Source organism: Miscanthus floridulus, chromosome 8 (genome assembly GCF_019320115.1).
Source record: "Miscanthus floridulus cultivar M001 chromosome 8, ASM1932011v1, whole genome shotgun sequence".
In the NCBI taxonomy this organism is placed as follows: Eukaryota; Viridiplantae; Streptophyta; class Magnoliopsida; order Poales; family Poaceae; genus Miscanthus; species Miscanthus floridulus.
This window is the reverse complement of record NC_089587.1, coordinates 205,229,873-205,370,976: the sequence shown is the minus strand read 5'-3', so window position 1 is coordinate 205,370,976 and position 141,104 is coordinate 205,229,873. Positions and strand designations below refer to the sequence as shown.

The window sequence follows — 141,104 nt, the reverse complement described above, 5'->3', positions numbered from 1 at the left end:
AGGAATAAATCACCAGCTGGTTAGGAATCGATTCGAATCACCATCGCTCCTAGATAGTGAGCACTTAACTCGAGCTATAGCATCGTAGTAATTATGATGGAACACTGATGGTTATCTGGATGGTATGGGATATGCTAAATCTAAGTTGGTAACTAGATGTTATTGGTTAATCAAGTGATTGCTATAGTATAGGTGCTTACCTAGATGGATAGGTCATAATAAAGATGATGCAAAGTACTTAAAATGGCTTCTTCATGATAGCTTATGTTTTTCGCAAACCAGTCAGCTAGACCATTAAAGAAAGCCTTGCATAATCCTTGGTGTTGCTTTATTTTGGTTTAAGATGGGTAAGTCTAGTTGAGTACCTTCTCGTACTCAGGGCGTTGTTCCCATTGTTATTGCAGATGGTCAAATATACTACGGTTATTGCATTAACTGTCTGTACCCAGTGATGGGTGACAACTAGGACCAAGGGCAACGGTCACTCCGTATCTCTCATCTGATGCTTTTGTTGGAGATGACTACCTACTGGCACTGTATCTGAACTAAAAGTGTGTGTGGCTTTAAAACTATTTGCTTCCGCTATTTCAGTTTGAACTTGGGTTGTAATAACTTTATGTTCTAAACTCTGATGTATCCAACTGTCATTGCGAACTTTATGTAACATGTGACGATAATTGCTAAACTTGTACGATCTTGGTTTGTATGTCGATTGGTTTGAAATTCTTCGTGGTTTCATGGACTACCGGGTTATATAGGCTTAAGTTTGCTAAATTATCTGCTTCGGCAGAAGATTTCCTTACTTAATCTCGTATAATTGGTTGGTTCTGTTACAGGGCGCGTCTAGGGGGGTGACGCCCAAGACTCTATAAATAGTAGCCATCGCTCTCCTTAGAGTTTGGATTTTGTTTAGTTCTTGATTTCCTCGTAAAACAGACATTGTTTTGCTGCAACTGTGCCGCCAAGGCTGCTTGCTGTGAACCAGGGCCCCAGTTCTTGATCTTGTTCGCCTGTGGTGATTAGTCCTTTCGAATAAAGACTTGAACATCTTCTCATTATTATAAGCCTCATATTTATTTGTAATTTCAGATTGTGTTCATCTCGTTCTTGCTTGTGTTCTCGATTCGCTTGCAGGAAAGCCTTCGCGGTGAGGTCAATCGCGTTCGTGTGGTTGATAACCAACAGAGCAGTGGTGTAATGGTTGCGAGGGTCCGAATCAGTCTTGGTTTGAAGCCTAGATCATGAACATCGAGTCTCCACCAATCGACGCTATCATACCTATCGAAAAATCGGGCCTAGTCTACATCAAGTGGTATCAGAGACCTTGTTGCCTGTTAGGTATAACTTTGTTTCCCCTCTAGATTGTTACGGTTTTTGCATTACCTATAGTCTACAAAAAGCAAAAAAAATATACACCGCCACATATTTCCTGTCCTATAGCCTCATTGTGCCGTGCAATTTCATCTCTATTTCGCGTTGTTGAGTTTGTGCCCTAGGTCAAGTTCTGGTTGCTGGTTTTAGTTCATTTTTGAGTCTGGTTTATGTTTTTTTTCCTTTGTTTTTATCATAATCCGTGAACACCTTCAAGTCTTGCTATGATTCATGTGTATTCATCAAATCCTAGTTCACACCATCTTTTTTTGTTACACTTATTTTCACTGTTTCCATCAAATCCTTACTGCCGTGACCAATTTTGCGCGCATTCCCGTTTTGTCCTCTAATTCAGATTGTGTTCGTAAAACTGGTCTAGTTTTCGCATACGAACTCGGATTTCGACGTTCCATATATCAAAATCGGTTAGAAAAAATTTCGGATCCGTCCATCTCTCACCTTGTCGAGGTCGGAGATTTTTATTTTGGTCAAAAAGTGATCACAAGATCCTCTTTTCGTGGTCATAAGGTTTTTATCGATTTTGAGCACGTCTTCTGAAAATTCCACATGCCACGTCTTTTATTTGTTTAAGCTCATATTTTCTGTGGTTACTTCTTTTGTGCTCCTAAGTGAAGAAAAAATATCAAAAAATAAAAAGAAAAAGTCAAAATTTCTCAAAAAACAACGACAGCCCAAAAAAATAGAAAAAAGAGGGGCAAAAGTGGAACAATATCTAGAGGAGCACATAGAGAGCGCCATTTGAGCTGTGTTTGCGTGTGCTGATTTCTGCCTTGTTCCTAATTATATTCTTGTTGTTCACATCACTTAATACATCTGGTACTTGGAACGTGAGTAGGCCAGCAATTAAGACAAGTACTTGAGATACTTATTCAGCTTTGCTATTCAAATGCGAATTTTGCTATTCCTTGCTACTATATTGTGCCTATCCAAGCTCCACTTTCTTCTAACCAAGTACAGGTTCGTCTTGCAACTATTACACTCAAGCTACAACAGTATCACAATCACCAACTGATTGCACCGCCTGTTGCTTTGGTAAGAACACTTGTAAGACCATGGTAAGACGCTTGAGAGTTAAGTGCCTTATTTTTCCTTGTCCACAACCTAAGTAGTTGGTAGGGATAATACTATTTATGTTGTCTTTTCCTTTCTACTAACCATGTCAGGAACAGCCGGAGGCAGCGGCCAAGGAAACGAGGACGCACCTACAGATTTCAATGACTGTGTTTCTAAGAATGAGCTTCGTGTCATTCTTGATGACAAGTTCAATGAGATCCTTCAACAAATCACCAATTGGGCCAAGAGGATTGAAGATGTTGAACAACAACATCCTAAACCACGTCCTGAAGATGATGATGACGATCTCTCTAAGGAGGACGATGGCGACGCGGAGGCTAAAGCCAAAGCTCAACGATGTGCTGAGGATGCACGTGACCATAATCGATTGAACTTTAACCAACATGGTATGGGAGGTAACAACCAAGGTAATAATGATCCTTTCTCTAAAACCAAGTTTAAGATACCTCATTTTTCTGGTTCTGCTGATCCTGAAGCATATTTAGATTAGGAGATGGCTGTAGATAAAAAATTTAGCTCCCATCAAGTACCTGAAGAATATAGAGTTAGACTTGCTACTAGTGAGTTTACTAGTTTTGCTCTTTTTTGGTGGAATGATATTTGCAATAATGCTAATGCTAATGCTTAAATACCTCAAACCTGGACTGTACTTAAACGACGAATGAAATCGAGATTTGTTCCTCCATACTATCAGCGTGATCTGTGATTAAAACTACAATGTTTAAATCAAGGTAGTAAAACTATTGAAGAATATTATCAGAAGCTTTTAATTGGTCTAGCACATAGTAACATACAAGAGGATGATATGGATAAGTGTTCTAGATTTTTTGGAGGTTTGCGTTGTGAAATACAGGATGTTCTTGACTATAAAGAATGGATTAGATTTTCCCAATTATATCATTATGCTATTAAAGTTGAAAGGGAAGTACAGGGACAACAACCTAGGCGATCCACGACTCCATCCGCGACTCCATCCATTCCTTCACGTCCAATCGAGGTGAGTAAATTTTCTAATGTGCAGACACCACTAGCGCCTGTAAAGAAGAGTTCTCCTATCACACCTTCTTCCAGTGGATCTGCTATACCTTCCTCTAGCAGCTCTTCTAAAGTTATGTGCCATCGCTGCAAGGGCATGGGATATATTGCTAAAGAATGCCCCAGCAAACACGCATATATTGCTACTGATGATGGTGGGTATGCTAGTGCTAGTGATGAAGAGAATGAATTTGCACTTGCAACTGATCTTTATGCAGATAAATTTGTAGATAGTGCTGAAGATCCTGATGAGGTAATTGATAGTGTGGCATGCACTGCAGACTACAAATCAATCCTTGTTCAGCGTGTTTTGAGTACACAAGTTGAGCCAGTAGACAAGCTACAATGTCATAATTTATTTTAAATGTTCCTCATTATCAATAATTTCTGTGTTCGTGCTATAATTGATGGAGGGAGCAGTAATAACTTGGTAAGTTCTGAGCTTGTCAAGACTCTTGGTTTATCTACACGTGCTCTTCCACATTCATACCATGTTCAGTGGTTCAAAAATAGTGGTAAGGCAAAGGTAACACAATCTGCTCGTGTGTATTTTTCTATCGGGTCATACCATGATTATGTTGATTTTGATGTTGTGCCTATGCAAACTTGTTCACTTTTGTTAGGCCGCCCTTGGCAATATGATAATAATGCTCTACATCATGGTAGGCAAAATAAATATACTTTTATATTAAAGGAAAGACCATTGCTTTACTTCCTTTAACTCCTACTAAAATTATGCAATATGAAAAGGAACTTGCTGAAAAGAAAAATAAAGGCCTTAATAACGACTCTAGCAAACCATTAAATGAACCTTCAAGTAACATGAAAGAAGTTTTATTTGCTCTAAAATATGTTCTTACTGTTCATGATGAACCATGTTATGCTCTAACTTGTACATCGCCTATATGTCCACTTGGTCCTACTCCTAGTGCTATGTCTCTTGTTAGTACTAACCTTTTGCAGGAGAAGGAGGATGAATTCCCAATAGGGAAGCCACCATGTGTAGGGTCGAGATGGCAGACTAGATGGGGGTGAATAGTCCTTTCTAAAATTAATCACATCGGCTAATCGAAATAAGTGCGGAATTAGAACTATCGGTCTAGCCAAGACTACACCCCTCTATCTATGTTCTCTAGCACCTTCCAAAGATACTAATTAAGCAACAAAGGTGCCGGGCTAGATAGAGCTCACCTAACTAATTCTAGGAGCAAGGTCACACAAATCTATGCCACTAGTACTTTAAGCAACAAGGGAGCTCCTACACATGCTAGTAAGCAAAAGCACAAAGCCAACTAAGCTCACTAGCAATGCTCAATAACAAGTCAACCAATGCCAAATTAGAGAGCGCAAATACTTAGCTACACAAACTAAGCAAAGTGACTAACAAGGTTACATAAACCTAATTAGCCAAGCAAGGGAGCTACTTCTATGCTACACAAGCAAGAAGGTAACTAGTAAGCTACACAAGCTAACTAGTTACAAGAGCAACTACTCAAGCACAATGTATATGAAAGTAATTACAAGCTTATGTAACGAAGATGCAAACCAACGGGAAGAACAAGGTTGACACGATGATTTTTCTCCCGAGGTTCACGTGCTTGCCAACACGCTATGTCTCCGTTGTGTCGACCGCTCACTTGGTGGTTCAGTGGCTAATTGGCATCACCCGCTAAGCCCGCATGTCTAGCACCGCAAGAACCTACCCCAAAAGTGAGGATAGATCAATGACACGCTCAACTAGAGTTGCTCTTCGTGGCTCCCGCGGGGCGAGCACAATGCCCCTCACAAAACTCTTCTCCAGAGCACCGCACAAGCTTCTTACGGGCTTCAACGGAGACCACCACCAAGCCATCTAGGAGATGGCAACCTCCAAGCGTAACAAACACCACCAGCTTGTAACTCGATCACCTAGTGCCACTCGATGCAACCTCACGATGTAATTGCACTAGAATCGCTCTCTCACACAATCGAAAGATCACTATCAAGTATATATGAGATGGAGGGCTCCCAAGCACTACTACACAAGCCACCAAGGCTCTAGTGTGCTCAGCTGCTGGCCCAAGGCCAACCATGGTTTCTATTTATAACCCCACAAACAAATAGAGTTGTTACCTCTTCACTGGGCAAAAGTCATGATGACCGGATGCTCCGGTCATGCGATGCACGCCACGTGTCCCCTTCTTTAAACGTTGTTCATCCGATCTCAATGGTCATCTAACGACCAAACGTAGCAGCTTGAACTGACCGGACGCAGCAACCCAGCGTCCGGTCATTTCCAGTAAGGTACCAGACATGACCGGACACGTTCGGTCGGTCGCGATCAGATGCAGCACCAACGTCCGGTCACCTCCAGCAACACTGCTCTGCCTGCGTCATCACACGTCACCTTGACCAGATGCACCCTGTCAGCGTCCGGTCACTTCCAGCGCCAGCATTCGGTCAAAGACTGACGCCTGCCCGCTGATTGCCACTACTGACCGGACGATGGAACCCAGCGTCTGTTCACTACGTTACTAGTGTCTGGTTCACTCTATGAGACCCTATCTTTTTGGAATAGGGCATCGGTGGCACCGTCGGACTGTCCGCACTCTACGGGCGGACACTCCGCTGGTGGAGTTCCGAACCATTCTCACCTCCGTTACATCGCCGAGTTGATCCACATCAACTCCAACTTCATCTCCTTTGTAAATGTACAAACACCACCAAGTGTACACCACCATGTGTATGTGTGTTAGCATTTTCACAATCATTTTTCAAAGGATTAGCCACTCAACTTGCCACACCACTCAATCCTAGTGACAATGCAAAGTTAGATTACTCGAGTGGTACTAGATGACCGATATACAAACAAGTTTGCCCCTCTTGATAGTATGACCATCTATCCTAAACCTGGTCACAAACTTCTCTACACACCTATGACCAGTGAAATGAAATGCCTTAGGTTATACCTTTGCCTTATGCATTCCATTCCATCTCCTCCAATGTCGATGCAACACATGCACCAACATGATTAACAATGATATGATCCACTTCATATCATCACGTGATCATATTGGTTCATCGATCTTGACTTCACTTGCTTTTCACCATTGCCTTCGTGTATCGGCGCCAAGTCTTGCTCAAGCTTCACCGCCATGCGGTCCATCGCTCCAAAGCCTCCGACTTGCCCTTTACGCTTGCAACCGGTCCATCAAGCCAAGTCTTGTCTCAATCTTCTCCACCTTGATCACATGACTCAATGTCATGTCTTATGTGCAATGAGCTCCTTCATCATCACATGTGTGAGCTTTGCAATATCTCCAAGCCATTTTCACGTTCATGGCATATGCTGCTCACACATATGTACCTATGAACTAATCACCTATGTATCTCACATAAACATAATTAGTCCGCCTAGGTTGTCACTCAATTACCAAAACCACACAAGGACCTTTCACCATAGTAGCCACTTTGCGAAGGATGGGGCGCCAAGATGAACGTCTTCTTCTAGAACCATCGTTGCTGTCATCCAATGGAGGAGATGATCTACTTCAGTCGAGGATGACTTCAATTCAAGAAAGGGAGGATGATGAGGACATCACTACTTCATCGCATACAAGCCAAGGAGAGGACGAGGTCCACCATGGGCGTCCAATTCATCTTTTTTATGGTGGAAGCCCAGTCCAACTGAAGTTCAAGCCCATCTTGGGTTCTAGGACCAGTCTGCCTTAAACTAGTCACCCAGGACGCATCTGGACTCTGTTTTTGATGATCCACATATGGTTGGAAAGCTAATTTGATAAGGAAGCCAATCCAAGTGGTTTCATGTCAAAAGACCTTCAGAATCATTGGAAATCATCGAAACAATTCAGCATCCAAAATCTGCTCGGGTGTTGCGAAACCGTCTTTTGGTCCGTTGGACCGTGTATTGTGTTCAGGCCCATTAGGGGGCACGTCTAGGGGGGTGACGCCCAAGACTCTATAAATAGCAGCCGTCGCTCTCCTTAGGGTTTGGATTTTGTTTAGTTCTTAATTTCCTCATGAAATAGACATTATTTTGCTGCAACTGTGCCGCCAAGGCTGCTTGCTGTGAACCAAGGCCCCTGTTCTTGATCTTGTTCGCCTGTGGTGATTAATCCTTTCGAATAAAGACTTAAACTCCTTCTCGTTATTATAAGCCTTATATTTATTTGCAATTTCATATTACGTTCATCTCGTTCTTGCTTGTGTTCTCGATTCGCTTGTAGGAAAGCCTTCTCAACGAGGTCAATCACGTTTGAGTGGTTGATAACCAACAGAGCAGTGGTGTAATGGTTGTGGGGGTCCAAATCAGTCTTGGTTCAAAGCCTAGATCATGAATATCGAGTCTCCACCAATCGAAGCTATCATACCTATCAAAAGATCAGGCCTAGTCTACATCAGTGACTTCCCAAGTTCTAAAAGATTAGAATGATGGATTAAGAGTCGTTAGAGAGAGGTTTTTTCTTATCTTGCTAAGGGCATGTTCGGTTCCTGGGGATTCACGTACAGGAACTGTTATGGTCAGAAACACTTATTTAATTTCTATACACCAGACTTCACCTGGAATCATTCTGGGCAAGAATGACTCCAAATCTATGAGCCCTAAAAGACCAAAAGGGATTTAGGGAAGATCCTCTCAACAGAGACTACGTTTGCTCCCCTCGTATGTGTAAATGAGTTGAACTCGAAGTATGTTTTGCCAACACACACGGCAGCACAGGGACACCGCTACCAGGGACCTAAATTTTTTAGCCTATTTTTTGAAAAAAATTCACAAATATGCCCCTAGAGGTAATATTTCAAAATTTGGACCCTTAGCTCGGCGCCGTCGTTGCTAGCACCGAGCTCTTGGGCTCGAAGTAGACGTGGTAGTGACATGGCAGGCTGCTCGGTGCTAGTAACCCTGGTGCCTAGCTCGACGCCAGTAACCCTAGCACCTAGCTCAGCGCCACAGATCCTAGCATCGATCTCGGCACCGTAGTTCCTAGCGCCGAGCTTGGCGCCATGATCTATGGCACTGAGGTGGTGTTTTAACCCTGGCCCCAACCTTCCTGTCTGAGCCTTCTTCCTCTTCTTTCTCGTCTCTTGTGAGTTTTTTCTCCCCCTACTTCGCCCTACCTCACAAATCGGCATATTGGACTTTGGAAACTTTGATTTGATTCGTAGATCTTTGAGAGCAAGGTATCCTTGCTCCCCTCCTAGTTTTTTTCTCATCGATTCAGTATATATTAATCAGATTTTTGAACCTAAGAATCATCATTACTTAGGGTTTTATGCAATTTTTTTTATATTTGTATTATACCTTGGTAACCGCAACGCATGTTGTTATGTTATGGGTTCATTGTTGTGCATAACATTGGAAACCCTAGGTTTAGAGTTTAATGTTAATTGCTTTCGGTTCTTAGAACAAAATTAGTTGTATTATAGTTATGATTCTCATTGACATTAATTTGTGATATTTTAATTTTTGTTTGTTAAATTACATTCGCTTTGTTAGATGTAAGAAATGTATCAGGAGGAGTTTTGGCAAAAACAGGGTCGTTCTCAAGAATTATACCCTGATGCGTCTAGCAAAGATGCCCCCATCCCTCCTGACCTCCCTGACCCAAAATGTGACTATGGTTTCCTAGCCCACTTGTTTCAATCAAAACATACAGACACAGCGGCGTGTTGCTTCTACACATATAGTCGTTTTAATATAAGAAATTGTTTCCACTATCTTTTTTTTATTTGTGTAAGTATGCTACTAATATTTTATTAGAATCTTGTTGTGTTGGACCATAAGAGGTGTTTTTTCTTTCAGTGGATCGACGGTGCAGACAAGTTTGACCCTAGGTACCTCCTTTTTGACAATTGGTTTAGAGGGAAATATCCATGTGAGCACTTCAAGCGGTGGGTTCCACCCCCCTAACCCCCCACCACTGATGGCTAAGGAGAAGCACCTAGCCATAGTTAGATGACTTGAGAACCCTCCTCTGTGTGAATGTGGAGATCGAGCTGTGATAAACCCTGAGAATACGTTGGAGTTTGTGTGTCCGAACAAACACGAAGTAAGTGGAAAGTGTATCTGTTTAAATGTTTAGCTCTATGTGTGCGTGTACTAATGTCTCCTCTTTTAGGTGTATGGATTTGCGAAGTGTCATTTTAAGGAGTGGCTCTATGGTCCTAAGAATCAATAGCCGGAGCCACCAAAGGTAAAGGAAAAGAAGAAGAAAAGTTAATTTACAAAGCACCTCCAGTCAAGTACGAATATGGTGTTAAATCCAACTATGGTCTAGTCCCTTCGGAGCTTGGAGTAGGCCATTATTATGGCCATATGGTTGACTATGATGAGTATGTCATGTAAGTTGGATAGAAGAGAAACATATTGAAGAAACAAATAGTAATAGCAATAAATTAGGTGGAATTGCGCTATCCTATAAAAAAGTCAATGAATTAAAAATTCAATATACAATGAAACATGAACTTAGAAATGTACAAGTAATTAACACAATTACATGCATAAATTGAGATATGCATAATTAATTAAATGAATATGACAAATATGAAATAATAAAATCAACCAATAGTCGCACCTCACTAATCTGCCAATGGCAACTTCGTGAATTGTGGCCAAGTCTACCACACTTGCCGCACTCGTACTGCTCGGGTCAGTAACAAATGGGGTTCCTCTCCCATGCCTCGTTCTTCCAAGTATCTGATCTATAATCATCCTATGCCTCGTCCTCTTCCTTGATCCACGCTTGTTCCAATAGTAAGCTAGATCTACAATATACTTTGGCCCATCATATGGAGGCCACTCTCTAGGGTCCCAGAAAGGCACGAAGCGGGGGCGCCATGTGTGCATAAGCATATCAACACTAAACTCATGAGATATCTTGCTCTTGATATTATAGTTGTGATGCCTAGCTGTTGCCACCAAATAGGAACATAGAAAGTGGTACTGCCTTGGTTTACCACAAGTGCATTTGAAATCTTGGAGGATAACCACATGCATCCTCGACTCTCAGACCTTGCCGTCAGACGTTATACCACCCCTATGCTCCACCTGATAAGTCCCTGTGGCATGGTTAAAGCATGTAACCTCATGTGTGTCAGCCCTTTCATTTGCCTTCTCTAGGTGTGCCTTTGGTTTCAAAGCCCATATCTCTCCATCACTCCGCAACTTCAATGCATATGCGTGTCTATTGTTGAACTAGGCAATAAGCTTGTAGAAGGTAAATTGAACGATTGCATTCACGGGCATGCCACGTATCCCTAATAGCAACTTATTGAATGACTCCGCCATGTTGCTACACTAAAACTCATACCTCCATCCAACTGTGTCGTGAGCTCTCTCCATTTCTCTAAATCCCTCATCAAACCTATGAGTCATTGTCTACCTTCTATATTTGATGCGGTTCTGACCTGCTCCAACTTTTTCTGAAAGTAATTGTCCTCAAGCTATCGAGCAGCCTCCTAGAACAGATCAAAGTTACCCTTCACACCATCCTTCTAGAGTAGATTCTCGGCAAGGTGCCGAGTACACCAATGATGGTGCAAAGGTGCATACCCCTCTATTTGTTCTCACACGGGATTAAGTATGCCTAGGTGCCTATCAAATATGATGCCAACCTCTCTGCTAGGGCCAACCACATGTATCCTGTCGGTGTTTTTGGACCGAGGGGTCCTCAACCGACTAGTGAATTTGAACTGTGTGCTCCCAGTCCTGGATGGTGATGCAAAGAGACACAAGGTTTATACTGGTTCAGGCAATCGGTGCCCTATGTCCAGTCTAGGAGATCGATCTTGTATTCCTTGCACCGAAGTGCTTGTAGTAGGGGGTTATAAGCTGGGTGAGAGAGGGAGCTAGTCCTAGGTCTCGGTGAGGAGTGGTGCGAGCTGCTTGAGACATTGCTCTTAGGCAGTCGGGAAGTGTGTGTTATGGGGCCTTGTTCTCCCTCTGTCCTCCCTAAATGACCCAAGTCCTCTCTTTTTATAGTTGAAGGGAGGACAAGGATAGTACATATGCTAACTATACGGCGTCATGCAAACAGAGGTGGTGCGTCCGAGCCCTGTGGCGGTGTGGTCGTCGGAGTGGTCCGTCCTTGGAGCACTAGGGTAGCGTGCTGGTCACATCCGATCCTGTGCATCATGGGAGCTCTAGGACTGCCTCGGAGTGGGTGCGGTGGTGAACGTGCGAGCTACTGTGGACTGACTATGCACGAGGCCGAGGCTCGGTCGGTGCCGAGGCTGCACCGCAGTGGGGGGTCTCGGTGGACATGAATCCTGAGATAGCTGAGACCTTGGTGCACAGTGCCGAGGCCCTAAGAGGGTGGCTGATCTGGTGCGCTGGCTTAGAGGCGGTGATGACCCGGGCCAAGCTGTCTGTGTAGTGTTGTTTTCGAGGCGAGGATCGCGGGGCACAGTGTAGTGCAGGCACTAATCGTGGGCATAGCATCAGAATACAGTGATCGGTAATCCTCGCCGTACCCTGTCCTAGCTAGTATGGTGCTGATGCAACCTCATGTCCCGTTGGCCATTCTACGGTGTCGAGCCATTGTTCGGCTGAGATTGCGGGAGTGGTTGACATATTAATGGGACATGACATGCTATCGGGAAGACCGACCGAGGCGAGGGTTACGGGCTATGGATAAGCTGGCCTCACGCGATATGGAGAATAAGGCCTCGTGCGAGACGAAGATCAGACTCCTTGCCGAAGCCTTTCGTGAGAGGCCTCGCACGAGGCGGAGATTGCACTCCTTACTGAGGCCTTCCATAAAAAGCCTCACGCGAGGCAGAGATTGCGTCAGGACGCTGAGACCTCCTGTGCGAGGCTCGAGGCAAGGCGGAGAGCCTGGTGGGCTCGGACGTGGCCGGTGAGGAGTCCACGGCTTACCTTCTAGCTTTGTTTTTTGATGAGACTTAAGTGACCCTTTCGATGTTCGCTCGGGGTACCCCATTCTACGGTACCTGACAGTAGCCCCCGAGCCTCCGGGGGAGTGCGTGCACTCTCCCTGAGGGTTTGCCGAGGCTTGGTTTATAACCGCTCCCATAGGAATTGGGTTTTGTTTCTTGAGGTTTCAGTGGGTGCGCATGAGCGTACCCACCAGGTGTAGCCCCCAAGGCCCTGGAGGAGTGGAGTTACTCCTCCAGGGGCTTTTTTCGTTTTTGTGTTTGAGTGAGGAGTTTTTATCGTATTTGCCGAGCCCACAAGTGCAAGTTTGGGTCACTGGGGTCTCGGCGAGGTTGCAGGAAAAGCCCTCTAGCCTCCACACAGAGCAAGAGGTCCGTCAGGGGTCCCCCTGGCTTTTGGTACGACCCTCACACTTCCTTTTCGCTCAGAAGGAGGGGTGGAATGTGCCAGGCTACCCTCGATGGGCACGAGCGTGGGCACTTTTGGTGAGCTGTTATCGGGTAAGTCTGAGTGGAGGCCCGTGCCCTGTTCGCTAGGGGATGGCTAGTGGTCCAAAGACACACTCCAAGAGTACCGAAGGGTTTCTCTAGTGGGTGCCGAGGCCGTTCGCTGGGCCTCGGTGGCTCAGTGCCTCCCTACGGTAGGATCCCATTCGGAGACTTCCCTGCCGGTCTTGGACATGACTTAGGACACCCTGAGCGATTGTTTGCTCAGGCCTTGGCCATTCGTAGGCCGCCCCGAAGTTGTCCCTGACTCTGTTGCCCTGGGGTGGCTGTCGAAACCTCTGGGGGCCTAGCCTTCAAACCCCTGGACCGTAACAGGCTCGGTGCCCTTTATCATATTTGTAACGAAACTTCTAGCATGGACTTAGACTGTTTGTCTTTATCTTAGGTGTAGGAGGAGCCCCTGAGCCTCCACCCGGAGCAAGAGGGCGATCAGGGGTCCCCTAGCTTTTTTATTCGACCCTCACATGTCCTTTTTGTTCGGACGGAGGGTTTGTTTGCCGAGCCCATTCGGATGCGAGCCAGAGCCGCTGGGTCTTGGCATGGTTGCACGAAGAGCCCCTAGCCTCTGCACGGAGCGAGAGGGCCGTCGTGAGCTTCCCTAGCTTTTTATATGCCCCTCGCGCGTGAGGGTTTGTTTGCTGAGGCCCCTTTGGGTGCGAGTCTGGGTCACGGGGTCTCGGCATATCTACAAGAAGAGCCCCCTAGCCTCTGCATGGGGCAAGAGGGCCGTCAGGAGCTCCCCTATCTTTTCATATGACCCTCATGCTTCCTTTTCGCTCAGAAGGAGGGTTTGTTTTGCCGGGCCCCTTTGAGTGCGAGCCGAGGTTGCTGGGTCTCGGCAAGGTTGTAGGAAGAGCCCCCTAGCCTCCGCATAGAGCGAGAAGGCCGTCAAGGGTTCCCCTGACTTTTTGTACGACCATCATGCTTCCTTTTCGCTCGGAAGGAGGGGTGGAATGTGCCTCGCTACCCTCGATGGGATGAGCGGTGGCACTTCCGGTGAGCTGTTATCGGGTAGTCCGAGTGGAGGCCTGAACCCCATTCACTAAGGGTCAGCTAGTGGTCCGGAGACACACTCCAAGAGTACCGGAGGGTTTCTCTAGTGGGTGCCGAGGCCGTTCGCTGGGCCTCGGTGGCTCGGTGCCTCCCTATGGTGGGATCCCATTCGGAGACTTCCCTACCGGTCTCGGACACAACTTAGGGCATCCCAAGCATTTCGCTTGCTTGGGCCTCAGCCCCGTATAGGCTCACCTGTGGTCGTCCCTGACTCGGTCATCCTAGGGCGACTGTCGAAACCCCTTGGGGCCCAGCCTTCGAACCCCTGGACCATAATAGGCTCAGAGCCTGGTTCCTTCATCTAAAAGGAATAGGCCGGGGGGAATACCTTCCCCATTGGCTCGGCAACGAGTGGTGTGCCTTTTGAGGCGGTTTCCTGGGGAGGCAAAATGATGCCTACTGCCGTAGTGGCCGAGCGTGACATGGTGGATGGGACATAACTATTCCCGCAATTAATGAGAAAGAAGTGGGCGCGTGGGCGGCAAAATCGGCTCATGGTTAACCGCACCGGATCGGGGGGAAACTTCCCCGATTTCATCGCCCGTTCGTTTTGCCTTCCCCCTGCATAAGTACTCGAAGAGTCTCGCCCCTCCTCACCTTACCTTGCCTACATTAGCTCTGCCTCCATCGAGCCATCGCTAGAGCAGCGGGTGCCGGGAAGAAGAAGGGAGAAGAGCGAGCCTAGGGAGAAAGCGAGAAAAAGCGAGAGCGTGGGAGAGAGAGAAAAACTCACCGCCAGATCTGATCCTTCCATCGCACTCTAGGCCGGCGACATCGTCGTTGTCGAGGTGGACCCCTAGGATCCTTCCGATGTTACCATGGAGACACTCCAGTCGCTCGTCAACGGTGGACTCCTTCACCCAGTGACAGACCCCACCAGGCCAGAGTGGATTGCTTCGTACAGTGAGCCAGAGCCGAGGCCTCGCAATGGCTACATCGTGAGCTTCGTCTCCTTTCACGAGCGCGGCCTCGGCGTCCCGGTGGATCGGTTCATGCGGGCGCTCCTGCACTACTACGGCATGGAGCTCCACAACTTCCATCCCAACTCCATCGCTCAGGCGGCTATCTTTGTTGCCATCTATGAGGGGTACTTGAGGATTACTCCCCATTGGGAGTTGTGGCTCCATCTATTCTGGGCGGGGCACACCACCAAGCCAATAGGCACGTCGAGTATGAGGAAGGCGACGAGGGCTGGCGACTGCACTCTCCAAGTGCGCCAGGACTGGCAGCACCTCTACATCCCGGCCCAGCTCACGTCCTCCAACCGGTAGTGGTACACGAGTTGGTTCTACCTTCGTAACAACGACAGAGGACTCCCCCCTACACTAGACGGATTGTGGGGAGCTGCCTGGAGAGATGGAAGTACAGCGTCCCGAAGGACGACCAGCCCAAGCTGCAGCCGCTTCTAGAGGGGCTAGAGAGGCTGTGGGGCCATGGCCTTACCGTAGCTGTGGTCGTGGCTGCCTTCCACCGCTAGAGGGTACTGCCGCTGATGGCTCAGTGGCGGCGGCTGTTCGAGATGAAGCCAGGTGAGCCCATTGAGGGCATCCGAATGTCCTCCTCTGCCCTTTCCGATAAGGAAATTGTTCGTCGGGTTAGGGAGATGGTAGAGGCGAAACTGAGGGGCGGCAACCTGACCCCCATCGTGATGCGACCGTCGTGGGGGTTCCTCTCGCTGGTAAGTCATGTGCCGCCGTAGCCCCTGAGCCTCCTCTGTTTCTCCTACCTTCTCATGCGCGTTCGCTGTTCCTGTAGGGGATGAGGGACGTGCGTGCCTCTCCACCGCCCATCCTCAAGGATGCGAGGCGGTGGGCGATCAACGGGGCACACGCCGATGCATAGAAAAAGAGGAAGGACACCGAAGCGATGAAGCGCATGAAGAAGATCCTCATGCATGAGGAGCTGGACAAGCGCCGTCGTCAACAAAGGAAGGACGGTCTTCCATTGGAGGAATCCCCGTCGTCGTTGCTATCAACGGAGGCCTCGGATGAGGATGGTGAGGGCGAGGTGGGGCGAGGTCCCCTGGACCATCTCCCTAACATAGTGGAGGTGGTGCCCGGGGCGTTGGCAAGCAGCCCCATACTCCTGGGAGGAGGAGGAGAAGCGGACCCAGGGTCGGCGATTGCCCGCTCTGGGGTCAAGGACGACACACCCAAGGCGTGGGCGTTGGGCAAACGCGTCGTCAGCCCGATGGGCTCGACGGCGATGGTGGAACAAGTGGCGGTGGAGGTGACACACCCACCCCCGTAGAGGACCGATAGGGCGCCGGGGTCTTTTGAGGATCGGCCGACGCCGATGGAGACGGAGGCGATGCCTCTGCTACCGCCACCACCATTGTAGACGAGGGTCGCCATGGCGAAGTGGTTGCCGCCCTGTTCGAGGTAGGTGTATCTTTGGTGGGGTCGCAGTGCCTTCCGTTCGCTCTTTGGTCCCGTACTGACCCTGTAGGTGATTTTTCCTTAGTCAAAAGCGGCCTGTGGATGAGCTTCCCTTGGCGCCCCTTAAGGTGCTCAAGGTGAGCCCCGGCTCCTCTGCCCACTGGGTGGCAGAGGCACAAGCCGCTATACAATGTAGCGCGGCGTCGGCGAGGGCCGACCCAAAGGAGCCGGCCGCCCAAGGAGGGGCTGCCGAGGCAACCCCGACATAGACGGGGAGGGAGTGCTTCCACCCCATGAGGGCAAGGCTCATGAGTCGGATGGGGCCAGTGTGCCCTTGGTTGCCAAGGCCCCCAGGGTCTCCGAGGCTGAGGCGATGGAGGCTAGGGCACCCAAGACCGCTGAGACTACAGCGATGGGGGTCAATGTTTCTGCGACCACTGAGGCTATGATGGCGGAGGCTAGGGCCCCCGAGACCGTCGAGGCCATGACTGCAGAGGCTAGAGCCCCTAAGATCGCTGAGGCTGACATGATGGCGGTGAGGCCATCTGCCCAGGAGGCGGAGATGAAGGTGGCGGAGGCCTTGGTGGCACCCTTGGTTCAGGGCCCACCATTGTTACGAGAGAGCGCCCGGGGGGTGGAGGTCTATCCGATCTCCTCCGATGATACTTCCTGGGTGTGGGGGGTGGTTGACGCCGAGGAGACCGGCACTGTGGAATAGCTGGCTCTGACCTTGGGCGAGGGGAGCTTAGCCCTCGTGCGGGTGCGACCCGAGCCCCGTGGGTGGGAGCACCCGTGTGTACTATGGTGGAGCCGGGACGACCTTGAGGGGGAGCCCCTATTCGCTCTCGAGGACACAGTCGAGGGCGGGCGCTGGGACAGCTTCAAGCAATACCGCCAGCTAGCGGAGTGGTCACTTCGGACGACGCTGTCTGTGGTGGCCGACGAACTGCCCAGAGTCGCCCAGGTTCACGTTTTCTTTTCTCGTGTGACGCTATCTTTTTCTGAGTTTTGTTGTAATCAATGACCCCTGTTCTGCTTCCCTAGGAGCTCGAGACCTAGTCCCTTAGGAAGTTGGTCTTTCTTCGGTGGGAGAGGGACATCTGGGACCAGCTCCAGCGGAAGAAGGGCCTGCTTGCGGGAGCCAACGAGCTTCTGGCGGTGCGGAGCGTGGAGGTGGAGGACCTTCGATTTTGTTGTGCCGACGCGAGGGTTGAGGTGGTCACGGCCTAGGAGCAGCTCGCCCCTCTAGCAGCGCGGGTCAAGGAGTTGGAGGAAGAGCTTACCCACATTGCCAGTGATTGGGATGCCTTCAGGTCCTGGGCTAAAGAAGCGACGGCCTCAGGCAAGGCCCTCGCTGGGCAGCTGGGGACGGAGGAGAGTGCGCACCGGTTGACAAAAGTCGCCTTGGACGAGGCCCTTATGGCGGTTGAGGCCTCCCAGACCAAGGCTGTGGTCTGGAGGGGGAAGACCGAGGGTGAGTACTGTCCCCCTCGTTTTCTTCGTTTTTCTTGTGTTTTGCCTCCTAACTCCCTGATGTGATGTAGAGTTGGGGAGAGAGGTCTCCAGAGCTACCGAGGCTGCTCGGATCGAGGCCCAGCGCCTGAAGGAAAGGGCTGAGGCCTCCATGGCTGAGGCCCAACGCTGGGGAGAGAAGGTCGAGGCCTCTTAGGTCGAGGCCTATCGATGGGAGCAGAAGGCCAGGGGTGAGTTCCACAGGCTTCCGTCCCTTTTTTGGCTCACTTTTTCTTTGCACTCAACCTCACTCCGTTTCCTTGGGCGCAGAGTTGGAGGCAGAGGTCACCCGGGTGGCCGAGGCTTCCAGTGTAGTGCAAACGGTGCTTGAGACCAAGATTGGGGAGCACGAGGCGCTAAAATGTGCCGCCCTTTCCGCTTGTGAGGCCTTGGAAATCAAAGGGGTTTAGTCAGGTAGCTCCCTTGTGAAGGGTCGAGATGGCGACTAGAGGGGGGGTGAATAGTCTTTTCTAAAACTTAATCGTGTCGGCTAACCGAAACAAATGCGAAATTAAAACTATTGGTCTAGCCAAGACTATGCCCCACTATATATATTCACTAGCACCTTGCAAAGATAAGAATTATGCAACAAAGGTGCTGGGCTAGTTAGAGCTCTCCTAAACAATTCTAGGAGCAAGGTTACACAAACCTATGCCACTAGTACTTTAAGCAACAAGGGAGCTCCTACACATGCTAGTAAGCAAAAGCACAAAGCTAACTAAGCTCGCTAGCAATGCTCAATAACAAGGCAACCAATGCCTAATTAGAGAGCGCAAAGACTTAGCTACACAAACTAAGCAATGTGACTAACAAGGTTACTAAAACCAAATTAGCCACGCAAGGGAGCTACTTCTATGCTACACAAGCAAGAAGGTAATTAGCAAGCTACACAAGCTATCTAATTACAAGAGCAACTACACAAGCTTAATATGTATAAAAGTAATTGCAAGCTTGTATAATGGGGATGCAAACCAACGGGAAGAACAAGGTTGACACAATGATTTTTCTCCCGAGGTTCATGTGTTTGCCAACACGCTAGTCCCCGTTGTGTCGACCGCTCACTTGGTGGTTCGGTGGCTAATTAGCATCACCCGCTAAGCCTACACATCGGGCGCCGCAAGAACCTACCCCTTGAGTGAGGGTAGCTCAATAACACGCTTTACTAGAGTTGCTCTTCATGGCTCCCGCGGGACGAGCACAATGCCCCTCACAAGCACTTCTCCAGAGCGCCGCACAAGCTTCTTGCGCGCTTCGACGGAGACCACCACCAAGCCATCTAGGAGGTGGCAACCTCCAAGAGTAACAAGCACCACTAGCTTGCAACTCGATCACCTAGTGCCACTCGATGCAACCTCACGATGCAATCGCACTAGAATCGCTCACTCACACAATCGAATGATCACTATTAAGTATATGTGTGATGGAGGGCTCCCAAGCACTCACAAGCATGGACACTAAGTCCCTTGAGGTGCTCCACACCAGCCATGGCCGAGGGCCACTTCTATTTATAGCCCCAAGGGCTAAACTAGCCGTTACCCTTTCACTGGGCAACGGTCGGGCCGACCGGACGCTCCGGTCGTGTTGACCGAACGCTGGACCTCAGCGTCTGGTCGCTCACAGACGACCACGTGTCCCGATTCTAATGGTCACTTGACTTGACCAGACGCAGTAGCTTCAACTGACCGGACGCTGAACCCCCAGCGTCCGGTCGTTTCCAATAAGCTCCCGAGCATGACTGGACGCGTCCGGTCGAACGCGATCGGACACAGCCAGCGTCCGGTCACTCTCCAGCTACTACTACACTCCACGTCAGTGCGACCGGACGCAGCCTACCAGCGTCCGGTGCATTTAGATCCAGCGTCTGGTCAGTTGACCGATGCCAGCATCTTCTCCATTCTCTTCACCCTTGCTCAAGTGTGCTAACCACAAGAATTTGCATCCGGCGCAATAGAAAATAGGCATTCCATTTTCCCGAAAGTGCCGAATCTATCTCACCCCTGCAAACACCACCTCCTTTGTAAATGTGCCAACACCACCAAGTGTACACCAACATGTGTATGTGTGTTATCATTTTCACAATCATTTCCCAAAGGATGTTAGCCACTCAACTTGCCACACCACTCGATCCTAGCGACAATGCAAAGTTAGATCACTCGAGTGGCACTAGATGACCGATATGCAAACAAGTTTACCCCTCTTGATAGTACGGCCATCTATCCTAAACCTGGTCATAAACTTCTCTACACACCTATGACCGGTGAAATGAAATGCCCTAGGTTATACCTTTGCCTTGCGCATTCCATTCCATCTCCTTCAATGTCGATGCAACACATGCACCAACACAATCAACAATGATATGATCCACTTCATATCATCACATGATCATATTGGTTCATCAATCTTGACTTCACTTGCTCTTCACCATTGCCATCGTCCATCGGTGCCAAGTCTTGCTCAAGCTTCACCGCCACGCGGTCCATCACTCCAAAGCCTTCGACTTGCCCTTCACGCTTGCAACCGGTCCATCAAGCCAAGTCTTGTCTTGATCTTCTCCACCTTGATCACATGACTCAATGTCATGTCTCATGTGCATTTAAGCTCCTTCATCATCACATGTGTGAGCTTCGCAACATCTCCAAGCCATTTTCACCTCCATGGCATATGTTGCTCACACACATGTACCTGTGGACTAATCACCTGTGTATCTCACATAAACACAATTAGTCCACCTAAGTTGTCACTCAATTACCAAAACCAAACAAGGACCTTTCACCTTGGGAGCCGCTTGGTTGTGCTGAGCAGCCAGATGCACAAGCGACTCTGAGGAGCGCTGCACATGGGTGTCAAGTGGGCGTTGGCCGTCATCTCCTCTCACTATGTTGGCGTCGACCTCCTGGCCATCAGTGATGGCTATGTCTTGCCTGATGATGACGAGGAGGCCGATGCGGTGGTCACGAAGCTGATGGAGGCGGCAAAAGGCCCTGGCACGGCGCTGGCAACGCTCTTCAAAGAGGAGGTGGTCCCTCCCCTTTCGTCTGCCGATGCTGGAGGCCCTGAGGCTTGACCTGGGCCCAAGGGGCCATGTAAAAATAGAGTAGAGTAGGAATTATCTTTGTATCATAACGCTTGTGGCCGTCGAGGCCTTTCTTTTTGAAGTATTTGTGTTTCTTAGTTGTTTTTCTCGTATTTCCGAGCCTTTGCCCTCTGTTGCATCTGATCAGATTTCTTTTGCAAAATGCCTCCTTGGATCTTAAGCCATCCCTTGGGCGAGAGGTAGTGAGGGAGTGCCATAGCCCGGAGGCATAGGCTATCTCGCAACTCTACTGGCCTCTTGCTTAGGAAACAGACTTTGGTCCGAGGGGTTTTTACAACCAATTCGTCAGAGCGTGTTAGAGACTTGGCGTAGGAATTTTTTCAAAAAACGACTGAAGAATGGTGCGTGGGACTTAGGGGGAGTCCCCCATCTAGCCCCCGAGGGAGGCTTGGTTCTGCTAAGGCAGAGCCGAGTCTCCCTTACCGTGTTATCGTATTGTCGAGACCCACGACGGGCTCGGGGGGGGAGCGTTTTTCGAAAGATTAGACCAACTAAAGAACACTTTTTAATTGTATTGCGAGAAACAATATATACAATGCTTAGAAATTTAAGGATAAAAGCGACGTAGCTATTCTATGTTCCAAGCGTTGGTGAAGATTTCACCCTTCTCGTTGGCTAGCTTGTAGGTCCCGGGTTTTAGTACTTGGGCGATGATGTACGGTCCTTCCCATAGTGGGGTCAGCTTGTGGTGGCCCTTGTTGCTCTGTGCTAGCCTCAACACCAGGTCGCCTACCTTCAAGTCTCAGCCTCGGACGCACCGGGCCTAATAGCGCCGTAGGGTCTGCTGGTATTTAGCCGAGTGTAGTAGCGCGACGTCTCGGGCTTCCTCTAGTTGATCAAGGGCGTCCTCTTGGGTGGTGCGGTTACTTTGTTCGTTATAGGCTTGTAGCCTTGGGGAACCGTATTCCAAGTCAGTGGGGAGGATGGCCTCGGCCCCATAGACCAGGAAGAAAGGCGTGAACCCCGTGGCTCGGCTTGGAGTGTTCCTCAGGCTCTAGATGACCGATGGGAGTTTGGTGAGCCATTTCTTGCCAAACTTTTTCAACCGGTTGTAAATTCTTGGCTTGAGGCCTTGTAGGATCATGCCGTTGGCATGTTCTACTTGGCCGTTGGTCCTTGGGTGCCCTATGGCCGACCAGGCCACACGGATGTGGTGGTCATCGCAAAACGTCAGGAACTTTTTGCCGGTGAACTATGTCCCATTGTCGGTGATGATGGTGTTAGGAACCCCAAACATGTGGATAATGTTAGTGAAGAATAGCATAGCCTACTCAGATTTGATTCGATTGATCGGACGAGCCTTGATCCATTTGGAGAACTTGTAAATTGATACCAGTAGATGGGTGTAGCCCCCGGGGGCCTTTTGTAGAGGCCCGACCATGTTGAGCCCCCATACGGCAAACGGCCACATGATGGGGATGGTTTGGAGGGCTAGGGCCGGGAGATGTGTTTATCGAGCATAGTACTGACATCCTTCGCAGGAGCGTACTAGCTTAGTGGCGTCGGCGACCGCCGTCGGCCAGTAAAACCCTTGGCGGAAAGCATTTCCTACGAGCGTCCAAGGCATCACATGGTGCCCGCAGGCGCCTACGTGCAAGTCCCAAAGCAGGGCTCGGCCCGCCTTGGCAGTGATACATCGTTGGAGGACACCTGAGGGACTTTGCCTGTACAATTCATCATTGTAGAGGACATAAGTCTTGGCTCGGTGCGCAAGCCATCGTGCTTCGATCCTATCGCCAGGAAGCTCCCCTCGATCAAGCCAATCGAGGAACGGGATTCGCCAATCCACATCCTAGTCAGTCTGTGGAGGCTCGGTGTTGACTTCCATGACCTTGAGCTCAGTCGAGGGGGTCTCGGCAGTAGAGGGGGCATCGAGCTTCGCCGTGGTTTCCACAGGTGGGCCCTCCTCTATTACCAAGGTGTAGTCAATGGAAGGTTTGTGGAGGTCTCTTGCAAATACGTTTGGGGGGACCAGAGCCCGTGCCGAGGCTATCTTTGCCAGTTCGTCGGCAGCCTCGTTGTACTTCTATGCGATGTGGTTTAGTTCAAGACCATCGAACTTGTCTTCTAGGCGACGAACCAACTTGCAGTAAGCCTCCATTTTGGGGTCGAGGCAATTTGACTCCTTCATGACTTGATCGACGACGAGCTACGAGTCGCCCCAGACGTCGAGACGCTGTACCCCAAGTTCGATGGCGACTTGCAAGCCGTTGACGAGGGCCTCGTACTCGGCCATATTGTTGGAGGCGGCGAAGTGGAGCCACACCATGTAGCGCATGTGTATCCTGAGGGGTGAGATGAAGAGGAGTCCTGTGCCTGCCCCGGTCTTCATCAGAGATCCATCGAAGTACATGGTCTAGCACTTTGTCTGAATTTGAGCAGGTGGTAGTTGGGTGTCTGTCCACTTAGCCATGAAATCAGCCAAGACTTGAGACTTGATCGCTTTTCGAGGCGCAAAAGTCAAGGTTTCCCCCATAAGCACGATGGCCCACTTGGCGATCCTGCCTGAGGCCTCCCGGTTATGAACTATCTCCCCCAGGGGGAAAGATGATACCACAGTCACTAGGTGAGACTTAAAGTAGTGACGCAGTTTGCACCTAGCCAGGATTACGGCATAGACTAGCTTCTGAATGTGGGGGTAGCGTGCTTTGGTCTCGGAGAGCACCTCGCTGATGAAATATACAGGTCATTGGGTGGGCAGAGTATGCCCCTCTTCCTACCTCTCTACTACTACGGCAGCGCTGCCCACTTGGGTCATTGCGGCTACATAGAGTTGGAGGGCCTCATCCCTGGTTGGGGGTACTAGGACGAGAGGATTCGTGAGCAGCGCTTTGAGTCTATCGAGGGCTTCTTCGGCCTCGGGGTCTAAGAAAAATGCTTGGATTTTCTCAAGAGTCGGTACAGAGGCATACCTTTTTCGCCGAGGCGCGAGATGAAGCGGCTTAGGGCCGCAATGCATCCCATGACCCTCTGTACTCCCTTAAGGTCACTGATTGGTCCCATGCTTGTTATGGCCGAGACCTTCTCTGGGTTGGCTTTGATGCCGCATTCCGAGACTATGAATCCTAAGAGCATGCCTCGGGGGACCCCGAATACACATTTCTTGGGATTGAGCTTAATGCCCTTCTCTCTAAGGCATCTGAAGGCTATCCTCAAGTCGTCGACAAGGTTCCCGGCCTTTCTGGTCTTGACCACGATGTCGTCCACATAGGCCTCGACGGTCTGCCCAATGTGGTCACCAAAGACCTGAGTCATGCACCGCTGGTACATGGCCCCTACGTTTCTAAGGCCAAAAGGCATAGTCACGTAGCAGTACATGCCGAATGGTGTGATGAAAGAAGTTGCAAGCTGGTCAGACTCCTTCATCTTGATTTGATGGTAACCAGAATACGCATCAAGGAAAGACAGGGTCTCGCACCCTGCAGTGGAATCAACGATTTGATCGATTCAGGGTAATGGGAAGGGGACCTTTGGACAGGCTTTGTTCAAACCGGTGTAGTCTACACACATCCTCCATTTCCCATTTTTCTTCTTGACTAACATGGGGTTAGCCAACCACTCTGGGTGGGACACTTCCTTGATGAACCCGGTTGCCAAGAGTTTCTGCACCTCCTCACTGATGGCCCTATGCTTTTCCTTGTCGAAGCGGTGCAGGCATTGCCTCGCCGGTCTAGAGCCGGCCCGGATGTCTAGGGCATGCTCGGCGACCTCCCTCGGTATGCTTGGCATGTTTGAGGGACTCCATGCGAATATGTCTGCGTTCGCACAGAGGAAGTCGACGAGCATGGCTTCCTATTTGATGTCGAGGGTGGCGCTAATCCTCAGTGCCTGGTCATCGAGGCAGGCGGGGTCGACCAGGATGAGCTTGATGGCCTCCATAGGCTCGAACGCCCCTGTGCGACGCTTGGAGTCAGGTGCCTCGCCACTGAGTTGGTCGAGGTGGGTGATGAGGGTCTTGGCCTCCGTAAGAGCCTCAGCGTACTCAATGCACTCGACATCGTAGTCATATGTATGTTCGTACGTGGACTCAATCATGATGATACCACTAGGGCCTGGCATCTTGAGCTTGAGGTAAGTATAGTTGGGGACTACCATGAACTTGGCATAACATGGCCATCCTAGGATGGCATGGTAGGTTCCCCCAAACCCGACCATCTCGAAGGTAAGGACTTCCTTGCGGTAGTTGGAGGGGGTGCCAAAGTAGACGGGAAGGTCGATGCGCCCGAGGGGTCGCGTGCGCTTCCCTGGCATGATGTCGTGAAAGGGTGTGGCGTCGCCTCGGAGCCTCGATCGGTCGATCTCCAAGAGCTCTAGGGTGTTGACGTACAAGATGTTGAGGCCGCTGCCTCTGTCCATCAACACATTAGAGAGTCGGGTGTTGCCGATGATTGGGTCGACAACAAGTGGGTACTGCCCCGGATTCAGAACATGGTCAGGGTGGTCATCTCGATCAAAGGTGATCGCCTCCCGAGACCAATCGAGGTATCGGGGAGTGGCCACCTTGACCGAGAAGACCTCTTGGCGTTCCCTCTTCCGCTGCCACATTGTAAGGCACGCCGAGGGTCCGCCAAAGATCATGAAGGTGTTGTGTACCTTGGGGAACCCATCGTCCTTGTTATCGTCCTGGTCGTCGATGCCCTCCTGCTTGGCGTCGTCGTTAGGGAGCCTAAGCCTAGCATAGTAATGTCGTAGCATGGAGCAATCCTCGAGGGCGTGCTTGACCAGGCCTTGGTGGTAAGGGCAGGGTTTCTTAAGCATGTCGTCGAAAGGCCTAGGGCCTTTGAGGCCTCGAGGATTCTTGTGTTCTGCGGCCATGACCCGATTGGCCTCCAGGACCTCCTGCTTCCCTAGGCGCCCCTTTTTCTTTCTCTTGGGGAGGTGGGAGGCTGAGGCCTCGGGGGCCTCATCCCTCCGCTTACCCTTGGTGTTGCTGTCGGGGAAGATGGCTCCAATAGCCTCCTCACCCAAGGTGAAGTTGGTGGTGATGTCGAGGAGCGCGGCAGCTGAGCGCAGCATGTTCCAACCTAACTCTCGAACCAAGTCTCGGTAGGTGGTGTCGGAGAGGAAAGCCTAGACGATCTCCGAGTCACCGATGCTGGGCAACTCGGTGCACTATTTGGAGAAGCACCGGATAAAGTCTCGGAGAGACTCGTCTAGTTTCTGGCGACAGCTCTTAAGATCCTAGGAGTTCCCAGGGCGCACGTATGTGCCTTAGAAGTTCCCGACGAAGATCCTAACCAAGTCACGCCAGTCGTGGATTTGTGAGGGAGGAAGGTGCTCGAGCTAGGATCATGCTGAGTCTAATAAGAGCAAGGGGAGGTTGTGGATGATGAGCAGGTCATTGTCCACGCCACCTAGCTAGCAGGCTAGGCGGTAATCGGCAAGCCAGAGCTCGGGGTTGGTCTCGCCGCTATATTTTGTGAGGTTAGTCGGCTGGTGAAACCAGGCTGGGAACTGAGCGTTGTGGATGGCTCTACTGAAGACCCGAGGGCTAGGTGGTTCAAGAGAAGGACTACTGTCCTCCTCGCTGTCATAGCGGCCGCCTCGGTGTGGGTGGTAACCCCGAGTGGGCCCCTCGTTGTCGTGGCGTTGTTGCCTGCTGACCACCTCATGGTCTCCCTACACCTCGCGTCGATTGTCGAGGCGGTCAAGAAGCACAGGGACTCTATGGGCTATCGATGCTCGAGCGGGCTCGGGACAAACTGAGGCTTCCCTATCCTGCCGAGGTGGTGCTGCGGGTAGGTTCGAGGCGCCCTCGTGCCGTCGGGTGGCGGAACTCTCTGCCTACTGTATCGCGGCAGTCTCGAGGAGATCTTAGAGCTCGCCACGAACCTGTCATCCTTCCATGGTGGAGGGCTCGGGCATCGTGCGCACTAGCATCGCCGCAGCCGCGACATTCTAGCTAGTGCGATTGAAGATTGGGGGACGATCGTCCCCTTCGTCGTTGTTAATGCAATGGTGCATGTCGCGAGCCCGTCGCCGGGCCCTCTGCCATCACCATGGCCTTGCTGCTCCTGCTCGAGAGTGGTTCAGAGTTGTTGCAGAAGGAGTTGATCTTGCTCAACCTTGGCCTGAAGCTCACAAAGCTGTTCTAGGTCTAGGCGTCGAAATGGTCCGAGGGCAAGGTTCTTGTTCCGTGCTGCCGAGGGGACAATGCGTGAAGGCATCGCATCGCTCGTTCCCTAATGAAGTGGAGTGTGGTCGTCCACCCCCTCGTGTTCATCACCCATGCTTGGCATCCCTAGTCCGATGTGGAAGCACTCATGAGTGGGATCGTAAGTACCTTCATCGTCAGAATCGGAGTAGCCAAAGCAATAGTCGCTTGTGGCCAAGAAGCGACGCATAGTTTCATGGTCATGGAGGTCAGATAAATCCGCTCCGGCCCACGCCTTGTCCTCCTCCGAGGAGTCGGCGTGGGCGTGAGTCGACGCTGTGGTGTCGAAGTCAAAAACGAAGCACTGGCGGCACTCTAAGAGATCCGCGTGAGCGGAAGCGTAGGTGTAAGCATAAGATGCGGCGGCATTTCTCAACCTGAAGGGGTATGGAGATAGTGCTGCCGCTGGGCTCTGTTCTGCCAGAGATGGCTCCTCAAGGATTGGTGGAGCGGAGCTTGATGTCAGGGCGTCGCCAGGTGCCACCGGCGTTTTTCCCTTGTCCATGCTCAGGCTAGACAGATCCGCAACTAGGGACCCTATGCCAACATCTAGTCGTGGGGTGCCAGCAAAGAGCGGCAAGTCACCCTGGGTTTGTGTGGCATCGGGATGATCTTGCTCACACCGTGCCTGGTGAGCACGGCAAGAACGGCCACCCGAGCGCCGCCTGTGCCTGGGCTGTCGATGCGTGATGTCGTCATCGGTAGGCGGGGCTCAGGGTGTAAGAAGTACCATGTCATACTCGTGCCCTAGGGACATGAACTCTAGGCTCCCAAACCACACCATCGTGCTGAGACGCAGTGGTCGTGTGAGGTCTGCCATCCGGAACCTGTTGGGATGATGAAGCTGACACATAGAGTCCCCTACCTGGCGCGCCAACTGTCGGTGTTTTTGGACCGGGGGGTCCTCAACCGACTAGTGAATTTGAACTGCGTTCTCCCAGTCCCGAATGGTGATGCAAAGAGACACAAGGTTTATACTGGTTCAGGCAATCGGTGCCCTACATCTAGTCTAGGAGATCGATCTTATATTCCTTGCACCGAAGTGCTTGTAGTAGGGGGTTACAAGCTGGGTGAGAGAGGGAGCTAGTCCTAGGTCTCGGCGAGGAGTGGTGCGGGCTGCTTGAGATGTTGCTCTCAGGCGGCTGGGAAGTGTGTGTTACGGGGCCTTGTTCTCCCTCCGTCCTCCCTAAATGGCCCAAGTCCTCTCTTTTTATAGTTGAAGGGAGGACAAGGATAGCACATATGCTAACTATACGGCGTCATGCAAATAGAGGTGGCACGTCCGAGCCCTGTGGCGGCATGGTCATCGGAGTGGTCCGTCCTTGGAGCACTAGGGCGGCATGCTAGTCATATCCGATCCTGTGCGTCATGGGAGCTCCAGGACTACCTTGGAGTGGGTGCGGCGGTGAATGTGCGAGCCACTGTGGACTGACTGTGCATGAGGCCGAGGCTCGGTCGGTGCCGAGGCTGCACCATAGTGGGGGGTCTCAGCGGACACGAATCCTGAGATAGCCGAGACCTTGGTGCACAGTGCCGAGGCCCTGAGAGGGTGGCTGATCTGGTGCACTGGCTTGGAGGTAGTGATGACCTGAGCCAAGCTGTCCGTGTAGTGTTGTTTCCGAGACAAGGATCACGGGGCACAGTGTAGTGCGGGCGCTGATCGTGGGCACAGTGTTAGAATACAGTGACCGGTAATCCCTGCCGTGCCCTGTCCTAGCTGGTATGGTGCTGATGCAACCTTATGTCCCATCAGTCATTCTGCGGTGTCGAGCCATCGTCCAGCTGAGATTGCGGGAGTGGTTGACGTATTAATGGGACATGACGTGCTGTCGGAAAGACCGACCGAGGCGGGAGTTACGGGCTATGGATAAGCTGGCCTCACGCGATACGGAGAATGATGCCTCACGCGAGACAGAGATCGGACTCCTTGCCGAAGCCTTCCGTGAGAGGCCTCACGCGAGGCGGAGATTGCACTCCTTGCCGAGGCCTTCCATAAAAAGCCTCGCGCGAGGTGGAGATTGCGTTAGGATGCCAAGACCTCCTGTGCGAGGCTCGAGGCGAGGCGGAGAGCCTAGTGGGCTCGGACGTGGCTGGTGAGGAGCCCACAGCTTACCTTCTAGCTTTGTTTTTTGATGGGACTTAAGTGACCCTTTCGATGTTCGCTCAGGGTACCCTATTCTACGGTACCCGACATATCTAGACTAGCCTCAAGAGTCATCCCCAACTATCATTGTTCTCCTTCTCAATCAAAGCAATTGTCAAAGGAACCAACTTATTCTTCGCATCACAGGATATGGCTATAAGAAGTGTGCCCTGGTATTTGCCAATCAAGAATGTACCATCAACGGAGAAGACGGGACGATAGTGCCTAAAGGCCTCGACACACTGAGGGAAGCACCAGAATGCACGAAAGAATATCTACCTCCCATCATTCTATGCATTTGTTTTTGGGATGTACTCATAATGCATGCCTGGATTCACCGCTTTGATTGCATTGAAGAGTACTGGTAGCTGCTTATACCCATCCTCCCAGTCCCCATATATCATCTCCTACGCTCGCTGTTTAGCCCTCTAAGCTTTACCATAAGTTATCACATAACCTCCATACAATGCCTCAACAGTCCTAATAATTGTATGAGCTTGGTATGAGCGCCTTTGGGATTTCCTTATTGAGAAGGGCTTCACCATTAGGAAGGTCGACACCACACTATTCACCAAGAAGCTTGATGGGCATATCTTTATTTGTCAAGTATATGTTGATGATATCATCTTTGGATCATCAAATGAAGACTCATGCAAAGAATTTGGTGAATTGATGTCTAAGGAGTTCGAGATGTCAATGATTGGTGAGCTTACATTCTTTCTTGGTTTTCAAGTCAAGCAAATGAAAGAAGGCATCTTCATCTCTCAAGAGAAATACACAAAAAATCTTCTCAAGAGATTCAAGATGGATGAATGTAAGCCAATCAAGACCCCAATGCCTACCAATGGACATCTCGACCTAGATGAGGGAGGTAACTCGGTTGATCAAACTCTCTACCGTTCTATGATTGGTAACTTGTTATATTTAACCGCATCTAGGCCCGACATCATGTTTAGTGTGTGTATGTGTGCTAGATTTCAAGCTAGTCCTAAGGAAACACATTTAATTGCCGTAAAAAGAATCCTTAGGTATCTTAAGCATACACCAAGCATTGGCCTTTGGTATCCCAAAGGAGCTTTATTTGAATTAATTGGATATTCCGATTCGGACTACGCCGGATGCAAAGTTGATAGAAAGAGCACATCCGGAGGGTGCCATTTGCTTGGTAGATCACTTGTGTCTTGGTCCTCCAAGAAACAAAATAGTGTGGCTTTGTCCACCGCCGAAGCGGAATACATTGCCGTGGGTGCTTGTTGTGCACAAATATTATACATGAAACAAACTTTACTAGAATATGGAGTAGTTCTAGAGAAAGTACCTCTTTTGTACGACAATGAAAGTGCGGTAAAACTTGCAAATAATCTGGCTCAACACTCTCGCACCAAGCATATAGATATCCGCCATCACTTTCTAAGAGATCATGTAGCTAAAAATGATATATCATTAGAAGGTGTAAGATCCGAAGATCAATTAGCGGATATCTTCACTAAACCGCTAGATGAGGCTACATTTTGTAGATTGTGGAATGAGCTCAATGTACTTGATTTTAGTAACTTCACTAAAAATTGAGCTTGTGTTGTCTCTTGCATTCATTGTAATATACAACATGTTTAATTTGTGGCAATGCATATAGGGCTTGTCTAACATGGTTAAGATAACCACCAAAAAGCGTGTGAAGAAGCTTAACCTTGGATCAAACTTGACAAGCAACTAGATTTCCTTACAAGTATTACATATGCATGAATGTTGTTTTGTCGTTTTGTTCCATTTGCCCTCTTGTTGCCTATTTTCTTAAAAAGAATTATAGCCTAAGGCAAAATATTTTGAAAAAATATGAGGGTTTGAGAGAGGTCACTCACATTAGTCCCAATTAGTGTTTATTTGGATCTTATTCAAGTTGGGACTTGATTGAGAACAGGCAGCGCGAAGGAAGTTTGAAGATTTGCTGGAAAAGGTGCACCGGACGCTGCTGTCCAGCGTCCGGTCAGTTCACAGGAGGTGAACTGCTGATGAAGGAGTGATCGGACGCAGCGTCTGTGCGTCCGGTCAGGAAGGGTTCAGCGTCCGATCGATCAAGAAAGGACAAGCAGTACTGACCGGACTCTGCCTGTGTCCGGTCATGGACCACCGGACGCGTTCGGTCCCGATTCCAGAGGATTTGGACCTCTCTGGAATTGACCGGACGCTGGGTGGTAGCATCTGGTCGCTACCACCGGAGCGTCCGATCAGTGGATCTCATGCGACTTCAGGACTCTTTTCGGTTTCCTTTTTATGTCGCATTTGGGGGATTATTTAACCGAGCCTTCGCTGTTCCTCTTCCTTAACCTAACTAGCGCCGTCATATGCCCTAGTCCGAGCCGCCGCCGCCGCACACCGCCGTAGCCTTGCCTGTGCCAGTGCTCTGCGCTGGCCACCTTCGCGCCCCCGCTCGCCAGCCGCGTGCCTCCGTGCCCCTGCCTCGCCACACCACGTCAGCTCGCAAGCCACCGAGCCTCACCCGCGCTAGCTCATCTCGAAGCGCTGCAGTGCTCCAGCCCTGCCGCGCCTCTACAGCACCGCGCCGGCCACCTCGCGCCCTAGCTCGCCACTCCGCCATTGCCAAGACTGCCGATCATCTCACCGAGTGCCTTAGCCCTACCATCCCCTTGATTGGTAAGGCAAATTTTGTGTTTCAATCTTAATCTCCACTTTTGTGACCTAGATCAATTTTTCAATACACTGATTCCCCATTGCATTCAGGGCTTTTGACCTAACCCTAGCCGGTTCCGTGATCTCCCGCGTGACATCTTATCTCTTCTCAGATCGCTGATCGTCAGGTAGAAAGCCACTTGATTCAAGTTCGCATCTACATTGCTTTCTCTATTAGGATTTCGCATCTATTAGACATATGGTATTTATTTGTATATCCATCTACTCTATCGTGCAGCGAGTCGGTTCCATTGTGTTACGTCTGGCAGTTGGCAGTCAACTCGAATCCAAGCTCACGAGTAAGGATCGAGGCGAAGCCTCAAAAGCGGCAGTTTGACAGTTGATCTTCATCAGCGACAGTTCACCATCTTATCAGTTCAGATGGCTCGCACCAAGAACATTGGTGGTGGCCAAGGTGATGATGATCGAAGGCCCCTGCCTCGCCAGCCAGCCAGATCTAAGGGCAAGTCAACCAAGCAGGTAACATCCAAGAAGCGGAAGTACTCCGATGTGGAGACAGCGAGAGCAGCAGCTGTTGCAGAGGCCGCAGAGCGTGCCGAGAGAGGTGGTACCCACAGCAGAGTTGTCATTGCAGATCAGCCAGTTTCACCCGCAGTCAGAGCTGCGATTGAGGAGGTTGAGCATCGTCACGGTAGTCCAGCTGGGACTGCCACGTTTGTAGGACGACGGGTCGCCATTGAGGAGGGTCCGTCAGCATAGCAGCAGCCCCCACTAGCAGAGCTTCAGCTAGCCCAGGAGACTCAGGAGAGTCAGGAGACCGAGCCGGCACCTCAGCTACGCCGCTCGAGTTGTACTAGTGCTGCAGTTCCACCGAGGCCAGTTACACAGCGCAGGGGTTCACGCCCTCCACCCAGACCACAGGGTCCACCTCTAGTGGTTCACCTCGACTTGAGGGTTGCTATAGCTAGGCAGGTTCAGCAGCTGCAGTTTGTTGAGTTTGAGGTCTGGTTTCCTCCGAGGAGGGATGAGAGAGTAGCTGAGGGGTTCTACACGCCACTGTAGGAGGATTTCTATAATGCATATCTTAACAGTGGGGCAGTGTTCAGATCTCAGAGGGTCTGTCAGATAGAGTCCATTGTGGCAGCAGCCGGAGAGAGCATTTGGCCATACTTATCATATTTGCCAGGACTGACAGATTTGATAGGATGGACGGGCATATATGTACCATCTTGGGTCCGTCAGTTTTATGCCTCGCTCTACATCGATCCTCATCACAGATTCATTCACTTTGCTTTCAAAGGCAAAGACTACAGAGTGACGAGTGGCAGAGCCAGAGAGATACTGAGGCTACAGGAGTAGCCTGTTAAGATGCATGAGGTTTGCTATGGACATCAGGAGCCGCCCAGGCGTCCTCATGGAGGGCAGGTGCCCCCTACAGATTTAGTGCAGCATTGCTTCAAGGAGCCTTTTGGTGAGGGGTCGAGCAGGAACCCCAGTGACTTGACTCCTACAGCGAGGGTACTAGAGGCCATCATCAGGAGGACACTGCTTCTCAGGTTGGGATACAGGGAGGGCCTGACTCGCTTACAGCTCTAGCTTCTCAATGCCATCATGCAGATGACAGTATTTGATATCTGGGATCTTCTGCTTTCAAAGATGGAGAACACAATAGCTAAGGGATTCAAGGGTCGCAGGTAGCTTCCCTATGCTCACTGGATCACGTTCCTCATCCGCAGAGTTGTGCTTGATAAGCCCTCTAGTATGATGGATGAGTATACAGGTGCCACCACAGAGTTCCCGGCTTACAACCTATCACAGAGGATCAGACACGCCACTCCTCAGGCACCCAGACAGCCTAGCCGTCGTCCCGACGTGCCAGAGTCCACAGCTTAGCAGGATGAGATCATCAGAGGGATTGCAGCCACTGAGGAGGAGGAGCTAGAGGCACAGCAGGAGGTGAGCGAGTACAGTGACAGCTCTGACGATGACTACCAGCCTATACCTCAGATGCCTCCATGCAGACATGATGCAGAGGTAGGTAGCTCTAGTTCTGCTCCACCTGCTCCACAGACAGACCCCGCTCTCATTGCTATTCTTGAGCGGATGCAGCAGGATCAGACACGACAAGCACAGGAGACAGCTACCAACTTCGCACAGTTTCAGGCTCGTCAGGACGAGTTTCAGCGGCAGCAGCAGCTCCTTCAGCACTAGCAGTTACTTATGCAGCAGCAGCTCATGGGATTCATGCAGCATGTAGTGACAGCCATTGGGATCCCACTGCCATAGACTTCGCCCCAGCTTGCACAGCCTCCTACCACTATGATGACTCCAGCAGTACAGCCCATCGGGCTTCAGAGTTAGGGACAGCCTCCAGCTCAGTTCACGTCACCTCCCGTACAGGTGTCCCAGTGGTTAGCCTCACCTGGTGTTGCCCTGTAGTTCACTCCTTATCACACGGGTTTCTCACCAGAGCAGTCTTCCTCGCTATTCGTGCCTGACACATCAGTCTCCAGGAGTCTTGGAGCATCATTCAGTGAGTTTACCGGCATGCCTACTCCGCCTCACATGCATACTGCCGGTCCATCTACAGCAGCTCCAACTATCATGACTACTCAGAGGCTCCCCTCGTCTGTCGCCTCGTCAGATCCTACGACAAACATACTTACAGCTTCATAGGCAGCACCAGCCCCAGCTTAGACCCAGACCGCTTCAGCGACACTTCCTGCTTCAGAGGGTCAGTTAGTTCAGAGCTCAGGGTCAGATGATGATGGCGCCCAGTTCCATCTTGCTCCACGTACTTCAGTGCCCGACTCATCCGCTGTAGCCCCGCCGATCGACTCTTAGGTTTTGGTGTTTGACGCCAAAGGGGGAGAGGGTTTGAGTATGTAGACTTAGGGGGAGCGAGTTTTAGGGGGAGCTAGTCATCTAGTATTTGCTTATTATATACATTTGGAGTTTTATTTGTGTGATACACTATTACTTATGCATTTGTGTGTTTACTTTCATGCATATTATTATATATATGTGATAGTGCTATCTACGTGGTTGTGATATTTGACATGTGTGACTTCTACTTTGCTTTATCTATATGTCATATCACTTGTGTAATGCTCATTTGTTTTTGCTTCCGCATTTATACTTCGAAGCAAATGAGCTTTGTTATTTGTACTCATGCCTAATTCATATCCTTTGAGTACATTGTGTTGGCTTGGGTCATATAAGCTTGACTAACTCTTTTGTTCTTATTGACAAAAGCTTATATGAACCAAGCCCGTCAAAAACCTCACTCCATAACATACTCGAGGTGGTATTGTCATCAATCACCAAAAAGGGGGAGATTGAAAGCATCTAGGCCCCTAGTTGGATTTCGGTGATTAATATCAATACAAGATTACTATGACTAACGTGTGTTTTGCAGAGGCAAATTAAGTTAGGTCATGGTAATGGAGATCGATTGGGCAATCGAGGTTGTCATGCCCCTACGATGGAAATCGTTTCGGTTTTCAAAGGATGGACGACAAGGTTAAGGATAACTAGTTCTAAGTGTCGATTGGAGTTGGAGAGACACTTAGAGTAGTTTAGGACTTTGTTTTTCCTTTGGCCGTACTATGAAGGGGGGTATGAACGGGTAGCTTGACCTAGTTGAGTCTAGTGAGTTAGGTGTGGTGCACACTTGTTTAAACTAGCTCTAGGTAGCTCCTATGAATGCCTAAGATCCTTTGGAGCAAACTTCATTCACATATGTTCAAAAGTTAGAAGTGAATGGAGTGTCAAACACTGACCGGACGCTGGCTCCGGTGCGACCGGACGCTGGCCGCAGGGTCCGGTCAGTTCATTTGACTGAGGTAATCAAGTCTGGTGTGACCGGACGCTAGAAGGTCGTGTGACCGGACGCTGAGGGCCAGCGTCCGGTCGACTCCAGTAAGGGTCCAGACTTGGGAAAGAGTGACCGGACGCGTCCGGTCAGTGGTGACCGGACCCTGAGTATTCAGTGTCCGGTCGTTTACAGTAAGCATCCAAGAGCGACCGAACGCGTCCGGTCGGTACTGACCGGACTCTGACAGCGTCCGGTCATCACTTGAAAACTGTACGTGGGTTGAACTGACCGAAGCGTCCGGTCAAAACGATCGGAGCGTCCGGTCATCCCGTAGAAGCTCATAACGGTTCGTTTTTCAGGCTGCCTTATAAATAGAAGCTCCACTCATGAGTGGAGCAACTTTTGCTCATTCCAACAGCTGAGAAAGATGTTTGTGAGTGCTAAGAAGAGCAAGGTCCTAGTGAGGTGTTTGTGATTTGAGAATCCAAGAGAGTAGCCTCACTAGCAAATCAAGAGTAGCAAAGTGTGCATCCATCTTCTCATTAGGCTTCGCGTGGTCAAGTGAGAGTTCGTGCTTGTTACTCTTGGTGATCGCCATCATCTAGATGGCTTGGTGGTGATTGGGAGTTTGGTGTTCACCCGGCGGAGCTTGTGGGTGACCCAACTCAAGTTGTGAGCGGCTTTGGGTGATTCGCCGCGACGGAGTGTCGAAGAATCAACCCGTAGAGAGCACTTGATCCTTGTGCGGATCAAGGGGGAGCTACACCCTTGCGCGGGTGCTCCAATGAGGACTAGTGGAGAGTGGCGACTCTCCGATACCTCGACAAAATATCGCCGCGTTCCTTTCTCTCTCTATTTACTTTGAGCACTTACTTTGAGTATTTAATTTGAGCAATTCAATACTTGTTTTACATTCATAGAATTGCTTGCTAGAGTAAGTTTGGAACATAGGTTGCGAGGTTGTTGTGCATTTGTTTGATATAAACACTTTTCTAGGCACAAAGGGTTAATTGGGCTATCCGTAGGATTTGATTATTGCAAGAGAATTTAGAATTAGCCCAATTCACCCCCCCCTCTTGGGCATCTTGATCCTTTCAGCTTCCTTGCACAAATCCTCTATGGGTAGCGTTCCTTGTCACACACAACTGTGCAATGGTACTCCGCATATGAATGCAAGACCTTATAAGGTCTCTTTCGTATCACTGCAAACGCTTGCAACAACCTCTTCAATACAGAGAGGTCCTTGAACACCTTCTCATTCTCAATTACCATGTTAGGGCTAGTCTCAGGAGCTTCTAGGAGCTCATCATCATATTCTTCTGCACACGCCTGATCAGAATGAGCAAGATCCCTGAACTCGTGAACTCTTGGATCACGGTGGCCGGAAAAGATACGCCTCAGCATCTCAACGTCACTCTCTGTCAGCTCTTCAATAGAGTGATCATCATCAAAATTAGGAGCCCTTGTCATCTCATATGGCTCTGAATCATGCATAATTTCAACACTATTGGAGCCACGGAATCCATCTTCATAGTGCACTTGCACAGCAATAGGGGGCTCATCCACTTCTCATGAATGTTTCCTACAACATAAGCAGAGAAATGATAAAAAATGAAAGAAGTGGATGTAAGAAAGGGGGTAAGCTTCCAATAACCATGTGGTTAAGACACTTACTCGGATGATTCTGTGTCAAAGGGATCTTATAAGGAGGATCTGCCACAACAACATGAATCTAACAAGCATCTCCAACTACCGCATTGGGGGCAGATTGAGCATCGAGAACCATAGGCGCAACCTCCACATCCATATCAGGTTCCAAAACGGGAGGGTCGATGTGTGCCTGCTGACCCATTAGCGGGAAAAACTCATGAGGGATGTGATTGACTAACACCCGACGCACAACCACGTCCAAACATTGCAGCTGGCTCTTCATAACCGACCTTACATAGTTTTGAGGATGTTGGGAGGAGAACCTAGGTGCAGTACACCATCAACTGCAATACCATTATCTCTAAGGCAATGCAGCTCCTCCCGAGCCCTTGCAGCTATCTCACTAAAAGAAAGCCTATCATTGAATAGCACAGGCACGCTTTGCATGTCAACAAACTCAATATATCCATAGCGATTGTATTCAACGGTGCCTCCATGATATATGGTCACTAGGTTGTCCATCTAGTTCAAACACATAACGAAACACATGTCATTTAGTCCAAATTAGAAGATAGATAGTACCTAACAAGTATTTTCTAACTACAAACTAAATAAATAAGATAATAATTACATACATAGATACAACGTACTAACTAAATAGCTAGATCCTATTTAGTTAACTAAATATATAACTACCTATCTAAGTAGCTATCTAACAATATCTATGTATCTATGTATCTATATTTCTATCTATCGATATATCTATCTCACTAGATCACTAACTAAATCAGCTACCTGAGTCATCACATTAACTAGTAAATAACAAATGTCAAAACTACTACACTATAATCAAAGCTAACTAAGTACGCACATTGTAAATTCACAATTTTTATCTGTCCGACGACAGAGTCGTAGCGGACGCCAGGCGTGGGTCAAGTCGATGAGCTGGGCCGGCGGTGGCACGGCCGGGCGCTGCAGGTGCCGGGGCCAGCGGGGGCGTGGCCGAGGACGGCGGTGGCGCTCGGCGGGGCGCGGCCAAGGCGGCCGCGGGCGCGGGCGGCACGTTGGGCGAGGCGAGGGCGCGGGGACCGTCACGGCCGCGGGGTCCGGCGCGACCGCGGGGCGTGGCCGTCCGACGGGGGCGCGGGGCGTGGCGCGGGGACCGACGAGGGGGTGTGAGAGGGCGCGGGGACCAGCGAGGGGGTGTGAAAGGGTGCGGGCGGCGACGGCGGTGCGCTGCTCGGGCGAGGGAGGTGCGAGAGAGAGGGAGAGGAAGAGATAAATGATTGGTGTCCATACGTAAGATAGGCTCGGCGCCAGGGTTACTAGCGTCGAGCTGCCTGTCATATCACCGTCACGTCTGCTTCGAGTCTAGAAGCTCGGCGCGAGCACGTATAAGCTCGACGCCAGCAACGATGACGCTGAGTTAAGGGTCCAGATTTTAAAATTTTATCTCCAGAGATATATATGTGATTTTTTTTTAAAAAAAGGCTTAAAAAATAAAAAATTTGGACCGGGGACATGGGTGACGGAGCACGTGCCATCCGCACCACTCACGCAGTCACGCTCGCCGGCAGGTTCGGGCTGCCTTCCTCCCCAATCCAGCGGCGACCGCACGGCTCGGCCTCGGTCCTACAAAAACCACCTCTCCTCGTCCGCTTCCCTCTTTCCTACCTTCTTCTCCTCTTCCACCTCCTCAGATCCTCGCCGCAAGAAAGAAGAGGTCAATCAAATCGAACCAAAACCTCCCGACCCCACAAGGCCAAGCCCATCGCCCATCGACATGGTGGTGTACACGCAGGAGCATGTGTACCGGCACCCGTGGGACCGGGTGACGGCGGCGGCGTGGCGCAAGTTCACGGACCCGGCCTCCCGCACGGCGCTCTCCCACGTCGCCGACGTCCACACCCTCCACCGCCGCCTCGACTCCGACACGGGCCGCCTCCACGCCGCGCGCTCCATCACCGTGCGGTCCCCGCCGCTCCCTTTCATCCTCGGCCGCCTCCTCCCGTCCGCCGCGGCGTCCCCAAACGGCGCCGCGCTCTGCCACTGCGTCGAGACCTCGCTCGTGGACGCCCAGCGCCGCGCCATGGACGTCGTCGTGCGCAACGTTAGCCTCCGGGGCCTCATCGAGGTCAAGGAGCGCGCCTCCTACAGGCCCCACCCGGACCGGCCCGACGACTGGACGCAGTTCAGGCAGGAGACCACGATCCGGTGCCGCCCGCTCGCGGCCCTCGCCGCCGTCGCTGAGAAGGTGGAGACCCGGTGCGCCGAGAGGTTCCTGCAGAATAGCGCCAAGGGGAGGGAGGTCGTCGAGCGGATCTGCCGGTACCTCGAGGCCGAGTCCGCCGGCGCCGCGCCCTCCGTGATCTGATCTGGTCTGGTCTGGTTTGCGCATCCTTACTTGATCCGAACGGATCCAAGGGTTCCTCGATCCGTGCTGTGTGCGCACGGACAAATCGAACCCCGCCTGCTAGGCGCTTGTTTTACTTTTCATTTCTTGTGTATGATGAAATGATGAGCTGAATTCGGAATAGAATAAAGCTTGTGGCCATAGACTTATTTCTTCTGTTGTCTGTGGAACCGATTTAACCCCCCTGATTTTGATCATGCGCATTGCCAAATTCTACTCTGCCAATAATTTTAAAAAGATTATATTCCGCCATGAAATCACTGGTGTTTATTGTGCTATTTCTATTGACTGAATGGTTAATGCTCATGCTTTGATTGATTAGATTTAGTAGGTGCCCTTATTCATAGAAAAGGCGAGGCCATTGATCTGTTGATTTTTGAAGCTGGTAGCTAGTTCTGTTGTTCAGGCTGTCCCCTTGGTTGATTGGTAAGAATAGTATATGACATCGTGAAGTACAATGCTTTTCCTTCTTCCTTGACAGTTGAATTGCACCATTTGAGTTCCATATCTTGTACGAAGTATCTATTTAATGGTAGATACCCCGCGTAGTTTTTTGTCATAGACTTTGGTAATTCTTATGTCTAAAGGGCGTACCCAGTGCAGAAAGCTCCCACTCTATGCGGGGTCTGGGGAAGGGTGTTAGTTGCAAGCCTTACCCTCGCCTGTGCAATGCGAGGAGACCGTGACTCTAACCTGGGACCTTCCGGTCACAGGCGGTAAGACTCTACCGCTTGCACCAGGCCCGCCCTTCCTGGTAATTTTTATGTCCGTGGAACCATTTTGGCAACCCCCCCCCCCCCGTCCAACACTTTGTGCTTGCTCTTGTAAATTTGAGATTGAGATACTGCATAAGCTATAAATGTCAGGGCTTTGATCTATTCAAGGCCACATGTCTGTAGGAAACAGAAAGTCTAGCAATGTGCCATTCTTGAACCTGGGTACGTACTGTTTAAGGGTAGATACCCCGCATAGCATTTTGTCATAGACTTTGGTAATTCTTTTATCTGTGGAACCATTTTGACAATCTCCCCCTCCCCCTCCCCCTCCAAAATTTGAGATATTGCATAAGCTATGAATATCGGTGCTTTGATCTATTCAAGGCCATGTCTGGAGAAACCAGAAAGTAAAGCAATGTGTCCTTCTTGAAGCTGCGCACAGTGGTTTTGTCTCCTTTGTGCATTTGGTTTATTGGTAAGAATGGCAGAATAATATTGTGAATAGCATTGCTTTCTAATATTACAAATCTACACTTGTAACATATCATAAGTTTCTCCATGGTTTTCTAAGTCATGTATCTATTAACTACCATAAGATTAGCCTTCTGTTGCTCCCTGGAGCCGTGGATTGCCGGGGTTATGAACTTAGATATTATAGGCTGCCTGTGCTTGTGCTATTGTGGATGAGTAGTGGGGTTCAACTACTTCAGTTAATCTACTCAGTTGGCATAAATTGAGAATTGATGTACGCCACTACGCCAGTCATAGCTTAAGTAATTATAATAATACCTCTTCCAAATCCATTATGTGATGGTCTTAATTTTGAACAAATTTCATTAGGTGTTGTTTTCAATCATGTAAAGTCTTTGATAAGTATGGATTTCACTTTGATGCTGTCTTGCAACCACATTTCTACTTCGTAGACCAAGCTACTGCATCCCCATGTATGATGCTTCTTTACCTGAAGCTTCAGCTTTCTTCTTGCTATCTTACTCCATGGATCGTGAAGATACTTTAAGGGTCCGTTTGGACGTAGATATTGGAGACTCTGGAATTGAATTGGTACCATTACCAAATCAGGCTAGGATTGGAAATGGACTAAATACCAAATCTGTTGTTTGGATGTAGATGAATTTGCTAGCTGGAATCGAGTGACACATCAAATACCATTTCGTGTTTAGATGTACACCTCCAGGAATTCACTGTCTTCTTCCCCAGTCCCCACCGCTCGCACGACGGCCTCGAGCGCAGAGGTGGAGGCGGCCTTGGCCCCGGCCCCAGCCCCGGCCTCGGCTTCGAGCGCGCAGGGGAGGCGGAGGCGGCCCCGGCCCTGGCCCCGGCTGCGACGAGCTCGGGCGCGCAGGCAGAGGCTGCCCCGACCGCGATGTGCTCGTGCTCGGACGGAGAGGAGAAGGCGGCCTTGGCCTCTTGGCGGCGGCCATGGCGGAGAAGAGCTAGGCCCCTTGGCGGTGGCCATGGCGGGGAGGAGCCCGACGGCGGCCATGGCGGGGAGGAGCTACGAGCAGCTCGAGCATAGAGGAAGGAGGAGCAGCTCGGGCAGAGAAGGGTCTTGGGGCCACCGGCTGCGGGTTGGAAGAGAAGGGGCGTCGGACCGCCGGCCACCGGGAGGAAAAGAGAAGGGGTGGTCGACGCCGGCTGCGGGGAGGAAGAGAAGGGCAGTCTGTTCGCACGATTCAGTCCAATACGGAGGGGTTGAGCTCGGTATTGAAGGTGGGCAGATTTGGTTGTAGGCGAATACCACGGAAACGGCCTTCAATTCCATCCCTCAATGCCAAAGATATCCAAACAACAGAATTGGAAAAACTCGGTTCCAATTCCAATGTCCAGGTCTGAATATCTACATCCAAACGGGGTCTAAATGTTTTTATTCACCATCTTTCAGAGCATAGTTCTTTAATCTTTACTACAAAGTAACAATGTGGTTGTGGGCAATTGCTACTTCAGAAATCTGGAATGGTTTAGGCTGCCCTTATAATCTTATTCATTTGGCAGGAAATTGTGAAACAAAACATGCTGGCTTCTTACCACTATAGTCAACTGGTTTTCACTTGTTTGTTCCCTCTGAACTTTATGGTTGCCACATCTTCCAGATTATCAAATCTGTGCGGTCTATGCTTGTTTAGAATTTCTTATTAGCCATATTTGACCCTTGATACAATTTTTCACGAGGCCATGATCTGAAATTCAGACCACTGCTTTATTATCACAGGGACTGCTGCTTCGTTTTCACAGTGATATGTATCAACTTTTATTACATTACATGATTTGCCAGTGTTATCAACATCAGTGAACTGGTTTTGTGCGATAAACAGTTGTAAAATAAAGTAATTTCTGCAGCTGTGTAATTGTCAATGCGTCAATACTGCCTTTGGCTTGGGCGGAGTGAGGCTCTCTGGTATCTGCAGATGTGAGTATGTGATTAGGCTATTGCCTGAGGCGCTCTGGTATCTCCGTATCTGCTGATGGGTATTGCCGTTTGCGGTCATAACCTTTTATTTTCTGATTCTGAAGATCGAGACCTTTTATTTTTTTCCGATTCTGAAGACCGAGACTCGAGACTTGGCTTCGATGATATTTTTTAGTCGTCGTTTCGTCTGTCGAATGTTATCAGAACCTGCCAGGATCAGAACACGCTGCGCTTTCTGTTTGGCTTCGGAGGAGTTGCAATTCGGTTAGTCAGTTTGCATAGTTCCCCGTTGCAGATGATTATAGTGCACAAAAATCTGGTCGTGTTTGTGTTACAGTTATTGTGTTGCTCTTGCTCGGTTGATGGCAACACGGCAGCTATCTGGAACTGAACTGCTTTATCAAAGCCAAACCGAAAATTTGAAAATCACGATCAACCAGCCACCGAAGCCAACGTCTTCAGAAACGAAACAACTGGGACAGCCAACTCTGGAAACAATACTAGCTCGCAAGTCGCAAGTAGTCAACATAGCTGTACGAGTCTAGGAGAGGCGATTCGGAAAAATAAATAAAAATAGAAGTCGAGGGCCTACCTAGATGGGCCTAATTCAGTACGCATGGGTTGGGCATGTATGTCCGCGGGGACGCCCGAAACATTAGGTAGCCCTAACTCGCGCCGCTATAAAAGTGCGACTCTGGCGGCCGCGGTTAGGGTTTATCTCACGCCGCAACCTCCCTCGAGCCCGAGCAAAGAAGAAAGGCGGACGCGGCGCCGGCGGCGGAGCGGATATGTCGGAGAGGAAGCGCGGCGCCGGCACCCGCAAGGATGAGGTGGTGACCCGCGAGTACACCATCAACCTCCACAAGCGCCTCCACGGATGGTAATTGCCCCCAACCTTCTCTTCCATTCCCAAGCGGTAGCAGCAGAGTACATTCGGTAGATCCGCGTGTTGGAGAGCATAGCGTTGTTCTATAGCTGCGCTGGGCTTGTATGTGATGCTGGTGCGGAGGGTTGCGGCCTGTGAGCACTGTGGGCTTGCGAATGGTTGATACACCTGATTGGATCAAGTATCCTTTACCAGCTAGAGAACAGGCGGGATCACCTGACCTAGCTGGAATAGCTTCTAGTTGATCTTGCTCTTGTATCTGATCCCACATTTATCTGGCGTTTGACTTCTTGTTTTGCTCTGTGAGTAGTAGTGGCATGTGTCGTCTTGTTTTGTGGGTGCCGTTCGATTAGGTGCTACTCGGGTATAGTCAGGTGTCTGCCTTATGTTAGTCGCTGAATTTTCTTTCGGTAGAAGTAGAATTCTTACTCTCATCGAGAGAGGATAACACTAGAAGTTGAGCAATTTTCTGGTTTATTTCTCACACAAATGTCATGTCAATCTGAGGGGTTAGGAATACATATTTATAGGTTGCTAGTCAGCCAAGCATATGCCAAGATGCTAAGATGCTGTCCTAACTAGTCAAGGATGCTAGTCAAGGATGCTGTCCTTGAAGGGCAGCAAGACCACCATGCAGCCACAAGGACCATATGTTGCAGCCCCATAAAGACCAGTCAACACAGAGACTTATCCCATCATTCTCCCCCTAAGTCTTGCGTCGTCTTATGGGAAAGTTAACCATCCCGGTCCTGGAGCAGAGCTCAAGGAACTTGATCCTCCCAAGAGGCTTGGTAAGCAGGTCCGCAAGCTGGTCCTCGGTGTTGATGTAGCTTGCCTTGATGCTCACTTCCTCCAAACGGATGAAGTGGTACCTCACCCGGATGTGCTTACTCCGTTCATGGAAAACGGGGTTCTTTGCCAGGGCCAAAGCAGACTTGCAGTCCATCCTGAGCTTTACCGCTCTAGTGTCTCTGCCGAGGAGATCACCAAGCAGTTGAGCGAGCCAGAGCGCCTGAGTCGAAGCGGTGGAGGTCGCTATGTACTCGGCCTCGCAGCTAGATAGGACCACCACCTGCTGCTTGACTGACTGCCAGCTAACGAGGCACTTGCCGAGGAGGAAGAGGATCCCGCTCGTGCTCTTGCTGGTGTCAATGTCGCCGGCGTGGTCGCTGTCGCTGTACCCGACGAAGTGTGCTGCTCGAGAGCACCTAGGGTAGTAGAGGCCGTGGTCGAGAGTCCCCGCAATGTAGCGGATGATCCTCTTCACAGCATATTGGTGCTCCGTCGTCGGTCGCTGCATGAATCGACTGACGTAGTCAACGGAGAATGCCAAGTCCGGCCGTGTGTGGGCGAGGTAGCGAAGGCTCCCCACAAGACGTCGGTACTGCGTAGCGTCCACCTCCTCCGTCGTGTTGTCGCGGCTCAGCTTCAACCTCTCCATCGGAGTGAGAGCTGGGTTGCAGTCGGTGAGCCCGGCTAGCTCAACGACGCGCTTGGTGTAGGTGGTATGTCGAAGCGTGATCCCGGAGTCATCCTGGTGCACCTCGATTCCCAGGTAGAAGTAAAGAAGCCCCAGGTCACTCATCTGGAAGGTGGCCTTCATCATTTCCTTGAATGCCGCCACCTCCGCATCCTTGGTGCCGGTGATCACCAAGTCGTCGACGTAGACGGAGCACCAGCAGGCTGTGAAGAGGATCATCCGCTACGTTGCGGGGACTCTCGACCACAGCTTCTACTACCCTAGGTGCCCTGGGGTGGCACACTTTGTCGGGTACAGCGACCACGCCGGCGACATCGACACCAGCAAGAGCACGAGCGGGATCCTCTTCCTCCTCGGCAAGTGCCTCATTAGCTGGTAGTCGGTCAAGCAGCAGGTGGTGGCCCTGTCCAGCTGCGAGGTCGAGTACATAGCGGCCTCCACCGCTTCGACTCAGGCGCTCTGGCTCGCTCGACTGCTTGGTGATCTCCTCGTCAGAGACACTAGAGCAGTGGAGCTCAGGATGGACAATAAGTCCGCTTTGACCCTGGCAAAGAACCCCGTTTTTCATGAACGGAGTATGCACATCCGAGTGAGGTACCACTTCATCCGAGGCTGTTTGGAGGAAGGGAGAATCAAGGCAAGCTACATCAACATCAAGGACCAGCTTGCGGACCTGCTTACCAAGCTTCTTGGGAGGATCAAGTTCCTTGAGCTCTGCTCCAGGATCGGGATGGTTCAACTTTCCCACAAGACGACACACAAGACTTAGGGGGAGAATGATGGAATAAGTCTTTGTGTTGGTTGATCATTGTGGAGCTGCAGCATATGGTCCTTGTGGTTGCATGGTGGTCTTGCTACCCATCAAGAACAGCATCCTTGACTGGCTAGGACAGCATCTTGGCATATGCTTGGCTGGCTAGAAGCCTATAAATATGTATCCCCAACCCCTCAGGTTGGCATGGTATTTGTGTGAGAAATAAACCAGAAAATTGCTCCAACTTCTAGTGTCATCCTCTCTCGATGAGAGTAAGAATTCTACTACCAAGAGTAAGAATTCAGCGACTAACACCTTATTTCTTTGGCTGAACACAGTTACATGCCCGGGATATGCAATCTGCTCATCGTTACACATATTGCTTCTCGTAATGCTACTATGTGTTCCATTTGGGCAGTATATTTTTCTCCCATAATACCCTTTGTAGTTTCATTGGGTCGTAGTATTTATTTGAAGTTGTATGATACAGTAATATGTTTTGCATTGTCCGGTCATAGTCAGGTATCTGTCTTATACAATGGTTGATACAGTTACATGACTAGTACACAGATGTCACTCATCGCAACTCATGTCGCCTGCACTTGCTGTCATGTGTTACATCTGAGTGCTACATCCATTTATGAGTGCTCTATATTGCTCTTGTATAATTTTGTCCACTGTAGGTTAGAAATGCCATGTGACCCAATAATATGGGTGAAATGTATTGTCCGGACATAGTCAGGTATCTGTCGAATGCAGTGCTTTGGTTGATACAGTTACATGTCCGGTAGAAAGACGTCATTCATCGTTACACATGTCCGGTAGAAAGACGTCATTCATCGTTGTCCGGTAGAAAGACGTCATTCATCGTTGTCTTTACATGCTGTCATGTGTTCCATTTGGGTGCTACATGCATATTGTAGAAGTACAATATCTTGATGTTCCATTTATTATTTTATTGAATCTCATTTGAACACTCAAATTTTTATCATATGCTTTATTGCTAAATTGATCTGTCAGTTTAATGATCACTAATCAATCTACAATTGTATACAGCACCTTCAAGAAGAAGGCACCAAATGCCATCAAGGAGATCAGGAAGTTCACTCAGAAGGCCATGGGTACTACTGATGTCAGGATCGATGTGAAGCTCAACAAGCACATCTGGAGCAGTGGTATCCGGAGTGTGCCGAGGAGAGTACGTGTCAGAATTGCCCGCAAGAGGAACGACGAGGAAGACGCTAAGGAGGAACTCTACTCTCTAGTCACAGTTGCTGAGATTCCTCCGGAGGGTCTCAAAGGTTTGGGAACTAAGGTTGTCGAGGATGAGGATTAAGTCCTCGATGGATTCAATCATCTAGCACTTAATGCATTCCATGAGAGCAAATTTAAGAATGCTGCTTCAGATTATTGTTTTCTACTGCCGATGACTTATGTAATAGAAGATTCGAGACTTTGCTCCTTTCAAGTGCTTGAAATTTTGACTACTTTGCGTATCTGGTATCTACTCCGTACATGGCATCCTGCATATTCCCTGGCTGCCTGTCAATCTGTGATTGTACAACCTATTGTGGCCATCTGTGTTTCGAATTGTTGATGCAAATAGTAGTGCCATCGGTTTGTGCAATCGGTTTTTATGTCCATTCTTCCTAAATCACCTGTTTGTTTGAAGCGTCACTATTCGTTACAAGCAAATAGTAGTGCCATAACAGGTGGCACATGCCATGCCAAGGCCAGGCATACGAATCTGATGATCCACTGCTAGACATTCCTGTTTGGTTTGTGGAGCAGCCCCCTCCGGCATCAGTACACGTCGTCCGACTGTTTCCGCTGGAATCGAGCCTGTTTGGTTGCATCGGTACATGCAGCATGCTGTCGTCCGACTGTTTCCGCTGGAATCGATTGATGCCGCGCTGGTGACGGACGGACTGGTTTGGCGGGGCAAACCAATGTTTAGGCTCGGACGTACGATCGGATGCTTCCGTATTGTGGCTCCGTGATCCAAACACTCTGTCATGTTCGTTTCGTTTGGCTGTGGCTTGTCGTAAACGATCGTAAATTTTCAACTAGAACAATATTTTTCTCTCACATAAACCAGCCAACAGTACTTCTTCATGAACCAGCCAACCGAACAGGCTCGGTAACATTTGTGTTTAGGCTCGGACATAGGGTCGGATGCTTCCGAATTGTGACTCCGTGATCCAAACATTCTATAACATTTGTGATCTGATGAACCACGGCTAGACATATCAGCCTGGCTTATCAGACATGGTACATTGTTTCTTTCTCACAACAAATCAACGAATGGTACTTTTCAGCCTGACCTTTCAACTAAACGATCAGCCCCATTAACATCTGATCTGATGATCCACGGCCAGGCATATTAACATCTGAACTGATGATGCAAACAGGAACAAAGGTGGGGAGCATTTTCATAATGGCCTCGTAAAAACATAATAGGAAGACAAGAAAAATAAACATGAACACTTATTTGTCCTTACAAAGAATTAATGCAGCTCTAAGGAAGCTTCTCAATTGTCAAAAACATCAGCCAAAAATCACGGCACATTTAGATGGGGTCTTTGGGCAGCGCATATGCCCAACACTCCTTAGCAATGAATCTGTGACAGAAGTGAAATGAACCGTAAGATCTAAAAAATAACTGAGGCAACAAAGTAACTGTAGCAGAATAGAGCAGAACTTTCCATATCTCATTCTTGATTATTGAATAATAACATATGAAGTTCGTTCAAAGAAAAAAAAACTAATGACATGAAGATGATGTTGTCAATTCCTATTAGCGCAGAACAATGCTGCATCTGAACCTTGCAACAACTCTAGGAAGCAGAACAGAAACACTCGTGTAACACAGCAATGCTATATTGACACATGAGTTTGGCAAAGGATGACAACAACTCAATTGCTGACTCCATAGCTTGAAATAAAATCTCAAGGCATCAGTCGCCATATATGACAGAATGTTGGGATGCATTCTCCCTACAGACACAACTCACAACTTCAAATATGAAAGGATGTTGGGATAATGGAATGCATGTCTAGTGGTACATGAGTTACTCCCTACAGTCACAACTGATGATATTTTGGACAGCTAGTTAGTAAGTTAGACCTGCAATTAGCTACAATTTCATGTTGGAAACGTCAACTATATCTGACTGCCGGTAGTATAATGGTAAACTAGCAAGAAGCTTAGGGGTGGCCATATTTAAATATTGGTCAAAACTGATTAACAATTATTGCATGTAAATAAAGAGAATATATAAGAAAGTACATATGATTGTACTGCACCAAACATCTCAACCAGTTCGATTTTGAACCCAAAACACAAGCTTAGTACCGAAGGTCATCTTCCAACACCAGCTAGTGTAGCTCTTCACACAGAGCTACCTGCAGCAAACCAAGCTGACTACAGATAAGAAATGTTATGCACTTACTGTTTGGAGTGTTTGTGCTTTTGGTTCAAATGCATTTGAGTCTTGTAGGCTTTTGCCAGTTTATTTGCCAACGAACAACTACAGCATTTCGTTCAGCACTTAATCAGAGGAGTAATACCAACGCATAGTAAGTACCTCTGGATTAGTCGATCAGAACTCAGAAGTAGACGGCCATCTGAACACCCTTCTCCACGAATCCGCACCTGGCGTAGTAGGCACGCAGCTCGGGGGTGCAGTCGAGTATGACCTTGTAGCAGCCGGCGTCCCTGGCGATCTCCACGAGGCGGCGCACGACGCGGAGCCCGAGACCCCTGCCGCGCGCGGCAGCATCGACCACCACGTCCTCCACGTGCCCCACCTTGCCGCCACCTCGAAGGAACTTACGCTCCACGAAGAGGCACCCTGTCGCGAGGATCCGCAGGTCCGAGGCGGAGGGGTCCTCGGCCACCAGGATGACGTGGTCGTCGCCCTGCGCCGCGACCTCGGCGAAGCGCGTGGCGAACTCGGAAGCGGTGAGGTCCGGGCAGGCGGAGAGCTGGGAGAGAAGGGCAACGAAGCCCCTCTCGTGGTCGGAAAGCTCTAGGCGACGGATATGGATGGGATCGTTCGTTTCGCCGGCGGCGGCGGGTTCCGGCGAGGTGGATGCCATTTGGGTCCGCAAGCTTTGGGTGGGCCGTGGTTCAGGTTTGGGATTTTTTTTTTTAACTGGTTTGGGAATCTTCTGTTTGTGTGCACCGCAATCAGGACGTTTTTGATAACTGGATTGCGCTTCACTCTCACAACTACAATATCAAACTCTTCATTCTATCTGCTATTTTGTGGGGGATTTGGAATATAAGGAACAAAATGTGTATTCAACAGATCTCTTTGGGGTCATCAAAAGAGATTTTTTACAAGAAATGGAGATTATTTTTTAAGGCGGGGCGACGTCAAGTTTCTGGAGGATTTGCTGGGAAGAATGAAATCCTGGCTACTGAACCTTTGGCAACGAACTGAAACGCTCGAAGTTGAGGGTCTGATCTGAATGAAGACGGTTTCAGATTTTCTATGCTCATACAAATAGTTGCTGTAGATGTTTGCAGAGGGGTTGGAGTTTTTTCAGGGGTGGCGGTTAGTTTGCCGATGTAAGGAAATATGACTTCATATGGTTTCTGATGTGTCAGAGATATCAACCTTCGGTTTTGTATGAGCTTTAAACAAACGATCTTTCATGTCGTTATATCATGTAATCTGCTGGGGCCTTCCGTTCCCTTTTCGTTTGAAAAGGATGGAAGAAGCAGTGGACTTCATCACGCGAAGATTTCCTGATTCTGTTTTTCTTTCGTTCTTTTGGCTCAAGTCTGGCTGTTCGGCTGGCCTTATACATCTAATAGGACCGTGGATTATAAGTTATAATAGTGTTTTTTTCTTACATCAAATCTATCAACAGTAAATAATCCACGGTCGTTTACGACGAAACAAACGGGCGAGCCTGTGCGGTTGGTTTCAGCAATAGCCCGAATGGCTAGCTTTAAATTCAGTCGTACCACAAAATGGTACAACATCGTTGTACTAAGGATTTTTTGTCTTGATGGAGTAAGGGAACGACTCAGCAACTGTCATGATGCAAAGGAGGCAGTGAAACTGATTCTGCTGCTCAAAGGGGATGGGGATGCACAACTATAAACGTTGTTCCTCATCAACAATTGGTGGCATAAAAGAAACTCTATCAGGGAAGGAGGACAGCGAAGACCACCACAAGTTTGAGCTAGAGACAATCAATGGAGATCGAAGAACTAGACCTTTCTATTCCGAGAGAAATTTCAGTATTTGAGACTGAGTTCGCTTGCCTCACTGAATATAGGACTCAATTCGCGTGCCTTTCAGAATATAGGACTCAGCCTGCGAATTGATTCATTTCATGGGATTATCTCTATTTTCTATCATTTCTCAATTTCCCTTCTCATTTCTTATTCCCCAGCCACAAAAACTTCCAGCTTTGCCCCTGCCCCTTATCTCTTTATCTGTTATAGATCTGGGGACTGAATCCATAAACGTGGACTGTTCTTCTCCTTCCCCTGCCCGTCTCTTCCCCAACACCGCCGCTAGGGTTTAGAGGAAGTTGATGTGGTCACCCAGGACAATCTGAGCGGACACTATGGATCTCTTTGAGATCCCTCCCGGGTAAATTAGTCCCCAATCTTTCTCTAATCCCTCTCCTCTTCATTTCGATTTTGGGGAAAAACCATGTATAGATTTGATTTTGGGAGAAAGCATATGTATGAACGATTAGGTTGAAATCTAACTGATACGTGTACTTTTTTTTGTACACGGTAGGATCGATCCGGATGCCGCCTTTAGGTTGTATGTTCAGATCTCATAGTTCTCAGCAAAGTTGGATGATGGCAGTTCAGTTGAGGTGCAACACAAGTGTTTTGAATGGGTTGTAGACTATCATTGCTATACCATGGAAAAAGACGAGCAGCAGTGCCCTCGGCATGGAACCCTCAAGCTGAACGTCGATGGGGCGTTCAAAGAGTTTGATGCAAGTGGAGGATGGGGTACGTGAGGCAAAGTTGTTTTTGCCCTCAAGGGCATATGCCCCCATATGCATGCGTCGTTGATGCACATGGGGATGTGTGTCTTTCCTGCTGCACATGTATCCCTATGTACATTCGATAGTGTCAGTGCTTTGGTCCGGTGGGTCCTCAACCGACTAGTGAAAGTGTAATGCGTGCCCCTAATCCCGGATGGTGATGCAAAAAGACACAAGGTTTATACTGGTTCAGGCAATAGGTGCCCTACGTCCAGTCTGAGAGAGCGATCTTGTATTCCTTGCACCGAGGTGCTTGTAGTAGGGGCTAGTACCAGGCAATTGGTACTCTACGTCCAGTCTGAGAGAGCGAGAGAGGGAGCTAGTCCTAGGTCTCTGCGTAGAGTGGCGTGGGTGGCTTGAGATGTTGATCTCTTGTAGTGAGGGAGCGTGTGTGTTACAGAGCGTTGTGCATTGCTTGCACGTGTGTGTCTCATCTCCACCCTAGAAGCGACCCTGGTCACTCCCTTTTATAGTCGAAGGGAGGCACAGTGGCGGTACATGTATTTGCTATGTGGCGTTTTGTGAGCAAAGGCGGTATGTCCAAGCCCTACAGCTCGTCACTGTGGCGGCATGGTCGGTGGAGCGGTCTTGTCCTCGGTGCACTAGAGCGACACGCCGGTCACGCCTGATCCTGTGCGACGCGGGAGCTCCTGTGGTGGCATGCGCGCCTTCTTCTATTGGAGGCGTGCTGGTCACTGTATGTTTGACCAGCGCGGAGAGCCGAGGAAGGGTAGATGCGACGACGCGGGTGCGCTGATTCCGAGGCTACAGGAGCTTGGCCTTGTGCACGACATGGGAGCTCCTGTAGCTTGACACAGGGCATGGCGCGTACTGCGGATGACGTGCCGGTCCTAGAGTGCTAACAACGTAGAGAGCCGAGGCCCAGTCGGTGCAGAGGCTGAACCATTGTGGGGGGCTCGGCGGGCGCGAGTCCCAAGGCTACAGGAGCTCGAAAGCGGATAGCCGAGGCTCGGAGGGAGCAGTTGGTCTTTTACATCGATTCCGAGGCTACAGGGACCTAGACTTGACTTTCCACGCCGCGCTGTCCTTAGAGCGGGGGTTAGGCAGCACAGTGCAGCACGGGTGTCAGCCGTGGGCACAGTGACGAGCACAGCGGCAGGTAACCCCTGCCCCGTCCTGTTCTAGATGGCATGGCGTCGATGTGACTCCCGTCTCATCGGCCACTCCGCTGTATCGTGCTGTCGTTCGACTGACGTCATGGGAGTGGTTGGATGCTTTAGTTGGATGTGATGTCCCATTAGAGAAGTCGGTCAAGGCGGCGGTAACGGGGTTGATGCCGAGCCGGCCTCGAGCGAGTTGGTAACTGGGTGCTTGTCCGAGGCCTCGTGGCATGGGGCCTCAGGCGAGTCGGAGAATCGGTACCTCATCCGAGACCTTGTGGTGTGGGGCCTCGGGCGAGCCGAAGAACCGGTATCTCGTCCGAGGCCTTGTGGCGTGAGGCCTCGGGCGAGTCAGAAAACCGATACCTCGTCCAGGGCCTCGTGGTTTCGTTCTGGGCCAAGCCCACTTTGGGTGAGCCCGGATATTATTCGAGGTGGGCCAGGCGGTCTAGCCGGGCCTCGAATAAGGTGGGGGTTTGCCGGTGGTTGTCTCTTGGCTTCGATATTTACAAGGTCTAAGCGATTTTTTGGTTCTTGCTTAGGGGACCCCTTTTTATGGTACCCGACAGTAGCCCCCGAGCCTCGGGGAGAGTGCGAGTGCTCTTCCTGAGGTTTTGACGAGACTTGGCTCGCGGTAGCTCCTGGCGGGATGGTGTTTCATACTCGAGGCTTCGGTGGGTGCGCGCGAGCGCACCCACCGGATGTAGCCCCCGAGGCCCTGGAGGAGTGGATTTATTCTTCCAGGGATGGTGTTTCGTACTCGAGGCTTCGGTGGGTGCGTGCGAGCGCACCCACCGGGTGTAGCCCCTGAGACCTTGGAGGAGTGGATTTATTCCTCCAGGGGCTTTTTTCATGTTGAGTGAGGGGTTTTATCGCGTTTGCTGAGCCCCCAAGTGCGAGTTCGGTCGCTGGGCCTTGGCTTGGTTGGAGGAAGAGCCCTTGAGCCTCTGCTCAGAGCAAGAGGGCGATCAAGAGTTTTTCTGTCTTTTTTGTGCAGCCCTCGCGCATCCTTTTTCGTTTAGAAGGAGGGGTGGAGTATGTCAGGCTACCCTTGATGGGCGAGCAGTGACACCTCCGGTGAGCTGTTATCTGGTAAGTCCGAGTGGAGACCCGTGCCCCATTCGATAGGGGTCGGCTAGCGGTCTAGAGACGCACTCCAAAAGTACCAGTGGGCTTCTCTAGTGGGTCCTAGGGCCACTCGATTGGCCCTGGGGGCTCGGTGCCTCCCTACGATGGGATCCCATTCAGAGACCTCCCTGCTGGTCTCAGACATGACTTAGGGCATCCCAAGCAATTGCTTGCTTGGGCCTTGGCCATGTACGGGCTTGCCCATAGTCATCACTGACTCTGTTTGTCCTAGGGCAGCTGTCGAGACCCTCGAGGGCCCAGCCTTCGAACCCCTAGACCATAACAGGCTCGGTGCCCAGTTCCTTAGTCTGAAAGGAATTGGGTGGGGGATATTCCCTTCCCATCGGCTGACGACGGCGGGTGCGCCTTTTGAGGCGGTTCCTCAAGGAGACGGAACGGCGCTTGCCGTCGCTGTGGTCGGATGCGACGCGATGTCTATGGATGGGGTGTTATTGTGTGCGCGCGGTTAGTAAGAAAAAGGTGGACGCGTGAGTGGTTTGGTCGGATCCAGATTAACCGCGCTAGATCTAAGGGAAACTTTCCCGGTTTCGTCGCCCACTCATTTTGCCCTCTTTCCTCCCTCATAAATATGTGATGAGCCATGCCCCACCCCTCCTTACCTTTTTCGCCTGCGTTCGCCCTTTCTTCCCTCGAGCGGTTGCTAAGAACAGAGGAAGAGAGCGTCGGGGAGAAGGGGAGGAAAGGAGAGAGAGAGAGCGAGCGAGAGCACGCCTTACCGACATAGCCACATTCTCCACCGCACCCATGGCTGGCGGCGCTGTTGTCCTCCAAGCGGATCCTTGGGGTCCGTCCGATGTGTCCGCGGCGATGCTGCAGTTGCTCATCGATGACGGTCTCCTTCGCCCGTTCACCGACCCCAACAGACCAGAGTGGATTGCTCCGGGGGATGAGCCAGAGCTGAGGCCACACGATGGCTACATTGTGAGCTTCATGGCCTTCCATGAGCATGGCCTCGGCTTGCTAGCAAACTAGTTCATGCGGGTGCTCCCGCATTACTACGGCGTGGAGCTCCACAACTTTAACCCCAACTCCATTGCGTAGGCGGCCATCTTTGTTGCCGTCTGCGAGGGGTACCTGGGCATTGCCCCCCACTAGGAGTTGTGGCTCCACTTCTTTCGAGCGAGGCTCACCACCAAGCCGGCGGGCATGACGGGCACGCGGAAGGCGTTGAGGGCTGGTGGCTGCACTCTCCAAGTGCGCCAAAACCGGCAGCCCTTCTATATCCCAGCCCAGCTCGCATCGTCCATCCGTCGCTGGTACAACAGCTAGTTCTACCTCTGCAATGATGATGGTGGGCTTCCCCCCTATATCGGGCGGGTCGTGGAGAGCTAGCCGGAGAGGTGGAGGTACAGCATCCTATTGGCTGATCAGTCCAAGCTGTAGCTGCTCCTAAGGGCGCTGGAGAGTCTATGCAGCCACGGCCTTACGGCGGTCGTGATTGTGGCGGCCTTCCACCGCTAGAGGGTGCTACCGCTAATGGCTCGGTGACAATGCCTGTTCGAGATGACACTAGGTGAGCCGATCGACGGCATCCGATTGTCCATCGTCGCCCTTTTTGACGAGGAGATTCTGCGTTGGGTCAGAGAGATGGTGGAGGGGCAGTAGAGGAGCAGTGATCTAACCCCATTCCCGATGCGCCTGTCATGGGGGTACATTTCTCTGGTGAGTCATGCATCACTGCGGCCCACGAGGCCTCCTTGCTCCTTACATTTTTAATCTATTCCCTTATTTGTGTTTGTCGTTCCTATAGGGGATGAGGGATGTGCGAACTTCACCGCCGCCCATTCCCGAGGACGTAGAGCGGCGAGTGGAGAACAGGGCACACACCGAGGCGTACAAGGAGCGGAAGGACGTTGAGGAGGCAAGGCGCAAGAGGAAGAGCCTCGAGTGCGACAAGTTGGAGAAACATCGCCGACAATAGGGGCGCGACGGTCTCCTGGAGGAGCCGTCTTCGTCATCGTCATCGATGGATTTTTTTGAGCGATGACGACGAGAGTGAGGTAGGGTGAGGTCCCCTAGACCACCTCCCTAACATTAGGGAGACGGTGCCAAGGGCATCGGTGAGCAGCCTAGCATCTCTAGGAAGAGGAGGAGAGGGCGCCTCAGGGCTGGTGATCGCTCGCCCCAGGGCCAAGGCCGACACGCCCGAGACACGGGCGTCGAGGAAGTGCACCGTCAGCCCAATGGGCTCGATGATGGAGGTGGAGCGGGTGATGGTGGGGGTGACTCAATCGCATCCGTAGAGGGCTGAGGGGGCGTTGGAGTCTGGTGAGGGCCAGCTGGTACCGGAGGACACAGGGGCCGTGCCACTACCGCCGCCACCGCCATTGCCGAGGACGAGGGACGCGGTGCGGAAGCTATTGCTTCCCCATTCGAGGTAAGTGTTTTGTCAGTGGAGTTTGCAGCATCTTCCACTCGTTCTTTGGTCGTATGCTGACCTCGTGAGTGTTTTGTCTTCGACCGGAAGCATCAGGCGGAAGCGCCCACCCTGGCGGCACTTAAGGTGCTCAAGGTGAGCACCAGCTCCACCGCCTAATGGGTGGTGGACGCGCATGCCGCCATGCAGCGTGGCACGGTGTCGGTCAGGGCCAACCCGAAGGAGCCGGTCGCCCAAAGAGAGGCTACTGAGGCGGCCACGAAGCAGGCGGGGGAGGAGGCGCCTATGCCCCATGAGGCTGGGGCCACCGAGGGCGAGGCCGAGGCCCCTAGGACCTCCAAGGCCGAGATGGTGGAGGCCAGGGCTTCTAGGGCTTCCAAAGCCGAGGTGGTAGACGCCGGGGCTCCTAGGACCACTAAGGCCAAGGTGGCAGAGGCTAGAGCACCTGGGACCACCGAGGCCGTGGTGGCGGAGGCCGGCTTGGGCGCGGTAGAGCCAGCGGCCTAGGATGCAGAGATAGAGGCAGGGCAAGCTTCGGTACCGCCCCGGTCCAAGACCCATCGCCATCGCAGGAGAGCACCCAGGAGGTGGAGGTTCATTCAATCTCCTCCGACGATACTTTCCAGGGGAAGGAGGTAGCGGATGCCGAGGCAGCTAGCACCATGGAGCAGCCAGCTCTGACTTCTGGTGAGGGGAGCTCGGCCCTTGTTTGGGTATGACCTGAGCCCCGTGAGTGGGATAGCCTGCATGTCTTGTGGCAGAGCCAGGATGATCCTAAGGGGGAGCCTCTGTTCACCCTCAAGGATGTGGACGAGGCGGGCACTAGGGCTCTGTCGAGCAATTCCGCCAGCTAGTAGAGCAGTCGCTATGAACAGCGTTGTCTGTCATGGCTGACAACCTACCCAACGTTGCTAGGTACGCGCTTTCTTTTCTTGTGTTGTGTCGTCTTTTTCCCGAGTTTTCTTGCTGTGCTTGATGTTTGTTCTGCCTATCCAGGAGCTCGAGGCCCAGTCCCTCGAGAAGTCGATGTTCCTCTGGTCGGAGAGGGACGTCTGGGACCAACTTTGGTAGCAGAAGGACCTGCTCGCCAATGCTAATGAGCTTCTATCGGCGCGGAGCATGGAGGTGGAGGACCTCCACCTTCGCTGTGCTGACATGAAGGCCAAGGCGGCCACAGCTTGGGAGCAGGCTGCCCCTTTGGCAGCGCAGATCCAAGAGCTGGAGGAGGAGCTGACCCGGGTGGCCGGTGAGCGGGACACCTTCAGGTCCCGGGCCGAACAAGAGGCAGCCTCTGCCAAGGCCATCGCCGAGCAGCTAGAGGCGGAGCAGGGCATGCACCTACTGATGAAAGGTGCCCTGACGGAGGCTGTCAAGGTGGCCGAGGCCTCTCGGGTCGAGGCCTTAGCCTAGAAGGAAAAGGCCGAGGGTGAGTCCTGTTGAGCTGCACTCCTTATTTTATTTGTTTTTCTTGCGTTCAACCCCTAACTCCTCGACGTGACGTAGAGCTAGAGAGGGAGGCTTCTAGGGCGGCCGAGGCCTCTCAGGTCGAGGTCCAAAACTTGAGGGAGAAAGCTGAGGGTGAGTCTCATAGGCTTGCACCCCTGTTTGGCTTATTTTCTTTCATGCTTAACCCCATCCCGCTTGTCTTAACGCAGGGTTGAAGAAGGAGGCCTCCTAGGTAGCTAAGGCCTCCATCGCAGTGCAGGCGGTGCTCGAGGCCGAGATCTAGGAGCACAACGCACTATAGAGCACCGCCCGTACCACCTGCGAGGCCTAGGAGGTCAGGGGGTCGAGTTAGGCAACTCCCTTGGGAGCCACTTGATCGCGTTGAGCGACCGAGTCCATGAGCGGCTCTGGGGGGCGCTGCATATAGGCGTCAAGTGTGCCCTGGCCGTCGTCTCCTCGCACTACACCGACATCAACCTCGAGGCCATTAGCGACGGTTACGTCATGGCTAAGGATGACAAGAAGGCCGAGGAGGAGGTCATGAAGCTAGTGGAGGCGGCTGAGGCCCCTGGCACGACACTGGCTAGGTTGTTCAAAGAGGAGGTGGTTCCTCCTACGCCGACCGCCGACGCTGGCGACCCTGAGTTTTGACCTAGGTCAAAGGGGCCATGCAAATAGATTAGGACTTACATCATTGTACCATGACGCTTGTGGCCGTCAAGGCCTTTTAAAGTACTTGTGTGTATATGCTTTTTAATCGTTTTTATTGTATTTCCGAGCCTCTGCCCTCTGTCTCGTCTTTGAACATATCTCTTGTAAAAAACTTCCTCAGAGCCTAAGCTGCCCTTCGAGCAAAAGGTGGTGAGGGAGTTGCCATAGCCTAGAGGCATAGGCCATCTCGTGGCTCAGCCAGCCTTTTGGCCCTGAGACAGACTTTTGGTCCTTAGGTTTTTTATAATCAATTTGTCAGAGTACGTGAGAGAGTTTGGCGTAGAATTTTTTTTTGAAAAACCACTAAAAACGGTGTCTGGGACTTAGGGGGGCCTTCTAGCCCCCGAGGGAGGCTCGGTTCTATAGAGGCAGAGCCGAGTCTTGTTCGAGCCCCGTGGTGGGCACCTCTGCAGAGGTAGAGCCAAGTCTCCCTTATAGCGTTATCGTAACGCCGATCCCCCATCGATAGGCTTGAGGGGTTTCTTGAAAAATTAGAACAACTAAAGAATGCTTCATATTGTATTTCGAGAAACAATGTATACAATGCTTGGGAATTTAAGGGTAGAAGCGACATAGCTATTCTATGTTCTAAGCGTTGGTGAGGATTTCACCCTTCTCGTTGGTTAGCTTGTAGGTCTCAGGCTTTAGCACTTGGGCGACAATGTATGGCCCTTCCCATGGCGGGGTCAACTTGTGGTGGCCCTTATTGCTCTGCCTCGGTCTCAGCACCAGGTCGCCCACCTTTAGGTCTCGGCTTCGAATGCACCGGGCTTGATAGCATCATAGGGCTTGTTGGTACTTGGCCGAGTGTAGCAGCGCAATGTCTCGAGCTTCCTCCAGTTGGTTGAGGGCGTCCTCGCGGGCAGTGCGGTTGCTTTGCTCGTTGTAGGCCTGTAGCCTTGGGGAACCGTACTCCAAGTCAGTGGGGAGGATGGCCTTGGCTCCATAGACTAGGAAGAATGGTGTGAACCCCGTGGCTCGACTCGAAGTGTTCCTTAGGCTCCAGATGATCGATGGGAGTTCAGCAAGCCATTTCTTGCCAAATTTCTTCAACCGATTGTATATTCTTGGCTTGAGACCCTGTAGGATCATGCCGTTGGCATGTTCTACTTGGCCATTTGTCCTAGGGTGTCCTAAGGCCGACCAGGCCACATGGATGTGGTGGTCGTCGCAGAACGTTAGGAACTTGTGGTTGGTGAATTATGTCCCGTTGTTAGTGATGATGGTGTTTGAAACCCCGAACCTATGGATGATATTAGTGAAGAACAGCACCGCTTACTCGGATTTGATTCGAGTGATCAGACGAGCCTCGATCCACTTGGAGAACTTGTCAATAGCTACCAGCAAATGGGTATAGCCCCTGGGGGCCTTCTATAGAGGCCCAACCATGTCCAGCCCCCACACGGCGAATGGCCATGTAATGGGGATGGTTTGGAGGGCTTGGGCCGGGAGGTGCATCTGCCGTGCATATTACTAGCATCCCTTGCAAGAGCGTACCGGCTTGGTGGCGTCAGCGACCGTCGTTGGCCAGTAGAACCCTTGGCGGAAGGCGTTTCCGACGAGCGTCCGAGGCGTTGCATGGTGCCCACAGGCTCCCGCGTGCAAGTCCCAAAGTAGGGCTTGGCCTACCTCGGTGGTGATGCACCGTTGGAGGACGCTAGATGGGCTTTGCCTGTACAACTCGCTGTTGCTGAGGACGTAAGTTTTGGCTCATCGCGCAAGCCATCGGGCTTCGGTCCTGTCTGCAGGAAGCTCTCCTCGAATGAGGCAATCAAGGAACGAGACTCGTCAGTCCATGCCCTAGTCAGCCTTGGGAGGCTCCACGTTGATTTCCATGGCCTCAGGCTCGGCCATAGGGGTCTCGGTGATAGAGGGGGCCTCGGGCCCTGCAGTGGGCTCGACTGGTGGGCCCTCTTCCACCGTCGAGGCGTAGTTGATGGAAGGCTTGTGGAGATCTCTAGCGAAGATGTTTGGGGGGACCGGGGCCCATGCCGATGCCATCTTTGCCAGTTCGTCCGTGGCCTCATTGAATTTTCACGCAATGTGGTTGAGTTCGAGGCCGTCGAACTTGTCTTGTAGGCGACGTACCAACTTATAGTACGCCTCCATTTTGGGGTCATGGCAGTTCGACTCCTTCATCACTTGATCGACAACGAGCTGTGAATTGCCTCGTATGTTGAGACGCCGTACTCCAAGTTCGATGGTGATCTACAAGCCGTTGACGAGGGCTTCGTACTCGACTATGTTGTTGGAGGCGGCGAAGTGGAGCTGAATCATGTAGCGCATGTGCACTCTGAGGGGTGAGATGAAGAGCAGACCCACACCTGCCCTGGTCTTCATCAGGGACCCGTCAAAGTACATGGTCCAGCATTCTACCTGGATTTGAGCAGGTGGCAGTTGGGTGTTGGTCCACTCAGCCACAAAATCAGCCAAGACCTGGGATTTAATTGCTTTTCGAGACGCAAAAGACAGGGCTTCCCCCATGAGTTCGACGGCCCACTTGGCTATTCTACCTGAGGCCTCCCGGTTCTGGATTATCTCTCTCAGAGGGAAAGACGACACCACGGTCACCGGGTGGGACTCGAAGTAGTGACGTAGCTTGCGTCGAGCCAAGACTATGGCGTAGATCAGCTTCTGGATGTGGGGGTAGCATGTCTTAGTCTCAGAGAGCACCTCACTGATGAAGTAAATAGGTCGTTGGACGGGTAGAGCATGCCCCTCTTCCTGCCTCTCGACCACTATGGCCGCGCTGACCACTTGGGTTGTTGCGGCGACATAGAGTAAAAGGGCCTCGCCCTTGGTTAGCGGCACCAGGACGGGAGGATTGGTGAGTAGTGCCTTGAGCTTGGTGAGGGCTTCTTCGGCCTCGGAGGTCCAAGAAAAGCGTTCGGACTTTCTCAAGAGGCGGTACAGAGGCAAGCCTTTTTCGCCAAGGCACGAGATGAAGCGGCTTAGGGCCGCAAGGCATCCCATAACCCTCTGCACTCCCTTGAGGTCTCAGATTGGTCCCATGTTGGTCATGGCCGAGACCTTCTCTGGGTTGGCCTCGATGCCACGCTCTGAGACTATGAATCCCAAGAGCATGCCTCGAGGGACCCCGAAGACACACTTCTCGGGGTTGAGCTTGATGCCCTTCTCTTTGAGGCATTTGAAGGCTATCTCCAAGTCATCGACGAGATCACTGGCCTTCCTGGACTCGACCACAATGTCGTCCACATAGGCCTCGACAGTTCACCCGATGTGCTCGCCAAAGACCTAGGTGATGCACCTCTGGTATGTGGCCCCTGCGTTTCTGAGGCCGAATGACATAGTCACATAGCAGTACATGCTGAATGGGGTGATGAAGGAAGTCGCGAGCTGGTCGGATTCTTTCATCTTTATTTAATGGTAACCGGAATACGCATCAAGGAAAGATAGGGTTTCGCATCCCGCAGTGGAGTCAATGATTTGGTCGATTCGAGGTAGTGGGAATGGAACTTTTGGACATGCTTTATTCAAACCGGTGTAGTCTACACACATCCTCCACTTCCCATTTTTCTTCTTAACTAATATATGATTAGCTAACCACTCTGGATGGGACACTTCCTTGATGAATCCGGCCACCAAAAGCTTCTGCACCTCCTCACCGATGGCCCTGCGCTTTTCCTTGTTGAATCGGCGTAGGCGCTGCTTCACCGGTCTGGAGCCGGCTCGGATGTTTAAGGCATGCTCGGCGACCTCCCTCGGTATGCCTGGCATGTTCGAGGGACTCCACGTGAATACATCGACATTCGAGCGGAGAAAGTCAATGAGCATGGCTTCCTATTTGCTGTTGAGGGTGGTGCTGACCCTCAGTGCTCGGTTGTTGGAGTAGGTGGGGTCGATCGGGACGAGCTTGACGGCCTCTGCAGGCTCAAAAGTCCCGGCATGATGCTTGGAATTGGGCGCCTCGCTACCAAGTCAGTCGAGGTTGACGATGAGGGTCTCGGCCTCCATGAGAGCCTCGACGTACTTGATGCATTCGACGTCATAGTCGTATGCATGCTTGTATGTGGACTTAACAGTGATGACACCGTTGGGGCCCGGCATCTTAAGCTTGAGGTAGGTGTAGTTGGGGATCGCTATGAACTTGGCGTAGCACGGGTGCCCCAGGATGGTGTGATAGGTCCCCTTGAACCCAACCACCTTGAAGGTGAGGACCTCCTTGCGGTAGTTAGAGGGAGTGCCGAAGCAGACGAGCAAGTCGATGCACCCAAGGGGTCACGTGTGTTTCCCTAACACGATGCCGTGGAAGGGCATGGCATTGCCTCAGAGCCATGACTGGTTAGGCTCTAGGAGCTCTAGGGTGTTGGTGTAGAGGATGTTGAGGCCGCTACCTCTGTCCATCAACACCTTGGTGAGCCAGGTGTTGCCGATGATCGGGTCAATGACGAGGTGGTACTGCCTAGGGTTTGGGACATAATCGGGGTGGTCATCCCGATCGAAGGTGATCGCCTCTCGAGACCAGTCGAGGTACCGGGGAGTGGCCACCTCAACCGAGAAGACCTCCTGGCACTCCTTTCGCTGATGCGCCGTGAGGCACGCTGAAGGCCCACCAAAGATCATGAAGGTGTTGTGCACCTCGGGGAACCCGTCGTCCTTGTCATTGTCCCTATCGCCGGCGCCCTTCTTCTTGGCATCATCGTTGGGGAGCCTAAGCTTGGCATAGTAATGTTAGAGCATGGTGCACTCTTCGAGGGTGTGCTTCACTGGGCCCTGGTGGTAAGGGCAGGGCTTTTTAAGCATGTCGTCGAAGAGCCCAGGGCCTCTGGCGAGGCCTCAGGGATTCTTACGATCTATGGCTATGACTAGATCAGCCTCGAGGACCTCCAGCTTCCCCTGGTGACCCTTTTTCTTTTTTTTTGGGGAGGTGGGGGGCCGAGGCCCTGGGGGCCTCATCCCTTTGCTTCCCCTTGGCATCGTTGTTGGGGAAGATGGCCCCGACAGCCTCTTCGCCCAAGGCAAAGTTGGTGGCAATGTTGAGGAGCGCGGCCGTCATGGTCGGTACGTTTCGGCCTAACTCTCGGACTAGGTCTCAGCAGGAGGTGCCAGAGAGGAATGTCTGGACAATTTCTGAGTCACCAACGCTAGGCAACTCGGTGCATTGCTTGGAGAAGCATCGGATGAAGTCTCGTAGAGACTCATCCAGCCTCTGGCAATAACTCTTGAGGTCCCAGGAGTTCCTAGGGTGCACGTATATGCCCTGGAAATTCCCGACGAATACCTTTACCAAGTCGCGCTAGTTGTTGATCTACAAGGGAGGGAAGTGTTCGAGTCAGGCTCGCGCCGAGTCTGATAGGAACAAGGGGAGGTTGTGGATGATGAGCAGGTCATTGTCCGCACCGCCTCGCTGACAAGCCAGGTGGTAATCGGCCAGCCACAGCTTGGGGTTGGTCTCGCTGCTATACTTTGAGAGGTTGGCCGGTTGTCGAAACTAGGCCGGGAAGTGGGCACCATGGATGGCCTTGCTGAAGACTCGAGGGCTAGGTGGCCTAGGAGAAGGACTATGGTCCTCCCCACTATCGTAGCGACCACCTCGGTGTGGGTGGTAGCCTCAGGTAGGCCCATCATTATCGCGGCGCCATCGCCTGCTGACCACATTGTGGTCGCCTTGCGCCTCGCGTCGGTCACTGAGGCGGTCGTGCACCGAGGCGGCCTTGTTGGCTTTTGGTGCCTGAGCAGGCTCAGGACAAACCGAGGCCTCTCTATCTTGCCGAGGCGGTGCCGTGGGTAGTTCTGAGGCGCCCCCACGCCATTAAGAGGTAGAACTTTTGGCCTATTGTATTGTGACGGTCTTGAGGAGGTCTTAGAGCTCACCATGGACCCGTCGCCCCTCCGAGGTAGAGGGCTCGGGCATTGTCTAGAGTAGCATCGCTACTGCTGCGATGTTCTGGCTAGTGTGATTGAAGATAGGGGGTTGCTCGCCCCCTTTGTCGTTGTTGATGCAGTGGTTGACGTCGCAAGCCCTCCGCCGGGCTTCTCTGCCATCACCGCGACCCCACTGCTCTTGCTCAAGAGTGTCTCGGAGCTGCTACAGAAGGAGTCTGTCTTGTTTGACCTTGGCCTGAAGCTCACGGAGCTGCTCCAGGTCTAGGCGTCGAAGTTCCTTGGGGGTGGGGTTCTCGTTCCACGTTGCCGAGGGTGTGGCGTCGCCTACCTCCTCATAGGGCAGGGAGCGATCGCCTACCCCTTCATCCTCATCGCTTGAGCTCGGCACCCTAAGCTCGACGTTGAAGCACTCACGAGTGGGATCGTACGTGTCTTCATCATCGAAGTTGGAGTAGCCAAAGCAGTAGTCGCTCGCGGCCATGAAGCGGTGCATGGCTTTAGGGTCGTGAAGCCCGGAGAAGTCTGCTCCAGCCCACACCTCGTCCTCCTCCAAGGAGTCAGCGTGGGTGTGGGTCAAGGTTGTGGCGATGAGGTCGAGGGCAAAACATTGGTGGCTTCCTAGGGACTTTGCGTGAGCGAAAGCATAGGCGGTGGTGGCATTGCCCAACCCAAAGGGGTACGGGGATGGTGTCGTCACCGGGCTCCGCTCCACTGGAGTCAACTCCTTAGGAGGTGGCAGGGCAGAGCTTGATGATGGGGCATTGCTGCATGCCACCGGCGTCTTTCCCTTGCCCAGGCTTAAGCTAGACAGGTCCCTAGCCAGGGACTCTATACCAACAGCCGGGTATGGGATACTGGCGGAGCGTGGTGCATCGCCCTGAGCTCGTGCAGTGTCGGGGTGGTCCTGCCTATGTCATGCCTGGCGAGCGCGACGAGAGCAGCGACTCAGACGCCGCCTGCGCCTGGGCTGCTGGTGCGTGATGTCATCGTCGGTCGATGGGGCTCTAGATGGGAGGAGTACCATATCGTACTCATATCCTAGAGACATGAACTCTAGGCTCCCGAACCAGATCATCGTGCCAAGACGTAGTGGTTGCACGGGGTCTGCCATCCGAAACTTATTGGGATGACTAAGCTGACATGCAGTATGGCCCCTACCTGGCGCGACAACTATCGGTGTTTTGGTCCGACGGGTCCTCAACCGACTAGTGAAAGTGTACTGTGTGCCCCTAATCTTGGATGGTGATGCAAAGAGATACAAGGTTTATACTGGTTTAGGCAATAGGTGCCCTACGTCCAGTCTAAGAGATCGATCTTATATTATTTGCACCGAGGTGCTTGTAGTAGGGGCTTACAAGCTGAGCAAGAGAGGGAGCTAGTCCCAGGTCTCTGTATAGAGTGGCATGGGTGGCTTGAGATGTTGATCTCTTGCAGTGAGGGAGCATGTGTGTTACAGAGCGTTGTGCGTTGCTTGCACGTGTGTCTCATCTCCACCCTAGAAGCGGCCCTAGTCACTCCCTTTTATAGTCGAAGGGAGGCACAGGGGCGGTACATATATTTGCTATGTGGCGTTTTGTGAGCAGAGGCGGTATGTCCAAGCCCTACAGCTCGTCACTATGGTGGCATGGTCGGTGGAGCAGTCTTGTCCTCGGTGCACTGGAGCGATGCGTCGGTCACGTCTGATCTTGTGCAATGTGGGAGCTTCTATGGTGGCATGCGCGCCTCCTTCTGTTGGAGGCGTGCTGGTCACTGTATGTTTGACCAGCATGGAGAGCTGAGGCTAGGTAGATGCGATGGCATGGGTGCGCTGATTTTGAGGCTATAGGAGCTTGGCCTTGTGCATGATGTGGGAGCTCCTACAGCTTGACGCAGGACATGGCGCGTACTGTGGACAACGCGCCGGTCCTAGAGTGCTAACAACGTAAAGAGCCAAGGCCTAGTCAGTGCAGAGGCTGAACCATTATGGGGGGGGGCTCGGCGGGCACGAGTCCCAAGGCTACAGTACAGGAGCCCAGAAGCAGATAGCCAAGGCTCGGAGGGAGCAGTTGGTCTTGTACGTCGATTCCGAGGCTACAGGGACCCAGACTTGACTTTCCAAACTGTGCTGTCCTAGGAGTAGGGGTTAGGCAGCATAGTGTAGCACGGGTGTCAGCCGTGGGCACAATGCCGAGCACAGCGGCTGGTAACCCCTACCCCGTCCTGTCCTAGATGGCATGGCATCGATGTGACTCCCGTCTCGTCGGCCACTCCGTTGTATCGTGATGTCATTTGGCTGGCGTCGCAAGAATGGTTGGACACGGTAGTTGGATGTGATGTCCCATCAGAGAAGTCGGTCAAGGCGGTGGTGACGGGGTTGATGCCGAGTCGGCCTCAAGCGAGTCGGTAACTAGGTGCTCGTCCGAGGCCTCGTGACGTGGGGCCTCGGGCAAGTCGAAGAATCAGTACCTCGTCCGAGGCCTTGTGGCGTGGGGCCTCAGGCGAGTTGGAGAACTGGTATCTCGTCCAAGGCCTTGTGGCGTGGGGCCTTGGGTGAGTCAGAAAACCGGTACCTTGTCCGAGGCCTCGTGGTCTTGTTCTGGGCTGAGCCCGCTTTGGGTGAGCTTAGATATTGTTCAAGGTGGGCTGGGCGGTCCAGCCAGGCCTCGGATAAGGTGGGGGTTTGCCGGTGGTTGTCTCTTGGCTTCGATATTTACAAGGTCTAAGCAATTTTTTGTTCTTGCTTAGGAGACCCCTTTTTATGGTACCCAACAAATAGTGTTGCACATAGGAGCATATGCTCTTGAGGGTAAATTTTCTGCATCCAACTACATGATTAGAGATGCATTAGAGGGGTGAAAGCTCTAGTTTGGTTTTGGATAGTTGATGAAACCTATGGACTAATCCTAAGTGCTAAGTGTGAAGACAAGAGAGGATAGTCCATTCCAAGTGGTGGAGCAAGAGAATGACCATGGTGGATGGTGATGACCAAAAGATGATCAAGTGCTCAACTTAGAAAAGAAGAAAGAGAAAAATAAAAATGGGCTCAAGGCAAAGGTATAATGATAGGAGCTATTTTTTATTTGCACTCAAGACACCATAGAGGGTGTGAGTGATTTAGGATCGATAGCCGTACTATAAAGAGGAAAAATCTTTGGCTAAACGGTTTATCGAGTGCCACTAGGTGATATGATTCAAGCATTGTATTTAGGAACCTAGTGTACTAACTTTGACCCTTGTAAAATGCTAACACACGAGCACACAAGTTCTACACTTTGTGGTTAGCAAGTTGGAAGCAAGGGCAAAGCGGTTGAGGAGATAGAAAAAGAAAAGGCGGCGTCGGTGCCTGATCGAATGTTGCACCGGACGTGGGACCTGACCCTAGGTAGTGTTTGGTCACACATAGCAGAGAGAGTGCAGCTCACATTCACGATCGAACACTGGTGAGTTCACGTGACCGGACGTGCAAGGCGCGCGTCAGGTCGAGCGTGACGTACGCTGATGTCGGCTCCGCGGGGGAGCACAGTGAGATCGGATGCCTTGACCTGACACGTCCGATCATCATTTTTCGGCTCTGAAACCTTTCTGTTATTGACCGGACTCAGAGTGGCGCCGAGTCAAGTTGGTTCGAGAGTCGCATCTAGTCATCACTTAACAACACAAGCATAGGGACTTTACCGTTGAGATCTAACACATGAGGTTTGAAGCTCGGCCATGTGGCGGCCATCTAAGGACCGGATGCAGGTGACTAGACGCTGGGGTGCGTCCGGTCAGCCGAGTCTGGTCAAGCCCCGAGCAGAGCAATGGCTCTATTTCTTTGGGGGCTCTATAAATAGTTGGGGATCAGCTCCAAGGTGTCTCTCTTGGCCATTTAACTTCTTTGACATCCTTGTGAGCTGAGCATACTCCCTCCCACTCTTCTCTCTTGCTTGATTGCTAATCCACAGTGAGGTTGAGTGATTCCAAGTGTATTTGATTAAGTGATTGCATCTAGTGGCACTTGGGGATCGTTGTGGCTGCGGATTTCTTGTTTCTCTTGGTGGTTGCCGCCATCTAGATGGCTTGGAGCAGCGGAGGAGCTTCGGCATGTGGTGATGATTGTTCATGGCCAGCTCTAGTGATTGTGAGAGGTCTTGCACCTTCCTAGTGAAGCACCATAAGGTAGCTCTAGTAAATTGCTCATGTCATTGAGTTACCTCACTTGTGGGTAAGTTCTTATGATATTCAATTGTGTGGATGAGGTTCGTGCAACACCTCTTAGCCATTGAACCACCAAGTATTGATCGATACAATGGGGACTAGCGTGCCAGCAAGCACGTGAACCTCAGAAGAAAAATCATGTCTCTTATGTGATTGGATTTCTCCCGGTGATTGGATTGTCTACATCTCGTGATTGGTTCATCCCTCGACGCGATGGTATAATCATCTTGGTCGCTCTATTACTTTTCCACAAACTAGTTGTAGCAAGCTCTTTAGTGTAGCTAGAATTGAGAGCTTGCTTTGTAGCTTAAGGTCATCTAGTAGAGCTCTTTAGTATAGCAAGTTTGAGAGCTCTTCATGAGTAACAACATAGCTTCTTGTGTATCTAGTAATCATAGCAACTAGAATTATTGAATATGTGGCTTGTAATCCTTGTAGAGCTAGAGCAAATTTGCATTTCATCATTTGTCATACTAATCAAATTGTTTTAGTTGGTTTGTAGTTTTTTAATAGGATATTCACCCTACCTTTAGTCATATTAGGATCTTTCGAGGGGTTATCCAGTCAGGCTCAGGACATTTGAATTTTCCTGCAACCCGATGCATATAGAGTTGGTGGCGTGCATAGAATGGATTAATGCTACTGTATAGATGGGCATCGACAACATCGTGCTAGAGAAGGATGTAGAACAAGTGGTATGGGCTTTGCAAGGAGACGACTTCAGACTATCGATGCTGGGTGGCCTTGTGCATGAACTAAAGGAGCTATTAGGATAGAACTTTGTGTCTTCCCAAGTCTAATATTATATTCGATGTGAATGTAATCATGTAGCACATGAGCTAGCTGCTCTATGATGCAAGTCCAATGAGGCCCCGTTTAGATTGCAAAAAATTTTGGCCCAGCCCAAAAAAATTTGACTTTAGGCTTTTTGGAACTAAACGACAGCCAAAATTTTTTGGTCTGGTACTGTTCATGGTGGGGTGTTCGGCCTGGCACTGTTCGGTTTGGGAGGCGTGAAGGCCACCTGGTACCCCGCACCCACCCCTTATCCATTCATCATGCTCGGTCGACACTGCCCCTCTATCCCTCACTCTCATCCACTCTCGAACCCTAGCCCCCCGCCACCGGTCACTCCCTCCCACCACCACTGATCTCCCACCATCCCAACACCGCTGCGCAGATCCACGAGCTACACCACTAGATCCACCCCGTCGGAGTCCGGATCGAGGACCACCTTTGCACGTTCGGTGATGGAAGGACACGACGGCGACGACATGAACGGCGCCGGCTACAATGGCGACCACGGCATTGACGACGCCGACCACGGCAACGACGCGTGCACCAGGGATTTCCTAGCGCCCGGTAATCCCTGGGGCCATGCCAGTGGTAGCGGCCTCTTCCCCAACGTGGCGCAAACCTTCTCAGGTTCAAGCAGATTCAACAGTCCCGGCTAGGGTTGGAGTCGCTGGATCTCAACACCGGCGAGGACTGGCCACAGATGCAGGCCTACGCGGGCTACATTCGAGGGGACAACGAGGCCCCCCCATGGCTCCCACCCCCATTCGCGTGACTTCCCACAATAGTGCACGCAACCTCGGGCTGAACACTGCCATCACCGACAGAGGAACATCTGTTGGAGGCGGCATGGGTGGAACATCCGTTGGAGGTGGCTTCGTCCCTCCTCTGTCTCCTCCACAGGGAGGTGCTGGTGGCCGTCGCAGGGGCCACAGTGCGCGTGTACATAGGCCAGGGCCAGCCATTCTTGATGACAACTTCAATCAGGACGACAACACTCATGCCCCACGAGTCCCGGTACAAATTCCACTCCCTTTCTCCTTGATCTTCTGTTTAGTAGTAGATCTGGTGAGTTACATGCATGTGTCTAGGGTGCTATATGTATTATTTAGTTGATCTTGCTATGAGTGTTCTGTGATACAAATTTAAGCTACTACAGTTGTAGATATTGATTAACCTAGCTTAAGTGTTTACCAAATGGTTTAATCTCTGTACATGTCGTGAACTGAAACAAGCATCGTTTAGGCTATGAAACACAAGGCCAACTGGACTATATCGAACACTAAGAAGTTTTGTGACATATGGTGCCATGAAATTGCCATTGGCAATTGTACCAAGGGAGTCATGAGCAAGACTGGCTGGAGGGACCTCATAAGGAGGTACCAAGCAGCAACAGGTTTGGTCCATGATAGGGAGCAGATTGCTGGTAGGCTAAGGCAGCTGAAGGCCCAATGGGCATTCTGTAACAAGCTCCGCTACGCCTCTAGCTTAGGTTGTAGCGGTGATGGAACTATTGATGCCACTGATGCATGGTGGAAAGCAAATACCAACGTAAATGATCTATCTATCTCTTCTGAGTTTCAGCACTTACTAAGTACAACACTGCATAACAAAGGATTTCATATTGCAGGGGCAATCTAATTTGATGAAGTTCAAGAAAGGTTTGCCTGAGTACTTAGATCAAATGGACAAAATATTTACTGGAAACACAGTAGATGGCTCCACATCTTTTGTTGCTGGTGAAAGTGGTACTATTGATTTGGATGGTGGAAGCTCCGATGAAGAGGCAGGAGATGAACAGGAAGACCAGCTGACCCCACTTAGCATTGGCAACAAGAGGGCCAGCAGCACGAGCACCACTGCATCTAGCCCACGCAAGAGGTCCAAGAGCCCAGCACTGAGGGCAATGGATAACAACATGAGGACACACAATGAAATTGCCAACTGTAGGCTCTTCCTGATGGAGAGCATGTTTGAGCATAGGAAGCAAGAGGACCAGAATTCACGGTCGGCCCTTAGCTAGAAGATAGACAAGGTCACCCAGATAGCAAAGGAGATGGGTATAAGTGCACAGACTCCAATATTGTTCAGGGGCCTGTACAAGATCATCCACAATGAAAGTGATATGGACTTCTTCCTTGCCAACAGCCCTGAAGAAAGGATGATCATCATCGAGCAAGCTGCGCCGGTCGACCCATAGACCATCTTATCTTATTTAGTCTATGATTTGAAGTTCATGTCGTAATGGTGTCCTCAAACAATGTCGGCCATGTCCTATGTCATATGAACTAAGTCTGTATTGCATGAATGTGTGTTTCAACTATGTTTTTGATGTTTCTTATTTCAACAACTTAAATGTAGTAATGTTTGCTGAACTTCAAGTATGGCGACCATTTGAACTATGTGATGCATGGGTGAGAGTGAATGGCAAATGTCAGTGAACGTAGTCATGCATGACATGATTTGTAATGTGATTCATGACTGACTTTACTCCTTGTTTGTTTGGACAGGTTGATGTTGTACTAGCAGCAGCAACCCATTGTGTAGACCCTTGGGATGTTTTACAAGAGATGATGATGGCTGAGCTAGAGGATGCTGAAGATGATGATGCTTTTATCTATGGTATGTACCAGTATGCCCTGCACATTGACAAGCATTTGAATAGGGCTGAGTATAGGCAACCTGCCATGACTAGTTTGGAATGGGTACAGAGGAAGCTTGGGGATAGCAAGGCCTGTTTTAGCATGTTTAGAATGAGCCCACCTATGTTCCATACATTGCATGATCTTTTAGTACAATCATATGGTCTAAAATCTAGTGCTAAGTCCACCTCGGTTGAGGCTCTAGGGATGTTTCTTTGGATGCTTGGGGCACCACAATCTTTTAGACAAGCTGAGGACAGATTTGAGAGGTCACTAGGGACTATCTCCAACATGTTAAACAAAGTTTTAAAGTGTATGGTGAAGCTTGTTGCTGACATTATTAAGCCTCTCGACCCACAATTTAGAACAATGCATCCTAGACTGAGAAACCCTAGGTTCTATCCCTACTTCAAGGACTGCATAGGGGGTATAGATGGGACTCATGTACCTTATGTGGTGCCTAATGATAAGTTTGTACAGCACTTGTGCCGCAAGGGCATGACTACACAAAATATCATGGCTGTCTGTGACTTTGACATGGGATTTATATTTGTTCTTGCTGGTTGGCCGGGGTCTATACATGACATGAGAGTATTCAATGATGGAACAACAACATACAGCCATGTCTTTCCACATCCACCTGTAGGTACACACCTATCTGATAGCACATTTGGGTCCTTGTTGTTCAACTACATGAATGTAAAATATTTTTTTACTGATGTAGGGAAATATTACCTTGTGGACTCCGGGTACCCTAACCAGCTAGGTTACCTTGCTCCTTACAAGGGAACTAAGTACCATCTGCAGGAGTATCGAGATGCCCTAGAACCCCAAGGTAAAGAGAAGACCTTCAATTATGCACATTCATGTCTTCGGAATGTCATTGAAAGGTCATTTGGAGTTTTGAAAATGAGGTGGCGCATCTTGCATCAGATCCCTTCTTATGCACCTCATAAACAAAGCCAAATCATAGTTGCATGTTGTGCTCTACATAATTTCATTAGGATAAGTGGCATAGGGGATAGACACTTTGTAAGGTGTGACCGTGATGATAACTATGTGCCGCGAGAAGCGTCTGAGAATCAGCCTGACCCCGAGGAAGTTGAGGATGAGTCTGATCTGATGAATGAATTTCGTGATTCGATTGCTTATGCTCTGCTAAACCATTCTTGACAGTTTTGTGTTTTGAGGTCATGTATGTGTACTGCATATGTACAGTTACGTCAGTACAATTTTATGGATGAATCATGCATGATTATTTGTTAATTACATATGTTGTGTCATTTTGATGAAACATGCATGCTGTTGCATGAGAGACAACAGCATGCATGCATTTGAAGCTTTAGAATGCATTGGCTGCATGCATGTGTTTGCATGTTGCATGGCATTAATGGTGCAGCTGCCAGGTTTTGGGAATGGCATCCAAAATTTTTTTGGCAACTGAACAGCAAACCCAAAAAATTTTGGATCTCAGGTTTTTGGCCAAAACCTGCTGCTGTCAGGTTTTTGGCTTAGGCCAAAATTTTTTGGCATCTAAACGGGGCCTGACTCCATGCCTTTCGGTTAGCCGGAGTGACAGATTGTATTGGGTACATGGTGTCAAACGATTTGACTGACATGGTTGAGTAATGGAATTCCCAATTGTGACTATACTGTAGCATGGAGCCGGAGAAGCTCCCAATCATGGCTTCACCCGCTCCGGCTCTCTCCAGTTCATTTTTTACCTCGATTTCTGAAACGGCTCCTGCTACAGTGTCGTTATAGTGAATTTGACGAGGAGTCAGAGCATCTAGAGCCCTGCCAAAGGGGGCCTTAAGCAGAGCTACTGGCCTACTGCTAATAACAACACTGGGCCTCTCTCTCTCTTTTTTCGATGTTCAAACGTTGTGTTTCTCATGAACAGAAATGGACCACTCACCACTGCTAGCAGTTTTAGATTCTAATAAGGATAGATGCATGGAGTAAGTGCGTGAGAAAGCTTAAGCACAAACTGATAGTCAGATCCCTCTAATTCTCTTTTTCTGGCACAATAGCATTGATGAAACATGTCACTGCCATCCAACAAGATCAGACAAGGCTGAATGGGATCACTGGCAGGTCTCCAGCATCCACGACTTTTTTTCGCTGCTTCTTCGATCGAAACAGTGGACGGGTATGGGCGGGCAGTGACATGTGACAGGGCCCATACACAAGGGACGGGACTGGACGGGCATTTGCATGCTGCGAGACAGTGGAGATGGCGTGCATATGAAGGTGCATGCACACGGTCGGGCCCTCGTTCTTGCGGCCAGAGATGGCGGTGCTGTGGTGTGTTGTCCCAAGACCACCAGCTAGCATGCATGTGCAGTAGTCTCTCTGCTGAGGCTTGGCGTGCTCTTAACTGATCCGTTTTTTTTTTATCTAAAACAATGTTTTTTTTCTAATTTTTTTTAAATTTATTTAAATTCTTTTAAATTTCTCTAAAATTTCTCCCAGCGAGGCCTGACTTTTACTCTACCTAGCTCGGACTACCTAACTACTAACTAGGGTTGCATGGGCATGTGTACAAGGCTGGCCTAGCCCTAGCAGCCTAGAGGGCTGTTCGGCTGGCCGGGCCGGTGGCTGGCTGGCTTGCCAGTCCGTTCACGAAATTACTGTTCACGTAAACAGTGATTTCAGATAAAATAGTATTTTTCTCTCACTATAATTAGCTGGAACAATATTTTTGTTTATTTTTCAGTCCTGCCGAATAGGCCCTAGGTAAAGGAACGTGGATGGTACCGTACGTCACATTCATTTCCTCCGCTGACGCTAGCTGAAGCCTGCATCAAGCTACGCCCGGTGGCGAGAAGTGGCTCGGGCTGCCATTTTATAGGCCGGAGGAGGCTGGCTGGCTGGGGAGCACAGCAACTCGCCTTTAATGGCGGCACTGCAGGCGCGGCTTGTGAGCATCGCTTGCTCGCGATGACGGTGGCGCTGAGGCGACGGAGCGTGCAGGCGGAGCAATGGCGTGGAAGAGGTGAGTGGAGCAGGGCGGCGTGCCTGTCTTGCTACAGTGGATGGAGACATGCACTCGCACGCTTTGAATGCATGTTCCGCGTAAGATGTACGGTGCCGAGCGCCATATATTCTTGCGCTCAGGCACCAGCCTGCGGTACACGGTCAGACAGCTCGACTTCAAAATCTATGGCGCCGAGACATGTTATCTCGGCGCCAGGACTTATGGCGTCGACTTCCAGGTTAAAAGATGAGTTTAAGTCTCTTAATGAGCTAAGTGTAAATTTTCTTGAAAAAAAGGGCTAAATGGTAAAAAATTAGTTAAAGCTGCACTAGCACTAAGGAGGACGATGCCATTGAGCTGGGTGTGTAGCACACACATTGTTGGTGTGGGGCTCAACGAAGACATGCGCCGCAAGGGTCTCCACGTATCCAAATCTCCGCATCCAAGTTGGAGGGGTCGGCGTCAAGCCATCAAATGGTCTCCGCAGAGGGCAGAGGCATTCAAGTTCTCAGAGAACTCCATTCGACGTAAGGCCCCGTTTAGATGCGATTTTTTTTTTTTTTTGCTTTTAACTACTGTAGCATTTTCGTTTGTATTTAGCAAAAAATGTCTAATTATGGACTATTTAGGCTTAAAAGATTCATCTCGCCAATTACGGATAAACTGTGCAATTAATTATTCTTTTTACCTACATTTAATGCTCCATGCATGTGCCGTAAGATTTGATGTGGCAGAAAATCTTAAAAACTTTTAGATTTTGAGTGGCATCTAAACAGGGCCCAAGTCATGGCGGTATCATATATAGCTAAACTGTTCATGACTGAAGTAGCATAGATTTGTCCTACGGGAATTTAGAACCTGGACAACCATTTTAGGCCTAAAACTAACCGTGTTTTTTTTTTCTTGAACCGGCTGGGCCTGGCCCATACTCGGGTCTATTCTCTCTATTAAAAAAAAAACTTTCTCGGGTCTATTCTCGAACTAATTATGACCATGTCACTGTCGCAACTTGCTTTGAGGTCAACGATGATGGCTAATTTATTTGTTTCTCCGTAATCAATAATTACTTCCGAACCTCTATTTCCATAGAAATGGATTTGTCATGTTCTCTCGTACAGCGCCATTATTGGCCACTGGCACATGGATGTGAAATTTGACCAGGAAATTACGTGTGGGAGCAGGGAAGTAGGAGTATATGTTTCTTGGTTGTTACTTGTATGAATGGTCGCCGAGAGTAGCTAACTATTTAATTTTCTGTCATGACACACCGCTTGTAGTGAATCCATATTAGTATACACTTGGGTTGTCAAGACGATTGGCTATGATTGGTGAATGTTTTTTTTTTATGGAATATGATTGGTGAATGTATCTATACGACATACGCCATTGAGTGGCAGCGCAAGCTAGTTCCAATACTTCAATTTGGATGGACAAGAGATGATTCACATCCATTTTGAAATTTTCTTCACAAGTGATGCCACGAAGCCGTTGGCCCGGAAAACGAATATTGAGTTGAGATTCATCAGCTCTATTCAGGAAGCTGGATTCAGTTAGCCGCACTCTATGATACTGAGAAGCTCCAGTTGTCCAATGAGAACGTGAGACGTGACAGAGAAGCTAGTCTTGACCAATGGGCACAGTTGAATTGGAATGAGAAAAACGGGGGGAAAAACTCTCCAATTAAGGACACCGCGAGTCTTGTCAAGAGGACAAATCGTGTTCAGAGGTGCCGGAGCACGTTGAGCCCCGTTCGGCTGGCTGAATATTGGCTGAAACTGACTGAAAAATACTGTTCTAACTAAATAGTTGTGAGAGAAAAATACTATTCTAGCTTAAAAAAAATAAACCGAATTTGGCGAACGGAGTTTATTTTTTGAGAATATAGAATACAGACCAACCGGGTATTCCGATGTGACGGAAGCTGATCTGAATTCTGATCCGGCGAGGCCGCCGGAATCTCACGCCTGGGATCTGCCGATCAGACGTTCAGAGGCACTTGCGGGCGATGGCGCCGGTCGTGGCGTCACGGTCGACGAAATTCAGGCCCAGATTCCACACCGATACCGTCAGCCAGATTTTAACAAGGCCATGTTTAGTTAGACCGAAATCCAAACTTTCGCACCAGGTAAAAAGAAAATTTTCCGTCACATCAAATTTACGGTACATGCATGGAGTACTAAATGTTGACGAAATAAAAAACTAATTGCACAATTTGGTTGTACTTTACGAGACGAACGTTTTGAGCCTAATTAATCAACGATTGGACAATTATTACCAAATACCAACGAAATGCTACAGTGCGCTACAGTAGCCTGTAGCGATTTCAGCGGCGCCGATTCCGGGAACTAAACATGGCCCTGTCTGGCCAGTGGCAACGGAGGGCTCGGACTCACCTACCGAGCCGGTGCTGTGGTCCGGTCCGGCCGACGCGTGGCCATCTCGATCGGTCAATCAACGCTCGAGCGGCTTTCCCTCCCTTTTGCACCATCCTGGAAAGCGGCTTCGGGCTTCTCTTTCAACCGGCCGCCGCCGTCTCTGCGTGAGCTGAGCTGCTCTTCTAGGTTGCGCTGCGTTGCGTTGGTGGTAGGGCGGCGTGACAGGACAGCGCCCTTCACATTCACAAGTCAACAGCGCGAGCTGCCCAGCTAGCTAAAGCTAATCCTCCGCCCTGCTTGTGAGTTGGGACGAAGAGGCGTACAGCGAGGGGGGCCATGCCCATGGAGAGCGGGAGGAGGCAAGGCGTGGTGGCGATCGAGTGCGTCGCGGGCGGGTCGCGGGCCGAGGAGTGGGGGCCCGGGAGCAGCGAGACGGTGCAGACGGGGGACGTCGTGGAGGAGCTCCTCATCGGGGTCGGCAGCCGGGGCGGGCCCGCGTCGCACGCCGCGCCTTTCAAGGGCGGCCGCGCCGCGCTGCAGAAGCTCCTGCACGCGGCCTACAAGCGCGGGGAGACCTCCGTCGAGGTCCGCGTGCGCCGCTCCGCCTCCGCGCAGGGGCAGCAGCGGCAGCTCGTCGCCGGAGGCGGCGACAGCAGCGGGGAGCTGGTGGACGCGGCCACCGAGGCCAGGATGCAGGCCTGCATCGTGCCGCAGGAGTCCGTCGGCGGCGGCGGCATCGGCCGCAGCCGCCAGTACGTGCTCCGCTCCATCCGCGACCCCAACTACGCCGTCGGCTTCGTCGACCGCATGGAGAGCGAGTGCATCGCCATCAGAGGTACAAGTACCAATCATGCCTATCCTCTTCTTCACGCAATTTAAATTCGAGTTATTTTGGCACCATTTTTTGATCCGCTTTTAGCCCGTACACCAACTTGATTCGGTTTGCGCTAGCGCTCTGAAGAAAAGTAAAAGTCCGCGACTCAGTTTTCGTTACATGCCGGGTTGGACTTGAGAAAAAAGGATGGGTGCATGCGGCACGCCTGTGCCCGCTGCATGCGGACTTTCGTGCACAAAAAGTTAAGCAAGTAGGCTGGTTTGATAGGTGACATGAGCTTTATCGTTTCCTGAAATTTGGCGTGTTCACGATAGGGATTTCGGTTTGGTTGTAGGCATATACTTGGATAGTTGGATGTTGGATCGGTACAGACTAAGACAGTCAGAAATGGCCACTTCTAGGAGTACTTATATAAATACATGCATGATGATCCCATCGTCGTATCTGTGAATATGTTCAGGATATCCTGGGTCTGATGGGATAGGATCCATGGAAGATTGTAGAAGGTGTTTACAGCATTGTTGGTCTTGTTGTGTTGAGGACCGTACCGCTTGGCCGACCAAATTATAATACGGTAGTCTATAATCCAGATGATGCATGCTAGCAATGCTATGTAGTCAAGCATATTCTTGGAACATGCATTACAAACAAGAGAACGATGACCGAGCAGCGAGCACTAGATCTTGTATTCTAGTTACGTCTTGCAAAAAAATTGCAAGCTTTTGTTGACAATAAGATCCGGATCTTCTTGTGAAATGGTGGCATGATATACCTAGGAAGTCTGCATGCAGTGCTGTTCTCCTGTCAGTAAAAAAAGTATATAACTTTTGTTGAGGAATCTAAAAAAAGTATATAATTGCTTAGTCTAGCTCAAACTTCAAACTCATTCTACTTAATAAAATGATACGCAGTTCTGTTGCGTATTCAAGAAAAAAAGATGCATACTTCCAGGCAACAGACACGGTGATACACATTGAATCGAATCAGCATTTAGCTTGGTTCATTATTATGCTTGGCGAACCACTTACTGATTACTGAATATTCACCTGATTATAAAATCTTGTCGCGAATTCTTAATTAATGAAACCAATAGATTCCTCGGTTGACTTTTTATTGGTTTGATCATTTAGTTTCCTTCTGAATTGGAAAAAAATAACGCATGATTACAGAACATGGAAAAAATATTGATCTGATTCCTAACTCTTTTGCGTCCTTGTATTCTTGTTACGTCTTGCATTTGCAAGCTTTTGTAAATTGTACCAAATAAGATGCCAATCTTGTTATGAGATAGGAACTCGACAATTAGGTTACTCTAAATCATGTATTCATGTAGACTATAGTAACATGATAAACCTGGAAGTCTGTATAGTGAACGCACTATGCAGTGTGTTGCTCCTGTCAGTCAAAAAGGTATATAATTGCTTATGCAAGATGGGATCGTCGGGGGAAAAAATAGCTCAAGATGCATACTTCCAGGCAACAGACACGGTGATGCACGTTGGGTCGAACTAGTGTTTAGCTAGATTCATTATTATGCTTCACAAACCACTTGCTGATTGGCGATTGCTGAATAGTATTCATCTGATTATAAAATCCTGCCTCAAATTCTTAACGCGAGTACGCGACTAGGAGATTCCTCGGTTGACTTTTATCGATCTGATCAGTCACTTTCCTTCTCTATTGGACCAAAAAAGTAGTGCGTGGTACAAGATCATGAAAAAATTTTGATCTAAGTTTGCAAACTCTTCTGCATTCCTGATGCTATGGTCGTTGGCACCTACGGTGCTTTTCTTCAGGCTCGAGGAGCTCGAGGGTGGTGTGCGCGCTGAGCAAGGCGCAGCTGCAGGACGGCTACGTGTCCTACCCGTGGGAGAAGAAGATGCGGGAGGTGCTACCAATCCCCAACTCCAGCAGCTTCCTCTCCTTGCTCATTCTGCCCATGGCGCTCGACCGTGCCGGCTCCCGCTACAACTCCGTCGAGGACACCCTGGCCCGCGCCAACGCCTGGATCCTCTCGTCTCAGGCGTCCGGCGTGCCCATTGCGTTCTTGAACGTGCAGACTGAGGCCCTTCTCACCAAGGTAGCAATGATCAAGATTGCATTGATGATGTTGGTTCAGTCGTCTCGTCTGTGTGCGCCTCTCCGATGATGATCTGACTTTCTTGGTGCAGATCTCCGGCGAGACAGCATCTTCGACGGTCAACTCGGGCTCATTGGCCGACCTCCCGAACCTCGCCAACGCCAGCCTTTATGGCTTCGAGGACTATCACGGCGTGGACATCGGCGTGGTGAAGGCGGTGCGCGTTTGGTACACGGCCGCTGCTGGAGAGATGCCTGTGGAGATCATCCTCGAGGAGGGCGACGCCAGGCTCGGCTTCGCCATTAGCCGCACTGAAGAGGTACGTACGGCGGACACGTCCCGCGGGTCGCATTCTCGCGCGCTGTAGTGCATGTGCATGTCTGGTGAGTCAGAACTCAAGTCACTTCACTTGTGACTGTGAGCAGGGCTTCATCTACGTCTCGTCCGTGGTGGAGAACGACGTCGAGCGCCAGGCACCGTCGACGCGTTCAGGGCTCCGCGACCTCTATCGCGAGGCGAAGCGCGCGTCCAAGCTGCTGGTCATCTCGAGGGTATCGGGCCAAAAGGTGCTGCCGTGGATGGTGTCCACTTCCGGCGCCCTCCGGTGCTTCGACACCGTGTCCCTCAGCCAGAAACTGTCCCTGCACCGCCACGCTCTGCGGCCGATCCTTCTTCACGTGCTCATGTGGGACGGCAAGTCCGACGCGCCGGCTCGACCAGGCCACGAGCCCTGCCCGCTGCCGCTGCCTTTGCCGTCCCCGGAGTTCCCGGAGTTGCCGCGGCAGAACTCTTTTGCGTGCGTCGAACAGCGGATGCAAACGGAATTGGACCCCGGGGTCATGCACGAGAGGGATACCGCTGGGGATGCATCCTTCAGGTTCCATAATTTCTCGCTGCCCAACAACTGGGTCTGATAAATGCTACCACATGCTTGGATACTGTACATATGTAGATTTAAGTGAGTTGTGTGCTGAGAAAGGGCAGCTTGTAGTGTAACTTGTTGCGTGAGAAGTATAATTTTGGTCGATGAAAATGCTCTGTGTCGGAACTATTTTAGACAATACAGATGACTGCACTAGGTGAATAACAGTTTAAGGATTGCACTAGGAGAATAACAGTTTTGTGTGCAAGCTATACATTTTATTTTCACAAGTGATATGTGGTACACAAAGAAGGGTATAACAAGAGCAATGAACAAGCATGTCTTCAGAACAACTTAACCACCTTCAGGACAACAGCATTTGGAAACGAAGACCCAATTGTCAGTTGGGGTAATTTTGTTTTGCACCCTGGTATCTGTCAATTCATAAGATATCCAGATCCATCTGCTGCATAGTCTATACTCCATCCTTTCCTTTCAGGTTAATCACTGAAAGCTCCTGTTCGACATAATCCCCGGCGCATATAGGTGGATAGGAATAAGCATCAGGTGTTTCAGCAAAGTGGCCGAGCGGCTTAAGAATTGCATCCGAAGCAATGTGCGCGAACAACTGTTTATACAAAGAGAAAATTAGTTGGTAAGTAAAACGTCTGACTATAGAATTTAACCACTGCCGACTTTTAAACCCTTGCCCAAACTATTGCTTACATAAATTGAGAATCAATAGTACTTACTGTTGATGAGACCCTCCACAAGCTTCTATTTTGTTCTCTCGCTAGTGCTATGGCCTCTAGTGTTCTCTTGGTCACCGCTACCTCATGCATTCCAGCCAAACACTCACCACCAGTAAGCCATTCCAGCTGTTCAGAAAGGAACACATCTGATTAGTAAATAGTCATACAGTACAGTATTTTTTTTTTTACTTTACAGCGACACCCAGTATTTCTAGTACTTCTGTAGTTCTGTTGAAGTATTTGATACTCCAGGAAAGAACTCATATATTTGCTCCAAAACTTTAAGAAAAAGAAATCTATCTAGGTTTGTCCAAACTCGATTTTTTTACCTTTGAATCTATAAAAATAAAAATATATTATCTTGTACAAAAAAGAGTTACTTATTATGAAATTATCTTTCATAATGAATCTAGTAATTTCAATTTTGTGTTGCGAATCTATATAAAGGTCAAAGTTACAAAAGTTTGATAAATCTTATGTACTTACATTTATGATTGGAGGAAGTATAAAAGTAGAGTTCACTTTGATTTTTACAACCACATTGATTATAAAAACAAGTACTCATAAAGACCAAACAAAACAAAATATGATACCATCAAGCTGAAAATGTTGATAGAGATTTTTACATAAAAGTAGCAAGGCTGACCTGTTTTCCAGACTGAATTAGAAGGCAACCAACAGGGACTTTCACCTCCATCTTTTTACCATTCCTTAACCAGATGTTAAGGCCTGGGAATCTACTCCGGCCATGTATTGTCAAGAAATTAAGATCGTAGTGGAATCCAGCAAAAACGGTGCCCTCAGAACCATGACGCTGCAGGTCACTTCCAGTTGGTGCCAGGAGATGTGGTCCCTAGTGTTCAAAGAGAAATTGAGCAATCTCAACAAAATTATTATACAAGTTGAATTTGAATACTATATAGAGACTGCTGATCTCTAACTGCATCACTACAGAACCAAAGAGCTCATGCCACACTTTAGAACCCACTAAAGGAACCCAATGATGGCTTTTGACACAGAAAAAGGAAGAATAAGATTTATTTTTTTGAAAAATGAGTACAACAGAACAAGGCAGAGATTTTTCTTTTTTGAATGAGTAGAGCACAGAATGACAATATTACCTCCTTCATCAAAGAAGTAAATGCATCCTTGGACAAGCCAAAGCCAATTGCAGCCATCTCAGCAACAACCTATGTAAACATAACCATACAGGTGTGGGCATACGGCACAAAGCTATGTATAACACATAAAACACTGTGAATACTGTTCAGAAAAAAGGTACTAGCATGATAGATATACCTCAATTGCAGAAATCATTTTAGAACCCCAGGAATCCATCGTCTCCTTCCACTCAGGTAATCCCTCAGGGATAACAGGTTCTGAGTTTAGCTCCTATATAAACAAGGTTAGTTACCAGCTCAGTGCAAAGAAAAAAACTAAACTACACCATCAATAGTTAACGCATTTCATATTTTAAAATCAAAGATCGTAGAGAGACGTCACATGGAAACCACAACCTTAAAGCGGGTATTTCCAGGGCGAGGACCCACTCTCCACATGTACCGCCATTTCGGGTCCGGCCCTTTAGGCGTGGCTGGCTGAAACTCCTCGGACATGCTCCTGATCTTCTCCTGCATGTTCTTGTCGACCAAACTGCGAGGAACTTCCACCCCTTCGGGTGTGACACCAACCTTACCAAGAACAAGGATAAACAAACTGGATCAGTAATTCAGCACAGTGGGGATAATTTGAGTTTTTTAACACGCATTAAGCAAGACCTGATCGTGCCTATTTTACAATGTGGTCGATCACGGCAGTGATCCGGATCCAACCGAGGTCGTATTAATCCCAGCACCGTGAATCCAGTGTTTAGAGCCATCCGGTTGACCATAACCACACCCGATCCATCAAACCCGCCGGTCAATTCGACAAGCAGACAGAGAAGAAAAGGCACGGGGGCGGGCACCTGCCTACCTGGTAGTGGAGGTGGGGCCGTTCCTGGAGGCGCTTTGCGTCGGCGGATCGGGCGAAGTAGCGCTCGACGACGTCGAGGAAGCGGTCGTTATCCGCGGCGGAGCAGCGCGGGTCCATCACCAGCAGCGCCCCCGTGTCCCGCAGGCTAGCGCTCACCGTGGCGCACAGCGCGCGCAGCTCCTCCTCGCCCGCCGGGGCCGCGTCGCCGGCGGCGGTCCGGAGATACGGCGCGAGATCCACCACCGGCAGGTCCATGGGGGCTGGGGCTGCGCGGCGCGGGAGATGCGAGTTGAAATGTGAGGGGAATCGGGGGCAAGTCGAGCGGACTGGTGAAAGACCGGAAGTGGAATAGAGTTGTGCAGGGAGCGGTGGGATGATGCGTGAAGGTACCGAGAGGTAGAGTTTGCAGGGAGCGGTGGGATGATGCGTGAAGGTACCGAGAGGTTGGGGCCGGAACAGCAAACCGGGTGAGCACGGAACCTGTTTGGATAAAGATTCTCCCGTCCCGGCACACCGACGCACCGCGTGCAATTGGAAACGCCTATTCATATTCAATGATATTCAATATTCAATGGGACGTGCAATTCAAAGGTACCCGTATGCTTCGTATCATAATACGAGCCAGCTATTTTTATTAGATTTAACTAGCAAACGTGTTGGCGCGTTGCAACTAACTCAATAAGCCTGTTTGTTTTGTCTAGACTAAGCTAGCGTGGAAGAATGAGTAGAGCCTGGGCAAAACTAGATTAGTGTAACTTCTTTTGTTGGTGGATTTATGTTTTTTGGGCTTGGCTCTGTACAGCCTGTTGTTTGTTTACCCGCGCATGTCAGCCACCCACACCTGCGCACAGCAGCGCTACAGCCCGAGCCAGCCGCGAACCTCGGTTTTATTTCCTCATGGCCAGGTTCCACAGTGCTTTGAGCATCGTGCGACACAGGCACCCATGCGGTCTAGGCAAACACACGAGTCCAGTTGCGCCATGCGGGTCTGTCTCAAGCCGCGGTCCAAACAATCAAACACGCCCAATATATATAGAAATAAATAGAACTTCGTGTCATCGTTAGGTACGAGTTATTCTAGCCGGTATGAATGTGGGTCATGTGTACGAGATACGCAGGCGCATCCCAATACGTGTTGGAATCGGACTTCGTATTCATCATCGTTAGATGCAAGTTGTCGATATGTATGGATCATGAGTTCAGGTCACATAGAGGAAACTCTTCATTGTTCGAGCAATTAGGGGAGACATTTTGCCTATTTAATATTAGGTATAGTAAATATATATTTAATTTAGCTTATGAACGGTGAAATGCGAGCCATACTCATGCGTATGTGCTATTGTGTGCACATGTTATGAGATTACGAAGGATGAAATACCGCACATGTTGTGAGATTATGAAGGATGAAATGCGAGCCATACGCATGCGTAAGCCGTGACACAAATGGTTTCGGACAGCTAGACCATGATAAATGTGGTGCAAAATCAATGAAAGCTTTGTGACTCCGGACTCAAAGAAAGACAGGTGATAGTGTACGTAGGATAAGTAAGAGAAGTGAGACATGAACATATGAGAGTGAGAGGCAAAAGAAATAATTTTCATGCATTCTTTGTTAATTCATCTAGAGTTTGATAAAACATTGAGAAAAAATATTAATGACACCAAATAGGTATGCTAGTAACAAACATGCATGTATGTTGTAACAAGACGTAGCTTATTCTATGATAACCCGGATGACTTTTATCTTGAAGATTTATTCAACAATCGCTCTCATTTATCCTAGAGGTCAACTCCGTAATGTGCTTAGAAACACACTATTCTAACTCGTATAATTACGTGGGCTTACAGATTTTATCAAATAATCCCGTCGTGTGTTCCAATTTATTCTAGGCTTATATTTCCTTCGTGTCTATACATATTGCTCCAACTTGTTCGGACATTTGAGAGAGAGTAATAGACCACAAAACACACTTTGATATTAGGTATATACTATCATTTTTTTTTTTAAAAAAAATATAAAGTTCATGCTAGAGACATATATCTAAAGCACTTTTCTTCCATACTTGGAAGTAGATATCAGACAAACAAAACTCAAATATGCTTCTCTAATCCGTGCGCCTCTTCCACGTACATTGTCCGTCCGTTCGTTTTCATCTCTAACTATAACTACTCATTGTTCTAGTGTAGAAGGTTGGTTCTGTGATATGGATTGTATAATTGGCGTAAGATCAAGAGAAATAAAGGATTTTAATGTCCCAATCCTCTTCATTGCGTAGCTCTAAAAATTCGACATTAATCAATTAACTATTTTTTTTTGCATTTTTAGATCAGGAATAGTTCAACATTAAAATAGAACTTAGATTCAATTGAAAATGGGGAAGAATTACCAAGGCGTTAGTGAGTCACATAGTAAAGGCACATAGCCACTTTACCTAGGCGCATGCTTGCCTGCGGCCTGTCTAGTGTGTGGAGCACGTGTGGTTCCTACCCAGTGCCATGCCTAGATACCTACCTGCCGAGCGCCGGCACTGAGTCGCCCCTCGGGCACTACGTTTGTGGCTAGGCCTAGGCGGGCTTCACTGCGCCAGGCCACGCTAGTTGTGGCACCGGAAAAGACTGGCGTTAGGGTCGCACCCGGCTGTGTGGAGGCCAGCAGGAGGGCGATGATGGCTGGTGGGAGGGCTAAGGATGGCGGAGCTGGTGTACGTTGGCGTCTAGATGCTATGTTAGCGGTGAATCTTGTCCGAAGAAGAAGCAAAGCTAGGAACGGACCAGGCACTGCGTTGACGAATCGTGTATTTGGCGTATGCGCTCTGACTCCCTCCTCTTTGTTCTGGACTAATGAGGTGATTGTGAGTGTACACATTTGGCCCAACGCGAGTCAGGCAAAAAAAAACTACATATAAGGGAATATAATACCGCGTTTGGATCAGAGAATTTTGAAAGGAAAATTGTAGAATTCGTAAAACCGAGGAAAGAATTTGGATTGGAGGAACCAACGATCCCCTTTGGAATATTATAGCTATTTGCTCATTTCAAAGGAAGTGGAAAATCCATTCCATGTCTTGATTTCTCTTCCTATCGTGTAACACAAAATGCGTGATGAAGAGATAAAAGAAACAGCCAACACAAAGGAGATTCATGTTCCTGTGAGACTAGGTGCTTCTAAGATTTTCTTTACCATTTACAGTTTTTAAATTCTTATGTTCAAATACCTTTTTTTTTGCTTTCATGTGTTTTCAATCTTCTGTTTTCATATTGTATTCCAATTTCTCTGTTCTAAACATGCCTTAAATGGTTTTTTTGAACCACGCCTAGAACCATGGCCCTAGGCCTAAATCTACCACTGGTACTGTACCAGAATTACATTACTTTTTGGATTTTTGGATAGGGTGAGTAAATAAAATAGTTAGAATTCTGTTCGGGAGTTAGTTTTTTCAGCTGCTGTGACTGCAGCTCCCACTCATACAAACAGGCTGCATTAGTTAGCGCCCGCCAGGGTCTTACGCCGCCTAAACCCCTCCCAGAACCCTAGCAGATTAGCAACCCAAATCCTATACCGAGCCAGCTACCCAAACTGCCCCTACGAACCCAACTCACCAAACGCAGAAATATCACCTCCGTGCGTGCGCAGCGACGGAAAAAACGAGGGAAAAGAACCAAACCAACTCGAGCGCCTCACCCAGACTCCCAGAAGGCCGCACGAGAGATTAGGGGGTCTGCCCATCCTTATAAAAGGAGCGGCCGGCGAGGGCTGCAGCTCCCTCCTCCGCTTTACCAAAACAGCCCCTCGCCCAATCATTCCCTCCGTGCCTCGTCTTCGCGCCGCCTCTCATCTTACGGTAGCCGAAGCTTCCGCGCCGGCGGCGGCGGCGGTAGGTCACTCTCACTCCCCAACCAAATCCCCTTTCCATGCATGCTAATTCGATCGAATCCAACTCGTCCGGGTGTGGCGCTGAGGTGGAGGGGTCTCGATTGGTGAGAGGGTTTAGGGTTTTGATCGTGCGGCAGATCGTGCGCTCGGCTGGTATTTTGTTCCGTTGTTCTTTTGTAGAACTGGCGATGTTACTCTGTGGCTTTAGATAGCCGTGGTGTATGCTATCCTGCGAATTTTGTATTTTTTGGCCTAATTAGATTTGTTGGCGTCGGTTTCTGGTCTGAGCAGGAATATGGCAGGGAAATCCAAGGGTGGGAAGAACAAAGGGAAGGCGCAGGGCGCGGGTCAGCCCGCCTCTGCTGAGCCAGAGGTGCTGGCGACTGACGGAGCCGAAGTGGTTAATCCAGAGAATGGGGAAGTAAACGAAACCCCTGCCACGGAGGATGGCGTGGCAGATGTCGAGAAAGGAGACGGGGATGCCCCGGAGGCTGTGCAGCCTGCAAGAAAGCCAGCTGAAGGTGAGGCTATGGCTTCTTTACTTATTCACTGATACTGACATACTGCAGTTGTATTGTATTGCTTGAATAGTAATACAGTGAACACGATGGGGCATTGTGTTTTACCTGGGTACAGGTGGACAATATACTTTTGATCTAGTATGTTATTTGGCTGAAGCTATGCTGAATGAATGACATGTTTGCTCCTTTCATGTTTTGTATGGCTGTGCTTACACTAATGATTCTGGATTTATGTGTTGATAATACTTGTACTTTGTAGTGATATAATATTTCTGGCCAAGCTCTGTTAGAGTAATCATCTACATCCTTACACATTTCAGTTGGACTGTTAAAACTTTCATCTATGGAATTTAGCATGTTGTATTGTTGTTGTTTTGCATGAAAAACCTTGCCTGCATGCTTTTAAATGGAGACAATTCCTGTGAATGCACTGCTGCTTTAACAATTAACCATTCAAGCAGGAGAGCTTCATCTGTACCCTATTCCTGTCAGGACACAATCAGGTGAAAAGCTCGAGCTGCAGGTAACTGTAAAAAATGTTCTTTCTTTGTCTATTTGACTTAACTAGTTCTGTCGTTTCATGGTATGCTGTTATTTACAGCTAAGCCCAGGAGATTCTGTTATTGATGTTAAACAATTCCTCTTGGATGCTCCTGAAACATGCTTCTATACATGCTACGATTTGATATTGCATACTGAAGATGGGTCAGCTCATCAGTTAGAAGACTACAATGAAATATCAGAAATAGCAGATATAACTTCTGGTGGATGTTCACTGGAGATGGTTGCTGGTATGTAACATGTTCCAGTTTCTTCTCTATTGTCCTATGTCAGTTCTTATTTCGTGGAGCTGAAGTAAATGTTCTTTCAGCAATATATGATGAGAGGTCTATTAGGTCACATCTCCGACGTGTGAGGGAGCTACTATCCCTGTCTAGTCTTCATGTTTCCCTATCAACATCCTTAGCTCTGCAGCATGAGTCTGCTCAGGGAAAATCTGCAGGTACATCAGGTCCAATATTTTTTTGATCTGCACTTGTACTTATACGGTTATACCTTCCATATTTGGTGTAAATGCCTCAAGTAATGTTTATAGTACTATATAAATTCATGCAAGTTTTAAACCAACCTGCTGTCGATTTTGACCTTACTTGATTCTACCCCTGCTCAACAGGTTCTGAAAAAAGCCCTAATCAGGAGCTTGATGGTTTAAATTTTATGGAGGATAGTGCTGGTGCTCTCACTAGTTTATTGGCTTCTGCACCAGCAGAGATAAAATGTGTTGAAAGCATAGTTTTTTCGTCTTTCAATCCTCCGCCGAGTTATCGGAGGTAATCCTGCCATCTTGCATTGCTACCATTGTCATATTATTCTTGCGTATCTTCGGAACCATTCTTATAAAAATCAGTCTGCTAGGCCTATTAATAAGCGTGACACAAGGAGTACTTAGCACCCTGTTTCCATCATAACCAGTCAATGTGGTCTGATCCTCCCATTTTCTCCATAATCGGGCTGCTATCAAGCCATATACTGAGCCCTCTTTGGCACAGCTTCAGCATTCCAGCTCCGAGCTTCACCTTAGATCTTGAGTTTGTATGCTAAAATCAAGAACCTTAAGACTTCTTTGTCTAGAATAGAAAAAAAAAACAGTTCAAACAAACAACTTAGGTGTATCCACAGCTAAAGCTCCACAGATTTCTGGAGCTAGAAATACTCAGCTCCAAGAAATCCATAGACATTTTTGGTTGGAGCTGGAGCTCTCCCAAACAAGGCCAAAGTTCTGAAAGGTAGGCTTTACCTTTTCTGTAGAATGCTGGAACAAGTATATTTGACTTTTTTCAAGATTGTTGCATCGCAATAAATAAATAAATACAGGTAGTACTCTAGTGCTCTATCCTTTTGTTGGGATCTGCACAAAACTTGAAGTGCTTGATGGGTTAAGTGCAATATCCTTTGGTTTGTCTGCTTGTGCTTTAAAATGTCATTAGCTCAAAGAGTGCAGCATAGAGGCACCACCCATTATTTTCTCAAGTCTGGTAAGCTCTGGTCATTTTGCCTAGAAAGGTGTTTTTACCTGAAGATATGTTGCTTTGCCTATACTTGGGCTATGTTAATATTTTTTATGTTAGTCATAAGCTGTGATGTTGGAATTCTGGATAACTGTATTATTGTTTTTCTGTGTATTTCTTATTAAGTATATATGTATATATTCCATATACTGGGCTTGATGCATAATTCTGTAACATTGTTGTGAGCTTGTCAGTTTTGAGTCTGGATTTTGTGGAATTAACACTTGATAGTGGTTTCCTCAGGTTACATGGAGATCTCATCTATATTGATGTTGCCACATTAGAAGGAAACAGATATTGCATTACCGGAAGCTCCAAATCTTTTTATGTTAACAGTAGCAATGGAAGTATATTTGACTCGAAACCTACAAAACAAGGACTGGAGGCCAGCACTCTCGTAGGCTTACTCCAGAAGATCAGTGCCAAATTTAAGAAAGGTCTGCTATTGATCTAAATTTTATCCTTGTTGGCTGTACTGCACTATGTTTAATCTTTTCTGACATTTGGACAAATCTTTTGAAGGTTTTTGTGAAGTCTTGGATCGCAGGGCATCGGCTCATCCATTTGAGAATGTTCAGTGTTTGCTTCCAGTGACTTCTTGGTTAGGAGCTTATCCTGTGCCAGGTAATGTTGTCAGTGATTCACTCCCCGACTATATTACATATTAGAAATCCAAAAAAAGAGCTGTTCTGTGGCATGTTTTTTTGGGGGTTTCCTTTTGTATTCTCTAATATGTTTTTGAAGTGCTTTGGTGCAAGTATGACTCGACCATGCTATATATTACTGCCTAAAATTAGTTTTGCCACACTTTCATTGGAAGAAAATTGCCATATAGACTTAGGTAATCTCTAGCTAAAACTCTAGTCTATATTAAGTGCGGCATGATGCTAAACAGATTATACCAATATGTTTGTCTTGTTTAAACTTCTATTGGCTTCATAAGCTACGAAGGCATTTCAGCAGGACTGTTTCTTTTCAGCAGCTCGGAACCTCTTACTCTTCTAATTTTCTTTCTTATGCCCCGTTTGGATGTCTGCATTGAGACCATGGTATTGGAATTGGAAGTGGCAGACCCCAATTCCACCTGTTTGGATGGTCATGGTATTGGAGTATGGAAACTGGGCTCGATTCCGCGAGATATTCCCTTCACCTAGCGCGACCCTGAAGCAATACCGAGCCGAGACCCTCCGTATTGGAGGGAATCGCATCCCCTTCTCCTCTCGTTGTCTCCAGACTCCAAACTCCACTCCGCTCGTCGTCTTGAGCTCCGGCGCCGGCCCCTCCGTCCCCTCGCAGCCAACCCCTCTGTCCCCTCGCCGGAGCCCCTCCACCCCCTCGCGCGCCCCGATGAAGAGTGGTGAAGGCAGAGATGGGGAAGATGAGTCGTGGCTGCTCGAGCTCGATGCGAGATGAGGATAGGCGGGGTGGGGCGGGCGCCGTCGCAGCGGCCAGAAAAGGCCGGCCGGGCGGCTCCTGTGCTCCCTGGCCAGGTGAGTGTGCGCCTGCGGGGCGGATCTGGTGGGGAGCTCGACCGCCGGTGTAGGTGGAGTGAAAGGGCAGGGCGGATTGGGGCTCGTCGCGAGATTGGGGAAGCGCTGCCTGGCCGGGCCGGGGTCGAGCTCCTCCATGGCCGAGCCGGGGTCGAGCTCAAGCTCCCCCATGGCCGGGGCCGGGGTCGACCTCTTCCATGGTCGGGCCGGGGTCGAGCTCCTCCATGGCCGAGCCGGGGTCAAGCTTGAGCTCCCCCATGGCCAGGGCCGGGGCTGCCTCCGCCTCTGCTCTCGAGGCCGAGGCCACCTCCGCCTGTGTGCCTAGCTCGTCGTGCGAGCTGTGCCGCGGTGGGGATTGGCCGATTGGGGAAGAAGACAGGGAATTCCTCGATTATGTACATCCAAATAGGAATTGGCATTTGATGCGTCACTCGATTCCAGATAGAAAATTCATCTACATCCAAACAGTAGATTTGGTATTTAGTCCATTTTCAATACTGGGTCTGATTTGGTATTGGTACCAATTCAATTCCAGTGTCTCCAATATCTACATCCAAACATACCTTTAATGATAGTCGATAACGATATATTGGATATCTCAATCTTTGTATAAACTTAACATTGGCAATCTGTTATGAGAACTGAAAGCACTCCACATTCTTATATGTAACAGCGCATAGAAGGGATGCAGCCAGGGCTGAAGACTCTGTTGTGTTGTCATATGGCACTGAATTAATTGGCATGCAGAGAGACTGGAATGAAGAATTGCAGTCCTGCCAGGAGTTTCCTCATGGCAATCCTCAAGAAAGGTTCTTTAGTTGTTATCCCACTTACTGGATTGACTGCTTTATACCTGTAGTAACTCATTATTTTTGGCTGCTCAGGATATTGCGTGGCAGAGCGCTCTACAAAGTAACATGTGATTTTGTTGATGCTGCTGTAAAAGGTGCAGTTGGTGTCATTAATAGATGCATACCCCCAATAAATCCAACTGACCCAGAATGTTTTCATATGTGAGTAAATATAATGTCTATCTTTCTGCTTTAAAATCAGAGTAAACAATGTCAACAGGTTCTACGTTGTAGGAGTATTTTAGTAAGGTTATATCCGTTGCTGTGGCTATGCATGCTTTTTTTTTCATGATTTTTGAAGCTAATGTTTTTTTGGAGTTTGTTTAAAGTTGAAGGGATGCCATTGAAAAGCTGTGTAGAGCCTATCCTAAACTGATACATGGTTCAACTTTTTACTCTCTGTGAAGAGCCTAAAGACTGACAATAACAAACACTGATCAATTTGTATCTGTTATCAACCTGTGGTTTTAGGTACATCATGGAAACTTAATTTGTCTGCAGCTGATTTGAATTCAGCATAAAGGGCGTACCCAGTGTAGAGAGCTCCCGCTCTGTGCGGGGTCTGGGGAAGGGTGTCAGTGGCAAGCCTTACCCTCGCCTGTGCAAATGTCGTCACAATCACATGGACCACTTCAATACTTTAATTATATAACAGTGATGGGTTCTGCACTTACTATTAGACAATATTTACAAATCTATAGTCGAACCTAGTTGCCATGGGATCAACCAGATGACCAATCGTGATTAGTCTTCAACCAGACTGATTAGTAGAGTCTAGTCGGTTCTAGTCATCCATATATTCGGTGTATATATTTCAGGACATATACATACTATATATGTGCCTATATGTACTATATATATAGCGTACACAATAAAGCAAGCATCAAGACTAAATTAGTGGTTAATTGGTGACTTGTAAAAGTTGATTTCTGAACTGTACAGAACTCCATATTCCTGTCCCAACAAGTGAGTAGCAGAGGGCAGCACAGCAACAAGCCGACTAGCAGAGAGGCTGCAGAGTGAGGGATGGAGGAGGGAAAGGGCACACACTGTTGGAGGAGGAGCTCATCACGAAGAGAGCGGTGACTTGAACTGGCAGAGGGCGCCGGCGGCTACTTCATCAGAGAGGAGGAATACACACAAGAGACAGAGAATAGAGTGCGGGGGAGGAGTAGCGTGCGGGGGGAGGAATCACGCGCGGGAGAGGAATCGCCCTCGTGCGCGGGTGGAGAGGGATCACGCGGGAAGAATAGTAGCATCTTGTGGGAGGAATTTGTGCCCAGCGTCGGGGAGGATTCCAGCGCGCCTCCTGTGCGTTTTTGGGCACTCACATGCGAACCCTAACAGGCCAAATTGCCAGACCAATAGATCACATGTAAGCCCGGTTAAGCAGGCCCACAAAAAACAGTGCGACCAGCCTAGTTGGATGACTAATCGCGATTAAGCAACGACTTGTAAACACTGAGTATTAGATCTCTATCACGGTGCTTATTTATAAAGTATCCTGAGTTAGTATATCTCTGTTCGGACGCTTGAGTGATTGTAAAACTTATGTTGAATTATTGATAGTAAATTAAAAATTAATATCAATGTCTACTAGATTATAAGCATTACCATTTTGTATTCAAAGTACGTCTTTTTTCACCAACTTGTACTTCCGGGAGTTGTTCCATGACACATTCAACTACCCAGCTTCTTTACTTTTGTTCCAAGTTTATTTTCATTGTTTCCTAGTTTGTCAACATTCGCATATTCTGATATTTTTACTTTTCTATAAAGGCATGCTGAGGTAATTTGGACACTGTCAATTAAAGTTCAATCTTTACCCTATCTCTTCTACAACACCGAGTGTATTCTTATTTGTGCTCTTGTTCTAGCTTGGTGAAGCCTTTTAATTTAAAAGGTTTTGCTTCGTCATTTTGGTATTAGTGTAATGTTGAGTTATTTCCTTGTAATATGGATTGCTATGGCTACAAAACTGTTAGGAGCTTATCACTTTCTTGCAATGTATACATGCTTGGTCAAGTCTTATTTGAGTTTCTTGACAAGTCTGTTTTAATTTTACTCCTTCCAAAGCTTACTCCTGCTATTCCTCTATCCCTGCCCCAGGTATGTTCACAACAATATTTTCTTTAGTTTTGCTGTCGACTACGACTATGAACACATTTCAAAGGACCACAAGCCAGATTGCCAAAATGGCTCCAGCAGAAGCACCAAGGTTTCCTCCCCAGATGTGATCGCTAAGCCAGATACAAACCATGCTGAATCTGCTGAGGTAGCTGACTCAAAATCCGAAGAGGCACAACTCGCGGATAGCGAGCAGGCGACATATGCTTCTGCAAACAATGACTTAAAAGGAACTAAGGCTTATCAAGAAGCTGATGTTTCTGGCCTTTATAATCTTGCGATGACAATAATTGATTACAGAGGCCACAGGGTTGTAGCTCAGGTCTGTATAGAAATTACATGTCCTGGTATATATAGCACTTTTAGAATCTTTTGCTGTTTCTATTATGTGTTCTGTAATCTGTTTTTTTCACTCATAACATCTTTTTGTATATTATTATGTCAAAATGTCACAAATGGTAAGCTAAACTCCAACTTACGTTCCAATTATACTGGACTTGTAGAGTATCATACCTGGTATTCTTCAAGGAGACAAGTCAGATTCCCTTCTGTATGGCTCTGTTGATAATGGCAAGAAGATATCTTGGAACGAAGCGTTCCATTCAAAGGTCAGTTGTAATAAAGAGTAAACAATTTTTTTCTGTTGAAAGAAGTCTGAAAATTGTGTTCATATTTCTTTACAAGTGACTAGTCTAAACCTTGAAATTTAGTCCAGTTCAAATATTTGTTAACTAATTCTGCAATTCCATCTTCGGGACTGAAAGGTTTCGGTGCAATGTGAAGTATGATGATCGTTTATAGGAATTGTTTTAATGAGGCAATTTGAATTGCATGCTATGTTAAGTATTCCGTACTGAGCAACATTGTTGTTAGTGCATACTGACATATGGGTTGACTGACTTATATTTCCGTCTTACTTTCGGAGTGCTTACATTTCAGGTTTTGCCTAGCTTTTTATGTTTTTTTGTTGTCGCTTTGAAGTACACTTGATTCTTGAAGTCTTGGTAGGAAATTTGCATAAGAATATTTCAATTGTTACACTCGATTCTTGAAGTCTTGGTAGGAAACTTGCAGTGATCTGTCGCCACTTTAGTATTTTATGCTATGTGCACTCAACTTTTGGCAATAATTATCTGGGCCAGAGTTTTAATAGAACTCAAAAAGTCAAAACTAATGTTAATGTTATTTCATCTTCTTTTTCAATTTAGCTTGTTCTCAGACTTTGGCTTATTCTCCAGTGTAACTAATGTTAGTGCTGCTCTGTATTGCTGTTTTAGGTAGTTGAGGCGGCAAAGCAGCTCCATTTGAAGGAGCATGTGGTTTTGGATGGTTCTGGCAATCCTGTAAAATTAGCTGCTACAGTCGAATGCAAGGGCATTGTTGGGAGTGATGACAGGTAATTTGATTCTTGAAGTTACACGCTGGGGTCTGTTGATGTCTGGTATAAGTAATGAAAGCACTCGCTACCATTTCATTTTCTTTTCTTAAAAGCTCATCCGTTTACATTTCTCTGTGCGTGAAAGCAATGAGCATGTTTTGAGAATTATTAGTAAGCATGTGGTTTAACTGTAATTGCTGGGTTCTGGCAATCCTGTAAAGTTTACATGAACTGTAAAAAGCCCTTAGATTTTGTTTTTCTTCCTGAGCTACCCTTTTTCCTTTTATAGCAATAACAGGGGGTTTTGTACTCGCTGGTATATTTAGCACAGTTGTTTTGTTACTTACTATCATGTAGGCATTACATTTTGGATCTGATGAGAGTGACTCCTCGAGATTCTAACTACATTGGACAAGAGCACCGCTTCTGTGTGTTGAGACCTGAACTTATAGCATCATTTGTTGAGGTCAGCTTATCACATTTTTTAATCCTATTCACCAAATTGAAACATGGTTTATTTTGTGGGACATTTGAATTGCATATTACTGTATTTTATCATCTATATTTGTGCAGGCTGAATCCATGAAACAATCGTTTAAGCAGAAGGTTCCAGATGCTCCAGTTGCAAGTACTTCTGATGCTAAGGTTTGTGTCGATAGCAATCCCTGTGTTCTTTCTGTTTGTTCAGAAGCATTATACATAAATAAGCAACTAACCATTGTTTTTTTTATGCCACTTCAATAATGCAAAGTTGTTGAACTTGTAATCTTTTTGTGTCATTCATATGTTCCTTAAGATTCAGTTGCATGATCCCTAATTTGATTACCTGGAGTAGAGGTCTTTAATCGAGCGGTATATATCAATTTACTGTTGCCAATTTATCCCTCTTGAATATTAGATTAGTTTGTACACTCAGACCAATGGTACTAACAGAATGAATAGTAAGACTGAATAAAAGAAGGTATGATGTTTAACATTTGTAATCTGGAAAATTATTCCTGTTGTTATAGGTTACCTCTGTTGAAGGAGATGACAAGTCTGAAGAAAGCTCTGTTCATACACACGAGGAAAATGACAACTCAAGCTCTGAGATTCTTTTCAATCCAAATGTGTTTACGGAGTACAAGCTTGCTGGCAGTCCAGAGGTCTTCAAAACTACTCGTTGTATAATTAATATCCATATATACCAATTTGATAACATTGTAGTGTTTGCTATTCCTAGGAAATCGCTGCTGACGAAGAGTTGGTAAAAAGGGCTGGCACATATCTTATAGATATAGTGATCCCGAAGTTTGTTCAGGATCTTTGCTCCCTTGATATCTCCCCTATGGATGGACAGACTTTAACCGATACATTGCATCTCCATGGGATAAATATTAGGTATCTGGGCAAGGTTAGTCTGAGTCTATAGGTGGACCAGCTGAAATTGACATTTCATTTCATCTGTTCTGTTCATTATATGATTCTTGTTTCAGATTGCAGGCATGGTCAAACATTTACCACACTTACGGGACTTATTTTCTTCTGAGATAATAGTTAGATCTGCAAAGCATGTTATCAAGGTAGTATAACTTTCTTAATTATGCTAGTTACTGAGTCTGTTACTTGACTGGGATTTATTGCAAATTTATGAAAACCTACTAATGTGTAAAATTTGTAGTAAACTGCAGTTAGGGTTTTCTGACTACCAATCTGGAAATGAGTGGTCTTATTCCTGTTGATTTTAATCCATTCTTTTTCCACAACTGTAAAGCCGAATTTCATTACTGGGCAGCAATGAAATTTCAACGAGTTTAACAAGTTTTGCAACGCGTTTGCGACCATAACAGGTACTTGCCCACACCTCTGAACACAAAGGGTTTAGCGGGTTAGGCAACACTACCAACACCACTTACCGGTGCAAAAGCTTAGTTTTCAGAAACGACTTGAACTAAAGTACTGGCTAAAAAGTTGCTTATTATAAGCAATTTGAACTAAAGTACTGGCTAAAGAGTTGCTTATTACAAGGCACTCGAAGGCTGACACAGCACACAGGCTGAAGCAAGGGTCAAGCCACTGATTCCAAATCACTACTTGATAATTGCCTTGGAGATCTCTGGTCCACCATTCTCTTTGATGGAAATGTAGCGCCATTTCCTGCATAACCTCTGTGCCTTTCTTCACTCGTTGCACAAACTCGTGGTTATGAAGCCCCCCTGCCCAGTATTTCAGGACAGAGCAGATTAAACAAATAATCTCAGGAGGAGATTTGATTCTTTTCCCTTAAAAACATGTAGAGGTTCTTATTCTCCAAATCATCCAGCACACTCTGGCTGCAAGGCCAGCCATGTACATTTGTTTTCTTTAAGGCAGGCTCCATTCTATCCAAACCTTGGTGTGGTTTTAATCCATTCAATTCGCATCATTGTATTATTATATAGTTATTCTTGTTTGGTTCCTTCTTGTATGTTAACCAAGTTGTTTGTTCTCACTCAAGGATATACTGAGGCAAAGTTTGGATCATGATATTGGGCCAGCTATTGCTCATTTCTTAAACTGTTTTGTGGGGAAAGTTTTAGGTGCTTCCACAAAGGGTAGTCTTAGCAATGCGCAGTCAAAAACTCTGAAGGTATGCCTTCCCAAGCTTGGTAATCTTGTGGTTTTGATATCTGCAGCAAACACTACTATTGAATTTTGTGATGTCGCAGTTTCATCTTTTTTTATATGATTTTTAGGGTCACGAAAATAGCCCAATTCAAAAGTCTTCTAAAGGCCATAAACTGAGCAATGCTGCTGCTTCAAGAAAAAGCTTATCAGCTTATTCCCATCTAACCTCTGATGGAATTTGGTTTAGTATTAAGGAATTCGCAAAATCAAAATATCAGGTACTTATGATTTCTGTTGTGTTTCTTTGAGGTCTTCACTTTTCTATTTGAAGAACATCACTAATGGATTTTTTTTAATAGTTTGAAGTGCCAGATGATGCAAGGATTTCAGCCAAAAGGGTAGCTGTTCTCCGCAATCTTTGCCAAAAGGTTAGTACCATTCTGCCTTGCATGCTACTTGTTTATAGCATGATTGTTGGTTTATTTGCTACCAAAAATATTGGTAGTTTGTGTTTGGTCCAAGCAACTTCTATTGTGCTTTTTTTTTGCTAATATTGGCCTGCATGTTGTATACATGCTCTCCGTAGTATAATAGGCCCATTGAAACTATCAAATGCCATTGTTTGTGCATCTATTAATTTTTTTAGTCACTGTACCTTGTACATGTAACAGGTAGGGATAACAATTGCTGCACGCAAATATGATCTGGATGCTTCAACTCCATTCGAAGCCTCAGATATGTTAAATCTCCAACCAGTTGTCAAGCATTCTGTTCCAACCTGTACAGACGCAAAGAATCTTATGGAAGCAGGGAAAGTCAGGATGGCTGAGGTATACAACTCTGTTATTTTTATTTCTGATATAGTATTGTCGCTGTGAGGTCTTATCCTGTTTTCTACAGACTGACATATATAATACTCTGTAGTGTTGTGTTTTTTGTACAACACGGATGCAAATTTTATTAATGCATTTGAGCATTTCAGGGAACATTGAATGAGGCATATGCATTGTTTTCAGAAGCCTTTTCACTGCTTCAACAGGTATACACAAAAGCTGTTTAGCTTGAAATATCTGCAGAACTTCTATTTACTTGACCTTTGATTTGAAATTACAGATAACTGGTCCCATGCACAAGGATGCTGCAAATTGTTGCCGGTAAAATGCTAACTTCTTTACTTGCCTATTGTGTTGGTCATACTTTTGTAAGGAAAACACACATGAGAAATTGAACAATCTATTGGATATACTATGCCACATTCTTCCATTTAGATCATGGCATATGCTACTCACAATGTGTATATGGTGTTCAAGAAAAAAATACTCATAACGTGTACATGACTTCACTATCTTTCACCTCTGTGAATTACTATGCACGTGTATGTAAGAGTTGCATTACATCAGGGATACGATATTTAGTCAGATGTTCAGCTATGAAATGCAAGATTTGTTTAGAAGTTGAGCATTTTTTGTCATTTACTCCCTTCATTCCAAATTACAAGACGTTTTAGCTTTTCTAGATACGTAGGTTTTGCTATGCACTATGTCTACACTCTAGATACATAGTAAAAGCAATGCATCTGCAAAAGCCAACATATCTTATAATTTAGAATGGAGGGAGTACTTTTGTTGTTCTCTACGTTCAGATTTAAATCCTCAGAAAAAAAAAACAAAATGCTTGTTCTTATTTGTTATAGGTACCTTGCTATGGTTTTGTACCATGCTGGTGATACAGCCGGAGCAATTGTGCAGCAACATAGGGAACTCATCATAAATGAGAGATGTCTTGGTCTTGATCATCCGGACACAGCCCACAGGCATGCCTTTTTGTTTTAAAAAAATGTTACTGCTAAATTTTGATATTATCCTTGAATCTGACATGAAGCCTGATGTTATCATTGGAAAAACTTATCGCCTATGCTGAATCTCTTTTGTTTATGTTAAAATTGTGAAGCAACAGTGGAAAATTAATCTAAATTTTGCTATAAAGTTCATCTAAAATATGTAGGCTAGCTGCTGAGCTAGCATTATTGTAGTCATGCAAACATTTTTTAGCTTATTAGTGTTATGCCATGTCTTGAATTCTACTAGTTTCAAGTTAAACATAATCATATTTTCTTTCTTTTTTTCTTTGATTTGTCAATTGCATTTTACATTTTTACTCTATCTATTAAGCCAGTTTTTACTATCCTTTTACACCCATTTCTTCTTCAGTTATGGTAACATGGCGTTATTCTATCATGGGCTCAATCAAACTGAACTGGCACTGCGACACATGTCCCGCACACTGCTGCTGCTAAGTTTGGCGTCAGGACCTGATCACCCAGATGTTGCAGCAACTCTCATAAATGTTGCAATGATGTACCAGGATGCCAGCAATATGAATACTGCTCTTAGGTATCTTCAAGAAGCCCTTATGAAGAATGAGCGACTTCTTGGCCCTGATCATGTTCAGACAGCTGTGTGCTATCATGCTCTTGCCATTGCATTTAGCTGTATGAGCTTATATAAGCTTTCAATTCAGGTTAGTTCTGACAATGGATACTGATGGCTGATGGGGTAGTTATTTCAAACTGTTGACTTGGCATGTTGGTGTTTCATGACAGCATGAAAAGAAGACTTATGATATACTGGTAAAACAGTTAGGGGAAAATGACTCACGGACAAAAGACTCAGAAAATTGGCTGAGTACTTTTAAGCTTCGAGAAGAGCAGGTATATTTTCTATGTTTGTTGATTAGCAATTTACTTTTCAGAATATTGCAAGGGATATTGTGTAATTATCTTGACAGAACAATAGATTGTGATGTTTGCTAAATGGGTTAGTGTCGTTATTTTATTTAGCTTTACAGTCAGCAAGAAATTTTACTGGTTGATTCACTTTTGGCCCTGAGATTCTTGTGTGCGTCCTAATGTGCCGTTATTATGTACCGGTAGAAAGTATGTCCATAACATATGTTTTTTCCCTTCTGATCTATTACCTCTGCATATCTTTGTCATTCTTGCATGTCGAACATTATTCTATCGTTAATCCCCACAGGTCAACGCCCAGAAGCAGAAGGGCCAGGGAGCTATTGCATCCGATAACGCTGTTAAATTCTTGAAGGTAAGCTAAATTGCAGACCTTCCTTCTATACCAGCTTAAATTCATCTGACTTTAATGGCCGAAGCAATATCCATGCTTCCACAGAGAGCTTACTTTGAACAAAGCACTGTAGATCATAATCCTCTTTATGATGCATTTTATTGTTCTTTTATGCTACTTTTGGTTGAATATTTACTCCTATAACTGTATGGCTATTGATATTTATATCTGCAGAGATTGGATTTATTGAATAACCTCTTGCTTTTGCAGGCAAACCCTGCATTTTTACAAGCAATGAAGGCTGCTGCCATACAATCAGGTGATGGGTCAGCAAATGTCAACAGGTCGCTCAATGCTGCAGTAGTTGGAGAAGGTGTACCACGACTGAGAGGAGTGGATGAGCGAGCTGCTCGAGCGACTGCAGAAGCTCGGAAGAAAGCTGCTGCAAGAGGCCTTAATGTCCGTAATGGCCCTGCGGCAAACCATGCGTCTGATGAACTAGCTCAGATTCTCAAACTCATCAATGCTGCTTCAGGGTCTTCCACGTCTGCCTCTGCAAAAACTGAGGAATCTGCCTCTGAAGGGCAGGCAACAAATGGATCTGTTCAAAATGGAACTGCAACTGAAGCGATGGCTGCGGATACCAACGGGCCATCTGCATCTGCTAAGTCCACTGTCAACACACCAGTTGGATTGGGGACAACATTGGAGTTGAAGAAGCAGAAATCAAAGCAAAAGTCGTAGAAAACCTGTGCCTGGAATTTTTTTTGGGCAACAGTTTTGGATTTTAGGGTGATTTGGGTTTTTACCTTTTATAGGATTGCCACGCTCACGTGGTGGAAGAGTTCATTTGTTTTTGTTGGGTTCTTAGGAGGGTTCAATAATCATTACAAGAAAGAAGACAATTGTTTCGAATCATCATTGATAGACCACTGATGAGATAATGGCTAATCCTTAAGCTAATAAATCTGTAGTCGGCACAGTACCTGTTTAAAATTTGTGCAAGATTAGTATGGTAATTTGTTGCCCAACAGTGGTATTACACTTGTTTTTGTTGACTTTTTAGTGCTTCTGTTGGTGTGTGTGTGCATAACTTTTTTTAGTGCTCCTGTTCGTGTGCGTTCAGGGTTTCTGCAGCTCCAATTTGCACGTGTGCAGAACTGTGTTCGATTGTATTTTCATTTGATTTGAAGCATCTTAGCCTGTGTTTAGTTCCCAAAATTTCTCAAAAATGACTGTAGCCATGAAGTTGCCCAAAAAGTGTGCACTGCAACTTTTCATGGGGTGTTTAGTTCCTAAAATCTAAAAAAAAGTAAGTACTGTACAACATTTAATGAACTGCATGTAGCTTATTAATGGCATGCATGACATTGCATGCAAGTAAAGCATGCTTTTACATCCAACCAGGCATTCTTAACAAGCCAGGAGTCATTGCATCTATCCTGGCGCCTCCTCAACGGCACAACAATCAACACGTATGTTTAGTAAACCAACAATTATTGTTAAACAAATCAAATGGCCAATGTTCTTGCAGCAATGTTTCTCGGACAAAAAAAAAAACAATTACACAGTCAAAAAAATTTATAGTTACACAGTTGCCTCAAAAGACGACCAAATCATGTTCGATTAGCCAAACCGATTGCGATGGATTCTCGAAATGCATTCATAAGCTCGGAATCAGAACTACCGCTTGGAGGAATAGTTTCCGGTTGATCGGCATAGGCTTGTGCCGGCACATAGTTGTCATCCCGGTCACACCGAGCAAAGTGCCGATCCCCTATGACACTCACCCTTATGAAGTTAGGGACTTCTTTCATCATCCGCTACTTCATTTTCAACACTCCAAATGACCTTTCTATGACATTCCTAAGTGACGAATGTGCATAATTGAAGATCTCAGTTTTACCTTGAGGTTCTGGTGCCTCTCGGTACTCCTACAGGTGGTACTTTGTTCCCTTGTACGGTGCAAGATAACCTGGTCGGTTAGTGTACCCTGAGTCCACAAGGTAATATTTGCCTATACCATCCAAACAATAGTTAGTATCATCAACTTGAACTAGCATGCACAAAAGTAGAACCAACTAATTATATACCTGTTGGTGGATGTGGAAACACGTTGGTGTATGTTGTTGTCGCATCATTGAAGACCCTCATGTCATGCACTGAACCCGGCCAGCCAGCTAGGACGAATGTAAATCGCATGTCGAAGTCACACACAGCCAAGACATTATGTGTTGTCATCCCCTTGCGGCACAGGTGCTGCACAAACTTATCACTAGGCACCACACAGGGGACATGAGTCCCATCTATCGCCCCTATACAGTCCTTGAAGTAGGGATATAACCTAGGATTTCTTAGCCTATCATGCATAGTGCTGAAATTTGGGTCATTAGGCCTAATGATGTCAGCAGCAAGCTTGACAACAGACCCTGTGAAACATGCTATGCACAGTCCCTAGTGACCTCTCAAACATGTCCTCCGCTTGCCTAACAGATTGTGGAGCCCCCACCATCCACAGAAACATCCCAAGAGCCTCAATAGATGCTGATTTGCTATTAGATTTCAGCCCATATGATTCTACCAAAAGATCATGCAGACTGTGGAACATATCAGGGCTCATTCTGAATACGTTATAACAGACCTTCCTATTTCCTAGTTTACTATGTACCCATTCCAAACCAGTAATGACTGGCTATCTATACTCTGACCTTGACAAGTGCTTGTCAATGTGGTAGGCATACTGGTACATACCGTACAGGAAAGCATTGTCATCATCCTCTGCCTCCATCCAGTCACTGATGAACTCGTTGAAATCATTCTCATAACAAGCTTGCCTCGATGACATCAGTCCCGTCACTATTGATTGGACATCCTCCTGTCAAAATGAAAAACAGTTTCAATCAGTTTTCAACATCAACTAGGCAACATTAGCATGCATCCCTATTCGAACTGACTGATGCCAGTTATTCAAACTCATGCACTACATACATCAACAGATAATAGCCATATCCAGTCATACTACAATTAAGCAGTTCAAGTGTTCGACATGACATACTTAGGTCAATGACAAATGACACCCATCACATCTCACATAGTTCAAATGACATAACTTATTAACTATGTAGACAACTTAAGAAAATAAGGTCTAGGGGAGGACCCCGATATATTGCTTAATCGTCAGCATCCTTCCTTGGGGCAAGGAGCTTATGAAGAAGTTCATCACAGGCTCACTCTGCACGATCTTGAGCACGACCATCCACTCAGCTGGGGTCTCTTCAGTTGCACCACACTGTCTTGCCAATTGTAGCACTAGTTCAACCTTCCTCTCCAGCGCCTTGTTGTGGTCCTCATTTTTTTTGGTTCCTCTCTTGCCACATGGCTGTCATCCTTTCAAGCCTCTGCCTTGAAATATCATTGTGTTCCTTCATGTGACCATCCATGGTCCTAACAGCGGGGCTCTTGGACCTCTTGCTCGGGCTAGAGGCAGTTGTGCTGGTGCTGCTTGCCCTCTTAGTGCCGACACTAAGCGGCGTAAGTTGGTCGTCGTGCTCATCATTGGAGTCGTCATCCGAACTTTCCATGTCAAATGTATTGCTTTGTGCAAGACAGAACGAAGTTGAGCCATCAACAGCGTTGCCGGTGAACATCCGGTCCAAATCGTCCAAGTACGGAGGCCACCCGTCCTTGAGCTTCTTCCACTCGGGGTGTCCCTAAAAAACTGGTATAGGTGAATCATGGAATATTAACATTTTAACAGTAAATGATTCAACATAAGATGGCTTACATACCATCGTACGAGATTCCCACCAAGCATCAGTAGCAAGGATGGAGCCATCGTCTCTCCTGCCTAAGCCAGTGCCTTTCCGAAGGTCGTTTATAAAATGCCATAAATGCCTAAGCTGGAGTAACTTACTTTTGAACTGGTCCTTGTCATGAACCAAGGTTGTTGCTGCATAATACCTTGCAATCAAATCTCTCCACCCCGACTTGTTCATGCAGCCATGGACACAGTTGCCACTATCAATTTGGTGGCACCAGATTTGGTAAAACTTGCTTATATTGGGCTCACACCAGTTTCCCCTATCGTTCCTAGCCTAAACGATTTGATAAGACATGATTTCACACCGACGAATAGGCAATGATGGGGCGAATAGAAAATGATTCGAACACAACAGTATACATGAGCAATGCAAGATAGAAGATGGGTGAGGAAAACTACCGGGATGTGACCCACGGGGGTAGCATGCATCGGGTTCACGATGTCGTCGTCCACGTGTGGGACAGCCCCGCGACACCGGCGATGGCGGCCCCTTCCTCCACCCTCGACGGCTGAGGCAGAGGCGCGCCCATGATGGATGCGCGGCATGTGGTCACCTCCTATAGCTTTTGATGTGGCTGAAAGGATCAAGATGCCCAAGAGGGGGGGGTGAATTGAGCTAATTCTAAATTTTCTTGCAATAATCAAATCCTATGGATAGCCCAATTAACCCATTGTTTTTATCAAACTAATGCACAAAGGACTTGCAACCTATGTTCCAAACTTACTCTAGCATGGCAATTCTATGAATGTAAAGACAAGTATTGAATTGCTCAAAGTAAATACTCAAAGTAAATGCTCAAAGTAAAGAGAGAGAGGAAAGTGGCGATGTTTTGCCGAGGTATCGAAGAGTCGCCACTCCCCACTAGTCCTCATTGGAGCACCCGTGCAAGGGTATAGCTCCCCCTTAATCCACGTAAGGATCAAGTGCTCTCTACAGGTTGATTCTTTGATACTCCATCACGATGAATCACCTAAAGCTGCTCACAACTTGAGTTGGGTCACCCACAAGCTCCTCCGGGTGATCACCAAGCTCCCAATCACCACCAAGCCATCTAGGTGATGGCGATCACCAAGAGTAACAAGCACGAACTCTCACTTGACCACGCAAAGCCTAATAAGAAGATGGATGCACACTTTGCTACTCTTGATTCACTAATGAGGCTACTCTCTTGGATTCTCAAATCTCAATCACCTTACTAGGACCTTGCTCTTCTTAGCACTCACAAACGTGTTTCTCAGCTGTTGGAATGAGCAAAAGTGACTCTACACACGAGTGGAGCTTCTATTTATAAGGCAGCCTAAAAAACAAACTGTTATGAGCTTCTGCGGGGTGACCGGACGCTCCGGTCGTATTGACCGGACGCTCCGGTCAGTTCAACCCATGAACCAGTGAAAATGTGTTGATCGGACGCTGGCAGGGTCTGGTCACCACTGACCGAACGCGTCCGGTTGCATTAAACCCTTACTAGAACCTTACTGGACTCGACCGGACGCTGAATCCTTAGGGTCCGATCAGTACTGACCAGACGCATCCGGTCGTAGATTCCCTTCTCTGGAACCTTACTGGAGTCGACCGGACGCTGCCTTTCAGCGTCCGGTCACTTGACCTCTCTAGCGTCCGGTCGCATCGAATGTAGTCTGTTGATCAAATGAACTGATCGGACCCTACGGCCAACGCCTGGTCGCACTGAGGCCAGCGTCCGGTCAGCATTTGACCCTCCATTCACTTCCATCTCTCGAACATATATGAATGAAGTTTGCTCCAAAGGATCTTAGGCATTCATAGGAGCTACCTAGAGCTAGTTTTAACAAGTGTGCACCACACCTAACTCACTAGACTCACCTAGGTCAAGCTACCCGTCCATACCCCCCTTAATAGTATGTCCAAAGGAAAAACAAAGTCCTAAACTACTCTAAGTATCACTCCAACTCCAATCGACACTTAGAACTAGTCATCCTTAACCTTGTCGTCCATCCTTTGAAAACCGAAACAATTTCCATCGTAGGGGCATGACCACCTCGATTGCCCAATCGATCTCCATTACCATGACCTAACTTTATTGCCTCTACAAAATACACGTTAGTCATAGTAATATTGTATTGACATTAATCACCGAAATCCAACTAGGGGTCTAGATGCTTTCAGTGGCGTGCCCTCCCGTGCCATCACCGCCTTCTCCAAAGTAGGCGCTGCAAGGTTGCTCGTAGGTGAGGTTCTGCCACCGAGGAACACGGACGGGAGGCGGCCCTATCTGGCTACCACCAGGGTCGGACCAAAGGTCAGCGTCATAGACGTCCATGCCAGCCCATCCCACGCCGTCGTTGAGCTCCAGGGAATCCAGGCCCCAGCGGGGAGGGTTGACGCCGCTGGACCCCATGTACGGTGGCGGCGGGTCGGTGAAGCCCTCGTACAACGATGATCCCAAAAGCGGGTTCGCCCCGCCAGGAAGTACCGTGTGCCATCGTTGCTGCCGGAGCCGTCGTTGAAGTTCGCGTTGTCACCTCCGTTGAAGCCGTCATCATCGAAGCCATCCATCTACGAAGCCATGACCGTGCAGCAACTAGATCCGGGCATGCCATGCGTAGATCTACCGGCCGGGTTGGTGGGTCTAGGCGGGCGCGTGCGCTAGCTGAGGCGGCGAGCGGCGGGGCCACTAAGGGGAGAGCGCGTGCAGGGAGAGCGGGGCTAGGGTTGACGAATGCACGAATGGAGGGGTGCTACCTGCCCACGTAGTGTGGGATGTGGTTTTGCGGCTGCCGTTGGGCCTCAGGCCAGAAAACGTACGCGGGCCGCTTTTCACCCCCCGTTTAGTTCAAAAATCCAAAATCTGGCCCAATTTTGGAATTTTGTTCACCAACTAAACACAGGCTTACTGCGCATGTGCAATTGTGATGGCTACTAACAAATGGATTTTTACGACGTACCCCCTTAATGCTATCATCGATCACGCCGGGTATACCGTTAATGTAGTTCTAATGGTCGCTATATCTTTTTCTGATAATGCTCCTATCAGCCGTCAGTGACTTTGCATCTAAACATGTCTCCCCAGGAGCAGGCCCTAAACAAAAACAAATTCTCGTTTGGACGAACGTCTTCCACCGCTCACTCCCGTACGCGCCGCTTGCCGTCACTTTCTCCTCCCTATTCTTATCTATTCCGCGCTTGCACCCTGCCCCACCCCCATGTGCGACCATGGCCACCTCCCTAGCCGTCGCAGGTGCCCTCATCCACCCTGGCATGTGTCCTCCCTCACCCCGGTGGCTCCTTACCCCCATCCCGGCGTCCTTACCCATCGGGAGCGCCTAACGCCAGCGGATTTGGTGGCCCTCTCCCCTGCCCCGGTGAGATCCATGGAGCACGAGCGAGATCCATGGAGGTTGTAACACCTCGGTGTTATGCCTGTATTTAGTCACTGCAAATCATACATATCATGCATCATCAAGCATCCAAATCATACATGCCTAATCATGTAAATAACAATTGAAACACTGCTTCGAAACATTTGAAACATGTTGTGAAACCTGAATGTTGCATACCTTTGTTAGAATTGTTTTGCCCTGATTTTTGCTTGCTAGGTTAGTAAAACATGGTTGGCTACTATTGTAAATCATCTAGGATTGTTTAGTTCAATTTTTGGAGCAAGGTTGTATTCAAATTAATTCAAAATTTGGCTTCAAAAATAAATTCCCAAAAATTAGGGTTTTGAGTTAAACATGGACTTTGAATTTACAATTCAAAATCTAGAAAGAATTTGGCTTTGGTCATAAAAGCAAAGTTGTAGGGAATTAAATTCTAATCAACTTTTATTTTTGGTACATTTTCAAAAGATGTCATTTTCTTACTCAAAATAATTTTTGAAAGTTGGCATTTAAAAATTCTTTGAAAATACAAATGGAAAATGGCTTTTTCTCCTTCACGGGCCGCCGCCTCGCTTCTGGCCCACGGCCGAAGCCGGCCCAGCCAGCAGTCCGCCGCGCCGTGCGCCTCGCCTCGGCCCAGCCCAGCCCAGCGCCGCGCTGGCCTGCCTCCACGCGCGCCTGCCCACGGACGCGCCGCGCCGCGCGCCCGACCGCGGCAGAGCTTGCCCACCGTGTGGCGGCCATGCGCCGTCGATGCCGTCGCGTGTCGCAGCGGGTCTATGCCCGCGCCCACGCGCCCGCCTATTCCTACCGTAGCCGGTGTGCTCACTCGCTCATTCCCGCGCTGCCTCTCCTCTCCGCCAGAGCCAAGCGCCCCCAGCTCTGCCTCTCGCCGCGCCACCGCACCCACCGGTGAAATCCGCCGCTGCTCCTCCACCTCAGCCAGCAATCACGCGCCCGCAGCTCTGCCTTGCTCTCCTTCAAGTCATGCTCGTGTTTGCGCCAACTGCCGAGCTCAGGTAGAGCCGTCTCAAGCCTCGCCACCGCCGGCCATGGCGCCGCCGTGCTCGGTCGCCATGGAAGGCCCCTTCCTCCTCTTCTCCAACCCCGCCTAGCTACCCTACCGCATTCGCTAGCTTCTCGCACATCGTGTGCTCCCGCTAACTCACCCTGTCTCGGCCGGAGATGGCCGCCGGCCTCATGGCCGAGCCACGCCGCCGCGACGTCGCAAGCGCCAGCGTGGCCTCTGCCTCAGCCGAGCCAGGCCGAAAGGCCGTGGGCCGACGCCCTGTTGGGCCGCCTCCCCTTTCCCCTTCGCTCGGGCCGCGTAGGCCAAAAGCGGCCGTGGGCCAGCTGATTCTAGTGGGCTGGCCCAGTAGCGATTGAAGGAATTGTTTTCAATTTATTCTTTATTATTTGAAAATAGAAATGGTTTACAAAATGTTTGGATACTCAAAGTTGCTCCAAATCTATTGAAATAAATTTGTCTAGGTTCCTTATCATCAGATCTACTTGGGAAAATTTTTGCATGTCATTTTTGAAATACTTTTCTGTAGAACTTTATTTAATCATGTATATTGCTGATAACTTGAAAAATATATAGAAAAATCTATAGGCTTTAGAAAAATATGATTCTAAGTTTGTTAATCTTCCTATGTAATGTACTACCTAGGAAAAATATGTTTCATGCATGTGCTGTGGGAAAATTTTGAGGTGTAGTTCAAGTACCTTTAATGGCTGAATTTTGTTATTTTAGCTAGAGGGCAAACTTTGTATAAAACATGCATGTGATAATTTTTATACAGTCATTGTATACTATGAAGAACCTAGGAAAAATACTAACTCTGTTGTTTGACACTTTTCACAGTTTAAAGTATTTTTATGTTCATAATCCTGCCATAGCTTGTGATTTTTGTGTAGGCTAATCCACTCATTCAAACACCATGAAAATCTGACGGTAGACTACTTAGGGTAGTAATGTGCTATGGTAATTTTCTAAGATTTTTCTAAGCAAGAAAAATAGAGGTTGCTATTCAAACCTATTATTAATTAGGGTTTAATTAAGCATTGCTTTATGTGTTTAAGAAATTAGCAAAGCTTTGGTGTATCTTTGAAGCATTTCATAAGATATGTTGACTTAACATATTAGTAGTAGAAGAGAATACAATAGATAACATGTGCTTATAGTATATTTTCTTGGATGATGTTGACTACCTTGCATTTAAACATATCCATTGTATTCATCTCATCCGATGCACCGATTGCATAAGCACTTACGCACATTGCATCATACAGGATCGCAAACCGAGAACCCAGTCGTCATATCCGAGGAGCAGTTCGAGGTGCAGCCGCAGGAAGTGCCCGAAGCCGACGAGGAGGACGTTGAGGAACTTCCGGAGTGCCCCGATCACCGTCCGAGCTCCTTCGAGAGAGGCAAGCCCTGGAGCATTTTCTCCCAGTTTGCAATTATTAATTAAATGCTTTACTTTAATTGATGCATTGAGTTCAGGAGTTGTTTGCAACCGTTGCTGCATTATACCTTGTTTACCTTTGTTATACTATATCCTTATTACCCGGGTATCCACAGTCGAGTCAATGCTTAGCTGGCTTAGACCGGTAGAAGTCGGGTGATTTCCTGTCACCTGCGAGCTATAGGTGGTTACCTGGATCTGGTTGGATGACTACGAAGTCATGGTATAACTAAGTGTTAAATGAAGTTGAGACCGGGCGGAGACTTGTAGAGTTTTGGACTGTAGTGTTTCCGTCTATGTCGATTAAGGATCGACCATTGTTGGGCCTCGAGTCATGTTGAACGCATGCCTTATATTTAGCTGACCGGATAAAGTACCTTCTGACCACGAAGCTAGGAGATTATTCGGGCCGAGTAGATTGCCCGCAGCGCACTGTGCCGGAGCAGGTGTGGTAGGACACGGGGGCGAGATGATAAGACCAAAGTGCAGTCGGTCGGCCCCCGGGTACATGTGGTTCCTAGCAAACTCGAGATTCCTGGATAGTTGACTCGGTGATCAATATCTCACTTTAGCAGGTGAGTGAGGTTTGTGTAAGGAATAAATCACCAGCTGGTTAGGAATCGATTCGAATCGCCATCGCTCCTGGATAGTGAGCACTTGACTTGAGTTACTTCATCGTAGTAAATGTTTATGGAACACTTAGACAATTATAATAAATATGACAGTATGAAAGTTGTTTAATGATCATTGGTTATCATTATCTGCTTAATCATATGTTTGCTCTAGTATAGGTGCAAATCTAGTCGACAGGTTAATAATAATTAAATTGACAATAATGCTTTTAGGAAGGTTCTTGAAAGGCTAAAAATGCTTCTTTTGCAAATGAGTCAGCTACCCTACTATAAAGCCCTTCATAATCCTTGGTGTCATTTATTTTCGGTTATGTCGGGTAAGTCTAGCTGAGTACCTTCTCGTACTCAGGGTTTTATTCCCACTTGTTGCAGATGGGCAGATGTATTATGGCTACTGTATCAATTGCCTTTATCCTGCGATGGGTGATGCCTAGGACCATGGGCATGGTCATTCCTTACGTCTCGTCTGATGCTTTTGTTGGAGATGATCATTTGCTGGCACTATATTTAAACTCCGCGTGAGTATGTGTGGTTTGAACAAATGACTTCCGCTACTTTTATTCAAACTGGTTTTGTAATAACTATGTTGAAACTCTGATGTATCTGAGATTGCGAACTTTTATGTAATATGTGATGGTGACCGCTAAACTTATTACGATCTTGGCTGGAATGGAAGTTGGTTTGAAATCCTTCGTGATTTCATGGACTACCAGGTTATACGGGCTTAAGTTTGCTAAATCGTCTGCTCTGGCGGATGATTTTCTTACTTAATTTCGTATAATTGGTCGGTTCTGTTACAGAGGTGGCGTGGCGGTGTTGCAGGGGAGTCGGTGACTCTCCCTCCTAGCACGGTGCCCTCTCTGTGGCAGAACCATTGAAATAACACACTTACGGAGGCACTCGCCTTACACCAGACACTAAGCACCCCGAAAGCAAGCTACAGCGGACGGTATCCGTCGAGTGCACCCCAAGGGAGAGCCCGAAAGATCCACATTTTCCTCCAATGATCCAATAATGAGAATGAGTTACAATACTTAATCAATTTCATACATACAGAGTTCTTAAAATTACATTATTATATTTTCAAAGTCAGAGTGCGGAATATTAAACAGCGAAAATAAGAATAAACATCTAGCGATAAAGAATAAGGATCCATCTATGCCCACCAGAAGAATCCTCCAAACAATGGTACTCCTCAAGCATTACCTGCAACATGGGTAAATAAACCCTGAGTACATAATGTACTCACAAGACTTATCCGACTAGTGAGAATAGTTTTTCGACTCCAAGGGATATGCAAAAATTTATGGTTTGATGGTTTCCTTTTTTGCAGAAAGCAATGCTAATAGTGAGTCCTTATTTATGTTATTATTAACAGCCATGATTAATTTATTATCTAGCTATTCTATGTAAGCACCTGTTCTACTTTCAAGCAAGAGTTGAGCAATCAGTTCTATTTCATCACCTTCCATCTTTCAGTTCTTACTACGATGCTAGACCGTAGATAAGCCATACCAGAATGCCGGTGATTCATGAATCAATGCCCCCAGCTAGGTACCCTAAAAATACACACCCCGCTTGTATCCTAAGCACAAGCAGGACTAACCCATCACCCTCCTGTCATGGGGTCTAGGTCTCCATCCAAACTTTGATTCTAAGCCCCCGCTTCTAAGTCTCGGACTTAGTGCGGTGCAAGGACCTTCACCATCCCCGCCTCCAATCAGTCAGTTCAGAAAGAGCCAGAACCAACGACAAGAGAGCAACAAGTCTTCCCTACGCCCATACCTAAGTATGTGCTTAGGATAATAGATCTGTGACTTGCCTAGAGCCTAATGCAACGGTCGGTCCTTAACCGACATAGATAGGGAAAAGTATAACCAAGCTATGCCATGTTGGCCGCAGGACACAACCTCTTACATCAATCAATACCTAAACCATATCTCTGTCCAGTCACTATTTTTCTTTCCACCATTTTATCATCAGTGATCATAATTTTCACCTGTTGTGAGTAATGGTAGGTTACTCACGCTACCGAAATCCTGAGCATAGCAGCTACTCGATCTGTACTAGTATGACTCATAGGTAGATATATTTATGCATGTAGTTTCTATAAAATATCTATAACGTAAATGCACATCATATATATATTCAGTGATCATAAAATATGGGTTATGCACCTGGGCTTGCCTTGGGCAGACGATGGGTCAACAAAGTCAGCACCAGAAGGCTCCGAGGCTCCCTCCTGCACGAGGATCTCCTCCTTGTACTCCTCAATGATCTCCTCGTAGTCATGTTCGTCCACGGGCATAAACTCTACCAAGTCGTGATCTACATGCATGAAATGATGATGCAACACTTAGTAATACGGCAACAACAGGTCATAAAATAAAATATATCTATCAAGCTACTAAGCTAGTCCTACCGACTAAGGTGCTAAGTTACATACTATTACCACTAACAAGTATAAAGCATGACATATATTATCTTAGCAACTAAAGGTATAGTTACTCTTAATACCGATTTACTCTATATATGATAAAACAAGGGGTACTAGCTACTCTATTTATCAACCTACTCTAGGTCTACAAAAATTATAGTGAGTACCTAATAATCTAATGATCCTACTGTAAAAATTTCATAGTTAAAGCTATCATCAATTTGCCACAAAAATTCCTACAAATATTAATCTACATAAACTAAGCTCTCTAATTTGAATTTATAAACCTATCATTATCACAGCTAACTATAAACCAACTACACTAACAGATAGATGGTATTTTTTGTGAACCTAACAAATTTTATTTCACTATTTTTGGACATCTACAGAATTTACTATTATTTTTTCAAAGTTTAGCTCAAAACTAAATTGAATAAATCTTTGTTAAGCCACTGGAAAATGAAAAACTAATTTCTACCCGCACGGCCCATGAGTGAGCGGCTCGGCCCACTCCAGCGCAACGCCAGCGCGCGCACACGCGCAACACCTGGCGTGGCCCAGCACGACACGGCCCACGCGTGACAGCGGCCCACGGAGGGAAGACCCCGCGCGCGTTGCCTTTTGCAAAAGAGCCCTCGGCTTCCAATCAAATGGAATCATAGTCCTTTCCACTATTCCCCTCTCTCACTAACTCTCGCACTTAACCCCCGGTTCACTTTGAATTCGCGTTACAAAGTCCCTAGCCGGAACTCAACAGAGGCCACGCATCTCCAGCCAAACGCCGGCGAGCACGGGCCTCCTCGGCCTCAACCAACACCTCCCTAGCACTCTACGAGCGAAGCGCCATTGATAGAGGTATCATACACTAAGAATGGTGCAGCGCATAGGTGTGGCCATGCACCGCGGTGGGGTCTGGCCGCGACAACACTGACACCGGCGAAAGCACCTAACACCACGCTACCATCACTACCTAGACTCCATGCCTAGCGCATTGGTAACATCCCAGAGGTCCAAGACATACCCGTTCTACTCCCAAACGAGCCGGCCACATACACTGCATCTACACTACGTTCGTTAGAGGCGACCACGCGCTCCGACGAGCCTTGGCCCTAACCGGCTCAATCACCTACCCTAGGAGCAAGAGGACCTCACCAGATATGTGTAGGACAGACTAGAAGATGTTGCGAGGCTCAGCAAGATGGTTGGCCACGAGCGCGGGGTGGCTTCGGTTCACGCCGACTACGGCGAAGGTGTTCCCGGCGACCAACTGCTCCGTCGACGAAACCGCTGCACGGGCAAGTCAACCGAGTCAAGGAGACATAATTGCACCGCTTAATTGAGACAAAGGATCAAGGAGCGACGCCCTAGCCAAGCACCCGCCTCGATGGCCATGGTGGACCACCGCGAGGAGAATGCCCCGCATTACCTCACTGTAGGATGTAAGCTCACCGGGACGACTCCAATCGCTCGCTGACTCACAGGGCTAGTTGGGTGCATGATTAATTAGAAGGAGGTGGACTATGCAAGGCTAATTGGATGGATGATGACATTCGGACTTAAGGGGCCAACGGCGGGGGGAGGAGACTCCAATTGAAGCCCTGACACCGTATGGCTGCAATAGTGGCAAGCTTGGCGCGAAGCTGCACTCCAACTCGGCCTCCAGAAGTGCACAATTACGGAGATGGGTCAGCTCTGTGGGTTTGCCTTGGCGCGGCTCGGCCGGCGCGATTCAAGATGATGGGACGGGAAGCTTGGCGTGGCGCATTTTCTAATTGAGAGAGGACAGCAGCGCAACAGCGATGGCTCCACGTGTGCGTACGAGTCCGGCACAACGATGTGTGACCGCAGCGCCACGACTCGCAAGACGACAGTGGCTCGGCACAGCGTGCCATAGAGGACGACGTCTATTCAGGGAGTCAGTAGCACAGCGCGCGGACGTGATGGCAAGACAGGCGGGTAGGCCACGCGCGTACAACCGCGAAGGGTCAACGGCAGCAGTGACCGCGCGGCAGCGACGGTCAAAGCGCAGTGCAACCGGGTACGCAGCTCGACACGACGGCGAGCATCGTGGCTTAGGCGGACGTGATGGCAGGCAGAGCAGCCAGGAGGACACGACGGCGGCAGAGCAGCCAGGCTCGCTGGCGCGGTGCGCGTGCATGCGTGAGCGTGTGCTAGGGTGCGGCAATGGTGGTGCGGACCCGCGTGGCTGTGCGCACGTGCGCGACAGGGGCAGGCCAGTGTAGCGCCCAAGCCGAACCAAACCCAGTGACCACGGCCAGACGCTGGCACCGATCAATAACGTGTCTTGTAGGCTTTTTAAAGCATCCCAAAAAACCCACCTCAATGCTTCAATTGCTAAACCAACTATTTTATGCTCGAGATGGTATATCAAGCTACTAAAACAAACCCTAAGACCATGCCACTACTTAGCCCAATTTGTTGTGAGAGAAAAATACTGTTTCACTACTTAGCTTTTTGGATAGGGCGTCATTAAGATACTACATATGGCTCCGTTCGCTTCCAACTGATTTGTTGTGAGAAAAATACTGTTCCGACTGAAAAAAGAAGCTGAAAAGTACGGATTATAAGATAAGCGAACGTGGCCATATATTACCGATACGAGCGCTATTTTGGACAATTATCGGTGCTACACGCTTTGGCGGTAACTTAATTTAGCAGCGCTAAATGTGTAGTTGGACGACCTATAAACAAATAAGACCTAGCAAAATTTTTATTTACCCATGTTTAGCCTATCTATACATGGTGTATTAGCATGCTCACAAAATTTTGCGGCGACATGGTGCTGATGTGTATCGAGGCAACAATGGCCGGAACGATGCCTAGGAAGTGTTCGGCCGGTATGGATTATTTACTGTTCATGCTAGAAAACATTGTTTATGTTAGAATGTTGTGAGAGAAAAATACTGCTCCGGCTGAAAAAATAAACCGAACAAGTCGGCTTCTTTTCCAGCCGAACACAGCTTATGAGAGGATGAGAGTGATTTCAAGAGGCAGCTACGTGTCATAGCTGCGTGCGGTGACTGCAGAAGTCGCGGCCGGTCGTCCCCTTTGCCTATGTGCACCAACTACCAGCCTGTTCGGGAGGCCGTATCGTATCGTGGATTATTTACTGCTGGCTGGTTTGGTGTGAGAGAAAAACATTGTTCCCAGCTGAAAATTTACGATCGTTTACGAGCAAGCGAACAGGCTGTGCATTGCCAAACGGTTGCGGTATTGGCACGAAGGGGGAATGTGATAGCTGACAACAGAGACAGATGCAAGTCAGTAAGGCCCCGTTCGCTGGTCTGAACTTTGGCTGAAACTGGCTGAAAAATACTGTTCCGGCTGAATTGTTGTGAGAGAAAAATACTGTTCCGGCTGAAAAAACAAGCCGAACAAGCCAAATTTAAGACAAGCGAACGGGGCCTAAATGTCAAAGCGGTAATATGCATGTTTTTTTTAGAAAACTCTAAGGCTGCGTTCGGCTGACCTCAAACCTGGCTTGATCCACTTCTTTTTTCAGCCGGAACAGTATTTTTCTCTCACAAAATATCAGCCGCTACAGTAAAATTCAGCCGCTACAGCGATTTTTTTGGTTCAGCCGAACGCACAGTAAATGTCTTAGTGTCGCTATAGCGGCCACTATAGCTTGCTTAGATATTTTCTTAGGCTTTGCTAAATGTCTTGGCCCGCTATTTACAGCACTGGTGTTTATAGAACTTTCTTATAAATTACATGTTTCGATGCACAATTAATTAAAAATATCCATGTTTTTTTTATAAAATCGTTAAATGAAAAAGTTTATGCTACATTTCACTATAGCTTAGCTTTTTATTGGAGGTGGCCGCTGTGGCGCTTTCTATTGGAGGTGGCCACTAGCTGCAGCTAAATATCTTAGACCGCTGTTTAAAACCAACCTTGGTTTTAACAGTATTACTCAAAAAAAATTCATATGTGGACTACGTGGGCAATTTTGAATGAAGACAATTTTCATTTTGAAGGTTGATATGCGTGTGATCAGAGAGGTTAGTAACTTAGTCCCTTCATCCTAAATTATAAATTATTTTGGCTTTAGAGAAAGAACGTAGCTAGAAAAGACAGAATGAAATTATAATTTGTCTAACTTAATCCGTTTCAAATTGTAAGTTATTTTAGTTTTATTCTAACTAACTTTTTTTAGTTTTGACCATATTTATCAGAAAATTGTACAAACATACGATATCAAATAAAACTCATTAGAAACATCATGAAATATATTCTTAAGATAAGTCAATATAGTTTTTAATTGAAGGCTATATTTTAATAAAAAATTTCGACTTAGAAAAAAACAAAATAAAGGCTATATTTTAACAGAAGTTAATATATCTTTCTATAAGTTAAACAAAGTTAGACAAATTTAGCTCAGAACAGAACAAAATAACAAAATAAATGCAGTAGACTTGAAGGAGGCTTTCCGTGAGCGATTGTAGCCATAAGGCGCCTACTTCGCTTAAACTGATTCACCAGGTTCAAATGTTCTGATCTATAGAGTTCCCCTCGCTCTCTATATCATTTTTATATAGCACATTGTTTGATGTTTTCACAAACTACGTATATTGATAAATGAATTGCCATAAGATGCTAAATGTTATGCTTTATATATCACAAAAAAGGAACTTCAGCATTTCATGTTCTACCAGGGGAAAATAGACAATTACACAGTATATCGTGCCACTGTGTTTATTGTGATCGACGATCACAAGAAAGCAAATCAAAGATTTATTCTGAGTGTCATTCCCGTCCCTCTCAAGCATCAGCGATAAACAAGTTGCCATGGATTTGCTTCGGAACTAACTGCATCAGCAAAACTGACATAAAACTGCACATCAGCTTCAAATTCACTGAGTTGATGGCTTGCAAGATTGTTTGCTACAAACACAGGCTTAAAATCAATTTGCAGGCTTCTTCTCAGTTGTGTAGGCATAGTACTCTTTGCCGTTGTCCACTCTGGTTGTATTGCCGCCAATGTCCAGCACAGCAGATGTGAAGGCCAGGCAGGAGCCTCCGATGAGGGCTGACTGAATACTCTTTCCTGCCAAAGTGGCATCCAGATTAAGGCAGAAATCGGAGTTGATAGCCAATATACTAGATACAAGCACATACATCAGTACAGACTCAAAGCTGTTCACAACTGACGGTTTCTTGCATTCCATCTTAATGAACAACAAAGTTCACATGAAAATTATTATTATTAACCAGTTATATAAGTTGCACTAGATTTATCTAAACTATCCATCAACCATTGGAATGCAAACTTGTATTTAAGGACCAGTCATCCAGTTGATCAGAGTTACACTAATCCATGGGACAACGCAACTGCATTACTAATTTCTGAAGAAATAGAAATGTGTATTAGTAATAGTTTGCTCAATTGGAGTCAATAAAACAAACAGGGAGCTAATCAAAGTATAAGCATGACAATACTGTCACTGAAACATATACTCCCTCCGGTCAAAAATACTTTACACATTTGACTCTGTATGATCTTTGATGAATATCTTTGACCATTAATATCTTCTAGAATGTATTCTTAAAATCCATCAAAATTTATGAGATTTTGCAAATATTTTCTGATATAAATCTAAACATATATCTTACTTGTTTCCAAACTAAATAATTTGGAAGTTACTTATGTTTGTAGTTTTAAGATTTGACCAACATCTTGTCCTAAACACCATGTTTTAATGACCAGAGGGAGTATGTTCAAAGCTAAATTGCTTATTTGATGCATGAAAATGCTGCGCAGATGCTCACCCACACCATTGCTTATTAGCCCTTATTTCTAACTAAACCTAACTGATGTTACAAGCAACACTATGGTGTTACACTAATTTATCACCACGCACAGTGCTTTATACACTAAGATCATATCTCCACCAATAGAGGCATTTAAGGAAGTTGTAATTGTAACTCGTATTACTAGAGTTTCCAGTGAGAACAAATTGGAGTGAATAAATGTCAAACAAAATCAGTTTCTAAGTAAATGAGCATGCTATATTTTTATTGTATGATAGATATGTGGGGTAATACTCCTATCTCATAATACCAAGATGTTCTACAAATTTAATGGGATGTTATAAATAGTCTGAACCATAGGTTGCATTGCTCGAAGAAGAAACTTGTTTAGCCCAAATGACAGTACTTCTGGAATAATGTTCAGTGTGATCATTTCTAAACTAGAGAACACAAATTGTGACAATAGAGCAAATATTATATGAAACAGTGAAACAACTGTTTGACCCGTATCTGTCCACACAATAACTCTTACTGTGTAGTCACCAGAAGTCAATAGATATAGGAGCACAAACTATGCCATCATCCAAATTTAGGATGAACCAATCCAAATGCTCCAGACACCCAAACGGTATTATTCAATCAAGGTAATCATTGTCAAATCACATATTTGTCTTTGCAACTTACAAAAGAAAATCGGATGCTCTGGAAGTGCATAAGATTGTAAGTAACCATTAACACCGTGCAGTCATATATATAGCGCACCGATCTACACAGACACAATGTGCCAGCTAACCTCAATTGTTACCTATGGATGTTATGTTCATGGGACTATTGCCAAAGCAATGTATAATGGTACAGGAGTTTTTTTTAATTGCTACAAGAGTTATGCCTATTCAGTGACATGAATAAACAACATTTCCAGTGACTCAGAAAAAGATAGAACTAAACCATGCATCGATTTGATCCCAAAATCCCAGTACTATTCCTTCTTTCTTATTTGAGCTTAAGCTTCACTAATTAGACCCAACAATCACCCGTAACCTAGCTGACTTTACCATCACATTATGTGAAATATATGGCAGTAAGTAACAATCACAATTCCCAGTTAACCTCTACATGTCTGCATGCCAGTATCAACAATAAGTAAGAAATTTAAGGCATCAGAAGTGACCAGAAACTAAAGCCAAGTCTTCCCAGGCGCATTTGTTAAAAACTGCAAGTTTCTAACCTCTGTAGCCGCAGACGGAGGCTCCGGCGACGAACGCGCCGACGGCCCCGTTGACGAAGTCGCGCTTCTTGCGCTGGCTCTGCACGAGCTGCTCGACGCCGATGTAGAGGCCTCCGATGGTGGCGAAGGTAGCCCCATAGGTGCCGCACATCTTGAGCGTCCGGATGAGGCCTGGGAGCGCGACGTGGCGCTCCACACGGGGCACGTCGTACCAGGTGGCGACGACGGTGCCCCAGATGGTCCCCGTGGCGAGCCCCGTCACCGCGCCCTTCACCGTCTTCGTCAGCGGCGAGTCCTCCTCCATCGCTTCGCTCCTCCGGTTCCTGCACGACAGGTGCAGCGAATCAAAGCCGCACGTGACTCGGGATCCAGCGAGCCCCAACCCTCGGCACTTGGCAGGAGAGATCGGGATCTAGTGGCAGCGTGCGCTTGGTCTAGGTGGGTGTGGGGGTGAGGCTGTCCGCCGCGTTGGAAGAGGAGTTGAGCGGAGAGGGGAGTGGGTTACCTGTCTCGAGACTGCGCGGTGCGTACCGGCGGCCGCCGAGTGCCGAGGCGGGGGCGGAGAAGGTTGAGGGTTCAGGGGCGGACGGATGGAAGTCTCGGGGTCGAAATGGAATCGCCAATCGCGTCGTCGGCAGCGCCGTAGGAGTGGGGAGCCCGGCCGCCGCGGCGTTGGTGCGGGGTTCCGGGCCTGGTTGGCGCGTGGGCTGCTTCGCTGCTGCGGAAAAGGCTGGTCTGTCTGCATGGGCCTCACAAAGGGACCACGTTAAGAAATTCGGATCAGATGCATAGCAGCGAGTCCGTAACAGACTAGTACATCCAACTTCCTAAAAAAACAGTACATCCGAATTCAACTAATCAATTAATTATCAATTTACTAAGCTGCGCAATTAACTCAGAGCATCTTCAATAGTTTCTAAAAAAAATCAGTTGGTAAATCAAAGAGTTTCCCAAGTGGCTAAAAAAGTTAGGAGCATATTATCTAGCTCCTAAAAGATAGAGGGTAACTTTGCATTAATAATCCTGGATTTTTCCTAAATCCCCCCAACTATTTTTATAGTTTTTTTCTCTCTCGTACTTTTGCATTGGAGACCCTATCCATACTTTTATTCTTTCCCATGCAATTCCACCATCGGATTGGCGGATTGATGCATGCGCAAATGGATCAGTTTTTCCAAGTGCAAAAAGTTTAGGAGTTGAGATAGAGAGTTGTTGGAGAGTGTTTTTTTAATCTTGTAAAAAAAATCAAGATTGGGAGTGAGTTTTGAAAACTCTTGGAGATGCTCTCGGTCCAAGTGGAACACAAAGTACAGACTCTTATCTCAAATTAACTGTGTTTCTGGACGAGACAGTACTTTGTTACTCGTTAGGGCAGTCCCACTGCTAAAAACACATGTAGTTTCTATGTTTATTAATTTATTTACATATAAACTACGTTCCTAATGGATAATTTCTATATTATAGTTTTTATCCAATCACATGTCTTCTCTTTGCATCATGTCCCTATCACATATCTTCATGTTTTGGTTCTCATACAGACATGGTTTTTTATCTAAAAAGAACTATTTCCTCATATCTCTTCTTTAATTGCAGTGTCACGTCACTTTTTTTTGTTTAGGTGGCACCTTAATTAATGAATATAGAAATTATGTAGTTTCTTGGTTGAGAGTGCCCTTAGATTCGTACCTCCGTTCATGTAGAAACTGCATGGTGTTCCAACAAAGATGCAGTAAAGATCTAACTATTTGAGAACTGAGACCCTAAAACTTGGGTCGATTGTCAAGGATGATTGGTTGATGGCGTGGCGGCACTGTTAACCTATTTACACATCATTTAGTACACTATTTTCATTTAATCGACCGTTTACCCCGTTTAAATGGTTGTTTTGCCTGTTTAAATGGTCATGTAATCTAAATAATAGCTAAACGACAAGTGACCGACTTGTTTAGTGTTTAACATTTAGAATAACCCTACAGGGTGGTTCGTGAACTACGAAACCTACCCGGCCAGGTTCGTGTTGTTCATCTTGTTTCTCCTCCCTGCTACCATTCTTCCCCTCTACTGCTAACACACGCTGGGAGCTCCTCTCGAGCGTGACCGAGCGCGTCCGTCGGGCGAGATCCCATGTGCCAGCAGCGCGGGCCGCAACGGCAGGCCACCACCAGGGGTGGGTGTGGGTCGCCGGTCGCAAAGTGCCGCAGCTTTTTTGCCAAAAAAGCTCTCTGCCGACCTTGTCCCGTGTCGGGTTCGAACAGGGGAGATGGTGGATGCTGTGAACTTGTGATAGTAAGGTGATACCTAAACCGATAGGCATCGAGTCCTGTGGCAGTGCCATTCCATTCCATTCCACTCCGGGTGTTAGGATCACGATATATTTTGTTCTTGTGTTTTAATTCAAATAACGAAAGATAAAATTTAGTTTCCTAAAAAAACGAAAGATCAAATTCCATTAAATATTGATGCCTTCCCGTCTTACGAAGCCTGAAATAAGTCATCAAAATGAACTGACATTTCATTCATGTACTGCAAATCTATAAGGGGCCATTTAGATCCTTTCATCTGAATAAATTAAAATCTACTTAATAAATTAGGCTATTTGGCTTAAAATTTAACATTCCACCACTTTTCAAAGTTCACATATAAATCTATCTCAAATTCATAGAGTGGAAGATAAAAATTGATTCTATAGAGCATCATTCTATGTTTCTACTCTGCAACTTATAACACGCTCTTCAACTCGATGCAACACATAAGTACCTTTCTCGTATAGCCAACAATAATATATAAATATAATCTATATACAGCCATATTAGTTTAATTAATATATGTCTAAATTATGATTAATAAATTTAATTCGAAGCATCCAAACGGGGCTAAAGGTTATTTGTCGCATACATGGATAGAAATGATCAAACCTGAGTATAATCCAAGTTGACCTAAATGTACTCAGATATCGTAAATGTAAATCCTTATACAAACAAGCTATTCCCTGATCAAATAACCAGATTTATCTAGCAAACTATATACAATAGATATTAGTTCAGCAAACTAAGAACAGCAGATAACAGATCCTCAAGACAGCACTTGTGTTCTTTTTCATTTCCAGAACTTAATAAACTACAAATAATTGCAGTAAGAGCAAATGAGAAGACCAGACTAATCAAAATTGCAGGAACACCTTCTGGTATCACCGGTTTTTGTAAACTGAAAGGTAAAATCTCTGCTACAAGCAGCTCAAATAGAATCAGGCCTAGAGCAGCTGAACAAGTAGGTGTACCATTAGTTCATACACTTCGGGTCAAGGAAAAAAACTGAGGCATGCAATCTGAACATGCTAGTTTACATTTTGTTTTTCAGCACTGGGAGCTACTAGACATGAGTTTTGTTTTTCAGCACTGGGACTCTGGGAGCTACTAGACATGACAATATAGCAAAAAAAATTGGATGCTACCTTGTACTGAAAACCACAGGGATGATTCACTTGCATTCTAGTCCTGCCTCTGCTGCTCGCCGGGGCTTGTTTTTCCGCCGGCTCCCAATCTGCCTGAATCCATTGGTCCTTGTTGATTCATCACTGCTTGATCGAACAATAGAGTTACTATCTTCTATGACAATATTAGAGCCCTCTTTCAACGGCCTGCCTCTCTTGTTACCACCGGCTGCAGCACTGTTCTTCAGCTTGGCATCATCAACTTCTTCTTGGTCGCCATCGACCTTTTCTACAAAATTTTCGACATCTGCTTGATCGATCTTATTGGCGAAGCGCTTTTGGGGCCTTCCCCTCCTCTTTTTTGCAGGCACAACTTCTTCACCACTGCTACCTTTGTCTTCATGGCTCCTGACAGTGGTTAGCTTCTTCCCTCTCCCTCTTCCTCTACCCATGGATTCAATTTCAGCAGTGCAAATATTGGTCAGTCCAATCACTGGAGCTGCAGGCTCTGTTGAAGCTGCTCCTTTTGTTTTATCTGATTGCTTGTTGGAAATGAAGTACTTCGTCAAGACAACTGGTCCTTTGAAAGTCTAGTAAAAAAAGATATACTAGAAATCTGCATAAACAGAATCAAGGGCATGCTCAGAAATCTGGGTAGTTAAGGACCAAAAATCGTAATGGAGATCGGAGTGTGTATGTAACAATGAACTTCTTTATCCTTCAAAAGAAAAGAAAAGAGAGAGAATGGACTACGAGGTCTATTGAGATCCATGTTAATCGAAAATCGATTCATTCAAATCAAAAGGCACACATATACCCAAATGAAAGCTATATAAAATAGAAAGAAATACGCATCTAATCAAATAAAGTAAAACGAAAAGGAGAGATTTTTTTTAAAAAAAATATATATATGAACGAAACTAAGAATAAGAAACAGAAACAAGGATGTCTATCGAGAATCGACGAATTCAAATCAAACAACATGCATATACCCAATTGGAAGTTACACAAATAGGAAGCAATACGCATCTAATAACTAGATAAAGTAAAAAGAGAGATTTTTAACTTATATATGAACGAAAAAGAAACAGAAACAGGGGCCGATTCAACAGCCGATCCGCTCCATACATTAATGGATTGATGAAAAACAAGAATCTGACCTTCCATAAAGCTTGCGTCTACTCCAAGGAGCGTCATGCACCCCATTTCTCAAGTCTGTTGGCGAAAAGATGGAAACTTTGCCGGCGCTGGAGGAAAAGGAATGCAAAGGACCTAATGGATCGGTGGCAAACTTCGGCTCGCGATGCCGGAAGTACCGCAGATCGGGAAGTCGCGGCAAAGATTGAGATGTGGTGTGCAGGAAGGGAAGTAGGAGGGTTTCTATCAACGAACCGCTAGCGCCCTGGAGTTCTGGATGGTTGAGCTCCAATAGCTGCTGGGGCAGCCGCAGCAGCACACCGGCTGGGGTTAGGGAGGAGAGAGGTTTGGTTCTGCTCCAGGATTTTTTAAATATCTAGCTTGTTGAGGGGCCATTAGCTATTTGTTTATGCTTTTATTTATTTACAGTCTACCAACCGTTGAAAAATGGGGGAGGGGGAGAGTGCTTCGACTGTTTGATTAATTAAAGAAATGGGTGGGCAAGATGGATCCTAGGGACGCGGTTAACTTTTACCATAATGGGATTTTTGTTCCATGTTGGTGGAAGTTATTTTTACCAATACTCCTACGAGGTTAGTTGCCTTAATACCTGACAACCTGACAACCTAGGCCACGGCTTTGTTCCAAGAGAAGATGCCAGCCACAGTTCTCCGATGCGCTGGTTCCAGCTCCAGGTGGAGGAGTGAACAATGCTCCTGTATGAGTGTATGACACCTGGTTTGGGTGAGCCATTTTTTTTTGTGTGTGGTAATTTTGCTACCAAGCAGTAATTTTGTTTAGGCATTATTATTCTTTTCAACAGCTGAATAGTGTTAAGCTTTTGTCTTTCCAAAATTACCACTGGATGCTTTTCGGTGTTTATTGTTTCAACTATACCTGTAATATGAACTGTTACAATCACAGCATTGCTAGCTGTAACTGACTTTAACAGTATCAACAGGTTATAGGGATTAGACAAAGCAAAGCCGACTTCAGCAATTTGCGGCAAGTGGCCGTATTAAATTGGAGTGAATCCTGACACTATGATTATTTTTCTGCCCTTTACTTTGAATCTGAATTCATCTTCTATCTTTCTTTGTCTGAACAATTTCGTCTTCTACCTTTCACAGCTGCCAACTCCGCGGATTTTTACAGTAATGTAGGGTATCCAAATCAAATGTCCCAACCGGGACGAGGTCTGTGCCTGTAGTCCCGTACGCCTGCAACTGCAATGGCACTGTCGTATTCCTGAATGAATATACTGTATCACACACTGTATATATCGACAGGCTGTTTAAAGTGTCGCAGAAAATGTACTCGCTGCCCTTGATGTCAGGTCCTTACTGAGCTACGGAGTATGTTCCCGTTTCTCAAAGCTTGTTTGTAATCTGTTTTTGTTGTTTTGCCCATGCTTGTTTGGACTTTGGACAGCTGTAGGTTGACCCAACCAAATTTTTATGAACGTCTGTACATCCTGCAATAATTCACAGTACTTATACGAAATTCAACAGTGCTTTCTGCCCTGTTCTTTCAGAGAATCTTATTTCCAGATGCTTCCCAAAGAAAAGCCTCTCCAGTTGGACAAGTTCTACAGCTGGACGACTACCGCTGCATCAAGGATTCAGGATGGATGAACGAGGAAAAGCCTGCGTGTCTCATCACTTTCTTTGTGTCTGCATGTGCGTTTCATCAGATGGATGCAGATTACGCTCAGCCTGGGCAACAGATTTTGCAAATAAAGTGAAACAGATTTGGACCACACCCTTGAAGGCACTGCACTGCATTTTTCGTCAGCGTGCCATCTGCCGACAGACAGAGGGGGAAAATGATCTAGGCACGGACGTATTTACAGAAGGGCCAATTATGAAAGCCAGATTTCAGCAAACCAGATTCTGTTTGACAGCCTCTGCTCAATTTAAATTCAGTAGACACCCCTTTAGATTTGAATCGTGTACTTATGATGGAAGGATGACATGCTCAACAACAGCAGGATGACAGTAACCTTGAAAGCTTCCCGATATTATTCAGGTGCTCATGAACTCTCTCATGTTTTCTCCTGTCCCTTAGACAATTTTCCTATTAAGTACTTAGGCATTCCCTTACATTATGATATTTTGAGAAGGGAGGACATTCAACCTCTGGTAGATAAATTGCTTAGGAAAATAGCAGGTTGGAGGGGAAAACTTTTATCTTATGCTGCTAGGTTAGTTCTCATCAAGGCTTGCTTAGCTAGTATTCCAGTTTACCTGCTATCTTTCATCAAATTTCCAAAATAGGCAATTAGGATTATTCATACTCACATGGCTAACTGCCTTTGGAATGATCAACCAGAAGCTCAGTTTCTTTTTTTTTCTCGAACGTGCCATAGTCACGGTTTTCATTAAGCAGAAGTAGAGTTTTACAAATTAAAGCTGGAACGGTAATATTTGATTACCGAACCAAAGACTGACAGAGATCACACAGTTGTGATTTGCAGGACTTAGCGACCAAGTGAAGGATCAAGCCCCTTGGAGACCCTGAGCTCAGTGGCTAAACGGATAAAGAGCGTCGTCCTCGAAGCCAGTGAGGTTCAGCTTCATGGCCACCGGATTGAAGCCTGGAGCGAAGAGCGCCTGAAGGGCCTCTATTTTGGAGGGCGACAACAGCTCAGCGAAGAGGGCCTTGAGACTGTCCAAAGCCACAGGGTCTAGACCCTGCGGCCTATCCGCGATCCCCAGCTTTTGCTTGAGCACATTTTGTGCTTGGAGAGTCGGGTTGGAGGCCTTGGTCTTAGCTGCCAGCCTCCCACTCCGACGCACCACCCTTGAAGGTGTCTTGGACTTTCTCAGCCTCGACGTGCTAAGCAACGGGGTGTCGAGCGGGATGCATACCTGCGCCTCCAATTGTGCCAATAGGGACTGGGCCCTCGATACGGGCGGCGCCGCGTTGTCGGCGCCAAGATGGCCAACCCGCGTTGGCGTAGAAACGGCTGCCTGATCCGCAACGCATCCTTGGTGGCGTGACTTGCGGCATCTCCAGCTCAGGCGACAACGGTGGCGAAACCGTCGTTAGGGAGGCGCCCATCGTAGTAGTGGGGCAGCAAGGTGTTGTTGGTCCCGCTAGTTGGGTCGCAACGAGCGAGGCGGTGAGCTCCTCCAGCATCGGGTCAACCCACACGGGAGGCCCCGCGCCCGCGTAGGGCTCTAAGATCAGCGGGTCCGGCTCAGGAAAGCAGGTAGCAGCAGCGGTAGGAGCTTCGCCCGGCGCCGTCGGAGCGGTCCATGCCAACCTCCCTAGACGCCTTCGTCGTTGGTGTCGCTGGCCGCCGCTGGCAGTAACGTCGCTGTCCGGCACGGTCGCACCAGTGCGACCTGAAGCACCGTGGTCCACCGGCCGAGCAACGGAGCTGCTGCTGGGGTCACAGTGACCCTCCCTGGTAGCACAGCCGGCTGGTGCGGTGGTTTTCGGCGCCGCAGCGCTGGCGGTGGCCTTGCCGCGGTCGGCTACAACGTCGCCGTGGATGTCGGTGTTGTGTAGCACCGGCTATGTCCGGCGTCTCTTCCGCTGCCACCTCGTTCGCCGTCGCCGTCGCCGCCTTCGGCCGACAGACGCTAGAGCAAACAACGCAGGCGCGGCTGTACCCGCCTCCACCGGACCACCGTTGGTGGGTGGCCGAGTGACCGAGGTAAGGTCCCAGGCAAGCGGTCATGGCCGGCCGCGTATACCAGCAGCTGTAGGAGGCCTCCGCCGCTGGCCACCACCGTCCACTGTCAGAGCACAAGGCCGCTTGCAGTCCCTGGCCAGGTGCCGTAACTCATGGCAATGCAGGCATCTTGGCGGCAGACGGCAGGTGGCAACCCTATGGGTGTATGACAGGCAGTTGAGGCACCTGTCACGTAGCGTGTCCTGGAGGCGGCGACTTTGATGACACCAGCCCCGGAGGTCGTCGGCAACGACCTACTAAACCTGACGATGGTACTGCGAGGCTGAGACGCCCAGCACCTCTTGCCACCCATCATGATCCGGCGAGGAGGCCCTTCGGTAGGGGCCAAGCCGACTGTGCAGTAACCCCACCGCATTCGCCGGAGATGCCCTGCGTGGTGGGTGCGACGAGGAGACGATGGGGTGTGCCGGGCGCTGGGCCTGACGTGTTGGCACATCGGCGTCAGGTGCGGTGGACCTGCGGCGAGGACCCAGCCGCTGGTGCACCAAAATCCGCTCCACGGCCGGGGTCTCCATCGCGGGAATGGAGCGATGAGTCCCAGGGCCGGCGTTCGGCCTCACGCGCCTTGGTCGACGACTCCCATGCACGGAAGCCTCGTTCGCGCCGAATCGACTGGGCTGGTGATGCCTTCCCTTGCGCATGTGCCTGTGCTTGCGGCACCCAAGATCCGCATCGGGTGCGGAGAAGCGGCGCCGGTGGGTTTTAGGGACTCGCTTTCCGAGACTCAGGTGAGCCGGCACACGCCGGGCCATGCCAGAGCCACCCACAGTCCTCTCCCCATGGGAAGGAGCACCGCGAGGATCTCGCTGTTGCCTCCTGTGATGAGACCGCAAGGAGCGCCTAGCGAGCATGCAACCACCGCTAGGACTGCCCCTGGAGTGGGAGCCTGGGACGGCACCAGCTCCCTAACCGGAGAAGGTCCCCACGGCGACGGCCTGCGGACCGCGTCGAGGTAGGGAGTTGGTGAGGCCATCGGTGTGGGCTCGTCGTCGTAGTCATCGTGGAAGCCATCGTCTGCCCACCGGCGGAACTTGGAGCGGCCCTCCGAGGCACCACTGGGGTAGAACGGTGCGGCGTCGGGAGAGAGGGGTGAGCCATGGTCGCTGGAGGTGGAGCAGGGCACCGGATCCACTGGAGGGCTCAGGACCCGCTGATGCCCAAATTCATGGGATGCACGAGATGAAGCCGGCGGCGGCAGCGGGCCACAGCGCTAGGGAGTAGCCCGTGGAGGTGGAGAGGCACCCATAGGCGGGGATGGGGCCTTGGCCACCGGATCTGGGCGTGGGGGCCGTGGGTGCCGGATTCGGCTTCGCCGGCGGCGGGAATGGCGCGGCGGCCGCGTGGCGGCCTTGCACGTGTCATCCCCCGCGCATGGCTAGGCAGGGGAGGGGAGGGGGCCGAGGGGAGGGGATGGGAGGGGAAGGGGAGGCGGGCGCCGGGGCCGGGGCGGCCGCCGGCGCCGACGGCGGTGGTGCGGGGGTGGCCGTCGGGGGCAGGCGGAGGGGAGTCCTCGGTTCCATCCTTGCAAGTCAGAAGCCCAGTTTCATTTGGTTAACTGGGACTCAGTTAGTATGCTTAAGGAGTTTGGAGGTTTAGGTGTTCCCAACTTAAGGGATCTGAATATCTGCTTGTTGGCTTCTTGGTTGAAGAGGTACAATATAGATGAGAATAAAACTTTGGAAACAGACGATTGACCACAAATATGGTACTGATAGGCCTAATATCTTTTGTAGCAATACTGTTGGTAGTTCTAGCTTTTTTAAAGGCATGATATGGGCTGCTAAGGCAGCAAAGATGGGATATAGATGGCAGATAGGTAATGGGAAAAAGTCAAATTCTGGGAAGATAATTGGTTAGGATCATCTAGTTTAGCAATCCAGTTTTGGGATAGAGTGAAATACACTGGCGGCCCTTTAACTTGTCGGCCTGTGCCAATCCAGTCCACGAACTTGCAAACACGGAAAATAGACCCCTGAACATGTCAAGTTATTCATCGCAGGTCCATTTCCCATCTGGCGCGGCCTCCAGACGACGTGGCAATGCCAGCGTGGCGGACGAAGCACGTGAGCCGCACGTTTCAACGGGCCTGCCACGCTCGCTTGCCGACAGTACGCGGTCAGCTTGCTCATCGTCGATGGCCGCCGACCGTTTTTGCCACCCTCGCGCGTGCTGACGCGCAGCTGCTTCGGTGGCGTTCGCAAGCAGGAGCTGGAGTACCTGGAAGCTGCGTCCCCGCCGTTAAAGCACGAAGCCACCGGCTGTCTCCCTCTTTCTCCTTCCTCTGCTCATCGCCGAGCTCCTCAGTTCGCCGGCCAATTCGTCGCCACCAAACCATCATCGTCTAATTCCTCTTGCTAGTCGAATCGCCTGCTCCTTGCGCACCCATCCGACCCGCTCACGCCGCCCTCGCTGCCGGAATTGGCCCACGTGCTGTTCCCGCAGCGGCGGCTCGCCATAACCGCCGTGGACAGCTCCACCGTGGCCAGCCTCCGCCAGAACTCCTCTCGCCTCACCGTTGGTTGTTTTAGCTCCTCTTTGATGCCTCCATGCTGGCACCGCGTGTGCTCGCCTGCCGGCACCGCGTGCGCTCGGCCGCGGCACCGCTCTCGCCCGCCGGTGCTGCCACGCTCGCCCGTCGGCACCGTGTGCGCTCCTCCGCGGCACGGCGCTCGCCCGCTGGGCACTGGCTCCGCGCGCTCACGTGCTTGCTGTCGCGTGTGCTTGCCGGAGCCGCCGCGCTGGCCCGCAGGTGCCGCCATGCTCGCTCGCTGGTGCCGCCGCGCTCGCCCGCCGGCTCCGTGTGTGCTCCTCCGTGGCACGGCGCTCGCCCGCTGGGCGCTGGCTCCGCGCACTCGTGTGCTTGCTACCGCGTGCGCTTGCTGGCAAAGGTGCTTGCCGGCAGCGAGGGAGAGGTGCTGGGGCATCTCCATGCCCTGACGCACCCGTGGAAGGAAGAATCAAGGCCGTAGACGGTCTGTGGCTGCCAGGCCACGTGCGACCGCGGTGTTGCCGGCTTGAAGACAAGCGGCTCGACGGCGAGCAGCTCAGGCGACGGAGGAAGTCCTAGAAAGGGATCGACGCGTACTGCAGGTGACGGAGAGGGCGCTGACGTTCTTTTCTTGGGTCGCGAAGGGGTGGAGCGGTAGGACGCAGCGGTGGCACAGCTTCTGCTTGCGGTCATGGCGGATGGCTGCGGCGGCAACCAGCATTCTGACGCGACCTAATGATGAAAAGGACAAACGGAGAGCCGATTAGCATGGAGGCATCAAAGAGGAGCTAAAACAACCAACGGTGAGGCGAGAGGAGTTCTGGAGGAGGCTAGCCACGGTGGAGCTGTCCACGACGGCTATGGCGAGCCGCCGCTGCGGGAACAGCGCGCGTGGGCCAATTCCGGCAGCGAGGGCGGCGCGAGCGGGTCGAATGGGTGCGCAAGGAGCAGGCGATTCGACTAGCAAGAGGAATTAGACGATGATGGTTTGGTGGCGACGAATTGGCCGGCGAACTGAGGAGCTCGGCGGTGAGCAGAGGAAGGAGAAAGAGGGAGACGGCCGGTGGCTTCGCGCTTTAACGGCGGGGACACGGCTTCCAGGTACTCCAGCTCCTGCTTGCGAACGCCACCGAAGTAGCTGCGCGTTAGCACGCGCGAGGGCGGCGAAAACGGTCGGCGGCCGTCGGCGGTGAGCGAGCTGACTGCATACTGCCGGCAAGCGAGCGTGGCAGGCCCGTTGAAACGTGCGGCTCACGGGCTTCGTCCGCCACGCTGGCACTGCCACATCGTCTGGAGGCCGCGTCGGATGGGAAATGGACCTGCGGTGAATAACTTGACAAGTTCAAGGGTCTATTTTCCACGTTTGCAAGTTCGTGGACCGGATTGGCACAGGCCGATAAGTTAAAGGGCCGCCAGTGTATTTCACTCTTTGGGATATATATGTTTTGGTCAATGATAAATCTCAGACTGTTTTTGATTTATGGGATGGAATAGATCTGAAGTGCACCTTTAGAAGAGTAGTAGATGATAGATTGATGCATAGATGGCATGAGATTATTCAGTTGGCTTCCACTATAGTTTTCACAGAAGAAGAAGATGCCTTGATTTGGACTTTTAATTCTAGAGGGATCTATTCTTCCCAGTCTCTCTATAAAGTTATTAATTTTAGAGGTGTGAAATCTGTTTTTGTTCCTGCAGTATGGAATCTTAAAGTTCCCCCAAGAGTTCATTTTTTTCTCTGGCTTTTATCTAAGAATAAGGTGCTAACCAGAGACGACTTAGGTATTAGGAAAAAGGTAGAAGATCCTACCTGTCTGTTTTGCTGTGAACTAGAGTCTGTGAATCACCTATTTTTTGAACGTGTGGTGGCCAAGCAGCTTTGGCCTGACATTTCTGAAGTAATAGGCAGGAGAGTAGGGACTGACTTTCTATCTTTAGGTCTAATGTGGATTAGCAATAAAAGATTTGCAGTAGACAGTATGATTTGTGATGCTGCCCTGTGGGGGCTTTGGAAATTAAGAAATGATACTCATTTTCAGGGTGTAGTCTGGAGGAGTGTACTCTCCCTCCTGCGCTCGATCTTAGCTATGATCACAAGCTGGACGTTGCTGTGCCCGATGGAGAAAAGACCAGAACTAAGTTTGAAGCTGGAAAATTTCAGGAAGCTGGCTTTCAGCTGCCCAAGGTTGACTGGTTGAACCAGGTGAAGAACGACTGGGATAAACTTCTATACAAATCAGCTTTGGACTGAAAGGAGAAGAAGTTTCCAGAGGAGGTGGAGAAGATACTGGTGGATGCCTCAGATCAGAGTCTGGATGCTACTGCTGGGAATTGGATCAGTTTTCTGAACTTCGAAAAGGAGTGGAATATGTAATCCTCTCAGTGTTATCGGTTCTATCTTGTGGTGAAAGGGTGGAGTGAGTTGAGTTGGAGTTGATTGTAATAATCTGTTGGGTGAGGATCATCGAATGCTTAAACCTGTTAACTCTGGTCCTTGTGATAATGCAATGGCCGGGGTTTTTTGGCCCTGAAATTCTAAAAAATATATTATTCAGGTGCTCATCATGCATTTTCCCGCACCTGAAGAAGGTATCCTTGAAAACCAACATTGTACCTGAGTCTATAGCTGTCCGCCAAAGACGATACAGAATAATATATTTTTGATTTTATTTACAGGGTTATGTACATCTCAGTTATTCAGTCATCATTGGTCATGAAGGTCACTTCTCACCAGCTTGACAATAAAGGAACAAATCATGAAAAGACATTAGTACAATCTATAATAAAAAGATCTCAAGTAATTTAAGTTTCAGATTTCAGAGTGACAGATGCCATACCTGAAACACATAACATGCTTGGATCGGTAAGTATAGTGACTGCTTACAGGTAGAGCATGAGTTGATAAGCATTTTTGCCTGGGAAATATGAAATATCTGGAAGAAACTTGATGCTAATCATAGTATAGTACAAATAGATACTAGATTACCTGGTCATGATGGAAATGAGATTTTTAATAAAGCCTGAATTTCGAAGTCAACACTACATCGGTTTTAAGTTTTTTTTTTTTTTTGTGTGTGGGTGTGGGGGGTTGGAAGGAGGGGATCAAGAATTCAAAATACATTATACAACACACACAGTTACACTATTCCAATACAACAGAGGAGCACACATTTGCAGGATAAGAAAATACACACCATGGTGGCAGTATTTAAATACCATGCTTTGTTTGTCACTAGAATTTTTGCAAACTCTCATACAGTGACCATAATGCTAGTTTGGCAAGGAATTAATGAATTTAACAATAATTTCTACCATCTGGGCATCAAAAGCAGGACCCTCCATCTGGAAGTGCCCAGCTCCTTCAATCAAGTGTGTATCAACCCGTCCAGCTGCAGATTTGAGCTTGTTTTGCAATTGTTTCACACTGGTGAAGCCATCTTTGGTCCCCATTGTTGAGACATCCAGTTATTCAGTCTGTCAGGCTTGTATTCAGGCTTGTATTCAGTCTGTACTCGTCCTGCAGTTAGCTTAGCTTCTCGTTGTGGTGACTGACGTCGCCCACGATCATGCGCACCACGCACCCCCGGCTGTAACTTGTATATATACTCAATGAGATGCAATACTACGGTCGTTGGCCACATTCTCATTCTCTACACCCATGATGAAAAGCTTTGGTTTTTCAGACTTGAGTATAGCATCATGATGCCTTCCGAATAGGACTGAGGCCATCAGACCAAATGGGTACCCGATGCTAACGTAACCAATCACCTCGTCCACTTTATCAACTGCAGATCCGGCAATTGGTGCCCCTGCATCAGGGAATTATTGTTAGACACATGCCTAAACACAATACAACAGCTTCATAAATGACAGGAGAAGACTTGTATGCAGAATACCACGTCTTGATTCTTCAATGCAAACTCAACCATCTTGTTCATCTCCATCAACTAGCTCACTGACAATTGCAGTGGATAGGATCAACTTAGTCGCAACCACTACATACAGCCATACAGGAAGCAGACATCCAGGTTACTTTACATTTCTAGGAGGATTTGCTGAAATATTGTGTAGATTACTTAACAGGAAACCTTTTGCCACTACTTTCCTTAAGGATATCTGACAGAAATTTAGGTCCCTAAATAAAATTAGATGAAATATTAATGCCTATCTGCTAATTACAGATTCAAGTTTGGAGTATACAGACTGAAACGCAGAAATTTCACGAGGACAACGTTTGAGCTTCCTATTTGAATGCAGCAAATTCATCAACAGCTACTATTTGCTTACTAGCCCGAATGAGTACCAAGAGAATTGTCATTTGCACATTCAAATTGACCAAAAACAGCTTCATAAGAGCGAAGCTGTTTGGTCAATTTGACTGATTAACGCTCCCATGAACTGAAAAGAAAAGGTACGGATCGCGACAGGGTTTCGCCACATCAGGGAGAAGCGAAAGAGTGGAACCTACCAGCTGAGGATCCGACGAGGAGGAAGCCGCGCGGCTTGATGTTCTCTGCGACCCATCGGCAGACGGCGACGACGTCCCCGACCTCGGTGGAGCCCGTGAGCGACGCCCGCCCCGTGGACCGGCCGGCGCCGCGCATGTCGAAGGTGACGGCGGTGTACCCCCGCCGCGCGACGCCCTCCGCAATCCCCCGCAGCAGGCCCTGCACGCCGCCGAGGATGGTGTAGGGGTGCACCAGCAGCACCGCCACGTCCTCCCCCGGTTCCGGCTCCGCCCCGGACGCGGGGGGCTTGAACAGCCGCACGCTCAGCTTCGCGCCGTCCCCCGTCTCCACCGTCGTCCACTCCATCTCGCTCGCTCGCCCAGTCCACCTCGGTTAGGCACCGTTCGGATGTCGAAATTTTTGGCGAAATATTACGATAGTATTTTCGTTGTTATTTAGTAAATAGTATTTAATTATAGTTTAATTAGTCTTGAAAATTCGTCTCGTGGATTTCGTCTAAACTGTGTAATTAGTTTTATTTTTTATTTATATTTAATGCTTCATACATGCGTTCAAAAATTTGATGCGATAAAAAATCTTGAAAAATTTGGTATTTTAGAGTAGAACTAAACAGGCCCTTAGTTCAGCAGCTCCCCCTCTGTCTCGAACTCTCGATCTGATCTGTCCGCTGCTCTGCTGGTCGGGTGCTCCGGGTCTCGGCTCGGGAATCAGATCCTGTGCGGTCGGGTAAATCAGATCCTCTGCAGTCGTCGGGTAAATCAGATCCTCTGCAGTCGGGTAAATCAGATCCTGTCCTTATCGACTGTCTTCTGCAGTCACCAATCTATGCTGTCTATTTTTCATCCAACCATGAGTCCGTTACTTTACCAAACTCGCACACACCACAGCTGGCCCATCTTAATTCTCAGCCCAAGACGGCGCGCTCGGTCCTTCGCCTTCGCGGCTTCACCGTCGTCTTCCTCGAGGAAGACCCAAGTTCTGGCTGGCCATGTAGGGCCTTGCAGTGGCAGTGGCAGGCTTGTGGCTGCATCTGCTGCAGTCCTGCAGCCGACCTACGTACGGGCTACCACAAACCTCAGTCCCCCTAATAAAAAAAACAAAAAGGGCATCGGTCACGCACTGGTGTGTCTAAATATTCCATATTCGATCTGAGAGAAATTTTAGAAGTGACTAAGGTTCTGTTTAGATTCCAAAAATTTTCATCCTAAAATGTCACATCAAATCTTGTGGTACATGCATGGGTACTAAATGTAGACGAAAAACAAAACTAATTACATAGTTGGGTGAGAAATCGCGAGACGAAACTTTCGAACCTAATTAGTCCATAATTAGACACTAATTGCCAAATATAAACGAAAGTGCTATAGTAGCCAAAACAAAAAAAAATTGACAACTAAACGCGCCCTAAGGCCTCGTTTAGTTCGACGAAATTTGGAAATCTGGCTACTGTAGCACTTTCATTTTTATTTGGTAATTAGTGTTCAATCATGGACTAATTAGGCTCAAAACGTTCGTCTCGCGATTTTCAACCAAACTGTACAATTAGTTTTTTTTCGTCTACATTTAATGCTCGATGTATGTATCGCAAGATTCGATGTGATTGCTACTGTAGCACTTTTTGAGAAAAGCTTTTGGAACTAAACATGGCCTAACTCTCAAGGTGCAGGCTCGTTGTAACACCCCGGTGTTATGCCAGCATTTAGGCACTGCAAATCATGCATATCATGCATCATCAAGCATCCTAATCATACATGCCTAATCATGTAAATAATAACTGAAACACTGCTTCGAAACATATGAAACATGTTGTCTAACCTGAATGTTGAATACACCTGTTTAAGAGTTGTTTTACCCTGATTTTGCTTGCTAGGTTAGTAGAACTTGTTTGGTTATGATTGCAAATCATCTAGAATTGTTTAGCACAATTTTTGGAGCAAGGTTTGTATTCAAATTATTGCCAAATTTTGCTTTAAAAATAATTCGAAAAATTAGGGTTTTGAGTTAAAATTTAACTTTGATTTTATAATTCAAAATCTAGATAGAATTGGACTTTGGTCATAAAAGCGAAGTTGTAGAGAATTATATTCTAATCAATTTTCATTTTTGGTATATTTTCAAAAGATGTCATTTTCTTGCTCAAAATAATATTTGAAGGCTAGTATTTAAAAATTTCTTGAAAATATAAATTGAAAAAGGCTTTTTCATTTCGCGGGCCGCCGCCTCGTTTCCGGCCCACGGCCGAAGCTAGCCCGGCCTGCAGCAGCGAGCCTCCCGCGCCGCGCCGCTTGTGTCGGGGACCTAATACCAGGGTACCCCAGAAGGTGGAACCGATAACCACCGAACGTGAAAAACTTCTGGACGCATAAGGGCTCCATGTCATCCCTTGTTCGAGTGACAGGAGTTCGGTTCTGCCTCGCCCGACACCTTTGGGACGGGCTCGGTCTCGCCCGAGGGCCGAGGGATAAACTCCGTCTCGCCCGACGCCTTGAGGGCGGGCTCGGTCTCGCCCGAGGGCTGAGGGATGAATTCCGTCTCACCCGACCCCGGAGGGACGGGGTCAGCCTCACCCGACGCCTTTGTGGGATAACCCTACCTCGCCCCAAAAGCTCAAGGCTAATCTCCGTCTCGCCCGACGCCTATAAGGCGGGCTCGGTCTCGCCCGAAGGCAAAGGGATGGATTTCGCCTCACCCGATCCCGGAGGGATAGGGTTAGTCTCGCCCAAGAGATAGGGATTGGTCTCCGCCTCACCCGACGGCCCAGAACGAGCCTCGCCCTGATCGATATATATCCCTCATAATGATGGGTACAGGACGAGACAAGACGTTCGGGTCAACCATGGCTCCAACGACCATACCCTGCGCTCTGGCAGGAAAAGGACTGCCAGGGAACGACAGGACTGATGCTTTAGACCCTTCCGGGCGCCGTAGAGCCCAAAAGGTATTACAGGTGCGTGCATCTCACCCTGTAGAGTTGTAGGCGCCGTCTTCAGCTCTGGGACACGGAACCCAACGAAGATATACGACAACCGCTACGCTCCAAGAACGGATTTGCTATCTCCACGAACGACGGATATTCCGTCACCACGCTGTGGACCCGAGGGAGCGGCGCCCTATTCCTGATCCCTCAGGTCCTCCCAGTCAGAAGGCCTTGGCCACGGCACTACACCGGACCCCAACCCCGAATTCTCCCAACAAGGAATCATGGGAACTAGAAGGCGTGCGGAGCAAGGCTGGAGGGAGGCTCATAAGTCAAAACCACTGTACTACAGCCCATACCCTGCGGGTAGCATTCTGTGATTAATCTGACATCCTACAGAGACATCGACAACATGGTAAGCACTTATCTTCCTTCGCACTCATCAGAATGGAGGACCTGACCAGGTAAACGTGAGCCACATGACTAAGTAGAGTACACATCCTGGAGCCCTCACCCTTGTAAAGCCAGCCCCTTCATCTATAAAAGGGGATGCGCTTCCTCCATCAGGGAGGACGGAAAAAATAGGACCGAACAATAGAACGCACTCACACACACATTCAAGCAGCTACGAAGCTCTTGACCACCTTTCAATCCTTCGATCAGAGACTTGGGACCAGTCCCTCTCTCGCCAGTTTGTATCCCTTACTACAGACCGTTCACGGTGCTAATAACACAAGCAGCAACAAACTGGACGTAGGGACGTTCCGCCCGAACCAGTATAAATCCTGTGTCCTTTAGCGCACCATCCGAGCCTAACGCGCATTACTATAAATTTACTTGCCAGTGCTTGTACAAAACACCGACAGTTGGCGCGCCAGGTAGGGGCTTTGCGCGTTCCAAATCAGGTCTCGGATGGCCACCCATGCAATCACCTGGGCCCCGGGCGCACACGTGTGTTTCGGCGACCTGGATTTCATCATCACATTAGGAGGAGAGCTGGCGCTGACTCACTCAGCCACCCCATCTCCCCCTTCCATCAACCTCAGCCGTCCTAGGCTTGAGGGCCCACCGGGCAACTCCCG

The 141,104-nt window shown here is 48.3% G+C and overlaps 9 protein-coding genes and 2 pseudogenes across 11 annotated transcripts; 6 read left to right on the top strand and 5 right to left on the bottom strand.

The window, feature by feature from the left end:
- The first annotated feature begins 39,017 nt into the window (after positions 1-39,017).
- Positions 39,018-39,919, top strand: LOC136477993 (uncharacterized). Its single transcript, XM_066476309.1, has one exon. The coding sequence runs from the start codon at positions 39,137-39,139 to the stop codon at positions 39,725-39,727; it is 591 nt and encodes a 196-aa protein (XP_066332406.1). The 5' UTR covers positions 39,018-39,136; the 3' UTR covers positions 39,728-39,919.
- Positions 39,920-42,872: 2,953 nt separating this feature from the next.
- On the top strand, positions 42,873-47,517 carry LOC136477994 (large ribosomal subunit protein eL31-like). The gene is made up of 2 exons (XM_066476310.1): positions 42,873-43,790; positions 47,087-47,517. The coding sequence occupies exons 1-2, from the start codon at positions 43,699-43,701 to the stop codon at positions 47,364-47,366; spliced, it is 372 nt and encodes a 123-aa protein (XP_066332407.1). The 5' UTR covers positions 42,873-43,698; the 3' UTR covers positions 47,367-47,517.
- A 703-nt stretch (positions 47,518-48,220) lies between these two features.
- LOC136474677 (probable glucosamine 6-phosphate N-acetyltransferase 2) lies at positions 48,221-50,609 on the bottom strand. Its single transcript, XM_066472241.1, has 2 exons — positions 49,618-50,609; positions 48,221-48,651 (listed from the first exon to the last, which is right to left on the bottom strand). The coding sequence occupies exon 1, from the start codon at positions 50,129-50,131 to the stop codon at positions 49,640-49,642; it is 492 nt and encodes a 163-aa protein (XP_066328338.1). The 5' UTR covers positions 50,132-50,609; the 3' UTR covers positions 48,221-48,651; positions 49,618-49,639.
- Positions 50,610-71,023: 20,414 nt separating this feature from the next.
- LOC136470524 (uncharacterized) lies at positions 71,024-73,494 on the top strand (annotated as a pseudogene).
- A 4,232-nt stretch (positions 73,495-77,726) lies between these two features.
- LOC136477990 (uncharacterized) lies at positions 77,727-81,505 on the top strand. Its single transcript, XM_066476307.1, has 4 exons — positions 77,727-78,511; positions 80,308-80,591; positions 80,683-80,910; positions 81,017-81,505. Exons 1-4 carry the CDS (start codon positions 78,013-78,015, stop codon positions 81,503-81,505), a joined length of 1,500 nt encoding a protein of 499 aa, XP_066332404.1. The 5' UTR covers positions 77,727-78,012.
- Positions 81,506-81,616: 111 nt separating this feature from the next.
- LOC136477992 (uncharacterized) lies at positions 81,617-84,464 on the bottom strand. Its single transcript, XM_066476308.1, has 7 exons — positions 84,180-84,464; positions 83,723-83,896; positions 83,505-83,597; positions 83,327-83,395; positions 82,852-83,058; positions 82,206-82,331; positions 81,617-82,081 (listed from the first exon to the last, which is right to left on the bottom strand). The coding sequence occupies exons 1-7, from the start codon at positions 84,432-84,434 to the stop codon at positions 81,929-81,931; spliced, it is 1,077 nt and encodes a 358-aa protein (XP_066332405.1). The 5' UTR covers positions 84,435-84,464; the 3' UTR covers positions 81,617-81,928.
- Positions 84,465-87,897: 3,433 nt separating this feature from the next.
- On the top strand, positions 87,898-103,153 carry LOC136477989 (clustered mitochondria protein-like). Of its 3 annotated transcripts, XM_066476306.1 has the most exons (29): positions 87,900-88,054; positions 88,345-88,574; positions 89,036-89,097; positions 89,176-89,365; positions 89,446-89,577; positions 89,749-89,905; positions 90,887-91,080; positions 91,166-91,267; positions 92,807-92,942; positions 93,018-93,146; positions 95,094-95,433; positions 95,615-95,719; positions 96,389-96,507; positions 96,847-96,955; positions 97,063-97,134; positions 97,500-97,634; positions 97,712-97,882; positions 97,965-98,051; positions 98,966-99,097; positions 99,204-99,353; positions 99,435-99,503; positions 99,747-99,905; positions 100,058-100,114; positions 100,189-100,229; positions 100,769-100,888; positions 101,286-101,595; positions 101,678-101,785; positions 102,111-102,176; positions 102,426-103,153. In XM_066476306.1, the coding sequence occupies exons 2-29, from the start codon at positions 88,349-88,351 to the stop codon at positions 102,897-102,899; spliced, it is 4,152 nt and encodes a 1,383-aa protein (XP_066332403.1). In that variant the 5' UTR covers positions 87,900-88,054; positions 88,345-88,348; the 3' UTR covers positions 102,900-103,153. The 3 variants fall into 3 exon arrangements, with proteins under 3 accessions (XP_066332402.1, XP_066332401.1, XP_066332403.1); XM_066476305.1 differs by having other exon boundaries at positions 87,898-88,051; positions 92,807-93,146; XM_066476304.1 differs by having other exon boundaries at positions 87,898-88,054; positions 92,807-93,146.
- A 936-nt stretch (positions 103,154-104,089) lies between these two features.
- Positions 104,090-105,990, bottom strand: LOC136470523 (uncharacterized; annotated as a pseudogene).
- Positions 105,991-119,493: 13,503 nt separating this feature from the next.
- On the bottom strand, positions 119,494-122,568 carry LOC136474675 (outer envelope pore protein 16-3, chloroplastic/mitochondrial-like). Its single transcript, XM_066472239.1, has 3 exons — positions 122,384-122,568; positions 121,879-122,201; positions 119,494-119,946 (listed from the first exon to the last, which is right to left on the bottom strand). Exons 2-3 carry the CDS (start codon positions 122,180-122,182, stop codon positions 119,804-119,806), a joined length of 447 nt encoding a protein of 148 aa, XP_066328336.1. The 5' UTR covers positions 122,183-122,201; positions 122,384-122,568; the 3' UTR covers positions 119,494-119,803.
- Positions 122,569-131,402: 8,834 nt separating this feature from the next.
- On the top strand, positions 131,403-132,005 carry LOC136470522 (uncharacterized). The gene is made up of 2 exons (XM_066468343.1): positions 131,403-131,713; positions 131,882-132,005. The coding sequence occupies exons 1-2, from the start codon at positions 131,403-131,405 to the stop codon at positions 132,003-132,005; spliced, it is 435 nt and encodes a 144-aa protein (XP_066324440.1).
- Positions 132,006-135,738: 3,733 nt separating this feature from the next.
- On the bottom strand, positions 135,739-137,450 carry LOC136474674 (uncharacterized). The gene is made up of 3 exons (XM_066472238.1): positions 137,105-137,450; positions 136,297-136,445; positions 135,739-136,086 (listed from the first exon to the last, which is right to left on the bottom strand). The coding sequence occupies exons 1-3, from the start codon at positions 137,448-137,450 to the stop codon at positions 135,907-135,909; spliced, it is 675 nt and encodes a 224-aa protein (XP_066328335.1). The 3' UTR covers positions 135,739-135,906.
- Between the last annotated feature and the right edge of the window lie 3,654 nt (positions 137,451-141,104).

Coding starts and splice junctions, on each gene's coding strand:
- LOC136477993 (XM_066476309.1), top strand. CDS start 39,137: ATGGTGGTGTACACGCAGGAGCATGTGTACCGGCACCCGTGGGACCGG.
- LOC136477994 (XM_066476310.1), top strand. CDS start 43,699: ATGTCGGAGAGGAAGCGCGGCGCCGGCACCCGCAAGGATGAGGTGGTG. Junction 43,791..47,086: donor CACAAGCGCCTCCACGGATG/GTAATTGCCCCC, acceptor AATTGTATACAG/CACCTTCAAGAAGAAGGCAC.
- LOC136474677 (XM_066472241.1), bottom strand. CDS start 50,131: ATGGCATCCACCTCGCCGGAACCCGCCGCCGCCGGCGAAACGAACGAT.
- LOC136477990 (XM_066476307.1), top strand. CDS start 78,013: ATGCCCATGGAGAGCGGGAGGAGGCAAGGCGTGGTGGCGATCGAGTGC. Junction 80,592..80,682: donor CTGAGGCCCTTCTCACCAAG/GTAGCAATGATC, acceptor TTCTTGGTGCAG/ATCTCCGGCGAGACAGCATC. Junction 80,911..81,016: donor CCATTAGCCGCACTGAAGAG/GTACGTACGGCG, acceptor GACTGTGAGCAG/GGCTTCATCTACGTCTCGTC.
- LOC136477992 (XM_066476308.1), bottom strand. CDS start 84,434: ATGGACCTGCCGGTGGTGGATCTCGCGCCGTATCTCCGGACCGCCGCC. Junction 83,598..83,722: donor CTGGAAATACCCGCTTTAAG/GTTGTGGTTTCC, acceptor TTGTTTATATAG/GAGCTAAACTCAGAACCTGT. Junction 82,332..82,851: donor TAATTCAGTCTGGAAAACAG/GTCAGCCTTGCT, acceptor CTTTCTGAACAG/CTGGAATGGCTTACTGGTGG.
- LOC136477989 (XM_066476305.1), top strand. CDS start 88,349: ATGGCAGGGAAATCCAAGGGTGGGAAGAACAAAGGGAAGGCGCAGGGC. Junction 96,956..97,062: donor TTATAGCATCATTTGTTGAG/GTCAGCTTATCA, acceptor ATATTTGTGCAG/GCTGAATCCATGAAACAATC. Junction 99,098..99,203: donor CGCAGTCAAAAACTCTGAAG/GTATGCCTTCCC, acceptor TATGATTTTTAG/GGTCACGAAAATAGCCCAAT.
- LOC136474675 (XM_066472239.1), bottom strand. CDS start 122,182: ATGGAGGAGGACTCGCCGCTGACGAAGACGGTGAAGGGCGCGGTGACG. Junction 119,947..121,878: donor CTCCGTCTGCGGCTACAGAG/GTTAGAAACTTG, acceptor CCACTTTGGCAG/GAAAGAGTATTCAGTCAGCC.
- LOC136470522 (XM_066468343.1), top strand. CDS start 131,403: ATGGGGCCTTGGCCACCGGATCTGGGCGTGGGGGCCGTGGGTGCCGGA. Junction 131,714..131,881: donor ATTTGGTTAACTGGGACTCA/GTTAGTATGCTT, acceptor TATCTTTTGTAG/CAATACTGTTGGTAGTTCTA.
- LOC136474674 (XM_066472238.1), bottom strand. CDS start 137,450: ATGGAGTGGACGACGGTGGAGACGGGGGACGGCGCGAAGCTGAGCGTG. Junction 136,446..137,104: donor CCTCGTCGGATCCTCAGCTG/GTAGGTTCCACT, acceptor TCCCTGATGCAG/GGGCACCAATTGCCGGATCT. Junction 136,087..136,296: donor AAAAACCAAAGCTTTTCATC/ATGGGTGTAGAG, acceptor GATGTCTCAACA/ATGGGGACCAAAGATGGCTT.